This window comes from Chiloscyllium punctatum, chromosome 7 (genome assembly GCF_047496795.1).
Source record: "Chiloscyllium punctatum isolate Juve2018m chromosome 7, sChiPun1.3, whole genome shotgun sequence".
NCBI lineage: Eukaryota > Metazoa > Chordata > Chondrichthyes > Orectolobiformes > Hemiscylliidae > Chiloscyllium > Chiloscyllium punctatum.
The window spans coordinates 11,872,451-12,011,686 of NC_092745.1; positions in this window are offsets into that span (position 1 = coordinate 11,872,451).

Here is a 139,236-nt window from a genome sequence, read left to right on the forward strand (position 1 = left end):
CGGGGAAGAGAGAGGGGGAAGAGAGAGCAGGGGAAGAGAGAGCGGGGGAAGATACAGCCGGGGTAGAGAACAGGGTAAAGAGTGGGGGAGACAGCAGGGGGAAGAGAGCGCGGGGCGAACACAGAGCGGGAAGAGAGAGCGGGATGAGGCGAGCACGGGGAAGAGAGCGGGGGAAGAGAAAGCGGTGGAAGAGAGAGAGGGGCAAAGAGAGCGCGCGGAAGAGAGAGTCGCGGAAGAGAGAATGGGGAAAGAGAGCAGGGGAAGACAGAGCGGTGAAAGAGAGAGGGTGGTAGAGAGAGCTGGGGGAAGATAGAGCGGTAAAGAGAGTTCGGGGGAAGAGAGCGTGGGGGAAGAGAGAGCGGGGGAAGAGAGAGCGGGGGAAGAGACAGAGGGGGAAGAGAGAGCAGGGCGAAGAGAGCGCGCGGAAGAGAGAGTCGGGGAAGAGAGAACGGGGGAAAGAGAGCAGGGGAAGAGAGAGCGGGGGAAGAGAGAGGGTGGTAGAGAGAGCTGGGGAAGAGAGAGCTGTAATGAGAGAGGGGGGATGAGAGAGCGGGGGAAGACAGAGAGGGGGACGAGAGAGCGGGGGAAGACAGAGCGGGGGAAGAGAGAGCGGGGGAAGAGAGAGTGGGGGAAGAGAGTGCGGGGAAAGAGAGTGCGGGGAAGAGAGAGGGGGGAAATAGAGAGCAGGGGAAGAGAGAGCAGGGGAAGAGAAAGCGGGGAAGGCAGAGTCGGGGAAGAGAGAGTAGGGGAAGAGAGAACGGGGGAAAGAGAGAACGGGGGAGAGAGAGCAGGGGAAGAGAGAGCGGGGAAGAGTGAGCGGGGGAAGAGAGAGCAGGGGAAGAGAGAGAAGGGTAAGAGAGAACGGGTGAAAGAGAGAGCGGGGGAAGAGAGAGCAGGGGATGAGAGAGCGGAGAAGAGAGAGGGGGGAAGAGAGAGCAGGGGAAGAGAGAACGGGGAAGAGAGAACGGGGAAAGAGAGAGTGGGGAAGAGAGGGTGAAGAGAACGCGTGGAAAGAGAGAGCGGGGGAAGTGAGAATGGGGGAGGAGAGAGTTGGGAAGAGAGCGCGGAGAAGAGAGAGCGGGGGAGGAGAGAGCGGGGAAAGAGAGCGGGGAAGAGAGCAGGGGAAGAGAGAGCGGGGATGAGAGCAGGGAAGAGAGCGGGGGAAGAGAGAGCGGGGGAAGAGAGTGCGGTGTTAGAGAGAGCGGGGGGAGAGAGTGCAGGGAAGAGAGAGCGGGGAAGAGAGAGTGGGGGAAGAGAGAGCGGAGGAAGAGAGACCGGGGGAAGAGAGCGGGGAAGAGAGCAGGGGAAGAGAGAGTGGGGATGAGAGCGGGGAAGAGAGTGGGGGAAGAGAGAGCGGGGGAAGAGAGTGCGGGGTTAGACAGAGCGGCGGGAGACAGAGCGGGGGGAGAGAGAGCGGGGAAAGCGAGTGTGGGGAAAGAGAGTGTGGGGAAAGAGAGTACGGGAAAAGAGAGAGCGGGAAAAGAGAGAGTGGGGCAAGCGAAAGCGGGGAAGAGAGACCGGGGGAAGAGAGAGCGGGGGAAGAGCGACCGGGGGAAGAGAGAGCGGGGAAAGGGAGAATGGGGAAGAGAGAGGGGGTAAGAGAGCATGGCAAACAGAGAGCGGGTCAAGAGAGTGCGGGGAGAAGAGAGAACGGGGAGAAGAGAGAGAGCGGGGGAAGAGAGAGGGGGAAGAGAGAGCAGGGGAAGAGTGAGCGGGGAAAGAGAGAGCGGTGGAAGAGAACGGGGTAGAGAGTGGGGGAAGAGAGAGCGGGGGAAGAGAGAGCGGGGGAAGAGAGAGCGGGGAAGAGAGAGGGGGTAAGAGAGCATGGCAAACAGAGAGCGTGTCAAGAGAGTGCGGGGAGAAGAGAGAGCGGGGAGAAGAGAGAGAGAGCGGGGGAAGAGAGAGCGTGGTAGAGAGAGCGGTGAAGAGAGAGGGGGAAGAGAGAGCAGGGGAAGAGAGAGCGGGGGAAGATACAGCCGGGGTAGAGAACAGGGTAAAGAGTGGGGGAGAGAGCAGGGGGGAAGAGAGCGCGGGGCGAACACAGAGCGGGGAAGAGAGAGCGGTACAAGGCGAGCACGGGGAAGAGAGTGGGGGAAGATAAAGCGGTGGAAGATAGTGCAGTGAGAAGAGAGATCGGTCAAGAGAGTTCGGGGGAAGAGAGCGCGGGGGAAGAGAGAGCGGGGAAGGGAGAGCGGGGGAAGAGAGAGAGGGGGAAGAGAGAGCGGGGCGAAGAGAGCGCGCGGAAGAGAGAGTCGGGGAAGAGAGAACGGGGGAAAGAGAACAGGGGAAGACAGAGCGGGGGAAGCGAGAGGGTGGTAGAGAGAGCTGGGGGAAGAGAGAGCGGTAAAGAGAGACGGGGGACGAGAGAGCGGGTGAAGACAGAGCGGGTGACGAGAGAGCGGGGGAAGACAAAGCGGGGGAAGAGAGAGCGGGGGAAGAGAGCAGGGGAAGAGAGAGGGGGGAAGAGAGCGGGGGAAGAGAGCACGGGGGAAGAGAGTCGGGGAAAGAGAGTGCAGGGAAAGAGAGTGCGGGGAAAGAGAGTGCGGGAAAAGAGAGCGCGGGGGAAGAGAGAGCGGGGGAAGAGAGAGCAGGGAAGAGCGAGCGGGGAAAGAGAGTGCGGGGAAAGAGAGTGCGGGGAAAGAGAGTGCGGGGGAAGAGAGACCGGGGTAAGAGAGAGCCGCGGAAGAGAGAGCGGGGGAAGAGAGAGCGGTGGAAGAGAGAGCGGGGATGGGAGAGTGGGGGAAGAGAGAGCGGGGAAAGTGAGGGCGGGTTATGAGAGAGTGCGGGAAGAGCGAGCGGGGGAAGAGAGAGCGGGGGAAGAGAACGGGGTAGAGAGTGGGGGAAGAGAGAGCGGGGGAAGAGAATGCCGGGAAAGAGATTGCAGGGAAAGAGAGTGCGGGGGAAGAGAGTGCGGGAGAAGAGAGAATTGGGAAGAGAGAACGGGGAAGAGAGAGCGGTGGAAGAGAGAGCGGGGCAAGAGAGGGGGAAGAGAGAGTGCGGAAGAGAGATCGTGGGGAAGAGAGAATGGGGGAAGAGAGTTTGGGGAAATAGAGATCGGGGAGAAGAGAGAGCAGGGGAAGAGAGATCGGGGGAAGAGAGAGCGGGGGAAGAGAGAGCAGAGGAAGAGAATGCGGGGAAAGAGAAAGGGGGGGAAGAGAGAGCAGGGGAAGAGAGAACGGGGAAGAGAGAACGGGGAAAGAGAGAGTGGGGAAGAGAGGGCGAAGAGAACGCGTGGAAAGAGAGAGCGGGGGAAGTGAGAACGGGGGAGGAGAGATTGGTTGAAGAGAGAGCGGGGGAAGAGAGAGAAGGGGAAGAGAGAGCGAAGGAAAAGAGAGCGGGGGAAGAGAACGGTGTAGAGAGCGGGAGAAGAGAGACCAGGGAAGAGAGAGCCAGGGAAGGGAACGGGGTAGAGACTAGAGGAAGAGAGAGCGGGGGAAGAGAGCGCGGGGAAAGAGAGTGCGGGGAAAGAGAGTGCGGGGAAAGAGAGTGCGGGGGAAGAGAGTGCGGGGTAAGACAGAGCGGCGGGAGAGAGAGCGGGGAAAGCGAGAGCGGGGAAAGAGAGTGTGGGGAAAGAGAGAGCGGGAAAAGAGAGCGGGAAAAGAGAGAGTGGGGCAAGCGAGAGCGGGGAAGAGAGAGCAGGCGAAGAGAGGGGGGGGAAAGAGAGTGCGGGGAAAGAGAGTGCCGGGAAAGAGAGTGCGGGGGAAGGGAAATCGGGGGAAGAGAGAGCGGGGGAAGAGAGACCGGGGGAAGAGAGTGCGGGGGAAGAGAGCACGGGGGAAGAGAGAGCGGGGAAAGGGAGAATGGGGAAGAGAGAGCTGGGGAAGAGAGAGCGGGGAAGAGAGGGGAAGAGAGAAGGGGAAGGTAGATCGTGTAAAAGAGAGAACGGAGGAGAGAGAGTGGGGGATGAGTGATCAAAGGAAGAGAGAGCGCGAAAAGAGAGGGTGGGGGAATATGCAGCATGGAAAGAGTGAGCGGGGAAAGAGAGAGCGGTGGAAGAGAACGGGGTAGAGAGTGGGGGAAGAGAGAGCGGGGAAAGCGAGAGCAGGGGAAGAGAGAGCGGGGAAGAGAGAGGGGGTAAGAGAACGTGGCAAACAGAGAGCGGGTCAAGAGAGTGCGGGGAGAAGAGAGAGCGGGGAGAAGAGAGAGAGCGGGGGAAGAGAGAGCGTGGTAGAGAGAGCGGGGAAGAGAGAGGGGGAAGAGAGAGCAGGGGAAGAGAGAGCGGGGGAAGATACAGCCGGGGTAGAGAACAGGGTAAAGAGTGGGGGAGACAGCAGGGGGAAGAGAGCGCGGGGTGAACACAGAGCGGGAAGAGAGAGCGGGATGAGGCGAGCACGGGGAAGAGAGCGGGGGAAGAGAAAGCGGTGGAAGAGAGAGAGGGGCAAAGAGAGCGCGCGGAAGAGAGAGTCGCGGAAGAGAGAATGGGGAAAGAGAGCAGGGGAAGACAGAGCGGTGAAAGAGAGAGGGTGGTAGAGAGAGCTGGGGGAAGATAGAGCGGTAAAGAGAGTTCGGGGGAAGAGAGCGTGGGGGAAGAGAGAGCGGGGGAAGAGAGAGCGGGGGAAGAGACAGAGGGGGAAGAGAGAGCAGGGCGAAGAGAGCGCGCGGAAGAGAGAGTCGGGGAAGAGAGAACGGGGGAAAGAGAGCAGGGGAAGAGAGAGCGGGGGAAGAGAGAGGGTGGTAGAGAGAGCTGGGGAAGAGAGAGCTGTAATGAGAGAGGGGGGATGAGAGAGCGGGGGAAGACAGAGAGGGGGACGAGAGAGCGGGGGAAGACAGAGCGGGGGAAGAGAGAGCGGGGGAAGAGAGAGTGGGGGAAGAGAGTGCGGGGAAGAGAGAGGGGGGAAATAGAGAGCAGGGGAAGAGAGAGCAGGGGAAGAGAAAGCGGGGAAGGCAGAGTCGGGGAAGAGAGAGTAGGGGAAGAGAGAACGGGGGAAAGAGAGAACGGGGGAGAGAGAGCAGGGGAAGAGAGAGCGGGGAAGAGTGAGCGGGGGAAGAGAGAGCAGGGGAAGAGAGAGAAGGGTAAGAGAGAACGGGTGAAAGAGAGAGCGGGGGAAGAGAGAGCAGGGGATGAGAGAGCAGAGAAGAGAGAGGGGGGAAGAGAGAGCAGGGGAAGAGAGAACGGGGAAGAGAGAACGGGGAAAGAGAGAGTGGGGAAGAGAGGGTGAAGAGAACGCGTGGAAAGAGAGAGCGGGGGAAGTGAGAATGGGGGAGGAGAGAGTTGGGAAGAGAGCGCGGAGAAGAGAGAGCGGGGGAGGAGAGAGCGGGGAAAGAGAGCGGGGAAGAGAGCAGGGGAAGAGAGAGCGGGGATGAGAGCAGGGAAGAGAGCGGGGGAAGAGAGAGCGGGGGAAGAGAGTGCGGTGTTAGAGAGAGCGGGGGGAGAGAGTGCAGGGAAGAGAGAGCGGGGAAGAGAGAGTGGGGGAAGAGAGAGCGGAGGAAGAGAGACCGGGGGAAGAGAGCAGGGGAAGAGAGAGTGGGGATGAGAGCGGGGAAGAGAGTGGGGGAAGAGAGAGCGGGGGAAGAGAGTGCGGGGTTAGACAGAGCGGCGGGAGACAGAGCGGGGGGAGAGAGCGCGGGGAAAGCGAGTGTGGGGAAAGAGAGTGTGGGGAAAGAGAGTACGGGAAAAGAGAGAGCGGGAAAAGAGAGAGTGGGGCAAGCGAAAGCGGGGAAGAGAGACCGGGGGAAGAGAGAGCGGGGGAAGAGCGACCGGGGGAAGAGAGAGCGGGGAAAGGGAGAATGGGGAAGAGAGAGGGGGTAAGAGAGCATGGCAAACAGAGAGCGGGTCAAGAGAGTGCGGGGAGAAGAGAGAACGGGGAGAAGAGAGAGAGCGGGGGAAGAGAGAGGGGGAAGAGAGAGCAGGGGAAGAGTGAGCGGGGAAAGAGAGAGCGGTGGAAGAGAACGGGGTAGAGAGTGGGGGAAGAGAGAGCGGGGGAAGAGAGAGCGGGGGAAGAGAGAGCGGGGAAGAGAGAGGGGGTAAGAGAGCATGGCAAACAGAGAGCGGGTCAAGAGAGTGCGGGGAGAAGAGAGAGCGGGGAGAAGAGAGAGAGAGCGGGGGAAGAGAGAGCGTGGTAGAGAGAGCGGTGAAGAGAGAGGGGGAAGAGAGAGCAGGGGAAGAGAGAGCGGGGGAAGATACAGCCGGGGTAGAGAACAGGGTAAAGAGTGGGGGAGAGAGCAGGGGGGAAGAGAGCGCGGGGCGAACACAGAGCGGGAAAGAGAGAGCAGTACAAGGCGAGCACGGGGAAGAGAGTGGGGGAAGATAAAGCGGTGGAAGATAGTGCAGTGAGAAGAGAGATCGGTCAAGAGAGTTCGGGGGAAGAGAGCGCGGGGGAAGAGAGAGCGGGGAAGGGAGAGCGGGGGAAGAGAGAGAGGGGGAAGAGAGAGCGGGGCGAAGAGAGCGCGCGGAAGAGAGAGTCGGGGAAGAGAGAACGGGGGAAAGAGAACAGGGGAAGACAGAGCGGGGGAAGCGAGAGGGTGGTAGAGAGAGCTGGGGGAAGAGAGAGCGGTAAAGAGAGAGGGGGGACGAGAGAGCGGGTGAAGACAGAGCGGGTGACGAGAGAGCGGGGGAAGACAAAGCGGGGGAAGAGAGAGCGGGGGAAGAGAGCAGGGGAAGAGAGAGGGGGGAAGAGAGCGGGGGAAGAGAGCACGGGGGAAGAGAGTCGGGGAAAGAGAGTGCAGGGAAAGAGAGTGCGGGGAAAGAGAGTGCGGGAAAAGAGAGCGCGGGGGAAGAGAGAGCGGGGGAAGAGAGAGCAGGGAAGAGCGAGCGGGGAAAAAGAGTGCGGGGAAAGAGAGTGCGGGGAAAGAGAGTGCGGGGGAAGAGAGACCGGGGTAAGAGAGAGCCGCGGAAGAGAGAGCGGGGGAAGAGAGAGCGGTGGAGGAGAGAGCGGGGATGGGAGAGTGGGGGAAGAGAGAGCGGGGAAAGTGAGGGCGGGGTATGAGAGAGTGCGGGAAGAGCGAGCGGGGGAAGAGAGAGCGGGGGAAGAGAACGGGGTAGAGAGTGGGGGAAGAGAGAGCGGGGGAAGAGAGAGCGGTGGAAGAGAGAGCGGGGATGGGAGAGTGGAGGAAGAGAGAGCGGGGAAAGTGAGGGCGGGGTATGAGAGAGTGCGGGAAGAGCGAGCGGGGGAAGAGAGAGCGGGGGAAGAGAACGGGGTAGAGAGTGGGGGAAGAGAGAGCGGGGGAAGAGAATGCCGGGAAAGAGATTGCAGGGAAAGAGAGTGCGGGGGAAGAGAGTGCGGGAGAAGAGAGAATTGGGAAGAGAGAACGGGGAAGAGAGAGCGGTGGAAGAGAGAGCGGTGGAAGAGAGAGCGGGGATGGGAGAGTGGGGGAAGAGAGAGCGGGGAAAGTGAGGGCGGGGTATGAGAGAGTGCGGGAAGAGCGAGCGGGGGAAGAGAGAGCGGGGAAAGAGAACGGGGTAGAGAGTGGGGGAAGAGAGAGCGGGGGAAGAGAATGCCGGGAAAGAGAGAATTGGGAAGAGAGAACGGGGAAGAGAGAGCGGTGGAAGAGAGAGCGGGGCAGGAGAGGGGGAAGAGAGAGTGCGGAAGAGAGATCGTGGGGAAGAGAGAATGGGGGAAGAGAGTTTGGGGAAATAGAGATCGGGGAGAAGAGAGAGCAGGGGAAGAGAGATCGGGGGAAGAGAGAGCGGGGGAAAAAGAGAGCAGAGGAAGAGAATGCGGGGAAAGAGAAAGGGGGGGAAGAGAGAGCAGGGGAAGAGAGAACGGGGAAGAGAGAACGGGGAAAGAGAGAGTGGGGAAGAGAGGGCGAAGAGAACGCGTGGAAAGAGAGAGCGGGGGAAGTGAGAACGGGGGAGGAGAGATTGGTTGAAGAGAGAGCGGGGGAAGAGAGAGAAGGGGAAGAGAGAGCGAAGGAAAAGAGAGCGGGGGAAGAGAACGGGGTAGAGAGCGGGGGAAGAGAGACCAGGAAAGAGAGAGCCAGGGAAGGGAACGGGGTAGAGACTAGAGGAAGAGAGAGCGGGGGAAGAGAGCGCGGGGAAAGAGAGTGCGGGGAAGAGAGACCGGGGTAAGAGAAAGCCGCGGAAGAGACAGCGGGGGAAGAGAGAGCGGTGGAAGAGAGAGCGGGGATGGGAGAGCGGGGGAAGAGAGAGCGGGGGAAGTGAGAGCGGGGGATGAGAGAGTGCGGGAAGAGCGAGCGGGGGAAGAGAGAGCGGGGGAAGAGAACGGGGTAGAGATTGGGTGAAGAGAGAGCGGGTAAGAGAGTGCGGGGAAGAGACAGCGGGGGAAGAAAATGCCGGGAAAGAGATTGCGGGTAAAGAGAGTGCGGGGGAAGAGAGTGTGGGAGAAGAGAGAATTGGGAAGAGAGTACGGCGAAGAGAGAGCGGTGGAAGAGAGAGCGGGGCAAGAGAGGGGGAAGAGAGAGTGCGGAAGAGAGATCGTGGGGAAGAGAGAATGGGGGAAGAGAGTTTGGGGAAATAGAGATCGGGGAGAAGAGAGAGCAGGGGAAGAGAGATCGGGGGAAGAGAGAGCGGGGGAAGAGAGAGCAGAGGAAGAGAATGCGGGGAAAGAGAGAGGGGGGAAGAGAGAGCTGGGGAAGAGAGAACGGGGAAGAGAGAACGGGGAAAGAGAGAGTGGGGAAGAGAGGGCGAAGAGAACGCGTGGAAAGAGAGAGCGGGGGAAGTGAGAACGGGGGAGGAGAGATTGGTTGAAGAGAGAGCGGGGGAAGAGAGAGAAGGGGAAGAGAGAGCGAAGGAAAAGAGAGCGGGGGAATAGAACGGGGTAGAGAGCGGGGGAAGAGAGACCAGGGAAGAGAGAGCCAGGGAAGGGAACGGGGTAGAGACTAGAGGAAGAGAGAGCGGGTGAAGAGAGAGCCGGGAAAGAGAGAGCCGGGGGAAGAGAGTGTGGGGGAAGAGAGAGCGGGGAAAGAGAGTGCAGGGAAAGACAGTGCAGGGAAAGAGAGTGCGGGGAAAGAGAGTGAGTGGAAAGAGAGAGCGGGGGAAGAGAGCAGGGGAAGAGAGTGCGGGGAAGAGAGCAGGGGAAGAGAGCGCGGGGGAAGACAGAGCGGGGAAGTGAGAGCGGGGGATGAGAATGCGGGGGAAGAGATTGCGGGGAAAGAGAGTGCGGGGAAGAGAGTGTGGGGGAAGAGAGAGTGCGAGAAGATAGAGCGGGGAAAGAGAGAGCGGGGAAAGAGAGAGTGGGGGAAGATCGAGCGGGGAAAGACAGAGCGGGGAAAGACAGAGCGGGGGAAGAGAACGGGGTAGAGAGTGGGGGAAGAGAGAGCGGGGGAAGAGAGCGCGGGTGAAGAGAGAGCCGGGAAAGAGAGAGCCGGGGGAAGAGAGTGTGGGGGAAGAGAGAGCGGGGAAAGAGAGTGCAGGGAAAGACAGTGCAGGGAAAGAGAGTGCGGGGAAAGAGAGTGAGTGGAAAGAGAGAGCGGGGGAAGAGAGCAGGGGAAGAGAGTGCGGGGAAGAGAGCAGGGGAAGAGAGCGCGGGGGACGACAGAGCGGGGAAGTGAGAGCGGGGGATGAGAATGCGGGGGAAGAGATTGCGGGGAAAGAGAGTGCGGGGAAGAGAGTGTGGGGGAAGAGAGAGTGCGAGAAGATAGAGCGGGGAAAGAGAGAGCGGGGAAAGAGAGAGTGGGGGAAGATCGAGCGGGGAAAGACAGAGCGGGGAAAGACAGAGCGGGGGAAGAGAACGGGGTAGAGAGTGGGGGAAGAGAGAGCGGGGGAAGAGAGCGCGGGGGAAGAGAGAGCGGGGAAGAGAGGGGGGGAAGAGAGAGCAGGGGAAGAGAGTGCGGGGGAAGATACAGCGGGGGGAGAGAACAGGGTAAAGAGTGGGGGAGAGAGCAGGGGGGAAGAGAGCGCGGGGCGAACACAGAGCAGGGAAGAGAGAGCGGGACGAGGCGAGCACGGGGAAGAGAGCGGGGGAAGAGAAAGCGGTGGAAGATAGTGCAGGGAGTAGAGAGAGCGGTCAAGAGAGTTCGGGGGAAGAGAGCGCGGGGGAAGAGAGAGCGGGGGAAGATAGAGCGGGGAAAGAAAGAGGGGGGAAGAGAGAGTGGGGCGAAGAGAGCTCGCGGAAGAGAGAGTCGGGGAAGAGAGAATGGGGGAAAGAGAGCAGGGGAAGACAGAGTGGGGGAAGAGAAAGGGTGGAAGAGAGAGCGGTGGAACAGAGAGCGGGGGGAACAGAGTGCGGTAAAGAGAGCGCGGGAACGAGAGAGCGGGGGAAGACAGAGCGGGGGACGAGAGAGCGGGGGAAGAGAGAGTGGGGAAGAGAGTGTGGGGGAAGAGAGAGTGCGAGAAGATAGAGCGGGGAAAGAGAGAGCGGGGAAAGAGAGAGTGGGGGAAGATCGAGCGGGGAAAGACAGAGCGGGGAAAGACAGAGCGGGGGAAGAGAACGGGGTAGAGAGCGCGGGAACGAGAGAGCGGGGGAAGACAGAGCGGGGGACGAGAGAGCGGGGGAAGAGAGAGTGGGGGAAGAGAGAGTGTGGGAAGAGAGTAGGGGAAGATAGAGCGGGGGAAGAGAGAGCGGGGGAAGAGAGAGCGTGGAGAAGAGAGAGCGGGGCGAAGCGAGAGCGGGGAAAGAGAGTGTGGGAAAGAGAGTTCGGGGAAAGAGAGTGCGGGGGAAGAGATAGTGAGGGAAGCGAGAGTGGGGGAATACAGTTCGGGGGAAGAGAGAGCGGGGGAAGAGAGCAAGGGAAGAGAGAGCGGGGAAGAGAGCGAGGGAAGAGAGCGCAGGGGAAGAGAGAGCGGGGAAGAGAGAGCGGGGAAGAGAGAGCGGGAAAAGAGAGAGCGGGGAAAGAGAGTGCAGGGAAAGAGAGTGCGGGGAAAGAGTGCGGGGAAAGAGAGAAGGGGGAAGAGAGAGCGGGGAAGAGAGAGCGGGGAAGAGAAACCGGGGGAAGAGAGAGCGGGGAACGAGAGAGCGGGGGAAGACAGAGCGGGGGAAGAGAGAGCGGGGGAAGTGAGAGTGGGGGAAGAGAGAGCGTGGGAAGCGAGCAGGGGAAGATAGAGCGGGGAAAGAGAGAGCGGGGAAAGAGAGAACGGGGGAAGAGAGCGCGGGGAAAGAGAGAGCAGAGAAAGAGAGAGCGGGGAAAGAGAGAGGGGGGAAAGAGAGAGCGGGGAAGAGAGTGCGTGGAAAGAGAGTGCGGGGAAAGAGAGTGCAGGGGAAGGGAAAGGCAGAATGGGGAAGAGAGAGCTGGGGAAGAGAGAGCCGGGAAGAGAGGGGGAAGAGAGAAGGGGGAAGGGATATCGTGGGAAAGAGAGAACGGGGAAGAGAGAGTGGGGGTGAGAGATCGAAGGAAGAGAGAGCGGTAAAAGTGAGAGTGGGGGAAGAGAGAGCGGGAAAAGAGAGTGCGGGGGAAGAGAGTGCGGGAGAAGAGAGAACTGGGAAGAGAGAACGGGGAAGAGAGAGCGGGGGAATAGAGAGCGGGGCAAGAGAGGGGAAAAAGAGATGGGGGAAGGGAGATCGACGGAAAGAGAGAACAGGGGAGAGAGATCGGGGGAAGAGAGAGCGCGGAAGAGAGATTGTGGGGAAGAGAGAATGGGGGAAGAGAGATTGGGGGAAGAGAGATCGGGGAGAAGAGAGAGCAGGGGAAGAGAGATCGGGGGAAGAGAGAGTGGGGAAGAGAGTGCGGGGAAAGAGAGTGCGGGGAAAGAGAGTGCGGGGGAAGGGAAAGCGGGGGAAGAGAGAGCGGGGGAAGAGAGACCGGGGGAAGAGAGAGCGGGGAAAGGGAGAATGGGGAAGAGAGAGCTGGGGAAGAGAGAGCGGGGAAGAGAAGGGGAAGAGAGAAGGGGGAAGGTAGATCATGTAAAAGAGAGAACGGAGCAGAGAGAGTGGGGGATGAGTGATCAAAGGAAGAGAGAGCGCGAAAAGAGAGGGTGGGGGAATATAGAGCGGGGAAAGAGTGAGCGGGGAAAGAGAGAGCGGTGGAAGAGAACGGGGTAGAGAGTGGGGGGATAGAGAGCGGGGGAAGAGAGAGCGGGGAAGAGAGAGGGGGTAAGAGAGCGTGGCAAACAGAGAGCGGGTCAAGAGAGTGCGGGGAGAAGAGAGAGCGGGGAGAAGAGAGAGAGCGGGGGAAGAGAGAGCGTGGTAGAGAGAGCGGGGAAGAGAGAGGGGTGAAGAGAGAGCAGGGGAAGAGAGAGCGGGGGAAGATACAGTGGGGTAGAGAACAGGGTAAAGAGTGGGGGAGAGAGCAGGAGGGCAGAGAGTGCGGGGCGAACACAGAGCGGGGAAGAGAGAGCGGGACGAGGCGAGCACGGGAAAGAGAGCCGGGGAAGAGAAAGCAGTGCAAGATAGTGCAGTGAGAAGAGAGAGCGGTCAAGAGAGTTCGGGGGAAGAGAGCGCGGGGGAAGAGAGAGCGGGGGAAGAGAGAGCGGGGGAAGAGAGAGAGGGGGAAGAGAGAGCGGGGCGAAGAGAGGGCGCGGAAGAGAGAGTCGGGGAAGAGAGAACGGGGAAAAGAGAGCAGTGGAAGACAGAGCGGGGGAAGAGAGAGGGTGGTAGAAAGAGCTGGGGGAAGAGAGAGCGGTAAAGAGAGAGGGGGGACGAGAGAGCGGGTGAAGACAGAGCGGGGGACGAGAGAGCGGGGGAAGACAGAGCGGGGGAAGAGAGAGCGGGGGAAGAGAGAGGGGGGGAAGAGAGTGCGGGAAAAGAGAGTGCGGGAAGAGAGACCGGGGTAAGAGAGAGCCGCGGAAGAGAGAGCGGGGGAAGAGAGAACGGTGGAAGAGAGAGCGGGGATGGGAGAGTGGGGGAAGAGAGAGCGGGGAAAGTGAGGCGGGGTATGAGAGAGTGCGGGAAGAGCGAGCCGGGGAAGAGAGAGCGGGGGAAGAGAACGGGGTAGAGAGTGGGGGAAGAGAGAGCGGGTAAGAGAGTGCGGGGAAGAGACAGCGGGGGAAGAGAATGCCGGGAAAGAGATTGCAGGGAAAGAGAGTGCGGGGGAAGAGAGTGCGGGAGAAGAGAGAATTGGGAAGAGAGAACGGGGAAAAGAGAGCGGTGGAAGAGAGAGCGGGGCAAGAGAGGGGGAAGAGAGAGTGCGGAAGAGAGATCGTGGGGAAGAGAGAATGGGGGAAGAGAGATTGGGGAAATAGAGATCGGGGAGAAGAGAGAGCAGGGGAAGAGAGATCGGGGGAAGAGAGAGCGGGGGAAGAGAGAGCAGAGGAAGAGAGCAGGGGGGAAGAGAGCGCGGGGCGAACACAGAGCAGGGAAGAGAGAGCGGGACGAAGCGAGCACGGGAAAGAGAGCCGGGGAAGAGAAAGCAGTGCAAGATAGTGCAGTGAGAAGAGAGAGCGGTCAAGAGAGTTCGGGGGAAGAGAGCGCGGGGGAAGAGAGAGCGGGGGAAGAGAGAGCGGGGGAAGAGAGAGAGGGGGAAGAGAGAGCGGGGCGAAGAGAGTGCGCGGAAGAGAGAGTCGGGGAAGAGAGAACGGGAAAAGAGAACAGTGGAAGACAGAGCGGGGGAAGAGAGAGGGTGGTAGAAAGAGCTGGGGGAAGAGAGAGCGGTACAGAGAGAGGGGGGACGAGAGAGCGGGTGAAGACAGAGCGGGGGACGAGAGAGCGGGGGAAGACAGAGCGGGGGAAGAGAGAGCGGGGGAAGAGAGAGGGGGGGAAGAGAGTGCGGGAAAAGAGAGTGCGGGGAAGAGAGAGGGGGGAAAGAGAGAGCAGGGGAAGAGAGAGCAGGAGAAGAGAGAGCGGGGAAGGCAGAGTCGGGGAAGAGAGAGTCGGGGAAGAGAGAACGGAGGAAATTGAGAACGGGGGAAGAGAGAGCAGGGGATGAGAGAGCGGAGAAGAGAGAGGGGGGGAAGAGAGAGCAGGGGAAGAGAGAACGGGGAAGAGAGAACGGGGAAAGAGAGAGTGGGGAAGAGAGGGCGAAGAGAACGCGTGGAAAGAGAGAGCGGGGGAAGTGAGAACGGGGGAGGAGAGAGTGGGGAAGAGAGCGCGGAGAAGAGAGAGCGGGGGAGGAGAGAGCGGGGAAAGAGAGAGCGGGGAAGAGAGCGGTGAGGAAGAGAGACCGGGGGAAGAGAGCAGGGGAAGAGAGAGCGTGGATGAGAGCGGGGAAGAGAGCGGGGGAAGAGAGAGCGGGGGAAGAGAGTGCAGTGTTAGAGAGAGCGGGGGGAGAGAGAGCAGGGAAGAGAGAGCGGGGAAGAGAGAGCGGGGGAAGAGAGAGCGGGGGAAGAGATCAGGGGAAGAGAGTGCAGGGATAAAGAGTGCGGGGAAAGAGAGTGCGGGAAAAGAGAGCACGGGGGAAGAGAGAGCGGGTAAAGAGAGAGCCGCGGAAGACAGAGCGGGGGAAGAGAGAGCGGTGGAAGAGAGAGCGGGGATGGGAGAGCGGGGGAAGAGAGAGCGGGGGAAGTGAGAGCGGGAGAAGAGAGAGTGCGGGAAGAGCGAGCGTGGGAAGAGAGAGCGGGGAAAGAGAACGGGGTAGAGAGTGGGGGAAGAGAGCGCGGGTAAGAGAGTGCGGGGAAGAGACAGCGGGGAAGAGAATGCCGGGAAAGAGATTGCGGGGAAAGAGAGTGCGGGGGAAGAGAGTGCAGGAGAAGAGAGAATGGGGAATAGAGAACGGGGAAGAGAGAGCGGTGGAAGAGAGAGCGGGGCAAGAGAGGGGGGAAGAGGGAGTGCGGAAGAGAGATCGTGGGGAAGAGAGAATGGCGGAAGAGAGAGCCGGGGAATAGAGAACGGGGAAGAGAGAGCGGTGGAAGAGAGAGCGGGGCAAGAGAGGGGGAAGAGGGAGTGCGGAAGAGAGATCGTGGGGAAGAGAGAATGGCGAAGAGAGAGCCGGGGAAGAGAGAACGGGAGAAGAGAAAACGGGGGAAGAGAGAGCGATGGAAGAGAATGCGGGGAAAGAGAATGCGAGGATGAGAGAGCTGGGGAAGAGAGAGCGGGGTAGAGAGTGCGGGGGAAGAGAGAGCCAGGGAAGAGATAGCCGGGGAAGAGAGAACGGGAGAAGAGAAAACGGGGGAAGAGAGAGCGACGGAAAAGAGAGCGGGGGATGAGAGTGCGTGGAAAGAGAGCGCGGGTAGAGGAGAGAGCGGGAAAAGAGAGCGGGAGAAGAGAAAGCGGGGAAGAGAGTGCAGGGAGAAGAGAGAGCGGGGATGAGCGAGAGGCGGGAAGAGAGAGCGGGGGGACGAGACTGCGGGGAACGAGAGTGAGGGGAAAGAGAGAGCGGGGGAAGAGAGAGCAGGGAAAGAAAGAGCGGGGGAAGAGAACGGGGGTAGAGAGTGGGGGAAGAGAGAGCGGGTAAGAGAGTGCGGCGAAGAGACAGCGGGGAAAGAGAATGCGGGGAAAGAGAGTGCGGGGAAAGAGAGAGCGGGGGAAGAGAGAGCGGGGCGAGAGAGGGTTAAGAGAGATTGGGGAAGGGAGATCGACGGAAAGAGGTAACGGTGGAGAGAGATCGGGGAAGAGAGAGCGCGGAAGAGAGATCATGGGGAAGAGAGAATGGGGGAAGAGTGATTGGGGCAGAGAGAGATTGGGGAGAAGAGGAGAACAGGGGAAGAGAGCGCGCGGGAAGAGCGAGCGGGGATAGAGAGAGCGGGGTAGAGAGAGCGTGGTGAAGAGAGAGCGGGGAAAGAGAGAGCGGGGAGGGAGCTGGGGAGAGTGCAGGAGGAAGAGAGGCGGGGTAAAGAGAGCGGGATAAAGCCAGTGGGGCAAAGAGAGCGGGGCGAAGAGAGCGAGGCGAAGAGAGCGGGGCGAAGATAGCGCAGGGAAGAGAGCGCAGGGAAGAGAGAGCGGGGGAAGGGAAAGGGTGAGAGACTGGGGGAAGAGAGAGCGGGTCAAGAGAGCGGGGAAGAGAGAGCGGGGAATAGAGAGCGGGGAAGAGAGAGCGGGGAAGAGAGAGCAGGGGAAGAGAGAGCAGGGGAAGAGAGAGCCGGGGAAGAGAGAGCAGGGAAAGAGAGAGCGGGGGAAGAGAGAGCGGGGGAAGAGAGCGGGTGGTAGAGAACGGGGTAAAGAGTGGCGGAGAGACCGGGGCAAGAGAGAGCAGGGGAAGAGAGAGCAGGGGAAGAGAGAGCGGGAGAAGAGAGAGCCGGGGAAGAGAGAGCGGGGGAAGAGAGTGCGGGGGAAGAGAGAGCAGGGGAAGAGAGACCGGGGTAAGAGAGAGCCGCGAAAGAGAGAGCGGGGGAAGAGAGAGCGGGGGAAGAGATAGCGGGGATGGGAGAGCGGGGGAAGAGAGAGCGGGGGAAGTGAGAGCGGGGGTAAGAGAGAGTGCGGGAAGAGCGAGCGGGGGAAGAGAGAGCGGGGGAAGAGAACTGGGTAGAGAGTGGGTGAAGAGAGAGCGGGTAAGAGAGTGCGGGGAAGAGACAGCGGGGGAAGAGAATGCCGGGAAAGAGATTGCGGGAAAGAGAGTGCGGGGGAAGAGAGTGCGGGGAGAAGAGTGAATTGGGAAGAGAGTACGGGAAGAGAGAGCGGTGGAAGAGAGAGCGGGGCAAGAGAGGGGGAAGAGAAAGTGCAGAAGAGAGATCGTGGGGAAGAGAGAATGGGGGGAAGAGAGTTTGGGGAAATAGAGATCGGGGAGAGGAGAGAGCAGGGGAAGAGAGATCGGGGGAAGAGAGAGCGGGGGAAGAGAGAGCAGAGGAAGAGAATGCTGGGAAAGAGAGTGCGGGGAAACAGAGAGCGGGGGAAGATGAGAGCGGGGTGAGAGAGGGGCAAGAGAGATGGGGGAGGGAGATCGACGGAAAGAGGGAACGGTGGAGAGAGATCGGGGAAGAGAGAGCACGGAAGAGAGATCATGGGGAAGAGAGAATGGGGGAAGAGTGATTGGGGCAGAGAGATTGGGGAGAAGAGAGAGCAGGGGAAGAGAGCGCGCGGGAAGAGAGAGCGGGGATAGAGAGAGCGGGGGTAGATAGAGCGTGGTGAAGAGAGAGCGGGGAAAGAGAGAGCGGGGAGGGAGCTGGGGAGAGAGCAGGCGGAAGAGAGCGGGGTAAAGAGAGCGGGATAAAGCCAGTGGGCAAAGAGAGCGGGGCGAAGAGAGCGGGGCGAAGATAGCGCGGGGAAGAGAGCGCAGGGAAGAGAGAGCGGGGGAAGGGAACGGGGTAGAGACTGGGGGGAAGAGAGAGCGGGGCAAGACAGCGGGGAAGAGAGAGCGGGGAAGAGAGAGCGGGGAAGAGAGAGCGGGGGAAGAGAGAGCCGGGGAAGAGAGAGCAGGGAAAGAGAGAGCGGGGAAAGAGAGAGCGGGGAAGAGAGCGGGGGTAGAGAACGGGGTAGAGAGTGGCGGAGAGACCGGGGCAAGAGAGAGCAGGGGAAAAGAGAGCAGGGGAAGAGAGAGCGGGAGAAGAGAGAGCCGGGGAAGAGAGAGCGGGGGAAGAGAGTGCGGGGGAAGAGAGAGCAGGGGAAGAGAGAGCCGGGGAAGAGAGAGCGGGGGAAGAGAGAGTGGGGGAAGAGAGAGTGAGGAAAAAGAGAGCGGGGGATGAGAGTGCGGGGAAAGAGAGAGTGGGGGAAGAGAGAGCAGAGGAAGAGAGACCGGGGGAAGAGAGAGTGGGGGAAGAGAGAGTGAGGGAAAAGAGAGCGGGGGATGAGAGTGCGGGGAAAGAGAGAGTGGGGAAGAGAGATCGGGGGAAGAGAGACCGGGGGAAGAGAGAGCAGAGGAAGAGAATGCGGTGAAAGAGAGAGGGGGGGGGAAGAGAGAGCAGGGGAAGAGAGAACGGGGAAGAGAGAACGGGGAAAGAGAGAGTGGGGAAGAGAGGGCGAAGAGAACGCGTGGAAAGAGAGAGCGGGGGAAGTGAGAACGGGGGAGGAGAGATTGGTTGAAGAGAGAGCGGGGGAAGAGAGAGAAGGGGAAGAGAGAGCGAAGGAAAAGAGAGCGGGGGAAGAGAACGGGGTAGAGAGCGGGGGAAGAGAGACCAGGGAAGAGAGAGCCAGGGAAGGGAACGGGGTCTAGACTAGAGGAAGAGAGAGCGGGGGAAGAGAGCGCGGGGAAAGAGAGTGCGGGGAAAGAGAGTGCGGGGAAAGAGAGTGCGGGGAAGAGAGACCGGGGTAAGAGAAAGCCGTGGAAGAGAGAGCGGGGGAAGAGAGAGCGGTGGAAGAGAGAGCGGGGATGGGAGAGCGGGGGAAGAGAGAGCGGGGGAAGTGAGAGCGGGTGATGAGAGAGTGCGGGAAGAGCGAGCGGGGGAAGAGAGAGCGGGGGAAGAGAACGGGGTAGAGATTGGGTGAAGAGAGAGCGGGTAAGAGAGTGCGGGGAAGAGACAGCGGGGGAAGAAAATGCCGGGAAAGAGATTGCGGGTAAAGAGAGTGCGGGGGAAGAGAGTGCGGGAGAAGAGAGAATTGGGAAGAGAGTACGGCGAAGAGAGAGCGGTGGAAGAGAGAGCGGGGCAAGAGAGGGGGAAGAGAGAGTGCGGAAGAGAGATCGTGGGGAAGAGAGAATGGGGGAAGAGAGTTTGGGGAAATAGAGATCGGGGAGAAGAGAGAGCAGGGGAAGAGAGATCGGGGGAAGAGAGAGCGGGGGAAGAGAGAGCAGAGGAAGAGAATGCGGGGAAAGAGAGAGGGGGGGAAGAGAGAGCAGGGGAAGAGAGAACGGGGAAGAGAGAACGGGGAAAGAGAGAGTGGGGAAGAGAGGGCGAAGAGAACGCGTGGAAAGAGAGAGCGGGGGAAGTGAGAACGGGGGAGGAGAGATTGGTTGAAGAGAGAGCGGGGGAAGAGAGAGAAGGGGAAGAGAGAGCGAAGGAAAAGAGAGCGGAGGAATAGAACGGGGTAGAGAGCGGGGGAAGAGAGACCAGGAAAGAGAGAGCCAGGGAAGGGAACGGGGTAGAGACTAGAGGAAGAGAGAGCGGGGGAAGAGAGCGCTGGGAAAAAAGAGCGGGGAAGAGAGAGCGGGTGAAGAGAGAGCGGTGAAAGAGAGAGCCGGGGAAGAGAGTGTGGGGGAAGAGAGAGCGGGGAAAGAGAGTGCAGGGAAAGACAGTGCAGGGAAAGAGAGTGCGGGGAAAGAGAGTGAGTGGAAAGAGAGAGCGGGGGAAGAGAGCAGGGGATGAGAGAGGGGGGAAGAGAGCGGGGGAAGAGAGCACGGGGGAAGAGAGAGCGATGAAAGAGAGTGCAGGGATAGAGAGTGCGGGGAAAGAGAGTGCGGGAAAAGAGAGCGCGGGGGAAGAGAGAGCGGGTAAAGAGAGAGCAGGCAAGAGAGAGCGGGGAATGAGAGTGCGGGGAAAGAGAGTGCGGGGAAAGAGAGTGCGGGGTAAGAGATTGCGGGGGAAGAGAGACCGGGGTAAGAGAGAGCCGCGGAAGGCAGAGCGGGGGAAGAGAGAGCGGTGGAAGAGAGAGCGGGGATGGGAGAGCCGGGGAAGAGAGAGCGGGGAAAGTGAGAGCGGGAGAAGAGAGAGTGCGGGAAGAGCGAGCGTGGGAAGAGAGAGCAGGGGAAGAGAGAGCCGGGGAAGAGAGAGCAGGAAAGAGAGAGCGGGGGAAGAGAGAGCGGGGAAGAGAGCGGGGGTAGAGAACGGGGTAAAGAGTGGCGGAGAGACCGGGGCAAGAGAGAGCAGGGGAAGAGAGAGCAGGGGAAGAGAGAGCGGGAGAAGAGAGAGCCGGGGAAGAGAGAGCGGGGGAAGAGAGTGCGGGGGAAGAGAGAGCAGGGGAAGAGAGACCGGGGTAAGAGAGAGCCGCGAAAGAGAGAGCGGGGGAAGAGAGAGCGGGGAAGAGATAGCGGGGATGGGAGAGCGGGGGAAGAGAGAGCGGGGGAAGTGAGAGCGGGGTAAGAGAGAGTGCGGGAAGAGCGAGCGGGGAAGAGAGAGCGGGGGAAGAGAACGGGGTAGAGAGTGGGTGAAGAGAGAGCGGGTAAGAGAGTGCGGGGAAGAGACAGCGGGGGAAGAGAATGCCGGGAAAGAGATTGCGGGGAAAGAGAGTGCGGGGGAAGAGAGTGCGGGAGAAGAGTGAATTGGGAAGAGAGTACGGGGAAGAGAGAGCGGTGGAAGAGAGAGCGGGGCAAGAGAGGGGGAAGAGAAAGTGCGGAAGAGAGATCGTGGGGAAGAGAGAATGGGGGAAGAGAGTTTGGGGAAATAGAGATCGGGGAGAGGAGAGAGCAGGGGAAGAGAGATCGGGGGAAGAGAGAGCGGGGGAAGAGAGAGCAGAGGAAGAGAATGCTGGGAAAGAGAATGTGGGAAAGAGAGAGCTGGGGAAGAGAGAGCGGGGTAGAGTGTGCGGGGGAAGAGAGAGCCGGCGAAGAGAGAGCCGGGGAAGAGAGAACGGGAGAAGAGAAAGCGGGGGAAGAGAGAGCGAGGGAAAAGAGAGCGGGGGATGAGAGTGCGTGGAAAGAGAGCGCGGGGAGAGGAGAGAGCGGGGGAAGAGAGCGGGAGAAGAGAAAGCGGGGGAAGAGAGTGCAGGGAGAAAAGAGAGCGGTGATGAGCGAGCGGCGGGAAGAGAGAGCGGGGGGGCGAGACTGCGGGGAACGAGAGTGAGGGGAAAGAGAGAGCGGGGGAAGAGAGAGCAGGGAAAGAAAGAGCAGGGGAAGAGAACGGGGTAGAGAGTGGGTGAAGAGAGAGCGGGGTAAGCGAGTGCGGAGAAGAGACAGCGGGGAAAGAGAATGCAGGGAAAGAGAGTGCGGGGAAACAGAGAGCGGGGGAAGAGAGAGCGGGGTGAGAGAGGGGCAAGAGAGATGGGGGAAGGGAGATCGACGGAAAGAGGGAACGGTGGAGAGAGATCGGGGAAGAGAGAGCACGGAAGAGAGATCATGGGGAAGAGAGAATGGGGGAAGAGTGATTGGGGCAGAGAGATTGGGGAGAAGAGAGAGCAGGGGAAGAGAGCGCGCGGGAAGAGAGAGCGGGGATAGAGAGAGCGGGGGTAGAGAGAGCGTGGTGAAGAGAGAGCGGGGAACGAGAGAGCGGGGAGGGAGCTGGGGGAGAGAGCAGGCGGAAGAGAGCGGGGTAAAGAGAGCGGGATAAAGCCAGTGGGGCAAAGAGAGCGGGGCGAAGAGAGCGGGGCGAAGATAGCGCGGGGAAGAGAGCGCAGGGAAGAGAGAGCGGGGGAAGGGAACGGGGTAGAGACTGGGGGAAGAGAGAGCGGGGCAAGACAGCGGGGAAGAGAGAGCGGGGAAGAGAGAGCGGGGAAGAGAGAGCGGGGGAAGAGAGAGCCGGGGAAGAGAGAGCAGGGAAAGAGAGAGCGGGGAAAGAGAGAGCGGGGAAGAGAGCGGGGGTAGAGAACGGGGTAGAGAGTGGCGGAGAGACCGGGGCAAGAGAGAGCAGGGGAAGAGAGAGCAGGGGAAGAGAGAGCGGGAGAAGAGAGAGCCGGGGAAGAGAGAGCGGGGGAAGAGAGTGCGGGGGAAGAGAGAGCAGGGGAAGAGAGAGCCGGGGAAGAGAGAGCGGGGGAAGAGAGAGTGGGGAAGAGAGAGTGAGGAAAAAGAGAGCGGGGGATGAGAGTGCGGGGAAAGAGAGAGTGGGGGAAGAGAGAGCAGAGGAAGAGAGACCGGGGGAAGAGAGAGTGGGGGAAGAGAGAGTGAGGGAAAAGAGAGCGGGGGATGAGAGTGCGGGGAAAGAGAGAGTGGGGAAGAGAGATCGGGGGAAGAGAGACCGGGGAAGAGAGAGCAGAGGAAGAGAATGCGGGGAAAGAGAGAGGGGGGGGAAGAGAGAGCAGGGGAAGAGAGAACGGGGAAGAGAGAACGGGGAAAGAGAGAGTGGGGAAGAGAGGGCGAAGAGAACGCGTGGAAAGAGAGAGCGGGGGAAGTGAGAACGGGGGAGGAGAGATTGGTTGAAGAGAGAGCGGGGGAAGAGAGAGAAGGGGAAGAGAGAGCGAAGGAAAAGAGAGCGGGGGAAGAGAACGGGGTAGAGAGCGGGGGAAGAGAGACCAGGGAAGAGAGAGCCAGGGAAGGGAACGGGGTCTAGACTAGAGGAAGAGAGAGCGGGGGAAGAGAGCGCGGGGAAAGAGAGTGCGGGGAAAGAGAGTGCGGGGAAAGAGAGTGCGGGGGAAGAGAGACCGGGGGTAAGAGAAAGCCACGGAAGAGAGAGCGGGGGAAGAGAGAGCGGTGGAAGAGAGAGCGGGGATGGGAGAGCGGGGGAAGAGAGAGCGGGGGAAGTGAGAGCGGGTGATGAGAGAGTGCGGGAAGAGCGAGCGGGGGAAGAGAGAGCGGGGGAAGAGAACGGGGTAGAGATTGGGTGAAGAGAGAGCGGGTAAGAGAGTGCGGGGAAGAGACAGCGGGGGAAGAAAATGCCGGGAAAGAGATTGCGGGTAAAGAGAGTGCGGGGGAAGAGAGTGCGGGAGAAGAGAGAATTGGGAAGAGAGTACGGCGAAGAGAGAGCGGTGGAAGAGAGAGCGGGGCAAGAGAGGGGGAAGAGAGAGTGCGGAAGAGAGATCGTGGGGAAGAGAGAATGGGGGAAGAGAGATTGGGGAAATAGAGATCGGGGAGAAGAGAGAGCAGGGGAAGAGAGATCGGGGGAAGAGAGAGCGGGGGAAGAGAGAGCAGAGGAAGAGAATGCGGGGAAAGAGAGAGGGGGGGGAAGAGAGAGCAGGGGAAGAGAGAACGGGGAAGAGAGAACGGGGAAAGAGAGAGTGGGGAAGAGAGGGCGAAGAGAACGCGTGGAAAGAGAGAGCGGGGGAAGTGAGAACGGGGGAGGAGAGATTGGTTGAAGAGAGAGCGGGGGAAGAGAGAGAAGGGGAAGAGAGAGCGATGGAAAAGAGAGCGGAGGAATAGAACGGGGTAGAGAGCGGGGGAAGAGAGACCAGGAAAGAGAGAGCCAGGGAAGGGAACGGGGTAGAGACTAGAGGAAGAGAGAGCGGGGGAAGAGAGCGCTGGGAAAAAAGAGCGGGGAAGAGAGAGCGGGTGAAGAGAGAGCGGGGAAAGAGAGAGCCGGGGGAAGAGAGTGTGGGGGAAGAGAGAGCGGGGAAAGAGAGTGCAGGGAAAGACAGTGCAGGGAAAGAGAGTGCGGGGAAAGAGAGTGAGTGGAAAGAGAGAGCGGGGGAAGAGAGCAGGGGAAGAGAGAGGGGGGAAGAGAGCGGGGGAAGAGAGCACGGGGGAAGAGAGAGCGATGAAAGAGAGTGCAGGGATAGAGAGTGCGGGGAAAGAGAGTGCGGGAAAAGAGAGCGCGGGGAAGAGAGAGCGGGTAAAGAGAGAGCAGGCAAGAGAGAGCGGGGAATGAGAGTGCGGGGAAAGAGAGTGCGGGGAAAGAGAGTGCGGGGTAAGAGATTGCGGGGGAAGAGAGACCGGGGTAAGAGAGAGCCGCGGAAGACAGAGCGGGGGAAGAGAGAGCGGTGGAAGAGAGAGCGGGGATGGGAGAGCCGTTGAAGAGAGAGCGGGGAAAGTGAGAGCGGGAGAAGAGAGAGTGCGGGAAGAGCGAGCGTGGGAAGAGAGAGCGGGGAAAGAGAACGGGGTAGAGAGTGGGGGAAGAGAGCGCGGGTAAGAGAGTGCGGGGAAGAGACAGCGGGGGAAGAGAATGCCGGGAAAGAGATTGCGGGGAAAGAGAGTGCGGGGGAAGAGAGTGCGGGAGAAGAGAGAATGGGGAATAGAGAACGGGGAAGAGAGAGCGGTGGAAGAGAGAGCGGGGCAAGAGAGGGGGAAGAGGGAGTGCGGAAGAGAGATCGTGGGGAAGAGAGAATGGCGGAAGAGAGAGCCGGGGAAGAGAGAACGGGAGAAGAGAAAACGGGGGAAGAGAGAGCGATGGAAGAGAATGCGGGGAAAGAGAATGCGAGGATGAGAGAGCTGGGGAAGAGAGAGCGGGGTAGAGAGTGCGGGGGAAGAGAGAGCCAGGGAAGAGATAGCCGGGGAAGAGAGAACGGGAGAAGAGAAACCGGGGGAAGAGAGAGCGACGGAAAAGAGAGCGGGGGATGAGAGTGCGTGGAAAGAGAGAGCGGGGAGAGGAGAGAGCGGGGGAAGAGAGCGGGAGAAGAGAAAGCGGGGGAAGAGAGTGTGGGGAGAAGAGAGAGCGGGGGATGAGCGAGAGGCGGGAAGAGAGAGCGGGGGGACGAGACTGCGGGGAACGAGAGTGAGGGGAAAGAGAGAGCGGGGGAAGAGAGAGCAGGGAAAGAAAGAGCGGGGGAAGAGAACGGGGTAGAGAGTGGGGGAAGAGAGAGCGGGTAAGAGAGTGCGGGGAAGAGACAGCGGGGAAAGAGAATGCGGGGAAAGAGAGTGCGGGGAAAGAGAGAGCGGGGGAAGAGAGAGCGGGGCGAGAGAGGGGGAAGAGAGATTGGGGAAGGGAGATCGACGGAAAGAGGGAACGGTGGAGAGAGATCGGGGAAGAGAGAGCACGGAAGAGAGATCATGGGGAAGAGAGAATGGGGGAAGAGTGATTGGGGCAGCCAGATTGGGGAGAAGAGAGAGCAGGGGAAGAGAGCGCGCGGGAAGAGAGAGCGGGGATAGAGAGAGCGGGGGTAGAGAGAGCGTGGTGAAGAGACAGCGGCGAAAGAGAGAGCGGGGAGGGAGCTGGGGGAGAGAGCAGGCGGAAGAGAGCGGGGTAAAGAGAGCGGGGTAAAGCCAGTGGGGCAAAGAGAGCGGGGCGAAGAGAGCGGGGCGAAGATAGCGCGGGGAAGAGAGCGCAGGGAAGAGAGAGCGGGGGAAGGGAACGGGGTAGAGACTGGGGGAAGAGAGAGCGGGGCAAGACAGCGGGGAAGAGAGCGCGGGGAAGAGAGAGCGGGGAAGAGAGAGCGGGGGAAGAGAGAGCCGGGGAAGAGAGAGCAGGGAAAGAGAGAGCGGGGAAAGAGAGAGCGGGGAAGAGAGCGGGGGTAGAGAACGGGGTAGAGAGTGGCGGAGAGACCGGGGCAAGAGAGAGCAGGGGAAGAGAGAGCAGGGGAAGAGAGAGCGGGAGAAGAGAGAGCCGGGGAAGAGAGAGCGGGGGAAGAGAGTGCGGGGGAAGAGAGAGCAGGGGAAGAGAGAGCCGGGGAAGAGAGAGCGGGGGAAGAGAGAGTGGGGGAAGAGAGAGTGAGGGAAAAGAGAGCGGGGGATGAGAGTGCGGGGAAAGAGAGAGTGGGGAAGAGAGATCGGGGGAAGAGAGAGCGGGGGAAGAGAGAGCAGAGGAAGAGAATGCGGGGAAAGAGAGAGGGGGGGAAGAGAGAGCAGGGGAAGAGAGAACGGGGAAGAGAGAACGGGGAAAGAGAGAGTGGGGAAGAGAGGGCGAAGAGAACGCGTGGAAAGAGAGAGCGGGGGAAGTGAGAACGGGGGAGGAGAGATTGGTTGAAGAGAGAGCGGGGGAAGAGAGAGAAGGGGAAGAGAGAGCGAAGGAAAAGAGAGCGGGGGAAGAGAACGGGGTAGAGAGCGGGGGAAGAGAGACCAGGGAAGAGAGAGCCAGGGATGGGAACGGGGTCAAGACTAGAGGAAGAGAGAGCGGGGGAAGAGAGCGCGAGGAAAGAGAGTGCGGGGAAAGAGAGTGCGGGAAAGAGAGTGCGGGGGAAGAGAGACCGGGGTAAGAGAAAGCCGCGGAAGAGAGAGCGGGGGAAGAGAGAGCGGTGGAAGAGAGAGCGGGGATGGGAGAGCGGGGGAAGAGAGAGCGGGGGAAGTGAGAGCGGGTGATGAGAGAGTGCGGGAAGAGCGAGCGGGGGAAGAGAGAGCGGGGGAAGAGAACGGGGTAGAGATTGGGTGAAGAGAGAGCGGGTAAGAGAGTGCGGGGGAGAGACAGCGGGGGAAGAAAATGCCGGGAAAGAGATTGCGGGTAAAGAGAGTGCGGGGGAAGAGAGTGCGGGAGAAGAGAGAATTGGGAAGAGAGTACGGCGAAGAGAGAGCGGTGGAAGAGAGAGCGGGGCAAGAGAGGGGGAAGAGAGAGTGCGGAAGAGAGATCGTGGGGAAGAGAGAATGGGGGAAGAGAGTTTGGGGAAATAGAGATCGGGGAGAAGAGAGAGCAGGGAAAGAGAGATCGGGGGAAGAGAGAGCGGGGGAAGAGAGAGCAGAGGAAGAGAATGCGGGGAAAGAGAGAGGGGGGGAAGAGAGAGCAGGGGAAGAGAGAACGGGGAAGAGAGAACGGGGAAAGAGAGAGTGGGGAAGAGAGGGCGAAGAGAACGCGTGGAAAGAGAGAGCGGGGGAAGTGAGAACGGGGGAGGAGAGATTGGTTGAAGAGAGAGCGGGGGAAGAGAGAGAAGGGGAAGAGAGAGCGAAGGAAAAGAGAGCGGAGGAATAGAACGGGGTAGAGAGCGGGGGAAGAGAGACCAGGAAAGAGAGAGCCAGGGAAGGGAACGGGGTAGAGACTAGAGGAAGAGAGAGCGGGGGAAGAGAGCGCTGGGAAAAAAGAGCGGGGAAGAGAGAGCGGGTGAAGAGAGAGCGGTGAAAGAGAGAGCCGGGGGAAGAGAGTGTGGGGGAAGAGAGAGCGGGGAAAGAGAGTGCAGGGAAAGACAGTGCAGGGAAAGAGAGTGCGGGGAAAGAGAGTGAGTGGAAAGAGAGAGCGGGGGAAGAGAGCAGGGGAAGAGAGAGGGGGGAAGAGAGCGGGGGAAGAGAGCACGGGGGAAGAGAGAGCGATGAAAGAGAGTGCAGGGATAGAGAGTGCGGGGAAAGAGAGTGCGGGAAAAGAGAGCGCGGGGGAAGAGAGAGCGGGTAAAGAGAGAGCAGGCAAGAGAGAGCGGGGAATGAGAGTGCGGGGAAAGAGAGTGCGGGGAAAGAGAGTGCGGGGTAAGAGATTGCGGGGGAAGAGAGACCGGGGTAAGAGAGAGCCGCGGAAGACAGAGCGGGGGAAGAGAGAGCGGTGGAAGAGAGAGCGGGGATGGGAGAGCCGGGGAAGAGAGAGCAGGGAAAGTGAGAGCGGGAGAAGAGAGAGTGCGGGAAGAGCGAGCGTGGGAAGAGAGAGCGGGGAAAGAGAACGGGGTAGAGAGTGGGGGAAGAGAGCGCGGGTAAGAGAGTGCGGGGAAGAGACAGCGGGGGAAGAGAATGCCGGGAAAGAGATTGCGGGGAAAGAGAGTGCGGGGGAAGAGAGTGCGGGAGAAGAGAGAATGGGGAATAGAGAACGGGGAAGAGAGAGCGGTGGAAGAGAGAGCGGGGCAAGAGAGGGGGAAGAGGGAGTGCGGAAGAGAGATCGTGGGGAAGAGAGAATGGCGGAAGAGAGAGCCGGGGAAGAGAGAACGGGAGAAGAGAAAACGGGGGAAGAGAGAGCGATGGAAGAGAATGCGGGGAAAGAGAATGCGAGGATGAGAGAGCTGGGGAAGAGAGAGCGGGGTAGAGAGTGCGGGGGAAGAGAGAGCCAGGGAAGAGATAGCCGGGGAAGAGAGAACGGGAGAAGAGAAACCGGGGGAAGAGAGAGCGACGGAAAAGAGAGCGGGGGATGAGAGTGCGTGGAAAGAGAGAGCGGGGAGAGGAGAGAGCGGGGGAAGAGAGCGGGAGAAGAGAAAGCGGGGGAAGAGAGTGTGGGGAGAAGAGAGAGCGGGGGATGAGCGAGAGGCGGGAAGAGAGAGCGGGGGGACGAGACTGCGGGGAACGAGAGTGAGGGGAAAGAGAGAGCGGGGGAAGAGAGAGCAGGGAAAGAAAGAGCAGGGGAAGAGAACGGGGTAGAGAGTGGGGGAAGAGAGAGCGGGTAAGAGAGTGCGGGGAAGAGACAGCGGGGAAAGAGAATGCGGGGAAAGAGAGTGCGGGGAAAGAGAGAGCGGGGGAAGAGAGAGCGGGGCGAGAGAGGGGGAAGAGAGATTGGGGAAGGGAGATCGACGGAAAGAGGGAACGGTGGAGAGAGATCGGGGAAGAGAGAGCACGGAAGAGAGATCAAGGGGAAGAGAGAATGGGGGAAGAGTGATTGGGGCAGCCAGATTGGGGAGAAGAGAGAGCAGGGGAAGAGAGCGCGCGGGAAGAGAGAGCGGGGATAGAGAGAGCGGGGGTAGAGAGAGCGTGGTGAAGAGAGAGCGGCGAAAGAGAGAGCGGGGAGGGAGCTGGGGGAGAGAGCAGGCGGAAGAGAGCGGGGTAAAGAGAGCGGGGTAAAGCCAGTGGGGCAAAGAGAGCGGGGCGAAGAGAGCGGGGCGAAGATAGCGCGGGGAAGAGAGCGCAGGGAAGAGAGAGCGGGGGAAGGGAACGGGGTAGAGACTGGGGGAAGAGAGAGCGGGGCAAGACAGCGGGGAAGAGAGCGCGGGGAAGAGAGAGCGGGGAAGAGAGAGCGGGGGAAGAGAGAGCCGGGGAAGAGAGAGCGGGGGAAGAGAGAGTGGGGGAAGAGAGAGTGAGGGAAAAGAGAGCGGGGGATGAGAGTGCGGGGAAAGAGAGAGTGGGGAAGAGAGATCGGGGGAAGAGAGAGCGGGGGAAGAGAGAGCAGAGGAAGAGAATGCGGGGAAAGAGAGAGGGGGGGGGAAGAGAGAGCAGGGGAAGAGAGAACGGGGAAGAGAGAACGGGGAAAGAGAGAGTGGGGAAGAGAGGGCGAAGAGAACGCGTGGAAAGAGAGAGCGGGGGAAGTGAGAACGGGGGAGGAGAGATTGGTTGAAGAGAGAGCGGGGGAAGAGAGAGAAGTGGAAGAGAGAGCGAAGGAAAAGAGAGCGGGGGAAGAGAACGGGGTAGAGAGCGGGGGAAGAGAGACCAGGGAAGAGAGAGCCAGGGAAGGGAACGGGGTCAAGACTAGAGGAAGAGAGAGCGGGGGAAGAGAGCGCGGGGAAAGAGAGTGCGGGGAAAGAGAGTGCGGGAAAGAGAGTGCGGGGGAAGAGAGACCGGGGTAAGAGAAAGCCGCGGAAGAGAGAGCGGGGGAAGAGAGAGCGGTGGAAGAGAGAGCGGGGATGGGAGAGCGGGGGAAGAGAGAGCGGGGGAAGTGAGAGCGGGTGATGAGAGAGTGCGGGAAGAGCGAGCGGGGGAAGAGAGAGCGGGGGAAGAGAACGGGGTAGAGATTGGGTGAAGAGAGAGCGGGTAAGAGAGTGCGGGGGAGAGACAGCGGGGGAAGAAAATGCCGGGAAAGAGATTGCGGGTAAAGAGAGTGCGGGGGAAGAGAGTGCGGGAGAAGAGAGAATTGGGAAGAGAGTACGGCGAAGAGAGAGCGGTGGAAGAGAGAGCGGGGCAAGAGAGGGGGAAGAGAGAGTGCGGAAGAGAGATCGTGGGGAAGAGAGAATGGGGGAAGAGAGTTTGGGGAAATAGAGATCGGGGAGAAGAGAGAGCAGGGGAAGAGAGATCGGGGGAAGAGAGAGCGGGGGAAGAGAGAGCAGAGGAAGAGAATGCGGGGAAAGAGAGAGGGGGGGAAGAGAGAGCAGGGGAAGAGAGAACGGGGAAGAGAGAACGGGGAAAGAGAGAGTGGGGAAGAGAGGGCGAAGAGAACGCGTGGAAAGAGAGAGCGGGGGAAGTGAGAACGGGGGAGGAGAGATTGGTTGAAGAGAGAGCGGGGGAAGAGAGAGAAGGGGAAGAGAGAGCGAAGGAAAAGAGAGCGGGGGAATAGAACGGGTTAGAGAGCGGGGGAAGAGAGACGAGGGAAGAGAGAGCCAGGGAAGGGAACGGGGTAAAGACTAGAGGAAGAGAGAGCGGGGGAAGAGAGCGCTGGGAAAAAAGAGCGGGGAAGAGAGAGGGGGTGAAGAGAGAGCGGGGAAAGAGAGAGCCGGGGGAAGAGAGTGTGGGGGAAGAGAGAGCGGGGAAAGAGAGTGCAGGGAAAGAGAGAGCGGGGGAAGAGAGCAGGGGAAGAGAGTGCGGGGAAGAGAGCGGGGGAAGAGAGCGCGGGGGAAGAGAGAGCGGGGAAGTGAGAGCGGGTGATGAGAATGCGGGGGAAGAGATTGCGGGGAAAGAGAGTGCGGGGAAAGAGAGTGTGGGGGAAGAGAGAGTGCGAGAAGATAGAGCGGGGAAAGAGAGAGCGGGGAAAGAGAGAGTGGGGGAAGATCGAGCGGGGAAAGACAGAGCGGGGAAAGACAGAGTGGGGGAAGAGAACGGGGTAGAGAGTGGGGGAAGAGAGAGCGGGGAAAGAGAGCGCGGGGGAAGAGAGAGCGGGAAAGAGAGGGGGGGAAGAGAGAGCAGGGGAAGAGAGAGCGGGGGAAGATACAGCGAGGGTAAAGAGTGGGGGAGAGAGCAGGGGGGAAGAGAGCGAGGGGTGAACACAGAGCAGGGAAGAGAGAGCGGGACGAGGCGAGCACGGGGAAGAGAGCGGGGGAAGAGAAAGCGGTGGAAGATAGTGCAGGGAGTAGAGAGAGCGGTCAAGAGAGTTCGGGGGAAGAGAGCGCGGGGGAAGAGAGAGTAGGGGAAGAGAGAGCCGGGGAAGAGAGAGCGGGGGAAGAGAGAGTGGGGGAAGAGAGAGTGAGGAAAAAGAGAGCGGGGGATGAGAGTGCGGGGAAAGAGAGAGTGGGGGAAGAGAGAGCAGAGGAAGAGAGACCGGGGGAAGAGAGAGTGGGGGAAGAGAGAGTGAGGGAAAAGAGAGCGGGGGATGAGAGTGCGGGGAAAGAGAGAGTGGGGAAGAGAGATCGGGGGAAGAGAGACCGGGGGAAGAGAGAGCAGAGGAAGAGAATGCGGGGAAAGAGAGAGGGGGGGGGGAAGAGAGAGCAGGGGAAGAGAGAACGGGGAAGAGAGAACGGGGAAAGAGAGAGTGGGGAAGAGAGGGCGAAGAGAACGCGTGGAAAGAGAGAGCGGGGGAAGTGAGAACGGGGGAGGAGAGATTGGTTGAAGAGAGAGCGGGGGAAGAGAGAGAAAGGAAAAGAGAGCGGAGGAATAGAACGGGGTAGAGAGCGGGGGAAGAGAACGGGGTAGAGAGCGGGGGAAGAGAGACCAGGGAAGAGAGAGCCAGGGAAGGGAACGGGGTCTAGACTAGAGGAAGAGAGAGCGGGGGAAGAGAGCGCGGGGAAAGAGAGTGCGGGGAAAGAGAGTGCGGGGAAAGAGAGTGCGGGGGAAGAGAGACCGGGGTAAGAGAAAGCCGCGGAAGAGAGAGCGGGGGAAGAGAGAGCGGTGGAAGAGAGAGCGGGGATGGGAGAGCGGGGGAAGAGAGAGCGGGGGAAGTGAGAGCGGGTGATGAGAGAGTGCGGGAAGAGCGAGCGGGGGAAGAGAGAGCGGGGGAAGAGAACGGGGTAGAGATTGGGTGAAGAGAGAGCGGGTAAGAGAGTGCGGGGAAGAGACAGCGGGGGAATAAAATGCCGGGAAAGAGATTGCGGGTAAAGAGAGTGCGGGGGAAGAGAGTGCGGGAGAAGAGAGAATTGGGAAGAGAGTACGGCGAAGAGAGAGCGGTGGAAGAGAGAGCGGGGCAAGAGAGGGGGATGAGAGAGTGCGGAAGAGAGATCGTGGGGAAGAGAGAATGGGGGAAGAGAGTTTGGGGAAATAGAGATCGGGGAGAAGAGAGAGCAGGGGAAGAGAGATCGGGGGAAGAGAGAGCGGGGGAAGAGAGAGCAGAGGAAGAGAATGCGGGGAAAGAGAGAGGGGGGGAAGAGAGAGCAGGGGAAGAGAGAACGGGGAAGAGAGAACGGGGAAAGAGAGAGTGGGGAAGAGAGGGCGAAGAGAACGCGTGGAAAGAGAGAGCGGGGGAAGTGAGAACGGGGGAGGAGAGATTGGTTGAAGAGAGAGCGGGGGAAGAGAGAGAAGGGGAAGAGATAGCGAAGGAAAAGAGAGCGGAGGAATAGAACGGGGTAGAGAGCGGGGGAAGAGAGACCAGGGAAGAGAGAGCCAGGGAAGGGAAGGGGGTAGAGACTAGAGGAAGAGAGAGCGGGGGAAAAGAGCGCTGGGAAAAAAGAGCGGGGAAGAGAGAGCGGGTGAAGAGAGAGCGGGGAAAGAGAGAGCCGGGGGAAGAGAGTGTGGGGGAAGAGAGAGCGGGGAAAGAGAGTGCAGGGAAAGACAGTGCAGGGAAAGAGAGTGCGGGGAAAGAGAGTGAGTGGAAAGAGAGAGCGGGGGAAGAGAGCAGGGGAAGAGAGAGGGGGGAAGAGAGCGGGGGAAGAGAGCACGGGGGAAGAGAGAGCGATGAAAGAGAGTGCAGGGATAGAGAGTGCGGGGAAAGATGGTGCGGGAAAAGAGAGCGCGGGGGAAGAGAGAGCGGGTAAAGAGAGAGCAGGCAAGAGAGAGCGGGGAATGAGAGTGCGGGGAAAGAGAGTGCGGGGAAAGAGAGTGCGGGGTAAGAGAGTGCGGGGGAAGAGAGACCGGGGTAAGAGAGAGCCGCGGAAGACAGAGCGGGGGAAGAGAGAGCGGTGGAAGAGAGAGCGGGGATGGGAGAGCCGGGGAAGAAAGAGCGGGGAAAGTGAGAGCGGGAGAAGAGAGAGTGCGGGAAGAGCGAGCGTGGGAAGAGAGAGCGGGGAAAGAGAACGGGGTAGAGAGTGGGGGAAGAGAGAGCGGGTAAGAGAGTGCGGGGAAGAGACAGCGGGGGAAGAGAATGCCGGGAAAGAGATTGCGGGGAAAGAGAGTGCGGGGGAAGAGAGTGCGGGAGAAGAGAGAATGGGGAATAGAGAACGGGGAAGAGAGAGCGGTGGAAGAGAGAGCGGGGCAAGAGAGGGGGAAGAGGGAGTGCGGAAGAGAGATCGTGGGGAAGAGAGAATGGCGGAAGAGAGAGCCGGGGAAGAGAGAACGGGAGAAGAGAAAACGGGGGAAGAGAGAGCGATGGAAGAGAATGCGGGGAAAGAGAATGCGAGGATGAGAGAGCTGGGGAAGAGAGAGCGGGGTAGAGAGTGCGGGGGAAGAGAGAGCCAGGGAAGAGATAGCCGGGGAAGAGAGAACGGGAGAAGAGAAACCGGGGGAAGAGAGAGCGACGGAAAAGAGAGCGGGGGATGAGAGTGCGTGGAAAGAGAGAGCGGGGAGAGGAGAGAGCGGGGGAAGAGAGCGGGAGAAGAGAAAGCGGGGGAAGAGAGTGCGGGGAGAAGAGAGAGCGGGGGATGAGCGAGAGGCGGGAAGAGAGAGCGGGAGGACGAGACTGCGGGGAACGAGAGTGAGGGGAAAGAGAGAGCGGGGGAAGAGAGAGCAGGGAAAGAAAGAGCGGGGGAAGAGAACGGGGTAGAGAGTGGGGGAAGAGAGAGCGGGTAAGAGAGTGCGGGGAAGAGACAGCGGGGAAAGAGAATGCGGGGAAAGAGAGTGCGGGGAAAGAGAGAGCGGGGGAAGAGAGAGCGGGGCGAGAGAGGGGGAAGAGAGATTGGGGAAGGGAGATCGACGGAAAGAGGGAACGGTGGCGAGAGATCGGGGAAGAGAGAGCACGGAAGAGAGATCATGGGGAAGAGAGAATGGAGGAAGAGTGATTGGGGCAGCCAGATTGGGGAGAAGAGAGAGCAGGGGAAGAGAGCGCGCGGGAAGAGAGAGCGGGGATAGAGAGAGCGGGGGTAGAGAGAGCGTGGTGAAGAGAGAGCGGCGAAAGAGAGAGCGGGGAGGGAGCTGGGGGAGAGAGCAGGCGGAAGAGAGCGGGGTAAAGAGAGCGGGGTAAAGCCAGTGGGGCAAAGAGAGCGGGGCGAAGAGAGCGGGGCGAAGATAGCGCGGGGAAGAGAGCGCAGGGAAGAGAGAGCGGGGGCAGGGAACGGGGTAGAGACTGGGGGAAGAGAGAGCGGGGCAAGACAGCGGGGAAGAGAGCGCGGGGAAGAGAGAGCGGGGAAGAGAGAGCGGGGGAAGAGAGAGCCGGGGAAGAGAGAGCAGGGAAAGAGAGAGCGGGGAAAGAGAGAGCGGGGAAGAGAGCGGGGGTAGAGAACGGGGTAGAGAGTGGCGGAGAGACCGGGGCAAGAGAGAGCAGGGGAAGAGAGAGCAGGGGAAGAGAGAGCGGGAGAAGAGAGAGCCGGGGAAGAGAGAGCGGGGGAAGAGAGTGCGGGGAAAGAGAGAGCAGGGGAAGAGAGAGCCGGGGAAGAGAGAGCGGGGGAAGAGAGAGTGGGGGAAGAGAGAGTGAGGGAAAAGAGAGCGGGGGATGAGAGTGCGGGGAAAGAGAGAGTGGGGAAGAGAGATCGGGGGAAGAGAGAGCGGGGGAAGAGAGAGCAGAGGAAGAGAATGCGGGGAAAGAGAGAGGGGGGGGAAGAGAGAGCAGGGGAAGAGAGAACGGGGAAGAGAGAACGGGGAAAGAGAGAGTGGGGAAGAGAGGGCGAAGAGAACGCGTGGAAAGAGAGAGCAGGGGAAGTGAGAACGGGGGAGGAGAGATTGGTTGAAGAGAGAGCGGGGGAAGAGAGAGAAAGGGAAGAGAGAGCGACGGAAAAGAGAGCGGGGGAAGAGAACGGGGTAGAGAGCGGGGGAAGAGAGACCAGGGAAGAGAGAGCCAGGGAAGGGAACGGGGTAAAGACTAGAGGAAGAGATAGCGGGGGAAGAGAGCGCGGGGAAAGAGAGTGCGGGGAAAGAGAGTGCGGGAAAGTGAGTGCGGGGGAAGAGAGACCGGGGTAAGAGAAAGCCGCGGAAGAGAGAGCGGGGGAAGAGAGAGCGGTGGAAGAGAGAGCGGGGATGGGAGAGCGGGGGAAGAGAGAGCGGGGGAAGTGAGAGCGGGTGATGAGAGAGTGCGGGAAGAGCGAGCGGGGGAAGAGAGAGCGGGGGAAGAGAACGGGGTAGAGATTGGGTGAAGAGAGAGCGGGTAAGAGAGTGCGGGGGAGAGACAGCGGGGGAAGAAAATGCCGGGAAAGAGATTGCGGGTAAAGAGAGTGCGGGGGAAGAGAGTGCGGGAGAAGAGAGAATTGGGAAGAGAGTACGGCGAAGAGAGAGCGGTGGAAGAGAGAGCGGGGCAAGAGAGGGGGAAGAGAGAGTGCGGAAGAGAGATCGTGGGGAAGAGAGAATGGGGGAAGAGAGTTTGGGGAAATAGAGATCGGGGAGAAGAGAGAGCAGGGGAAGAGAGATCGGGGAAGAGAGAGCGGGGAAGAGAGAGCAGAGGAAGAGAATGCGGGGAAAGAGAGAGGGGGGGAAGAGAGAGCAGGGGAAGAGAGAACGGGGAAGAGAGAACGGGGAAAGAGAGAGTGGGGAAGAGAGGGCGAAGAGAACGCGTGGAAAGAGAGAGCGGGGGAAGTGAGAACGGGGGAGGAGAGATTGGTTGAAGAGAGAGCGGGGGAAGAGAGAGAAGGGGAAGAGAGAGCGAAGGAAAAGAGAGCGGGGGAATAGAACGGGTTAGAGAGCGGGGGAAGAGAGACGAGGGAAGAGAGAGCCAGGGAAGGGAACGGGGTAGAGACTAGAGGAAGAGAGAGCGGGGGAAGAGAGCGCTGGGAAAAAAGAGCGGGGAAGAGAGAGGGGGTGAAGAGAGAGCGGGGAAAGAGAGAGCCGGGGGAAGAGAGTGTGGGGGAAGAGAGAGCGGGGAAAGAGAGTGCAGGGAAAGACAGTGCAGGGAAAGAGAGTGCGGGGAAAGAGAGTGAGTGGAAAGAGAGAGCGGGGGAAGAGAGCAGGGGAAGAGAGAGGGGGGAAGAGAGCGGGGGAAGAGAGCGCGGGGGAAGAGAGAGCGGGGAAGTGAGAGCGGGTGATGAGAATGCGGGGGAAGAGATTGCGGGGAAAGAGAGTGCGGGGAAAGAGAGTGTGGGGGAAGAGAGAGTGCGAGAAGATAGAGCGGGGAAAGAGAGAGCGGGGAAAGAGAGAGTGGGGGAAGATCGAGCGGGGAAAGACAGAGCGGGGAAAGACAGAGTGGGGGAAGAGAACGGGGTAGAGAGTGGGGGAAGAGAGAGCGGGGAAAGAGAGCGCGGGGGAAGAGAGAGCGGGAAAGAGAGGGGGGAAGAGAGAGCAGGGGAAGAGAGAGCGGGGGAAGATACAGCGAGGGTAAAGAGTGGGGGAGAGAGCAGGGGGGAAGAGATCGCGGGGTGAACACAGAGCAGGGAAGAGAGAGCGGGACGAGGCGAGCACGGGGAAGAGAGCGGGGGAAGAGAAAGCGGTGGAAGATAGTGCAGGGAGTAGAGAGAGCGGTCAAGAGAGTTCGGGGGAAGAGAGCGCGGGGGAAGAGAGAGCGGGGGAAGAGAGAGCGGTGAAAGAGAGAGGGGGGAAGAGAGAGTGGGGCGAAGAGAGCTCGCGGAAGAGAGAGTCGGGGAAGAGAGAATGGGGGAAAGAGAGCAGGGGAAGACAGAGTGGGGGAAGAGAAAGGGTGGAAGAGAGAGCGGTGGAACAGAGAGCGGGGGGAACAGAGAGCGGTAAAGAGAGCGCGGGAACGAGAGAGCGGGGGAAGACAGAGCGGGGGACGAGAGAGCGGGGGAAGAGAGAGTGGGGGAAGAGAGAGTGTGGGAAGAGAGCAGGGGAAGATAGAGCGGGGGAAGAGAGAGCGGGGGAAGAGAGAGCGTGGAGAAGAGAGAGCGGGGCGAAGCGAGAGCGGGGAAAGAGTGTGTGGGAAAGAGAGTTCGGGGAAAGAGAGTGCGGGGGAAGAGAGAGTGGGGGAAGCGAGAGTGGGGGAAGACAGTTCGGGGGAAGAGAGAGCGGGGGAAGAGATCAAGGGAAGAGAGAGCGGGGAAGAGAGCGGGGGAAGAGAGCGCAGGGGAAGAGAGAGCGGGGAAGAGAGAGCGGGGAAGAGAGAGCGGGGAAAGAGAGAGCGGGGAAAGAGAGTGCAGGGAAAGAGAGTGCGGGGAAAGAGTGCGGGGAAAGAGAGAAGGGGGAAGAGAGAGCGGTGAAGAGAAACCGGGGGAAGAGAGAGCGGGGAACGAGAGAGCGGGGGAAGACAGAGCGGGGGAAGATAGAGCGGGGGAAGAGAGAGTGGGGGAAGAGAGAGCGTGGGAAGCGAGCAGGGGAAGATAGAGCGGGGAAAGAGAGAGCGGGGAAAGAGAGAGCGGGGGAAGAGAGCGCGGGGAAAGAGAGAGCAGAGAAAGAGAGAGCGGGGAAAGAGAGAGGGGGGAAAGAGAGAGCGGGGGAAGAGAGTGCGTGGAAAGAGAGTGCGGGGAAAGAGAGTGCAGGGGAAGGGAAAGGCAGAATGGGGAAGAGAGAGCTGGGGAAGAGAGAGCCGGGAAGAGAGGGGGAAGAGAGAAGGGGGAAGGGATATCGTGGGAAAGAGAGAACGGGGAAGAGAGAGTGGGGGTGAGAGATCGAAGGAAGAGAGAGCGGTAAAAGTGAGAGTGGGGGAAGAGAGAGCGGGAAAAGAGAGTGCGGGGGAAGAGAGTGCGGGAGAAGAGAGAACTGGGAAGAGAGAACGTGGAAGAGAGAGCGGGGGAATAGAGAGCGGGGCAAGAGAGGGGAAAAAGAGATGGGGGAAGGGAGATCGACGGAAAGAGAGAACAGGGGAGAGAGATCGGGGGAAGAGAGAGCGCGGAAGAGAGATTGTGGGGAAGAGAGAATGGGGGAAGAGAGATTGGGGGAAGAGAGATCGGGGAGAAGAGAGAGCAGGGGAAGAGAGATCGGGGGAAGAGAGAGTGGGGAAGAGAGTGCGGGGAAAGAGAGTGCGGGGAAAGAGAGTGCGGGGGAAGGGAAAGCGGGGGAAGAGAGAGCGGGGGAAGAGAGACCGGGGGAAGAGAGAGCGGGGAAAGGGAGAATGGGGAAGAGAGAGCTGGGGAAGAGAGAGCGGGGAAGAGAAGGGGAAGAGAGAAGGGGGAAGGTAGATCATGTAAATGAGAGAACGGAGGAGAGAGAGTGGGGGATGAGTGATCAAAGGAAGAGAGAGCGCGAAAAGAGAGGGTGGGGGAATATAGAGCGGGGAAAGAGTGAGCGGGGAAAGAGAGAGCGGTGCAAGAGAACGGGGTAGAAAGTGGGGGAAGAGAGAGCGGCGGAAGAGAGAGCAGGGGAAGAGAGAGCGGGGAAGAGAGAGGGGGTAAGAGAGCGTGGCAAACAGAGAGCGGGTCAAGAGAGTGCGGGGAGAAGAGAGAGCGGGGAGAAGAGAGAGAGCGGGGGAAGAGAGAGCGTGGTAGAGAGAGTGGGGAAGAGAGAGGGGTGAAGAGAGAGCAGGGGAAGAGAGAGCGGGGGAAGATACAGTGGGGTAGAGAACAGGGTAAAGAGTGGGGGAGAGAGCAGGGGGGAAGAGAGCGCGGGGCGAACACAGAGCAGGGAAGAGAGAGCGGGACGAAGCGAGCACGGGAAAGAGAGCCGGGGAAGAGAAAGCAGTGCAAGATAGTGCAGTGAGAAGAGAGAGCGGTCAAGAGAGTTCGGGGGAAGAGAGCGCGGGGGAAGAGAGAGCGGGGGAAGAGAGAGCGGGGAAAGAGAGAGAGGGGGAAGAGAGAGCGGGGCGAAGAGAGCGCGCGGAAGAGAGAGTCGGGGAAGAGAGAACGGGGAAAAGAGAGCAGTGGAAGACAGAGCGGGGGAAGAGAGAGGGTGGTAGAAAGAGCTGGGGGAAGAGAGAGCGGTAAAGAGAGAGGGGGGACGAGAGAGCGGGTGAAGACAGAGCGGGGGACGAGAGAGCGGGGGAAGACAGAGCGGGGGAAGAGAGAGCGGGGGAAGAGAGAGGGGGGGAAGAGAGTGCGGGAAAAGAGAGTGCGGGGAAGAGAGAGGGGGGAAAGAGAGAGCAGGGGAAGAGAGAGCAGGAGAAGAGAGAGCGGGGAAGGCAGAGTCGGGGAAGAGAGAGTCGGGGAAGAGAGAACGGAGGAAATTGAGAACGGGGGAAGAGAGAGCAGGGGATGAGAGAGCGGAGAAGAGAGAGCGGGGGTAGAGAGAGCAGGGGAAGAGAGAACGGGGAAGAGAGAACGGGGAAAGAGAGAGTGGGGAAGAGAGGGCGAAGAGAACGCGTGGAAAGAGAGAGCGGGGGAAGTGAGAACGGGGGAGGAGAGAGTGGGGAAGAGAGCGCGGAGAAGAGAGAGCGGGGGAGGAGAGAGCGGGGAAAGAGAGAGCGGGGAAGAGAGCGGGGAGGAAGAGAGACCGGGGGAAGAGAGCAGGGGAAGAGAGAGCGTGGATGAGAGCGGGGAAGAGAGCGGGGGAAGAGAGAGCGGGGGAAGAGAGTGTGGGGGAAGAGAGAGCGGGGAAAGAGAGTGCAGGGAAAGACAGTGCAGGGAAAGAGAGTGCGGGGAAAGAGAGTGAGTGGAAAGAGAGAGCGGGGGAAGAGAGCAGGGGAAGAGAGAGGGGGGAAGAGAGCGGGGGAAGAGAGCGCGGGGGAAGAGAGAGCGGGGAAGTGAGAGCGGGTGATGAGAATGCGGGGGAAGAGATTGCGGGGAAAGAGAGTGCGGGGAAAGAGAGTGTGGGGGAAGAGAGAGTGCGAGAAGATAGAGCGGGGAAAGAGAGAGCGGGGAAAGAGAGAGTGGGGGAAGATCGAGCGGGGAAAGACAGAGCGGGGAAAGACAGAGTGGGGGAAGAGAACGGGGTAGAGAGTGGGGGAAGAGAGAGCGGGGAAAGAGAGCGCGGGGGAAGAGAGAGCGGGAAAGAGAGGGGGGAAGAGAGAGCAGGGGAAGAGAGAGCGGGGGAAGATACAGCGAGGGTAAAGAGTGGGGGAGAGAGCAGGGGGGAAGAGATCGCGGGGTGAACACAGAGCAGGGAAGAGAGAGCGGGACGAGGCGAGCACGGGGAAGAGAGCGGGGGAAGAGAAAGCGGTGGAAGATAGTGCAGGGAGTAGAGAGAGCGGTCAAGAGAGTTCGGGGGAAGAGAGCGCGGGGGAAGAGAGAGCGGGGGAAGAGAGAGCGGTGAAAGAGAGAGGGGGGAAGAGAGAGTGGGGCGAAGAGAGCTCGCGGAAGAGAGAGTCGGGGAAGAGAGAATGGGGGAAAGAGAGCAGGGGAAGACAGAGTGGGGGAAGAGAAAGGGTGGAAGAGAGAGCGGTGGAACAGAGAGCGGGGGGAACAGAGAGCGGTAAAGAGAGCGCGGGAACGAGAGAGCGGGGGAAGACAGAGCGGGGGACGAGAGAGCGGGGGAAGAGAGAGTGGGGGAAGAGAGAGTGTGGGAAGAGAGCAGGGGAAGATAGAGCGGGGGAAGAGAGAGCGGGGGAAGAGAGAGCGTGGAGAAGAGAGAGCGGGGCGAAGCGAGAGCGGGGAAAGAGAGTGTGGGAAAGAGAGTTCGGGGAAAGAGAGTGCGGGGGAAGAGAGAGTGGGGGAAGCGAGAGTGGGGGAAGACAGTTCGGGGGAAGAGAGAGCGGGGGAAGAGATCAAGGGAAGAGAGAGCGGGGAAGAGAGCGGGGGAAGAGAGCGCAGGGGAAGAGAGAGCGGGGAAGAGAGAGCGGGGAAGAGAGAGCGGGGAAAGAGAGAGCGGGGAAAGAGAGTGCAGGGAAAGAGAGTGCGGGGAAAGAGTGCGGGGAAAGAGAGAAGGGGGAAGAGAGAGCGGTGAAGAGAAACCGGGGGAAGAGAGAGCGGGGAACGAGAGAGCGGGGGAAGACAGAGCGGGGGAAGATAGAGCGGGGGAAGAGAGAGTGGGGGAAGAGAGAGCGTGGGAAGCGAGCAGGGGAAGATAGAGCGGGGAAAGAGAGAGCGGGGAAAGAGAGAGCGGGGGAAGAGAGCGCGGGGAAAGAGAGAGCAGAGAAAGAGAGAGCGGGGAAAGAGAGAGGGGGGAAAGAGAGAGCGGGGGAAGAGAGTGCGTGGAAAGAGAGTGCGGGGAAAGAGAGTGCAGGGGAAGGGAAAGGCAGAATGGGGAAGAGAGAGCTGGGGAAGAGAGAGCCGGGAAGAGAGGGGGAAGAGAGAAGGGGGAAGGGATATCGTGGGAAAGAGAGAACGGGGAAGAGAGAGTGGGGGTGAGAGATCGAAGGAAGAGAGAGCGGTAAAAGTGAGAGTGGGGGAAGAGAGAGCGGGAAAAGAGAGTGCGGGGGAAGAGAGTGCGGGAGAAGAGAGAACTGGGAAGAGAGAACGTGGAAGAGAGAGCGGGGGAATAGAGAGCGGGGCAAGAGAGGGGAAAAAGAGATGGGGGAAGGGAGATCGACGGAAAGAGAGAACAGGGGAGAGAGATCGGGGGAAGAGAGAGCGCGGAAGAGAGATTGTGGGGAAGAGAGAATGGGGGAAGAGAGATTGGGGGAAGAGAGATCGGGGAGAAGAGAGAGCAGGGGAAGAGAGATCGGGGGAAGAGAGAGTGGGGAAGAGAGTGCGGGGAAAGAGAGTGCGGGGAAAGAGAGTGCGGGGGAAGGGAAAGCGGGGGAAGAGAGAGCGGGGGAAGAGAGACCGGGGGAAGAGAGAGCGGGGAAAGGGAGAATGGGGAAGAGAGAGCTGGGGAAGAGAGAGCGGGGAAGAGAAGGGGAAGAGAGAAGGGGGAAGGTAGATCATGTAAATGAGAGAACGGAGGAGAGAGAGTGGGGGATGAGTGATCAAAGGAAGAGAGAGCGCGAAAAGAGAGGGTGGGGGAATATAGAGCGGGGAAAGAGTGAGCGGGGAAAGAGAGAGCGGTGCAAGAGAACGGGGTAGAAAGTGGGGGAAGAGAGAGCGGCGGAAGAGAGAGCAGGGGAAGAGAGAGCGGGGAAGAGAGAGGGGGTAAGAGAGCGTGGCAAACAGAGAGCGGGTCAAGAGAGTGCGGGGAGAAGAGAGAGCGGGGAGAAGAGAGAGAGCGGGGGAAGAGAGAGCGTGGTAGAGAGAGTGGGGAAGAGAGAGGGGTGAAGAGAGAGCAGGGGAAGAGAGAGCGGGGGAAGATACAGTGGGGTAGAGAACAGGGTAAAGAGTGGGGGAGAGAGCAGGGGGGAAGAGAGCGCGGGGCGAACACAGAGCAGGGAAGAGAGAGCGGGACGAAGCGAGCACGGGAAAGAGAGCCGGGGAAGAGAAAGCAGTGCAAGATAGTGCAGTGAGAAGAGAGAGCGGTCAAGAGAGTTCGGGGGAAGAGAGCGCGGGGGAAGAGAGAGCGGGGGAAGAGAGAGCGGGGAAAGAGAGAGAGGGGGAAGAGAGAGCGGGGCGAAGAGAGCGCGCGGAAGAGAGAGTCGGGGAAGAGAGAACGGGGAAAAGAGAGCAGTGGAAGACAGAGCGGGGGAAGAGAGAGGGTGGTAGAAAGAGCTGGGGGAAGAGAGAGCGGTAAAGAGAGAGGGGGGACGAGAGAGCGGGTGAAGACAGAGCGGGGGACGAGAGAGCGGGGGAAGACAGAGCGGGGGAAGAGAGAGCGGGGGAAGAGAGAGGGGGGGAAGAGAGTGCGGGAAAAGAGAGTGCGGGGAAGAGAGAGGGGGGAAAGAGAGAGCAGGGGAAGAGAGAGCAGGAGAAGAGAGAGCGGGGAAGGCAGAGTCGGGGAAGAGAGAGTCGGGGAAGAGAGAACGGAGGAAATTGAGAACGGGGGAAGAGAGAGCAGGGGATGAGAGAGCGGAGAAGAGAGAGCGGGGGTAGAGAGAGCAGGGGAAGAGAGAACGGGGAAGAGAGAACGGGGAAAGAGAGAGTGGGGAAGAGAGGGCGAAGAGAACGCGTGGAAAGAGAGAGCGGGGGAAGTGAGAACGGGGGAGGAGAGAGTGGGGAAGAGAGCGCGGAGAAGAGAGAGCGGGGGAGGAGAGAGCGGGGAAAGAGAGAGCGGGGAAGAGAGCGGGGAGGAAGAGAGACCGGGGGAAGAGAGCAGGGGAAGAGAGAGCGTGGATGAGAGCGGGGAAGAGAGCGGGGGAAGAGAGAGCGGGGGAAGAGAGTGCAGTGTTAGAGAGAGCGGGGGGAGAGAGAGCAGGGAAGAGAGAGCGGGGAAGAGAGAGCGGGGGAAGAGAGAGCGGGGGAAGAGAGCAGGGGAAGAGAGAGGGGGGAAGAGAGCGGGGGAAGAGAGCACGGGGGAAGAGAGAGCGATGAAAGAGAGTGCAGGGATAGAGAGTGCGGGGAAAGAGAGTGCGGGAAAAGAGAGCGCGGGGGAAGAGAGAGCGGGTAAAGAGAGAGCAGGGAAGAGAGAGCGGGGAAAGAGTGTGCGGGGAAAGAGAGTGCGGGCAAAGAGAGTGCGGGGTAAGAGAGTGCGGGGGAAGAGAGACCGGGGTAAGAGAGAGCCGCGGAAGACAGAGCGGGGGAAGAGAGAGCGGTGGAAGAGAGAGCGGGGATGGGAGAGCGGGGGAAGAGAGAGCGGGGGAAGTGAGAGCGGGAGAAGAGAGAGTGCGGGAAGAGCGAGCGTGGGAAGAGAGAGCGGGGAAAGAGAACGGGGTAGAGAGTGGGGGAAGAGAGCGCGGGTAAGAGAGTGCGGGGAAGAGACAGCGGGGGAAGAGAATGCCGGGAAAGAGATTGCGGGGAAAGAGAGTTCGGGGGAAGAGAGTGCGGGAGAAGAGAGAATGGGGAATAGAGAACGGGGAAGAGAGAGCGGTGGAAGAGAGAGCGGGGCAAGAGAGGGGGAAGAGGGAGTGCGGAAGAGAGATAGTGGGGAAGAGAGAATGGCGGAAGAGAGAGCCGGGGAAGAGAGAACGGGAGAAGAGAAAACGGGGGAAGAGAGAGCGATGGAAGAGAATGCGGGGAAAGAGAATGCAAGGATGAGAGAGCTGGGGAAGAGAGAGCGGGGTAGAGAGTGCGGGGGAAGAGAGAGCCAGGGAAGAGATAGCCGGGGAAGAGAGAACGGGAGAAGAGAAAACGGGGGAAGAGAGAGCGACGGAAAAGAGAGCGGGGGATGAGAGTGCGTGGAAAGAGAGAGCGGGGAGAGGAGAGAGCGGGGGAAGAGAGCGGGAGAAGAGAAAGCGGGGGAAGAGAGTGCGGGGAGAAGAGAGAGCGGGGGATGAGCGAGAGGCGGGAAGAGAGAGCGGGGGGACGAGACTGCGGGGAACGAGAGTGAGGGGAAAGAGAGAGCGGGGGAAGAGAGATCAGGGAAAGAAAGAGCGGGGGAAGAGAACGGGGTAGAGAGTGGGGGAAGAGAGAGCGGGTAAGAGAGTGCGGGGAAGAGACAGCGGGGAAAGAGAATGCGGGGAAAGAGAGTGCGGGGAAAGAGAGAGCGGGGTAAGAGAGAGCGGGGCGAGAGAGGGGGAAGAGAGATTGGGGAAGGGAGATCGACGGAAAGAGGGAACGGTGGAGAGAGATCGGGGAAGAGAGAGCGCGGAAGAGAGATCATGGGGAAGAGAGAATGGGGGAAGTGTGATTGGGGCAGAGAGATTGGGGAGAAGAGAGAACAGGGGAAGAGAGCGCGCGGGAAGAGCGAGCGGGGATAGAGAGAGCGGGGGTAGAGAGAGCGTGGTGAAGAGAGAGCGGGGAAAGCGAGAGCGGGGAGGGAGCTGGGGGAGAGTGCAGGTGGAAGAGAGCGGGGTAAAGAGAGCGGGATAAAGCCAGTGGGGCAAAGAGAGCGGGGCGAAGAGAGCGAGGCGAAGAGAGCGGGGCGAAGATAGCGCAGTGAAGAGAGCGCAGGGAAGAGCGAGCGGGGGAAGGGAACGGGGTAGAGACTGGGGGAAGAGAGAGCGGGGCAAGAGAGCGGGGAAGAGAGAGCGGGGAAGAGAGAGCGGGGAAGAGAGAGCGGGGGAAGAGAGAGCAGGGGAAGAGAGAGCAGGGGAAGAGAGAGCCGGGGAAGAGAGAGCAGGGAAAGAGAGAGCGGGGGAAGAGAGAGCGGGGAAGAGAGCGGGGGTAGAGAACGGGGTAAAGAGTGGCGGAGAGACCGGGGCAAGAGAGAGCAGGGGAAGAGAGAGCAGGGGAAGAGAGAGCGGGAGAAGAGAGAGCCGGGGAAGAGAGAGCGGGGGAAGAGAGTGCGGGGGAAGAGAGAGCAGGGGAAGAGAGACCGGGGTAAGAGAGAGCCGCGGAAGAGAGAGCGGGGGAAGAGAGAGCGGGGGAAGAGATAGCGGGGATGGGAGAGCGGGGGAAGAGAAAGCGGGGGAAGTGAGAGCGGGGTAAGAGAGAGTGCGGGAAGAGCGAGCGGGGGAAGAGAGAGCGGGGGAAGAGAACGGGGTAGAGAGTGGGTGAAGAGAGAGCGGGTAAGAGAGTGCGGGGAAGAGACAGCGGGGGAAGAGAATGCCGGGAAAGAGATTGCGGGGAAAGAGAGTGCGGGGGAAGAGAGTGCGGGAGAAGAGAGAATTGGGAAGAGAGTACGGGGAAGAGAGAGCGGTGGAAGAGAGAGCGGGGCAAGAGAGGGGGAAGAGAAAGTGCGGAAGAGAGATCGTGGGGAAGAGAGAATGGGGGAAGAGAGTTTGGGGAAATAGAGATCGGGGAGAGGAGAGAGCAGGGGAAGAGAGATCGGGGGAAGAGAGAGCGGGGGAAGAGAGAGCAGAGGAAGAGAATGCTGGGAAAGAGAATGTGGGGAAGAGAGAGCTGGGGAAGAGAGAGCGGGGTAGAGTGTGCGGGGGAAGAGAGAGCCGGCGAAGAGAGAGCCGGGGAAGAGAGAATGGGAGAAGAGAAAGCGGGGGAAGAGAGAGCGAGGGAAAAGAGAGCGGGGGATGAGAGTGCGTGGAAAGAGAGCGCGGGGAGAGGAGAGAGCGGGGAAGAGAGCGGGAGAAGAGAAAGCGGGGGAAGAGAGTGCAGGGAGAAAAGAGAGCGGTGATGAGCGAGCGGCGGGAAGAGAGAGCGGGGGGGGCGAGACTGCGGGGAACGAGAGTGAGGGGAAAGAGAGAGCGGGGGAAGAGAGAGCAGGGAAAGAAAGAGCGGGGGAAGAGAACGGGGTAGAGAGTGGGTGAAGAGAGAGCGGGTAAGAGAGTGCGGAGAAGAGACAGCGGGGAAAGAGAATGCGGGGAAAGAGAGTGCGGGGAAAGAGAGAGCGGGGGAAGAGAGAGCGGGGTGAGAGAGGGGCAAGAGAGATGGGGAAGGGAGATCGACGGAAAGAGGGAACGGTGGAGAGAGATCGGGGAAGAGAGAGCACGGAAGAGAGATCATGGGGAAGAGAGAATGGGGGAAGAGTGATTGGGGCAGCCAGATTGGGGAGAAGAGAGAGCAGGGGAAGAGAGCGCGCGGGAAGAGAGAGCGGGGATAGAGAGAGCGGGGGTAGAGAGAGCGTGGTGAAGAGAGAGCGGCGAAAGAGAGAGCGGGGAGGGAGCTGGGGGAGAGAGCAGGCGGAAGAGAGCGGGGTAAAGAGAGCGGGAGAAAGCCAGTGGGGCAAAGAGAGCGGGGCGAAGAGAGCGGGGCGAAGATAGCGCGGGGAAGAGAGCGCAGGGAAGAGAGAGCGGGGGAAGGGAACGGGGTAGAGACTGGGGGAAGAGAGAGCGGGGCAAGACAGCGGGGAAAAGAGCGCGGGGAAGAGAGAGCGGGGAAGAGAGAGCGGGGGAAGAGAGAGCCGGGGAAGAGAGAGCAGGGAAAGAGAGAGCGGGGAAAGAGAGAGCGGGGAAGAGAGCGGGGGTAGAGAACGGGGTAGAGAGTGGCGGAGAGACCGGGGCAAGAGAGAGCAGGGGAAGAGAGAGCAGGGGAAGAGAGAGCGGGAGAAGAGAGAGCCGGGGAAGAGAGAGCGGGGGAAGAGAGTGCGGGGGAAGAGAGAGCAGGGGAAGAGAGAGCCGGGGAAGAGAGAGCGGGGGAAGAGAGAGTGGGGGAAGAGAGAGTGAGGGAAAAGAGAGCGGGGGATGAGAGTGCGGGGAAAGAGAGAGTGGGGAAGAGAGATCGGGGGAAGAGAGAGCGGGGGAAGAGAGAGCAGAGGAAGAGAATGCGGGGAAAGAGAGAGGGGGGAAGAGAGAGCAGGGGAAGAGAGAACGGGGAAGAGAGAACGGGGAAAGAGAGAGTGGGGAAGAGAGGGCGAAGAGAACGCGTGGAAAGAGAGAGCGGGGGAAGTGAGAACGGGGGAGGAGAGATTGGTTGAAGAGAGAGCGGGGGAAGAGAGAGAAGGGGAAGAGAGAGCGAAGGAAAAGAGAGCGGGGGAAGAGAACGGGGTAGAGAGCGGGGGAAGAGAGACCAGGGAAGAGAGAGCCAGGGATGGGAACGGGGTCAAGACTAGAGGAAGAGAGAGCGGGGGAAGAGAGCGCGATGAAAGAGAGTGCGGGGAAAGAGAGTGCGGGAAAGAGAGTGCGGGGGAAGAGAGACCGGGGTAAGAGAAAGCCGCGGAAGAGAGAGCGGGGGAAGAGAGAGCGGTGGAAGAGAGAGCGGGGATGGGAGAGCGGGGGAAGAGAGAGCGGGGGAAGTGAGAGCGGGTGATGAGAGAGTGCGGGAAGAGCGAGCGGGGGAAGAGAGAGCGGGGGAAGAGAACGGGGTAGAGATTGGGTGAAGAGAGAGCGGGTAAGAGAGTGCGGGGGAGAGACAGCGGGGGAAGAAAATGCCGGGAAAGAGATTGCGGGTAAAGAGAGTGCGGGGGAAGAGAGTGCGGGAGAAGAGAGAATTGGGAAGAGAGTACGGCGAAGAGAGAGCGGTGGAAGAGAGAGCGGGGCAAGAGAGGGGGAAGAGAGAGTGCGGAAGAGAGATCGTGGGGAAGAGAGAATGGGGGAAGAGAGTTTGGGGAAATAGAGATCGGGGAGAAGAGAGAGCAGGGGAAGAGAGATCGGGGGAAGAGAGAGCGGGGGAAGAGAGAGCAGAGGAAGAGAATGCGGGGAAAGAGAGAGGGGGGGAAGAGAGAGCAGGGGAAGAGAGAACGGGGAAGAGAGAACGGGGAAAGAGAGAGTGGGGAAGAGAGGGCAAAGAGAACGCGTGGAAAGAGAGAGCGGGGGAAGTGAGAACGGGGGAGGAGAGATTGGTTGAAGAGAGAGCGGGGGAAGAGAGAGAAGGGGAAGAGAGAGCGAAGGAAAAGAGAGCGGAGGAATAGAACGGGGTAGAGAGCGGGGGAAGAGAGACCAGGAAAGAGAGAGCCAGGGAAGGGAACGGGGTAGAGACGAGAGGAAGAGAGAGCGGGGGAAGAGAGCGCTGGGAAAAAAGAGCGGGGAAGAGAGAGCGGGTGAAGAGAGAGCGGTGAAAGAGAGAGCCGGGGGAAGAGAGTGTGGGGGAAGAGAGAGCGGGGAAAGAGAGTGCAGGGAAAGACAGTGCAGGGAAAGAGAGTGCGGGGAAAGAGAGTGAGTGGAAAGAGAGAGCGGGGGAAGAGAGCAGGGGAAGAGAGAGGGGGGAAGAGAGCGGGGGAAGAGAGCACGGGGGAAGAGAGAGCGATGAAAGAGAGTGCAGGGATAGAGAGTGCGGGGAAAGAGAGTGCGGGAAAAGAGAGCGCGGGGGAAGAGAGAGCGGGTAAAGAGAGAGCAGGCAAGAGAGAGCGGGGAATGAGAGTGCGGGGAAAGAGAGTGCGGGGAAAGAGAGTGCGGGGTAAGAGATTGCGGGGGAAGAGAGACCGGGGTAAGAGAGAGCCGCGGAAGACAGAGCGGGGGAAGAGAGAGCGGTGGAAGAGAGAGCGGGGATGGGAGAGCCGGGGAAGAGAGAGCAGGGAAAGTGAGAGCGGGAGAAGAGAGAGTGCGGGAAGAGCGAGCGTGGGAAGAGAGAGCGGGGAAAGAGAACGGGGTAGAGAGTGGGGGAAGAGAGCGCGGGTAAGAGAGTGCGGGGAAGAGACAGCGGGGGAAGAGAATGCCGGGAAAGAGATTGCGGGGAAAGAGAGTGCGGGGGAAGAGAGTGCGGGAGAAGAGAGAATGGGGAATAGAGAACGGGGAAGAGAGAGCGGTGGAAGAGAGAGCGGGGCAAGAGAGGGGGAAGAGGGAGTGCGGAAGAGAGATCGTGGGGAAGAGAGAATGGCGGAAGAGAGAGCCGGGGAAGAGAGAACGGGAGAAGAGAAAACGGGGGAAGAGAGAGCGATGGAAGAGAATGCGGGGAAAGAGAATGCGAGGATGAGAGAGCTGGGGAAGAGAGAGCGGGGTAGAGAGTGCGGGGGAAGAGAGAGCCAGGGAAGAGATAGCCGGGGAAGAGAGAACGGGAGAAGAGAAACCGGGGGAAGAGAGAGCGACGGAAAAGAGAGCGGGGGATGAGAGTGCGTGGAAAGAGAGAGCGGGGAGAGGAGAGAGCGGGGGAAGAGAGCGGGAGAAGAGAAAGCGGGGGAAGAGAGTGTGGGGAGAAGAGAGAGCGGGGGATGAGCGAGAGGCGGGAAGAGAGAGCGGGGGGACGAGACTGCGGGGAACGAGAGTGAGGGGAAAGAGAGAGCGGGGGAAGAGAGAGCAGGGAAAGAAAGAGCAGGGGAAGAGAACGGGGTAGAGAGTGGGGGAAGAGAGAGCGGGTAAGAGAGTGCGGGGAAGAGACAGCGGGGAAAGAGAATGCGGGGAAAGAGAGTGCGGGGAAAGAGAGAGCGGGGGAAGAGAGAGCGGGGCGAGAGAGGGGGAAGAGAGATTGGGGAAGGGAGATCGACGGAAAGAGGGAACGGTGGAGAGAGATCGGGGAAGAGAGAGCACGGAAGAGAGATCAAGGGGAAGAGAGAATGGGGGAAGAGTGATTGGGGCAGCCAGATTGGGGAGAAGAGAGAGCAGGGGAAGAGAGCGCGCGGGAAGAGAGAGCGGGGATAGAGAGAGCGGGGGTAGAGAGAGCGTGGTGAAGAGAGAGCGGCGAAAGAGAGAGCGGGGAGGGAGCTGGGGGAGAGAGCAGGCGGAAGAGAGCGGGGTAAAGAGAGCGGGGTAAAGCCAGTGGGGCAAAGAGAGCGGGGCGAAGAGAGCGGGGCGAAGATAGCGCGGGGAAGAGAGCGCAGGGAAGAGAGAGCGGGGGAAGGGAACGGGGTAGAGACTGGGGGAAGAGAGAGCGGGGCAAGACAGCGGGGAAGAGAGCGCGGGGAAGAGAGAGCGGGGAAGAGAGAGCGGGGGAAGAGAGAGCCGGGGAAGAGAGAGCGGGGGAAGAGAGAGTGGGGGAAGAGAGAGTGAGGGAAAAGAGAGCGGGGGATGAGAGTGCGGGGAAAGAGAGAGTGGGGAAGAGAGATCGGGGGAAGAGAGAGCGGGGGAAGAGAGAGCAGAGGAAGAGAATGCGGGGAAAGAGAGAGGGGGGGGGAAGAGAGAGCAGGGGAAGAGAGAACGGGGAAGAGAGAACGGGGAAAGAGAGAGTGGGGAAGAGAGGGCGAAGAGAACGCGTGGAAAGAGAGAGCGGGGGAAGTGAGAACGGGGGAGGAGAGATTGGTTGAAGAGAGAGCGGGGGAAGAGAGAGAAGTGGAAGAGAGAGCGAAGGAAAAGAGAGCGGGGGAAGAGAACGGGGTAGAGAGCGGGGGAAGAGAGACCAGGGAAGAGAGAGCCAGGGAAGGGAACGGGGTCAAGACTAGAGGAAGAGAGAGCGGGGGAAGAGAGCGCGGGGAAAGAGAGTGCGGGGAAAGAGAGTGCGGGAAAGAGAGTGCGGGGGAAGAGAGACCGGGGTAAGAGAAAGCCGCGGAAGAGAGAGCGGGGGAAGAGAGAGCGGTGGAAGAGAGAGCGGGGATGGGAGAGCGGGGGAAGAGAGAGCGGGGGAAGTGAGAGCGGGTGATGAGAGAGTGCGGGAAGAGCGAGCGGGGGAAGAGAGAGCGGGGGAAGAGAACGGGGTAGAGATTGGGTGAAGAGAGAGCGGGTAAGAGAGTGCGGGGGAGAGACAGCGGGGGAAGAAAATGCCGGGAAAGAGATTGCGGGTAAAGAGAGTGCGGGGGAAGAGAGTGCGGGAGAAGAGAGAATTGGGAAGAGAGTACGGCGAAGAGAGAGCGGTGGAAGAGAGAGCGGGGCAAGAGAGGGGGAAGAGAGAGTGCGGAAGAGAGATCGTGGGGAAGAGAGAATGGGGGAAGAGAGTTTGGGGAAATAGAGATCGGGGAGAAGAGAGAGCAGGGGAAGAGAGATCGGGGGAAGAGAGAGCGGGGGAAGAGAGAGCAGAGGAAGAGAATGCGGGGAAAGAGAGAGGGGGGGAAGAGAGAGCAGGGGAAGAGAGAACGGGGAAGAGAGAACGGGGAAAGAGAGAGTGGGGAAGAGAGGGCGAAGAGAACGCGTGGAAAGAGAGAGCGGGGGAAGTGAGAACGGGGGAGGAGAGATTGGTTGAAGAGAGAGCGGGGGAAGAGAGAGAAGGGGAAGAGAGAGCGAAGGAAAAGAGAGCGGGGGAATAGAACGGGTTAGAGAGCGGGGGAAGAGAGACGAGGGAAGAGAGAGCCAGGGAAGGGAACGGGGTAGAGACTAGAGGAAGAGAGAGCGGGGGAAGAGAGCGCTGGGAAAAAAGAGCGGGGAAGAGAGAGGGGGTGAAGAGAGAGCGGGGAAAGAGAGAGCCGGGGGAAGAGAGTGTGGGGGAAGAGAGAGCGGGGAAAGAGAGTGCAGGGAAAGAGAGAGCGGGGGAAGAGAGCAGGGGAAGAGAGTGCGGGGAAGAGAGCGGGGGAAGAGAGCGCGGGGGAAGAGAGAGCGGGGAAGTGAGAGCGGGTGATGAGAATGCGGGGGAAGAGATTGCGGGGAAAGAGAGTGCGGGGAAAGAGAGTGTGGGGGAAGAGAGAGTGCGAGAAGATAGAGCGGGGAAAGAGAGAGCGGGGAAAGAGAGAGTGGGGGAAGATCGAGCGGGGAAAGACAGAGCGGGGAAAGACAGAGTGGGGGAAGAGAACGGGGTAGAGAGTGGGGGAAGAGAGAGCGGGGAAAGAGAGCGCGGGGGAAGAGAGAGCGGGAAAGAGAGGGGGGGAAGAGAGAGCAGGGGAAGAGAGAGCGGGGGAAGATACAGCGAGGGTAAAGAGTGGGGGAGAGAGCAGGGGGGAAGAGAGCGCGGGGTGAACACAGAGCAGGGAAGAGAGAGCGGGACGAGGCGAGCACGGGGAAGAGAGCGGGGGAAGAGAAAGCGGTGGAAGATAGTGCAGGGAGTAGAGAGAGCGGTCAAGAGAGTTCGGGGGAAGAGAGCGCGGGGGAAGAGAGAGTAGGGGAAGAGAGAGCCGGGGAAGAGAGAGCGGGGGAAGAGAGAGTGGGGGAAGAGAGAGTGAGGAAAAAGAGAGCGGGGGATGAGAGTGCGGGGAAAGAGAGAGTGGGGGAAGAGAGAGCAGAGGAAGAGAGACCGGGGGAAGAGAGAGTGGGGGAAGAGAGAGTGAGGGAAAAGAGAGCGGGGGATGAGAGTGCGGGGAAAGAGAGAGTGGGGAAGAGAGATCGGGGGAAGAGAGACCGGGGGAAGAGAGAGCAGAGGAAGAGAATGCGGGGAAAGAGAGAGGGGGGGGGGAAGAGAGAGCAGGGGAAGAGAGAACGGGGAAGAGAGAACGGGGAAAGAGAGAGTGGGGAAGAGAGGGCGAAGAGAACGCGTGGAAAGAGAGAGCGGGGGAAGTGAGAACGGGGGAGGAGAGATTGGTTGAAGAGAGAGCGGGGGAAGAGAGAGAAAGGAAAAGAGAGCGGAGGAATAGAACGGGGTAGAGAGCGGGGGAAGAGAACGGGGTAGAGAGCGGGGGAAGAGAGACCAGGGAAGAGAGAGCCAGGGAAGGGAACGGGGTCTAGACTAGAGGAAGAGAGAGCGGGGGAAGAGAGCGCGGGGAAAGAGAGTGCGGGGAAAGAGAGTGCGGGGAAAGAGAGTGCGGGGGAAGAGAGACCGGGGTAAGAGAAAGCCGCGGAAGAGAGAGCGGGGGAAGAGAGAGCGGTGGAAGAGAGAGCGGGGATGGGAGAGCGGGGGAAGAGAGAGCGGGGGAAGTGAGAGCGGGTGATGAGAGAGTGCGGGAAGAGCGAGCGGGGGAAGAGAGAGCGGGGGAAGAGAACGGGGTAGAGATTGGGTGAAGAGAGAGCGGGTAAGAGAGTGCGGGGAAGAGACAGCGGGGGAATAAAATGCCGGGAAAGAGATTGCGGGTAAAGAGAGTGCGGGGGAAGAGAGTGCGGGAGAAGAGAGAATTGGGAAGAGAGTACGGCGAAGAGAGAGCGGTGGAAGAGAGAGCGGGGCAAGAGAGGGGGAAGAGAGAGTGCGGAAGAGAGATCGTGGGGAAGAGAGAATGGGGGAAGAGAGTTTGGGGAAATAGAGATCGGGGAGAAGAGAGAGCAGGGGAAGAGAGATCGGGGGAAGAGAGAGCGGGGGAAGAGAGAGCAGAGGAAGAGAATGCGGGGAAAGAGAGAGGGGGGGAAGAGAGAGCAGGGGAAGAGAGAACGGGGAAGAGAGAACGGGGAAAGAGAGAGTGGGGAAGAGAGGGCGAAGAGAACGCGTGGAAAGAGAGAGCGGGGGAAGTGAGAACGGGGGAGGAGAGATTGGTTGAAGAGAGAGCGGGGGAAGAGAGAGAAGGGGAAGAGATAGCGAAGGAAAAGAGAGCGGAGGAATAGAACGGGGTAGAGAGCGGGGGAAGAGAGACCAGGGAAGAGAGAGCCAGGGAAGGGAAGGGGGTAGAGACTAGAGGAAGAGAGAGCGGGGGAAGAGAGCGCTGGGAAAAAAGAGCGGGGAAGAGAGAGCGGGTGAAGAGAGAGCGGGGAAAGAGAGAGCCGGGGGAAGAGAGTGTGGGGGAAGAGAGAGCGGGGAAAGAGAGTGCAGGGAAAGACAGTGCAGGGAAAGAGAGTGCGGGGAAAGAGAGTGAGTGGAAAGAGAGAGCGGGGGAAGAGAGCAGGGGAAGAGAGAGGGGGGAAGAGAGCGGGGGAAGAGAGCACGGGGGAAGAGAGAGCGATGAAAGAGAGTGCAGGGATAGAGAGTGCGGGGAAAGAGAGTGCGGGAAAAGAGAGCGCGGGGGAAGAGAGAGCGGGTAAAGAGAGAGCAGGCAAGAGAGAGCGGGGAATGAGAGTGCGGGGAAAGAGAGTGCGGGGAAAGAGAGTGCGGGGTAAGAGAGTGCGGGGGAAGAGAGACCGGGGTAAGAGAGAGCCGCGGAAGACAGAGCGGGGGAAGAGAGAGCGGTGGAAGAGAGAGCGGGGATGGGAGAGCCGGGGAAGAAAGAGCGGGGAAAGTGAGAGCGGGAGAAGAGAGAGTGCGGGAAGAGCGAGCGTGGGAAGAGAGAGCGGGGAAAGAGAACGGGGTAGAGAGTGGGGGAAGAGAGAGCGGGTAAGAGAGTGCGGGGAAGAGACAGCGGGGGAAGAGAATGCCGGGAAAGAGATTGCGGGGAAAGAGAGTGCGGGGGAAGAGAGTGCGGGAGAAGAGAGAATGGGGAATAGAGAACGGGGAAGAGAGAGCGGTGGAAGAGAGAGCGGGGCAAGAGAGGGGGAAGAGGGAGTGCGGAAGAGAGATCGTGGGGAAGAGAGAATGGCGGAAGAGAGAGCCGGGGAAGAGAGAACGGGAGAAGAGAAAACGGGGGAAGAGAGAGCGATGGAAGAGAATGCGGGGAAAGAGAATGCGAGGATGAGAGAGCTGGGGAAGAGAGAGCGGGGTAGAGAGTGCGGGGGAAGAGAGAGCCAGGGAAGAGATAGCCGGTGAAGAGAGAACGGGAGAAGAGAAACCGGGGGAAGAGAGAGCGACGGAAAAGAGAGCGGGGGATGAGAGTGCGTGGAAAGAGAGAGCGGGGAGAGGAGAGAGCGGGGGAAGAGAGCGGGAGAAGAGAAAGCGGGGGAAGAGAGTGCGGGGAGAAGAGAGAGCGGGGGATGAGCGAGAGGCGGGAAGAGAGAGCGGGAGGACGAGACTGCGGGGAACGAGAGTGAGGGGAAAGAGAGAGCGGGGGAAGAGAGAGCAGGGAAAGAAAGAGCGGGGGAAGAGAACGGGGTAGAGAGTGGGGGAAGAGAGAGCGGGTAAGAGAGTGCGGGGAAGAGACAGCGGGGAAAGAGAATGCGGGGAAAGAGAGTGCGGGGAAAGAGAGAGCGGGGGAAGAGAGAGCGGGGCGAGAGAGGGGGAAGAGAGATTGGGGAAGGGAGATCGACGGAAAGAGGGAACGGTGGCGAGAGATCGGGGAAGAGAGAGCACGGAAGAGAGATCATGGGGAAGAGAGAATGGAGGAAGAGTGATTGGGGCAGCCAGATTGGGGAGAAGAGAGAGCAGGGGAAGAGAGCGCGCGGGAAGAGAGAGCGGGGATAGAGAGAGCGGGGGTAGAGAGAGCGTGGTGAAGAGAGAGCGGCGAAAGAGAGAGCGGGGAGGGAGCTGGGGGAGAGAGCAGGCGGAAGAGAGCGGGGTAAAGAGAGCGGGGTAAAGCCAGTGGGGCAAAGAGAGCGGGGCGAAGAGAGCGGGGCGAAGATAGCGCGGGGAAGAGAGCGCAGGGAAGAGAGAGCGGGGGCAGGGAACGGGGTAGAGACTGGGGGAAGAGAGAGCGGGGCAAGACAGCGGGGAAGAGAGCGCGGGGAAGAGAGAGCGGGGAAGAGAGAGCGGGGGAAGAGAGAGCCGGGGAAGAGAGAGCAGGGAAAGAGAGAGCGGGGAAAGAGAGAGCGGGGAAGAGAGCGGGGGTAGAGAACGGGGTAGAGAGTGGCGGAGAGACCGGGGCAAGAGAGAGCAGGGGAAGAGAGAGCAGGGGAAGAGAGAGCGGGAGAAGAGAGAGCCGGGGAAGAGAGAGCGGGGGAAGAGAGTGCGGGGAAAGAGAGAGCAGGGGAAGAGAGAGCCGGGGAAGAGAGAGCGGGGGAAGAGAGAGTGGGGGAAGAGAGAGTGAGGGAAAAGAGAGCGGGGGATGAGAGTGCGGGGAAAGAGAGAGTGGGGAAGAGAGATCGGGGGAAGAGAGAGCGGGGGAAGAGAGAGCAGAGGAAGAGAATGCGGGGAAAGAGAGAGGGGGGGGAAGAGAGAGCAGGGGAAGAGAGAACGGGGAAGAGAGAACGGGGAAAGAGAGAGTGGGGAAGAGAGGGCGAAGAGAACGCGTGGAAAGAGAGAGCAGGGGAAGTGAGAACGGGGGAGGAGAGATTGGTTGAAGAGAGAGCGGGGGAAGAGAGAGAAAGGGAAGAGAGAGCGACGGAAAAGAGAGCGGGGGAAGAGAACGGGGTAGAGAGCGGGGGAAGAGAGACCAGGGAAGAGAGAGCCAGGGAAGGGAACGGGGTAAAGACTAGAGGAAGAGAGAGCGGGGGAAGAGAGCGCGGGGAAAGAGAGTGCGGGGAAAGAGAGTGCGGGAAAGTGAGTGCGGGGGAAGAGAGACCGGGGTAAGAGAAAGCCGCGGAAGAGAGAGCGGGGGAAGAGAGAGCGGTGGAAGAGAGAGCGGGGATGGGAGAGCGGGGGAAGAGAGAGCGGGGGAAGTGAGAGCGGGTGATGAGAGAGTGCGGGAAGAGCGAGCGGGGGAAGAGAGAGCGGGGGAAGAGAACGGGGTAGAGATTGGGTGAAGAGAGAGCGGGTAAGAGAGTGCGGGGGAGAGACAGCGGGGGAAGAAAATGCCGGGAAAGAGATTGCGGGTAAAGAGAGTGCGGGAGAAGAGAGAATTGGGAAGAGAGTACGGCGAAGAGAGAGCGGTGGAAGAGAGAGCGGGGCAAGAGAGGGGGAAGAGAGAGTGCGGAAGAGAGATCGTGGGGAAGAGAGAATGGGGGAAGAGAGTTTGGGGAAATAGAGATCGGGGAGAAGAGAGAGCAGGGGAAGAGAGATCGGGGAAGAGAGAGCGGGGAAGAGAGAGCAGAGGAAGAGAATGCGGGGAAAGAGAGAGGGGGGGAAGAGAGAGCAGGGGAAGAGAGAACGGGGAAGAGAGAACGGGGAAAGAGAGAGTGGGGAAGAGAGGGCGAAGAGAACGCGTGGAAAGAGAGAGCGGGGGAAGTGAGAACGGGGGAGGAGAGATTGGTTGAAGAGAGAGCGGGGGAAGAGAGAGAAGGGGAAGAGAGAGCGAAGGAAAAGAGAGCGGGGGAATAGAACGGGTTAGAGAGCGGGGGAAGAGAGACGAGGGAAGAGAGAGCCAGGGAAGGGAACGGGGTAGAGACTAGAGGAAGAGAGAGCGGGGGAAGAGAGCGCTGGGAAAAAAGAGCGGGGAAGAGAGAGGGGGTGAAGAGAGAGCGGGGAAAGAGAGAGCCGGGGGAAGAGAGTGTGGGGGAAGAGAGAGCGGGGAAAGAGAGTGCAGGGAAAGACAGTGCAGGGAAAGAGAGTGCGGGGAAAGAGAGTGAGTGGAAAGAGAGAGCGGGGGAAGAGAGCAGGGGAAGAGAGAGGGGGGAAGAGAGCGGGGGAAGAGAGCGCGGGGGAAGAGAGAGCGGGGAAGTGAGAGCGGGTGATGAGAATGCGGGGGAAGAGATTGCGGGGAAAGAGAGTGCGGGGAAAGAGAGTGTGGGGGAAGAGAGAGTGCGAGAAGATAGAGCGGGGAAAGAGAGAGCGGGGAAAGAGAGAGTGGGGGAAGATCGAGCGGGGAAAGACAGAGCGGGGAAAGACAGAGTGGGGGAAGAGAACGGGGTAGAGAGTGGGGGAAGAGAGAGCGGGGAAAGAGAGCGCGGGGGAAGAGAGAGCGGGAAAGAGAGGGGGGAAGAGAGAGCAGGGGAAGAGAGAGCGGGGGAAGATACAGCGAGGGTAAAGAGTGGGGGAGAGAGCAGGGGGGAAGAGATCGCGGGGTGAACACAGAGCAGGGAAGAGAGAGCGGGACGAGGCGAGCACGGGGAAGAGAGCGGGGGAAGAGAAAGCGGTGGAAGATAGTGCAGGGAGTAGAGAGAGCGGTCAAGAGAGTTCGGGGGAAGAGAGCGCGGGGGAAGAGAGAGCGGGGGAAGAGAGAGCGGTGAAAGAGAGAGGGGGGAAGAGAGAGTGGGGCGAAGAGAGCTCGCGGAAGAGAGAGTCGGGGAAGAGAGAATGGGGGAAAGAGAGCAGGGGAAGACAGAGTGGGGGAAGAGAAAGGGTGGAAGAGAGAGCGGTGGAACAGAGAGCGGGGGGAACAGAGAGCGGTAAAGAGAGCGCGGGAACGAGAGAGCGGGGGAAGACAGAGCGGGGGACGAGAGAGCGGGGGAAGAGAGAGTGGGGGAAGAGAGAGTGTGGGAAGAGAGCAGGGGAAGATAGAGCGGGGGAAGAGAGAGCGGGGGAAGAGAGAGCGTGGAGAAGAGAGAGCGGGGCGAAGCGAGAGCGGGGAAAGAGAGTGTGGGAAAGAGAGTTCGGGGAAAGAGAGTGCGGGGGAAGAGAGAGTGGGGGAAGCGAGAGTGGGGGAAGACAGTTCGGGGGAAGAGAGAGCGGGGGAAGAGATCAAGGGAAGAGAGAGCGGGGAAGAGAGCGGGGGAAGAGAGCGCAGGGGAAGAGAGAGCGGGGAAGAGAGAGCGGGGAAGAGAGAGCGGGGAAAGAGAGAGCGGGGAAAGAGAGTGCAGGGAAAGAGAGTGCGGGGAAAGAGTGCGGGGAAAGAGAGAAGGGGGAAGAGAGAGCGGTGAAGAGAAACCGGGGGAAGAGAGAGCGGGGAACGAGAGAGCGGGGGAAGACAGAGCGGGGGAAGATAGAGCGGGGGAAGAGAGAGTGGGGGAAGAGAGAGCGTGGGAAGCGAGCAGGGGAAGATAGAGCGGGGAAAGAGAGAGCGGGGAAAGAGAGAGCGGGGGAAGAGAGCGCGGGGAAAGAGAGAGCAGAGAAAGAGAGAGCGGGGAAAGAGAGAGGGGGGAAAGAGAGAGCGGGGGAAGAGAGTGCGTGGAAAGAGAGTGCGGGGAAAGAGAGTGCAGGGGAAGGGAAAGGCAGAATGGGGAAGAGAGAGCTGGGGAAGAGAGAGCCGGGAAGAGAGGGGGAAGAGAGAAGGGGGAAGGGATATCGTGGGAAAGAGAGAACGGGGAAGAGAGAGTGGGGGTGAGAGATCGAAGGAAGAGAGAGCGGTAAAAGTGAGAGTGGGGGAAGAGAGAGCGGGAAAAGAGAGTGCGGGGGAAGAGAGTGCGGGAGAAGAGAGAACTGGGAAGAGAGAACGTGGAAGAGAGAGCGGGGGAATAGAGAGCGGGGCAAGAGAGGGGAAAAAGAGATGGGGGAAGGGAGATCGACGGAAAGAGAGAACAGGGGAGAGAGATCGGGGGAAGAGAGAGCGCGGAAGAGAGATTGTGGGGAAGAGAGAATGGGGGAAGAGAGATTGGGGGAAGAGAGATCGGGGAGAAGAGAGAGCAGGGGAAGAGAGATCGGGGGAAGAGAGAGTGGGGAAGAGAGTGCGGGGAAAGAGAGTGCGGGGAAAGAGAGTGCGGGGGAAGGGAAAGCGGGGGAAGAGAGAGCGGGGGAAGAGAGACCGGGGGAAGAGAGAGCGGGGAAAGGGAGAATGGGGAAGAGAGAGCTGGGGAAGAGAGAGCGGGGAAGAGAAGGGGAAGAGAGAAGGGGGAAGGTAGATCATGTAAATGAGAGAACGGAGGAGAGAGAGTGGGGGATGAGTGATCAAAGGAAGAGAGAGCGCGAAAAGAGAGGGTGGGGGAATATAGAGCGGGGAAAGAGTGAGCGGGGAAAGAGAGAGCGGTGCAAGAGAACGGGGTAGAAAGTGGGGGAAGAGAGAGCGGCGGAAGAGAGAGCAGGGGAAGAGAGAGCGGGGAAGAGAGAGGGGGTAAGAGAGCGTGGCAAACAGAGAGCGGGTCAAGAGAGTGCGGGGAGAAGAGAGAGCGGGGAGAAGAGAGAGAGCGGGGGAAGAGAGAGCGTGGTAGAGAGAGTGGGGAAGAGAGAGGGGTGAAGAGAGAGCAGGGGAAGAGAGAGCGGGGGAAGATACAGTGGGGTAGAGAACAGGGTAAAGAGTGGGGGAGAGAGCAGGGGGGAAGAGAGCGCGGGGCGAACACAGAGCAGGGAAGAGAGAGCGGGACGAAGCGAGCACGGGAAAGAGAGCCGGGGAAGAGAAAGCAGTGCAAGATAGTGCAGTGAGAAGAGAGAGCGGTCAAGAGAGTTCGGGGGAAGAGAGCGCGGGGGAAGAGAGAGCGGGGGAAGAGAGAGCGGGGAAAGAGAGAGAGGGGGAAGAGAGAGCGGGGCGAAGAGAGCGCGCGGAAGAGAGAGTCGGGGAAGAGAGAACGGGGAAAAGAGAGCAGTGGAAGACAGAGCGGGGGAAGAGAGAGGGTGGTAGAAAGAGCTGGGGGAAGAGAGAGCGGTAAAGAGAGAGGGGGGACGAGAGAGCGGGTGAAGACAGAGCGGGGGACGAGAGAGCGGGGGAAGACAGAGCGGGGGAAGAGAGAGCGGGGGAAGAGAGAGGGGGGGAAGAGAGTGCGGGAAAAGAGAGTGCGGGGAAGAGAGAGGGGGGAAAGAGAGAGCAGGGGAAGAGAGAGCAGGAGAAGAGAGAGCGGGGAAGGCAGAGTCGGGGAAGAGAGAGTCGGGGAAGAGAGAACGGAGGAAATTGAGAACGGGGGAAGAGAGAGCAGGGGATGAGAGAGCGGAGAAGAGAGAGCGGGGGTAGAGAGAGCAGGGGAAGAGAGAACGGGGAAGAGAGAACGGGGAAAGAGAGAGTGGGGAAGAGAGGGCGAAGAGAACGCGTGGAAAGAGAGAGCGGGGGAAGTGAGAACGGGGGAGGAGAGAGTGGGGAAGAGAGCGCGGAGAAGAGAGAGCGGGGGAGGAGAGAGCGGGGAAAGAGAGAGCGGGGAAGAGAGCGGGGAGGAAGAGAGACCGGGGGAAGAGAGCAGGGGAAGAGAGAGCGTGGATGAGAGCGGGGAAGAGAGCGGGGGAAGAGAGAGCGGGGGAAGAGAGTGCAGTGTTAGAGAGAGCGGGGGGAGAGAGAGCAGGGAAGAGAGAGCGGGGAAGAGAGAGCGGGGGAAGAGAGAGCGGGGGAAGAGAGCAGGGGAAGAGAGAGGGGGGAAGAGAGCGGGGGAAGAGAGCACGGGGGAAGAGAGAGCGATGAAAGAGAGTGCAGGGATAGAGAGTGCGGGGAAAGAGAGTGCGGGAAAAGAGAGCGCGGGGGAAGAGAGAGCGGGTAAAGAGAGAGCAGGGAAGAGAGAGCGGGGAAAGAGTGTGCGGGGAAAGAGAGTGCGGGCAAAGAGAGTGCGGGGTAAGAGAGTGCGGGGGAAGAGAGACCGGGGTAAGAGAGAGCCGCGGAAGACAGAGCGGGGGAAGAGAGAGCGGTGGAAGAGAGAGCGGGGATGGGAGAGCGGGGGAAGAGAGAGCGGGGGAAGTGAGAGCGGGAGAAGAGAGAGTGCGGGAAGAGCGAGCGTGGGAAGAGAGAGCGGGGAAAGAGAACGGGGTAGAGAGTGGGGGAAGAGAGCGCGGGTAAGAGAGTGCGGGGAAGAGACAGCGGGGGAAGAGAATGCCGGGAAAGAGATTGCGGGGAAAGAGAGTTCGGGGGAAGAGAGTGCGGGAGAAGAGAGAATGGGGAATAGAGAACGGGGAAGAGAGAGCGGTGGAAGAGAGAGCGGGGCAAGAGAGGGGGAAGAGGGAGTGCGGAAGAGAGATAGTGGGGAAGAGAGAATGGCGGAAGAGAGAGCCGGGGAAGAGAGAACGGGAGAAGAGAAAACGGGGGAAGAGAGAGCGATGGAAGAGAATGCGGGGAAAGAGAATGCAAGGATGAGAGAGCTGGGGAAGAGAGAGCGGGGTAGAGAGTGCGGGGGAAGAGAGAGCCAGGGAAGAGATAGCCGGGGAAGAGAGAACGGGAGAAGAGAAAACGGGGGAAGAGAGAGCGACGGAAAAGAGAGCGGGGGATGAGAGTGCGTGGAAAGAGAGAGCGGGGAGAGGAGAGAGCGGGGGAAGAGAGCGGGAGAAGAGAAAGCGGGGGAAGAGAGTGCGGGGAGAAGAGAGAGCGGGGGATGAGCGAGAGGCGGGAAGAGAGAGCGGGGGGACGAGACTGCGGGGAACGAGAGTGAGGGGAAAGAGAGAGCGGGGGAAGAGAGATCAGGGAAAGAAAGAGCGGGGGAAGAGAACGGGGTAGAGAGTGGGGGAAGAGAGAGCGGGTAAGAGAGTGCGGGGAAGAGACAGCGGGGAAAGAGAATGCGGGGAAAGAGAGTGCGGGGAAAGAGAGAGCGGGGTAAGAGAGAGCGGGGCGAGAGAGGGGGAAGAGAGATTGGGGAAGGGAGATCGACGGAAAGAGGGAACGGTGGAGAGAGATCGGGGAAGAGAGAGCGCGGAAGAGAGATCATGGGGAAGAGAGAATGGGGGAAGTGTGATTGGGGCAGAGAGATTGGGGAGAAGAGAGAACAGGGGAAGAGAGCGCGCGGGAAGAGCGAGCGGGGATAGAGAGAGCGGGGGTAGAGAGAGCGTGGTGAAGAGAGAGCGGGGAAAGAGAGAGCGGGGAGGGAGCTGGGGGAGAGTGCAGGTGGAAGAGAGCGGGGTAAAGAGAGCGGGATAAAGCCAGTGGGGCAAAGAGAGCGGGGCGAAGAGAGCGAGGCGAAGAGAGCGGGGCGAAGATAGCGCAGTGAAGAGAGCGCAGGGAAGAGCGAGCGGGGGAAGGGAACGGGGTAGAGACTGGGGGAAGAGAGAGCGGGGCAAGAGAGCGGGGAAGAGAGAGCGGGGAAGAGAGAGCGGGGAAGAGAGAGCGGGGGAAGAGAGAGCAGGGGAAGAGAGAGCAGGGGAAGAGAGAGCCGGGGAAGAGAGAGCAGGGAAAGAGAGAGCGGGGGAAGAGAGAGCGGGGAAGAGAGCGGGGGTAGAGAACGGGGTAAAGAGTGGCGGAGAGACCGGGGCAAGAGAGAGCAGGGGAAGAGAGAGCAGGGGAAGAGAGAGCGGGAGAAGAGAGAGCCGGGGAAGAGAGAGCGGGGGAAGAGAGTGCGGGGGAAGAGAGAGCAGGGGAAGAGAGACCGGGGTAAGAGAGAGCCGCGGAAGAGAGAGCGGGGGAAGAGAGAGCGGGGGAAGAGATAGCGGGGATGGGAGAGCGGGGGAAGAGAAAGCGGGGGAAGTGAGAGCGGGGTAAGAGAGAGTGCGGGAAGAGCGAGCGGGGGAAGAGAGAGCGGGGGAAGAGAACGGGGTAGAGAGTGGGTGAAGAGAGAGCGGGTAAGAGAGTGCGGGGAAGAGACAGCGGGGGAAGAGAATGCCGGGAAAGAGATTGCGGGGAAAGAGAGTGCGGGGGAAGAGAGTGCGGGAGAAGAGAGAATTGGGAAGAGAGTACGGGGAAGAGAGAGCGGTGGAAGAGAGAGCGGGGCAAGAGAGGGGGAAGAGAAAGTGCGGAAGAGAGATCGTGGGGAAGAGAGAATGGGGGAAGAGAGTTTGGGGAAATAGAGATCGGGGAGAGGAGAGAGCAGGGGAAGAGAGATCGGGGGAAGAGAGAGCGGGGGAAGAGAGAGCAGAGGAAGAGAATGCTGGGAAAGAGAATGTGGGGAAGAGAGAGCTGGGGAAGAGAGAGCGGGGTAGAGTGTGCGGGGGAAGAGAGAGCCGGCGAAGAGAGAGCCGGGGAAGAGAGAATGGGAGAAGAGAAAGCGGGGGAAGAGAGAGCGAGGGAAAAGAGAGCGGGGGATGAGAGTGCGTGGAAAGAGAGCGCGGGGAGAGGAGAGAGCGGGGAAGAGAGTGGGAGAAGAGAAAGCGGGGGAAGAGAGTGCAGGGAGAAAAGAGAGCGGTGATGAGCGAGCGGCGGGAAGAGAGAGCGGGGGGGGCGAGACTGCGGGGAACGAGAGTGAGGGGAAAGAGAGAGCGGGGGAAGAGAGAGCAGGGAAAGAAAGAGCGGGGGAAGAGAACGGGGTAGAGAGTGGGTGAAGAGAGAGCGGGTAAGAGAGTGCGGAGAAGAGACAGCGGGGAAAGAGAATGCGGGGAAAGAGAGTGCGGGGAAAGAGAGAGCGGGGGAAGAGAGAGCGGGGTGAGAGAGGGGCAAGAGAGATGGGGAAGGGAGATCGACGGAAAGAGGGAACGGTGGAGAGAGATCGGGGAAGAGAGAGCACGGAAGAGAGATCATGGGGAAGAGAGAATGGGGGAAGAGTGATTGGGGCAGCCAGATTGGGGAGAAGAGAGAGCAGGGGAAGAGAGCGCGCGGGAAGAGAGAGCGGGGATAGAGAGAGCGGGGGTAGAGAGAGCGTGGTGAAGAGAGAGCGGCGAAAGAGAGAGCGGGGAGGGAGCTGGGGGAGAGAGCAGGCGGAAGAGAGCGGGGTAAAGAGAGCGGGAGAAAGCCAGTGGGGCAAAGAGAGCGGGGCGAAGAGAGCGGGGCGAAGATAGCGCGGGGAAGAGAGCGCAGGGAAGAGAGAGCGGGGGAAGGGAACGGGGTAGAGACTGGGGGAAGAGAGAGCGGGGCAAGACAGCGGGGAAAAGAGCGCGGGGAAGAGAGAGCGGGGAAGAGAGAGCGGGGGAAGAGAGAGCCGGGGAAGAGAGAGCAGGGAAAGAGAGAGCGGGGAAAGAGAGAGCGGGGAAGAGAGCGGGGGTAGAGAACGGGGTAGAGAGTGGCGGAGAGACCGGGGCAAGAGAGAGCAGGGGAAGAGAGAGCAGGGGAAGAGAGAGCGGGAGAAGAGAGAGCCGGGGAAGAGAGAGCGGGGGAAGAGAGTGCGGGGGAAGAGAGAGCAGGGGAAGAGAGAGCCGGGGAAGAGAGAGCGGGGGAAGAGAGAGTGGGGGAAGAGAGAGTGAGGGAAAAGAGAGCGGGGGATGAGAGTGCGGGGAAAGAGAGAGTGGGGAAGAGAGAGCGGGGGAAGAGGGAGCGGTGGAAGAGAGAGCGGCAAAAGAGAGAGCGGGGGAAGAGAGAGCGGGGGAAGAGAGAACGGGGGAAGAGAGAGCCGGGAAGAGAGAGCGGGGAAGAGAGAGCGGGCAAGACAGAGCGGTGGAAGAGAGATTGGGGGAAGAGAGAGCGGGGAAGAGAGAGCGGGGGAAGAGAGAGCGGGGAAGGCAGAGCGGGGGAAGAGAGAGCGGGGGAAGAAAGAGCGGGGGAAGAGAGAGCGGGGGGAAAGAGAGGGGGGAAGAGAGCGGGGCAAAGTGACAGCGGGGAATGAGTGAGCGGGGAAGAGAGAGCGGGGTAGAGAGAACCGGGGAAGTGAGAGCAGGTGAAGAGAAAGCGGGGGAAGAGAGAGCGGGGGAAGAGAGAGCGGGGAAAAGAGTGTGGGGAGAAGAGAGAGAGCGGGGGAAGAGAGAGAGCAGGGGAAGAGAGAGTCGGGGAGAGATAGCCGGGGAAGAGAGTGCGGAGGAAGAAACCGGGGTGAGAGAACGGGGTAGAGAGTGGGGGAGAGAGCGGGGGAAGAGAGAGCGGGGGAAGATAGAGTGGTAAAAGAGAGAGCAGAGGAAGAGAGAGCAGGGGAAGAGATGAGCGGGGAAGAGAGAGTGGGGGAAGAGAGAGGGGGTCGAGAACGGGGTAGAGAGTGGGGGAGAGCACGGGGGAAGAGAGAGCGGGGGAAGAGAGAGAGCGGGGAAGAGAGAGCGGGGGAAGAGAGAGCGGGGGAAGAGAGAGCGGGGAAAAGAGAGCGGGATAGAGAGAGAGCGGGGCGAAGAGAGAGCGGGGCAATCGAGAGCGGGGAAGAGAAAGCTGGGAAGAGAGAGCGGGGGAAGAGAGCGGGGGTAGAGAACAGGGTAGAGAGTGGGGGAGAGAGCGGGGGTGAAGAGAACGGCGTAGAGAGTGGGGGAAGAGAGAGCGGGGGAAAGAGAGCGGGAGAAGCGAGAGCGGCGGAAGAGACAGCGCGTGTAGAGAATGGGGGTAACGAGCTGGGGGAGAGAGCGGGGGGGAAGAGAGCGCCAGGTGAACAGAGAGCGGGGAAGAGAGAGCGGGGAAGAGAGCGCGAGTAATAGAGAGCGGGGAAAGAGAGAGCGGGGGAAGAGAGCGCATGGTGAAGGGAGAGCGGCGGAAGAGAGAGCGCGTGAAGAGAGAGCGGGGCAAGAGAGATCAGGGGAAGAGATAGCAGGGGAAGTGAGATCAGGGAGAAGAGAGAGAGGGTGAGAGAGAGCGGTGGAGAGAGAGAGGGGAAGAGAGAGCGGGGTAGGAGAGACGGGGAATAGAGAGCGGGGGGAAGAGAGAACGGGGGAAGAGAGATCGGGGGAAGAGAGATCGGGGAAGAGAGAGCGGCGGAAGAGAGAGCGGGGCAAGGCAAAAGCGGGTTAGAGAGCAGTGGAAGAGAAAGCGGAGGAAGAGAGCGCTGGGAGAAGAGAGAGCGGTCACGAGAGAGCGGGGAAAGAGAGAGCGGGGAAGAGAGAGCGGGGGTAGAGAAAGCGGGGTGAAGAGAAAGCGGGGAAGGGAGAGCAGGGGAAGAGAGAGCAGGGGGAAGAGATGGCGGGGAAGAGAGAGCAGGGCAAGAGAGAGCAGGGGAAGACAGCGCGGGACGAAAAGAGAGCGGGGAAGAGAAAGCGGGGAAGAGAGAGAGCGGGGCAAGAGAGAGCGGGGGAAGAGAGAGCGGGGGAAGAGAGAGCGGGGAAAGAGAGAGCGGGGAAGAGAGAGCGGGGGTAGAGAAAGCGGGGTGAAGAGAAAGCGGGGAAGAGAGAGCAGGGGAAGAGAGAGCAGGGGGAAGAGATGGCGGGGAAGAGAGAGCAGGGGAAGAGAGAGCAGGGGAAGAGAGCGCGGGACGAAAAGAGAGCGGGGAAGAGAAAGCGGGGAAGAGAGAGAGCGGGGCAAGAGACAGCGGGGGTAGAGAACGGGGTAGAGAGTGGGGGAGAGAGTGGGGGTGAACAGAGCGCGGGGCGAAGAGAGAGCGGGGGAAGAGAACGGGGTAGAGAGTGGGGGAAGAGAGAGCGGGCGAAGAGAGAGTGGGGTGAAGAGAGAGCGGGGAATACAGAGTGTGGGAAGAGAGCGCGGGGGACGAGACAGTGTGGGAAGAGAGAGGGGGTAAGAGAGCGGGGCAAAGAGAGAGCGGGGAAGAGAGCAGGGCAAGAGAGTGCGGGGTGAAGAGAGAGTGAGGAGAGGAGAGAAAGCGGGGCGATGAGGGAGCGATGGAAGATAGAGTGGGGAAGAGTGAGCGGGGGAGGAGAGAGCGGGGAAGAGAGTGCGGGAAGAAGAGAGAGTGGTCAAGAGAGAGCGGGGGAAGGGAGAGAGTGGGGGGAATAAAGAGAGCGGGGGAAGAGAGAGCCGGGGAAGAGAGAGCCGGGGAAGAGAGAGCAGGGGAAGAGAGAGCAGGGAAAGAGAGAGAACGGGGGAAGAGAGGGGAGGAAGAGAGAGCGGGGGAAGAGAGAGTGGGACGAAGAGAGAGCGGGGAAGAGAGAGCGGGGGAGAAGAGAGAGCGGGGAAATAGAGCGGCGCAAGAGAGAGAGCGGGGGAAGAGAGGGGGAAGAGAGCGCGGGGGAAGAGAGAGTGGGGTGAAGAGAGAGCGGGGTGAAGCGAGAGCGGGGAAAGGGAGAGCGGGGAAGAGAGCGAGGGGAAAGAGAGAGGGGGGAAGAGAGCGGGGGAAGAATGGGCGTGAAGAGAGAGCGGGGCAAGAGAGAGTGGGTGAAGAGAGAGCGGGGCAAAGAGAGAGCGGGGCGAAGAGAGCGCGGGGCAAGAGAGACCGGGGAAGAGAGAGCGTGGAAGAGAGAGCGGGGGAAGACAGCGGGGCTAGAGAACGGGGTAGCGAGTGGGGGAGAGAGCGGGGGTGAAGAGAACGGCGTAGAGAGTGGGGGAAGAGAGAGCGGGGTAAAGAGAGCGGGAGAAGCGAGTGCGGGGGAAGAGACAGCGCGTGTAGAGAATGGGGTAAAGAGCTGGGGGAGAGAGCGGGGGGGAAGAGAGCGCCAGGTGAACAGAGAGCGGGGAAGAGAGAGCGGGGAAGAGAGCGCGAGTAATAGAGAGCGGGGAAAGAGAGAGCGGGGGAAGAGAGAGGGGGGAAAGAGAGAGCGGGGGAAGAGAGCGCGGGGTGAAGGGAGAGCGGCGGAAGAGAGAGCGCGTGAAGAGAGAGCGGGGCAAGAGAGATCAGGGGAAGAGATAGCAGGGGAAGTGAGACCAGGGAGAAGAGAGAGAGGGTGAGAGAGAGCGGTGGAGAGAGAGAGGGGAAGAGAGAGCAGGGTAGGAGAGACGGGGAATAGAGAGCGGGGGAAGAGAGAACGGGGAAAGAGAGATCGGGGGAAGAGAGATCGGGGAAGAGAGAGCGGCGGAAGAGAGAGCGGGGCAAGGCAAAAGCGCGTTAGAGAGCAGTGGAAGAGAAAGCGGAGGAAGAGAGCGCTGGGAGAAGAGAGAGCGGTCACGAGAGAGCGGGGAAGAGAGAGCGGGGGAAGCAAGAGCGGGGGAAGACAGCGCGGGGGAAGAGAGAGCGGGGGAAGAGAGAGCGGGGTGAAGAGAAAGCGGGGAAAGAGACAGCGCGTGTAGAGAATGGGGTAAAGAGCTGGGGGAGAGAGCGGGGGGGAAGAGAGCGCCAGGTGAACAGAGAGCGGGGAAGAGAGAGCGGGGAAGAGAGCGCGAGTAATAGAGAGCGGGGAAAGAGAGAGCGGGGGAAGAGAGAGGGGGGAAAGAGAGAGCGGGGGAAGAGAGCGCGGGGTGAAGGGAGAGCGGTGGAAGAGAGAGCGCGTGAAGAGAGCGCGGGGCAAGAGAGATCAGGGGAAGAGAGAGCAGGGGAAGTGAGATCAGGGAGAAGAGAGAGAGGGTGAGAGAGAGCGGTGGAGAGAGAGAGGGGAAGAGAGAGCGGGGTAGGAGAGACGGGGAATAGAGAGCGGGGGGAAGAGAGAACGGGGGAAGAGAGAGTGGGGTGAAGAGAGTGCGGGGAATACAGAGTGTGGGAAGAGAGCGCGGGGGACGAGACAGTGTGGGAAGAGAGAGGGGGTAAGAGAGCGGGGCAAAGAGAGAGCGGGGAAGAGAGCAGGGCAAGAGATTGCGGGGAGAAGAGAGTGCGAGGAGAGGAGAGAGAGCGGGGCGATGAGGGAGCGATGGAAGATAGAGTGGGGAAGAGTGAGCGGGGGAGGAGAGAGCGGGGAAGAGAGTGCGGGAAGAAGAGAGAGTGGTCAAGAGAGAGCGGGGGAAGGGAGAGAGTGGGCGGAATAAAGAGAGCGGGGGAAGAGAGAGCCGGGGAAGAGAGAGCCGGGGAAGAGAGAGCAGGGGAAGAGAGAGCAGGGAAAGAGAGAGAACGGGGAAAGAGAGGGGAGGAAGAGAGAGCGGGGGAAGAGAGAGTGGGACGAAGAGAGAGCGGGGAAGAGAGCGCGGGGGAGAAGAGAGAGCGGGGAAACAGAGCGGCGGAAGAGAGAGAGCGGGGGAAGAGAGGGGGAAGAGAGCGCGGGGGAAGAGAGAGTGGGGTGAAGAGAGAGCGGGGTGAAGCGAGAGCGGGGAAAGGGAGAGCGGGGAAGAGAGCGAGGGGAAAGAGAGAGGGGGAAGAGAGCGGGGGAAGAATGGGCGTGAAGAGAGAGCGGGGCAAGAGAGAGTGGGCGAAGAGAGAGCGGGACAAAGAGAGAGCGGGGCGAAGAGAGAGCGGGGCAAGAGAGACCGGGGAAGAGAGAGCGTGGAAGAGAGAGCGGGGGAAGACAGCGGGGCTAGAGAACGGGGTAGAGAGTGGGGGAGAGAGTGGGTGTGAAGAGAACGGCGTAGAGAGTGGGGGAAGAGAGAGCGGGGGAAAGAGAGCGGGAGAAGCGAGAGCGGGGGAAGAGACAGCGCGTGTAGAGAATGGGGTAAAGAGCTGGGGGAGAGAGCGGGGGGGAAGAGAGCGCCAGGTGAACAGAGAGCGGGGAAGAGAGAGCGGGGAAGAGAGCGCGAGTAATAGAGAGCGGGGAAAGAGAGAGCGGGGGAAGAGAGAGGGGGGAAAGAGAGAGCGGGGAAAGAGAGAGCGGGGGAAGAGAGAGCGGGGTGAAGAGAGAGCGGGGTGAAGAGAGAGCGGGGGAAGAGAATGCCGGGGAAGAGAGAGCGGGTGTAGAGAGAGCGGGGGAAGAGAGGGCGAAGAGAGCGCGTGGGAAGAGAGAGCGGGGAAAGAGAGTGCGGGAAAGAGAGTGCGGGGAAAGAGAGTGCGGGGAAAGAGAGTGCGGGGAAAGAGAGAGCGGGGAAAGAGAGAGCGGGGAAAGAGAGAGCTGTGGGAAGAGAGAGCGGGGGAAGAGAGAGCGGGGGAAGAGAGACTGGGGGAAGAGAGAGCGGGGGAAGAGAGAGCGTGGGAAGAGAGAGCGGGGGAAGAGAGAGCGGGGAAGAGAGCAGTGGAATAGAGAGCGGGAAAGAGAGCGGGGAAGAGAGCGGGAAAAGAGAGAGCAGGGGAAGAGAGAGCGAGGGAAAAGAGAGCGGGGGATGAGAGTGCAGGGAAAGAGAGAGCGGGGAGAAGACAGAGGGTGGGAGAGAGAGCGTGGGAGAGAAAGCGGGGGAAGAGAGAGCGGGGGAAGAGAAAGCGGGGGAAGAGAGAGCGGGGGAAGAGAGAGCGGCGGAAGAGAGATCCGGGGAAGAGGGAGCGGGGAAGACAGAGCGGGGGAAGAGAGAGAGGGGGAAGAGAGTGCTGGGAAGGAGAGTGCAGGGGAAGAGAGAGTGGGGTAAGAGAGAGCGGGGGGAAGAGAGAACGGGGCAGAGAGAGCGGGGTGAGACAGATCGGTTGGGAGAGACAGCGGGGTAAAGAGCGGGAGGGAAGAGAGCGCGGGGCGAAGAGAGAGCTGGGCAAGAGAGAGCGGGGGAAGAGCGAGCGGGTTAAGAGAGAGCGGGGCGAAGAGAGAGCGGGGAAGGGAGAGCAGGGGAAGAGAGAGCGGGGGAAGAGGGAGCGGGGCGAAGAGAGCGCGGGGAAGAGAGCGAGGGGAAGAGAGCGCAGGGGAAGAGAGAGACCGGGGGAAGAGAGAGCCGGGGAAGAGAGAATGGGGGAAGAGACAACGGGGGAAGAGAGAGCGGGGCGAGGCGAGAGCGGGTTAGAGAGCGGTGGAAGAGAAAGTGGGGGAAGAAAGCGCGGGGAGAAGAGAGAGCGGTCACGAGAGAGCGGGGAAGAGAGAGAGGGGGAAGAAAGAGCGGGTGTAGCGAAAGTGGGGGTAGAGAGAGCGGGGGTAGAGAGATCGAGGGTACAGAGCGGGGGTAGAGAGCGTAGGAGAGAGCTCGTGGAGAGAGCGGGGATGAGAGCGCGGGGTGAAGACAGACGAGGGCGAAGAGAGAGCGGGGAAGGGAGAGCAGCGGAAGAGAGAGCGGGGGAAGAAAGAGCGTGGGAAGTAAGAGCGGGGGAATAGAGAACTGGGAAGGTAGAGCGGGGGAATAGAGAATGGGGATGGGAGAACGGGGAAGGGACAGCAGGAGAAGAGAGCGAGAGGAAGAGAGCAAGGGGAAGAGAGTGAGGGAAACAGAGCGATGGAGAGAGCTTGTGGAATAGAGCGGGGAAAAGACAGCATGGGGAAGAGAGCTGTGGGAAGAGAGAGGGGGAAGAGAGCCAAGGAGAGAACAGGGGAGACAGCGGGTGGAGAGAGCGATGTTAGAGAGCCGGGGGAGAGAGCACGGGAAAGAGCGGGGGAGAGTGCGGGGGAGGGTGCGGGGGAGAGAGGGGATGGTGAGAGAGTGAGGAGGGTGAGAGAGAGGGGAAGGCGGGGCGAGGGTGAGAGAGAGGGGAGGGCGGGGGGAGGGCGAAAGAGGGCGAGAGAGGGGGAAAGGCGAGAGACGTGAGGGAGCGAGGGGAGGGCGACGGAGTGTAGGTTGAGATAGAGGGTAAGTGGAGAGAGTGGAGGGCGAGAGAGAGAGGAGGGAGAAAGCGGTTCGCGAGTGAGAGGTGTGAGATAGAGAGGGAGGAGAGAGTGGGTAGAGAGAGATGGTGCCGAGAGAGAGAGGTGGGAGAGAGAGACGGGAGGGAGAGAGAGAGGGGAGGGAGAGAGAGGGGAGGGAGAGAGAGGGAATGGGGAGAGAGAGGGTGGCGAGAGAGTGAGGTGGGAGAGAGAGGGAGAGAGAGAGCGGAGGGAGAGAGACAGGGGAGTGAGAGAAAGGAAAGAGAGACAGGGGAGAGAGAGTGGAGAGAGAGGGGAGGGAGAGAGAGTGGAGGGAGAGAGAGACGGGAGGGTGAGAGAGGGGAGGGAGAGAGAGGGGGCAAGAGAGAGTGGTGGCGAGAGAGAGGGTGCCCGAGAGAGAGAGAGGAGAGATAGAGGAGAGAGAGAGGGGAGAGAGGGAGATGGGAGAGCGGGGGGAGGGGAGAGGGGAGAGGGGGAGAGGGGAGGGAGGAGAGCGGGGGTGAGGGGAAAGCGGGAAGAGGAAGAGAGAGGGAGGAAGTGAGAGGGAGGAAGAGCGATGAATGTAGAGAGATGGGGTCGAGAGAGGGGGATAGAGAGAGGGGGCTAGAGAGAGGGGGAGAGACAGGGGAGAGACGGGGGACAGACAAGGGGAGAGCCGGGGGGAGAGACGGGGGAGAGATGGTGAGAGAGACGGGGATGACACGGAGGAGAGCGAGGGGAGAGAGACTGGGTGAGAGATGGGGTGAGAGATGGAGGAGACAGACGGGGAGAGATGGGGGTGAGACGGGTGAGAAAAACGGGTGAGAGAGACGGGTGAGAGAGATGGGCGAGAGAGATGGGTGAGAGAGAAGGGTGAGAGAGAAGGGTGAGAGAGAATGCTGAATGGGGCGCGAGAGAGAGGGGCGCGAGAGAGAGGGGTGTGAGAGAGTGCGGCGAGAGAGAGGGGGCGGAGAGAGGGGGGCAAGAGAGACAAAGGGGCGAGAGTGAGAGGGGCGAGAGAGGGTGGGGTGAGATAGTACGGGCGCGAGCAAGACAGGGGCGCAAGAGAGGGGGTCGCGAGAGATACGGGCGCGAGAGGCAGAAGCGAGAGAGATCAGGGTGAGAGAGATATGGGTGAGAGAGATATGAGCGAGAGAGACAGGGGCGAGAGAGATAGGGGAGAGAGAGATAGGGGAGAGAGAGAGGCGCGGGAGACAGGGGGCGAGGGTGAGGGGGCGAGAGTGAGAGGGCAAAAGTGAGGGGGCAAGAGAGAGTGTGCGAGAGCGAGGGGGCGAGAGCAAGGGGCGGGAACGCGGGGGCGAGAGCGAGGGGGGCAATAGCGAGGGGGCAAGTTAGAAGGGGCAAGATAGAAGGGACACGAGAGGGGGTAAGAGAGGGGAGCAAGAGAGAGGGGGCAAGAGAGAGGGGTAGAGAATGGGGGTGAGAGAGAGGTAGAGGCGGGAGAGAGGTAGATGTCGGAGAGAGAGCGCGGGTCGAGAGACAGGGGCGCGTGAGAGAGAAGTGTCTAGAGACAGAGAGACAGACAGACAGGGTGGGGCGAGCAAGTGGGGGTAGTGATAGGGGCGAGAGGGAGGGTAGAGAGAGGGTGGTTAGATTGGGGGTGGGAGAGGGCAGAGAAAGTGGAGAGAGAGAGAAAGGGGGAGAGAGATAAAGTACGAGAGAGAGAAAGGGGGTGAGAGAGAAAGGGGAGAGAGAGAGGGGGTGAGAGTGAGAGAGGGGGAGAGAGAGAATGGGAATGAGAGAGAATGGGGATGAGAGAGAGTGGAGAGACTTGCGAGCAAGAGAGAGGGATGAGAGAGCGAGAGGGGGGTGAGAGACAGAGAGGTGCAAGTGAGAGTGAGGGAAAGGGGATGAAATGAGAGAGAGAGAGAGACTGAGAGAGCAAGAGAGAGTGCCAGAAAGGGACGAAAGAGAGAGTGAGGGAGAGAGAAAGATAGATAGATAGAGAGGAGGGAGAGCAAGATAGGGAGAGATAGAGGGCGAGCTGTAGACCGAGTAATGAAATAGGTAAGCGAGGCAGAGTGAGAGTTCGGTGAGATAGAGGGATGAGGTGGAGAGTGAGTGGGGGTGTGAGAGAATGAGTGAGGGGAAGAGTGAGTGTGGGGTGTGAGTGAGAAAGAGAGCGAGTGGGAGAGAGGTCGACAATAAGAGTGAGGGGGTGAGAGGGAGAAAATGAAAGTGACGGGGTAAGAGAAGGGGTTTAGAGAGAGAGAGACAGAGAGAGAGAGACGGAGATAGAGACAAAGATAGAGAGACGGAGAGAGACAGAGACAGAGAGAGAGAGAGAGAGAGAGAGAGAGAGATGTCTCAGGGAGGACCAGTACAGCAGAGTGAGAGTCGGATGCTCACAAGATGGCGGTAATGAGATCTAGAATGTAGATTTACCTTGCCCAGCTCTGTATCCATGTCCTGTCTACCAGGTGTAAATAAATTAGGCCACTAACTCCTCCCTGTGCTGTTTACTGTCAGTGATCTTACCGGCTGCAGGAGGATTTACTGAAGGCTCCAGGTCTCCCTCTCCATCTCTCTCTGGCTGACCGACCGTGTTTGATGTGGTTATGGATGAGACAGGAGTTAGGAATTCGGCTCAGACAGGAACATCCTGATTGCCTATAGGAGACAGAGCAATAGATAGAATGGAAAATTAATTTGATGCGGTGAGGAATACACATGGAGAATGGCATGAAGTCCCACAGTTATCTGGAAAACCCCAGTCTCCATCCCTGGCCTGTGCTATCTCGTCTCTCTGTAGTGGAGAATCCTGTTGGCTCAGGATCTGGAGTAGCTGCAACAGCGATAGGCGCTGACAGAGGCAGCAATTAGACACACACAGTGAGGGATACCACATGGAGAGAGACAGTGATATCATCAGAGTGCTGGAAGGTTTCAGAATCAAACAATGGTCGTGATGAAAGGGTTTTGATTCATGGATCAGTCTCAGTGATGGTTGAGCTACGAGTGGGAGAGGTGATGGCCTTGTGTTATTCTCACCGGACTGTTCACCCAGAAGTTAATGTCAGTGTCCAATATACTCATCTGACTGCTCAATATCCTTTAAGGAAGGAAATCTGTTTTCGACAGATTTCCTGTGTAATGCAAAAGCACTGTAATAATTTTGGGAGACTTTAGTCTTTGTGTAATCTGGGACAGTCACATTGGCAAAAGTGATGTTCTCCAAAATCCTCTTTGAATGTTTGTGTCAGTGTTTCTTTGAAGAACGCATTGTGTAAATGACCATGGACTCGACTATCTCAGATCAACCATTGGGTGATGACGCTGAGTGAAGGAGAAATGTCACAGTGAGATATCCTCTGGGAAATTGTAGTGCAGTGGAATTCAGCGAGATGATGGATTTTTAAAGTGACCATAAAGCACACCCTACAATCACAACCAAAGGCATTGACATGTGTTTGAGAGGAGAACTGACCAAGGTACACAGAGGAAACAGTGAAGTGTATGGCTGGAAATGGACAGTGGAAAGCATTTACAGTCATACAGATGGACTGCACAGAAACAAAGCCTTCGGTCCGACTCATCCACGCCACTCACATATCCTAACACAATCTCATCTCATTTGTCAGCACTTGGCCCAAATCCCTCTCAATCCTTCCTGTTCGCAGATCCATCCACATGCCTTTTAAATACAGTAATTGTACCAGCATCCACCACTTCCTCTGGCAGTTCATTCCATACATGCACCACCCTCTGCCTGAAAAAGTTGTCCCTTAGGTTGCTTTTATATCTTTCCCCTCTCACCCTGAACCTAGGCCCTCCAGTTCTGGATTCTAGTACCTCAGGGAAAAGCCCTTGTCTGTTATACCTACTCATGCCTCTCTTGATTTTCTAAACCTCTACCTGGCCACCCCTCAGCGTCAGACATCCCAGGGAAAATAGCCCCATCCATTCAACCTCTCTCTGTAGCTCAAATCTTCCAATCCTGGCAACATCCTTGTAAATATTTTCTGAACCCTTTCAATTTACACAACTTCCTTCCGATAGGGAGGAGTCAAGAATTGCACGCAATATTCCAAAAGTGGCTTATCCAATGTCCTGTACAGCCACAACATGACCTCCCAGCTCCTCGACTCAATGCTCTGATCAGTAAATGAAAGCATACCAAACACCTTATCACTATCCTATCTACCTGCGGTTCTCCTTTCAAGCAAGTATGAACCTGCACTCTAAGGTCCCTTTGTTCCGAGGACCGTACCATTAAGTGCATAAGTTCTGTTAAGATTTATTTTTCCAAAATGCAGCACCTCACATTTATCTAAAGTAAACTCCATCTGCCACTCCTCAGCCAATTGGCCCATCTGATCACGAACCCAATGTCATCTGAGGTAACGTTTTTCACTGTGCACAACACCTTCCATTTTGGTATCATCTGTAAACTTACTAACTATACCTCCTATGTTCACATCCCAATAATTTGTATATATTATGAAAATAGTAGATCCAGCATTGATCGTTGTGGCACACCACTTCATAGATCTCCAGACTGAAAAGCAGCCCTCCACCACCACCTTCGAGACATTCTGTATCCAAATAGCCAGTTCTCCGTTTATTCCATGCGATCTAAGCTTGCTCAACAATCTCCCATGGGAAAGCTTTTCGAACACCTTCATGAAGTCCATATCGGTCACATCCACCGCTTTGCCCCCATCAATCCTTTTTGCTACTTCTTCAAAAAAATCAATCAATTTCTTGAGACATGATTTCCCACGCACAAAGTTATGCCGACCGTCCATAATTAGAACTGCCTTTCCAAACACATGAAAATCATATCACTCAGGATTACCTCCTTCAACTAGCCCAACACTGACATTAGGCGAACCGGCCTGCCGATTACTGACTTTTCCTTACCAACTTTCTTAAATAGTGGCTCCACGTTAGCCAACCTCCAGCCTTCTGGCATCTCATCTGTGATTATCAATGACACAAATATCTCAGCAGGGGGCCCAGCAATCACTTCCCTAGCTTCCCACAGAGTTCTATGGTACACCTGATAAGGTCCTGGGGATTTATCAACCGTTTCAAGACATCCATCACTCCCAATTATAAAGCTTCCATTCTCTCAAAATTGAAAATCCCCGATTCCTGCATCTCACAAAACTCCCACTTGAAAAGAATGGGGGAAAAAAGAACATTCTAAATGAAGGCTTTGATGAGGTGAACTCTGGTCAGTCACATAGATCTGGTGAATACCACATGCACAGAGAGCGCTTTGTACCAGAGCAGCACCAGGTCACTGTCAGTGACACAGACAGAACAGCAAATAGATTCACATCTGAGTTCACATTTCCCAGCCTGGGAACCTGAAGCTGTGCTCTGCCATTCTGGCCAATATTTGGATAAATAGGACAGCGAGATCAGCCCAATAGTCCGATCAAAAACAGTAAGACATTCAAATTTAAACATCCTGCAGGTTCAACAACCCATTCCCGGTCACTCCTGCATGCTCTAAGAATCCCGTTCCGTCTAACCTCCTGTAGGATTCACATCCGTTCCTACATTTGTACCATCCTCCAGGTTCTACAGCCCTTCCTACCTCCGTAACATGACCCGGACTCTACAACCCTTCCTTCCTCTGCAATGTTCCCCAGAAGGGCACTGAAGAACGGTGGCATTTACAGAGACAGTGTGGGATATCAGGACAGTAGAATTTTTCAGGTATGAGGAATATTGTAATAGCAAAAAGAGACTTCAGTAGTTCTGAGGTTTGCATGCTAATAAAAGAAAGTTCAGAGCTGAGGAGGATTGTCAGGACTTGAAGAGGTTTCACAGTTTATGAGTACTGTCGTGTTTGGAGGATGTTGCCAAGATAGGGAGGGTTTCTGATTGAACGATTCCACAGACAACCTTTACAGGAAAACATCAGGATTCTTGACAGTGTGGAGGAACAGAAGAATATTGATTTCAACGACCATAGATCTCTCAAAAGTTGTCATTCAATTTGATAGCCTTGTTCAAAAGGTATATGATGTATTGGCTTTCATTAGCTGGGTGATTGAGTTTAAGAGCCATGAGGTTATGCTGCAGCTCTATCGAGTCCTAATTAGACAACACTTCGCATATTGTGTTCAGATCTGGTTGCCTTATTATCAGAAAGTTGTGGAATCTTTAGTGAGGGTGCAGAGGAGATTTATCTGGATGCTGCCTGTACTGGAGGGCATGTCTTTTGAAGAAAGAGTGTGCGAGATCAGGATTTCCTCATTGGAATGGAAAAGGATGAGAGGTGCACGAGATGATGAGAGGCATAGATAGAGTTGATAGCCAGAGACATTTCCCATTGTGAAAATGGCGATAATGAGGGGAATAAATTGAAGGTGATTGGAGGAAGTTTCATGGATATGTCAGAGGTAGTGCTGTACACAGAGGGTGGTGGGTGCGTGGAATGCACTGCCAACAGTGGTAATAGAGTCAGATGCATTAGTGACATTTAAGTCAGTCTTGGATAGGCACCTGGATGATAGTTAAATGTAAGGTATTTTGGTTAGTTTGATCTTCGTGTAGGATAAAAGGTCAGCACAACTTTGAGGCCCGAAGGGCCTTTACTGTGTTGTACTGTTCTAAGTTCCAAATATTAAGGGTTACAGAAAATTGGAGAGAATAGGATCCGAATGAAAATATACAAATAGGAAGGGTTTGCGAGGTTTGTCGGAGGTAACAGAGACAGCAATGGTCTGATCTGGAGCAGAGGACCCAGATTGGGAGGGATGTGAGGACTGGAGGTGGTTTCACAGGGAGGGAGGACCAGAGAGCCACAAGGTGTTACAGAAATGCGGAGAGCTGTACGGCCTTCAGGAGTTCGTGGAGATGGGGAGGTTGGGAGGGATGGAACAGTTTGCATAGATAGGGATGTTGGTAGGATGGAGCGGTTTACACAGACAGCAGTGTTCTTGGTGAATGAAGCCGATTATGGAGATCAAGATGGTTAGATAGATTGGAAGAAAAATAGATATATGAAGAGCAGTTGTGACTGAAGATGTTTATCGATATAGAAAGGCTTAGGTTCTGGAGATGGTTACATATGGAGGGTGTGGAATTGGGCAGATGTCTCAGGATATATGCACAACAATTTACGTTGGAGACAGTTTCATAGGTAAGGGAGCATCAGTAACCTCCTGCAGTTTGGTCAAAGTGGGAAGGGTTGTAGGGAGTGTGACGTTGACACAGATGGGGTGGAAGAGCTGGAGAAGGTTATGTAAATGAGTAGATAGATGGAGAAACTGGAGGAGTTTAAATTGACAGGGCGGGAGATATCCACGGGAGGATTTTACACAGATAGCGAGTCTTTTCAGAACTGGATCAGGAGAGTAACAGACATTGGAGTGAGTTCTCCAGATCGGGAGTGCTACAGGGTCGTGAGAGGATTGTAAGATCTCCACAGATTGATCGTGTCTTTTGGGCTGGAGGAAGATACGGATAGCTTAGATCCACTGTATGCTATCTTCATTTTCCGGACAAAGCCTCAATATCCCTCATCAGCCAGACATCCCGAAACCTGTCAGTTTTTCCCTTCACTCTAACAGTGACATATTGGCCCTAGATCTTTGAGGTCACGCTTTTGCCAGTTGTTGCTTTTCCTCAGACAGACTCACCCAATCGACGACAGTCATGATGTGGACGAGCCTGTGGTGAACTGGGGTGTGCAAAGTTAAAAGACACAACAACAGCTTACAGTGCAGCACGTTCATTTGGAGGCACGAGGTTTCAGAGCGCTGCTCCTTCATCGGGTGGTCGTTCAGCACAATCATAAGACACAGAATTTATAATAACAGGAAAGCAATGTAATGGAATGTAATATCAACAAATGTAGTTTCAGCCTTTCACCTTTTAGAATGATCACCTGCGCTTCGAAAGCTCGTTCTTCGAAATAAACCTGTTGGACTATAACCTGGTGTTGTGTAATTTTCAATTCACCCAATCAACAACTGCTCGATCCTGCCTAATTATCCCAAAACTAGCCCTGCTCCAGTTTAGCACCTTAATCTATCGACCGGTCTGATATTTTTCCATAGCTATGTTAAAACGTAGACAGTTGTGGTCACTGGACCCAAAGTGCTTTCTGACTGACACTTCAGTCACTTGCGTGACGTCGACCCGGTTGAAGTCGAGTTCAACCCTCGGCATATTGATTTAGGAAACGTTCTTGGCCACAGTCGACAAACTGCAAACCATCCAGGCCTTTTTACACTATGGCTGGCCCAGTCAATCCAGGGGAAATTAAATTCTCAAACCAATACAACTCTATTAAATATTCCTATCGGTAACTGCAACCTCTCTCCATATCTGCTCTCCACATATCTCCTGGCTATTTGGGGTCAAGAACACCATCCCAGCAGACTTACCATCCCTGCAGACTTACCATCCCTCTTTTTGTTTCTAACGTCTAAACATATGGCCCCATTTGATGATCCTTTAAGTGGATCCTCACTAAACAGTGTTTTCTTGTCCTCCCATATCAAAAGGACAACTCCACCTCCCTCATTTATTTTCCTTCTCTCCCGCCTGTAGCTCCTGTATCCTGGAACACTGAGCTGCCGGTCCTGCCCTTATCCTGAAGAAGGATTCATGAAGAAGGGCTCATGACAGAAACGTCGATTCTCCTGCTCCTTGGTTGCTGCCTGACCTGCTGCGCTTTTCCTGTAACACATTATCAGATCTGCCCTTATTTCAGCCATGTTTTTGTTAGGGCTGGAATATCGCAGTTCCCAGAGCGAATCCACGGTCTGAGCTCATTTGCTTGACCAGTCAGCCCTCGTGTGTTGTCAGTCAGCCCACTCCTCAACCCCTCCCACCCAACCCCCCCCCCCCAAGGTGTACTGCGAATACTGGTGCCCCTCTGGTTCAATTCCAACCCGTTCCAGCTTGTACAGGTCCCCTCTACTCCAGAAGAGATCCCAATGACCCAAGAAATGAAAATCCTGCCCCCCCCCCACGCCTGTTCCTCAGCCACACATCAGTCCAGCCTATCTTTCTATTTTACTCCTCACTGGCACGTGGCACTGGGAGTAGACTGGAGATCATTACCCTGGAGGTCCTGCTTTTTAACTTATTACCGAACGCCCGATACTCATTTCAAAGGATACCATCCCATTGTCTACCTCTGCCTTGTGGATCGATGTGCACAATGACCTCTGGCTATTCAACCTCCACCTTAAGAATGTTCTGTAACCACTCAGAGACACCCTTGACCCTGGTAGCCGGCAGGCAGCACACCATCCTGGTGTCACTTCTGCAGCCACACAGTCTCATGTCTGTCCCCCTCACAACTGAGTCTCCGATAATTAGACAGGATGTGGCACACAGAGACTGGCATGAACTACCTGAAGTTAGGGCTATATTTGGAAAGTGGAGTATTTTCAAGATACAGTGAGAATTCATGGCCAGTGTGTTCATGAAGAGGAAATGACACAGACAGCATGACCAGCGAATACTGATCAAGTGATATCGTGAATTTGATAAAGAAAATACAGTGCAATAAATTCAGGTGAAGACCTTCACAATTATACAGAGTGCAAGGGGGTTCTTAAAATGAGGAGCAAGCAATGGCCATGAAACCTCCTTGGAAGACACTATTAAGGAAGTATCACAAGATATTTGATGGCTATATTCAGAGTAAAAATGATTCCCAGCAAAAGAATGGGGGCTGTTAGAAAGCAAAGGGATAATCTGTGCATGGAGCCAGTGAAAGCAGGTGAGGTCTTCATGAATACTTCCCATCTGTATTAAGGCAGGAGCAAGGCATTGTAGCCGGGGATTTCAGTCGGAACGGTGAGATTTTGGAACATGGTAAGATCAATAAGGAGGAGGTATTAAATGTTTTCTCAGGCATAAAGGTCGAGAAATCTCAAGTGCCCAATGAAATGTATCCCTGGCTGCAGTGGGAGGTAAGGGAGGAGATTGCTGGGGCCCTGGCGGATATATTTCATACTTTGCTGGACACAGGTGAAGTGCTGAATGACTGGAGGATCGCGAATGTGGTTCCTTTGTTCAAGAAGGTCAGCAGGGATAGGCCAGGTAATTACAGTGCAGATAGTCTAACAGCAAGGATAGGGAAATTATTGGAAACAATTCTGGGGTCATAATGAATCAATAATTGAAAAGGCAAGGATAAATTGGGGATAGTCAGCATCGATTTAGTAGACGAAGATCCTGCCTTACGAATTCAGTTGAGTTTTTTTAAATGGTGTCTGAAAATGTTGATGTGGTCAGTGCAGATGATGTGGTTTACATGGACTTGAATAAGGCCTTTGACAAGGTCCCACATGGAAGGCTGGTCGACAATGGAAGAGCCCATGGGATCTAAAGCAAGTTGGCAAATTAGATCCAAAATTGGTGGAGGGTTATTTTCATGATTGCAAGCCTTGGTCCAGCGGGTGTACCACAGCGATCTGTGCAGGAACCATCGCTGGTTATTATGTATATTAATGAGTTGAATGTGAAAGCAGAAGGTATCATTATTAAGTTTGCAGATGACATGAAAAGTGACAGTGTTGTCCACAGCGAGGGGAATGGTCTCAGTCTACAGTCTGAACGCTGAGGCTGGGACAGAATTGCAAGAGAGCAATTTAAATAGACAAGGCAGGCAAGAGCACAGCAGGCAGTGAGCGAAACCTCATCAATTAAACTACTTTATTTCAACACAACAGGCCTAGCAGGTAAGGCAGATGAGCTTGCTGCATGAACGGGAACATGGGACTGAGACACCACAGGTATGCCAGAACCACCTGAGGGAGGGACAGGACTGGCAGCTCAATGTTCCAGGGCACAGATTCTAGAGGACGAAGACAACAGGAGGTGAGAGAGGAGGGAGAGTGGAGATTTTGAGCAGTGAAATATCACTGCAGCACTTAGAGAGGCTATTGCTGTGGAAACATCAGTGAAGCTATAATAGTGAAATTGAGAAATGAGAATGGGTCATCAGTTTGATATGACTCCACTACAGGCCCGCAACAGTCAGCGGGAAATTGACCAGCAAATATTTCGGGAGATCTCAGATATCTGTAAGGATAGGGTTGTAATGGTCAGGGATTTTAACTTTCCAAATCTAGACTGGGACTACCAGAGTGTTCAGAGCTTGGATGGGAGGGATTTGTTAGGCGTGTTCAAGTAAACTCTCTCAGTCAGAAGGTCAATGTTCGGACTGCAGGAAGGTGTAAAACCTGACCTCCCCTTGGGAAACAAAGGAGGGAAGGGGACTGAGTTGTTAGTGTGGCAATACTTTGGCAAGGTGACCACAATTCTATTAGCTTAAAATAGTGATGGAAAAGGAGAGGCCTAATCCACAAGTTTAAAGATCAAAACTGACCTTGCCTCAAACCAGAAGCTTTGAGTCAAGAGCTTTTAACAATTGATTGTGGAGGCTATTTGCGGGAAAAGGAACGTCAGGCAGGTGGGAAAATATCAAAGGAGAGATAAAATGAGATTTAATGGTCAGCATATTACTGTTAGTGTGCAGGACAATGCTGACACAAGTGGGAAACACTGGGTGACAGTGAGTATTGAGATTCTAGTCAAAAGAAAAGGGAGCACATGTCACATATGGCCAACAGTATTAAAGCAATCCCTTGAAGAACATTGTGGGTGTAGTAATACATTGAAGACGGAAATCATGAGGGCACAAAGGTGACGACAGAAAGCGCTAGCAGATCAGGCTGAGGAAAATCCAAAGAGATTGGACTTGAATATTTACAACAAAAGATTAACTAGGGACAGAATATGGCCTCATAAAGATTAATGAGGCTATCCATGTATGGAACCACAGGCGATGAGCGAGATCCTGAACAAACATTTCACGTTTGAACTTACTGTGGAGAAAGACTGGGGAAGTCAAGGAAATAATCAGTGATGTATTCAAAAGGGTCCATATTAGAGGAAAAGAGGTGCTGGGGTTTATAAAAGGTGCATAAAAAAGACAAATCACTGGGAGCTAATCCAATATATCCCAGGAAGTTGTGGGAAGTCCGGGAATAAATTGTGGGGCCCCTGAAAGAGATATTTCTCTCACTGACAGCCACGGTTGATGAGCTGGGATCCTGGAGGGTGGCGGAGAAAGAAAAGCCATTGAGGAAAGACCAATTAGCCTGCTGGCAGTGGTGAAAATATTGTTGGAAGCGATTCTGTGGGACAGGGGTTACATGCTATTGGAAAGGCAAGGATTGATTAGGGATAGTCGGCACAGCTGGACAAAATAGCGTCTCTCAACCATGATTGGTTCTGTTGAAGAGATGACCGAGAAGATAAATGAAGGCAGCGCAGGAAATGTTTTCTATACTGACGTCAGCAAGGCCTTTGACCCGATTGACTGTGGTACACGTGTTAGTAAGGTTAGATCACATGGGATCAGGGAGAGCTAGCCGAAAGGACACAAAATTGACTTGACTGTAGGAGACAGAGTGTGGTGGGAGATGGTTGTTCTACACCCTGGAAGCCTAAGACCAGTGGTGGATTCACTTTTATGCATCAATTATATGCACGATATGTTTAAGAGTGTAGAAGTCATTGTTGATGAGTTCGTGGATACCAAAATTCGTGTTAAAGCGGGAAGGAAATACAGTTATTGAAGGTTATCTTGATCAACTGAGCCAGTGGGTCAAGGAATGAAAGATGGAGTTTAATTCAGGTGTTGGATTTTGTTAAGAAAAACAGGGAGGACTAACACAGTTAATAGTGGGGCCCTGGGAAGTGTTATCAAACAGAGAGAGACTAAGGGATGGAGTTATTGTGTTCCTTGGAAGTGAACATGGTGTTGAAAGCAGAATTTGGTACCACTAGCCCTCATGGGTCAGAGCAATGAGAACATGAGTTGGTACATCATGATACGGCTTTATAAAACATTGCTGGGTCTCCAGATGGAGTATTGCATAGAATTCTGATCCTCCTGCTTCAGGAAGCAATTTCTGAAACTGTAAATGGAGCAAAGATTGACGAAGATGTTGCTGATACTGAAGGGTTTGACTTAGAAGGATAGGCTGGTTAAGCTGGAAAAAGAAATCAGAAGGACGACATAGCTTTGGCAGAGAAATGTAAGGACAATCCAAAGAAATTCGATAGAATAAATTACAAATTCGCAACTGAAAAGACAATAGGGCACCTCAAATTTCTGTAAGGCCATCCATGTGTGGAACCACAGGAGTTGGACGAGATCCTAAATGAATATTTCATGTCAGAACGTACTGTGGACAAAGACTGGGAAACTAAGGAAAACAAGCAGTAATGACTTGAAAAGAGTTCCCATTACAGAAGAGGTGGTGCTGAAGGTTTTAAAATACAAAGGTATCCCAGAACATTGTCGCAATGTAGTGGCGGGAACGCTAGCAGAATTATTTGTATCGTTTTCCGTCATATTTCCATTGGGTGCAGGTGGCTGAGAGATGACTTCATAAAGGTTTGTGAACCATGACGAGTTTAGGTATGGCGAATAGCTTAGGTCTTTTCTGTAGACTAGGGGAGTCCATAGCTCGAGGGTATAAATGTGAGGTGGGAGAGGGAAGACATAAAAGAGATCAGAGGAAACATTTTGCACACACACGATGGTGCACGTCTTGAATGAGATGCCAGGGAAATGGTAAAGTACAATTGCAACATGTGATAGATATTTGGGCAGATACTTGGAGAGGAGAAGTTTTGCAGTGATATGGGTCAAATGCAGAGAAATGTTACTTGTTCACGAACCATGGTCAGTCTGCACTAGTTGGACTGAAGAAACCGTTTCTGTGCTGCATGCTTCTGTCTCCAGTTATCCGAGACAAGGCATGTTGTAGACATTGAAGCAACTTACAGCAACAGGGATGGTAGCCTGGTACGCAGGGCGTTTCAAATATGTGGAGGAACTATCAGGAAGGGATGAGGTTACAGGGATAGGAACTGTTATATGAGTTAAAAGTTATTGAAGACACTGGTCCATGAGACATGCCAAAGGTACAGTGTTGGAGAGGGAACACAGAACAGAAAGATCCCAGGCAGCATGCCCACCTTCTAGTGTGAGGCCTGCTTTCACCTCTATTGTTCTGATGCTCACTAAGACAGCATAGGCCTGGATTGATAACTGTGAACTCCCGATGCTGTCTCAGTACAACATAACTTACAGCAGGGGGTGTGCCTGTACTGTGCTAACTCTCCAGCACTGTAACTGTCATGTCTTGTTAGCCATTGTTTTGTTTCTCTCTCATTGCTCTCTGCCCTATGCACTGAGTGATCTTATCTCACTGCAGGATTTATTGAAGATTCCACATCTCCCTATCCTTTGTCTCTTTGGCTGACCAATCATCTTCAGTGATGTGAGAATATTGAGTCACTACTTTCCTAAGAACCTACAGGAGACACAGAAACATACAGAATGGTGAATTAGACTAATGCAGTGAGGGTTCCACACGGATATTGGCACTGAGTCCCACAGAGATCTGGAAAATCCTAGTCTCCATCCCTGGCCTGTGCTGCCTCGTCCAGCAGGAGTGGAGAATTCTGTTGGCTCATGATCTGGAGTAGCTGCAAGAGCGAGAGAAACTGACAGAGGCAGCAATTAGACCCACACAGTGAGGGATACCACATGGAGGGAGACAGAGTGATATCACCAGAGTGCAGGAAGATTTCAGGATATTACATCTGTAGAGGAAGAATGGGTTTAGCTTCATGATGCCCTGGTAATATCTGGCCAGGAATGAGTAAGCAAAGTGATGTCCCCGAGCTATTATTGATTGAACATGTATCCAAAACCTCAACTAATGTTCAGGGACACGGGTCTGAACCCCACCAGATTTGGGGAATTTAAAATCAATATTTTTAAAAATACTAATGCACAATCTACAAATAAATATGAAACCATTGCTGATGGACAAAAAACCCAAACACTTGTCTTTGAGAGAAAGACATCTGCCCATCCTCACATGGTCTGCAGGATATACCCACAGCAAAGTGTTTGCCTCTCAATTACCCTCTGAAATGGCTGAGCAAGTTACTCAGCTCAAGGGCTGGGCAAGAAAGGCTGGTCAGCCAGAGACACGCACATCCCGAAACTGATTTAATAGACAATCCATTAGGATGGTCCCACTGGAGCCATGCTGTGAACAGTGCCCTGGCCAATCATGTTGGTAGGTTTATGGACAGGGCTTCAAATTGACAGAGAGTATGCAGGGATAGGGTTCAGGTGAAAGGAGCTTTCGAAATCCAAAGAGAAAAGGTGATGCATCGGAACAGCATGGGGATGTGGCTGAAGACAAGCAGAACAGGAAGGGACAGAGTTTAACTTGAAATGTACATTAGTAAGTGGACTTGTGACAGGACATTGTGGGAAAGAGTAAATTATGAGTTTTTCGAATGGACAAAGTCTTTTCAATAAAGTAGATGGATTTCTGACACAGAGATACAAGAGATTTAGATACAAGAGATACGTGGTTACAGTGCGAACAAAAGGTGGAACATAAATATTCAATGCTTCACAACCTTGCGGAAACTCAGGCAAAATGGGTAACACTAACAATAATGGATAAGAAAGGCATTACAGAGAAAGCACTTGGCCGGAGATCATGATGTAGAATCAGTCAGAATGTAAATTCCAGTTTGTGCTTGCTAAGGGCACAACCAGCAGAACAGTTTTAGCCACCGAACAGCGTTTCATTGCTCATCACTGCATTAAACAGGAACTCATTGGAATTTTTAAATAAATGCATTGTGATAACTTTGGATAACTTTGAAATTGGTATAATCTAGGACAGTCACACTGACAACAGTGACAGTGGAAGAGGAGTTTGCAGGTTTTTATTCAAATCTTTTTGAGTAATACATTGTGCAACTGGAAAGGGACATAACTATGTCAGATTGTGAGAAGAAACGTAGTGAATGAGTAAGGTCACCTGAAGAGATCCTCTGGGAAATTTTGGTAAAGTGCAGGTTAAAAGAATATCAAGTTTTAAAGTGAATCACAGAAAGGACAAGCTGCAACGAGAAATAAAAATAGCCAATTACATGAATTTGACAGAACAGACCAAGGAAACAGGTGAAATGGAGAAACACGGGACTGTAAATGAGCAGTGGAAAACATTTGAAGGTACAGTGTAAAACACTCAACAAAAGGCCATTCCATTTAAACAGATAAAATCTCAGCAAGAAATTCCCACCCGCCCCTCACTCAGGGCAAAATGGATCATATTGGATTATCAGGCCGAGAAGGTCGCCAAAAAGTATTTAAAATCCTGAAGTGAGAATGTGTTTAAGGATTAAGTTTTTGAAGAGATTGCAAATGGTCTGCTAGCAGGAGGAGGGCAGTGGGAAGGGGAATCATTGATACGATGGGAACAGGGAGAGGTGGAGGTGCTGGAGGGTGTGAGAGTGTTACAGAGAGTGGTCCTGGCCTGAACGGTGTTACAAAGCCTATATGGATTGCTGCAGCTAGAGGGGTTTGCAGAGGTAGGGAGGGACACATGCATTTTTATTTATTCATTCAGGGGATGAAGATGTCACTGACTGGACCAGCATTCTTTGCCCAAATGCTAATTGTCCAGAGGGCAGCTCAGAGTCAGCCATACTGATGTGGATCTGGAGTCACATGTAGGCCAGACCAGGTTAGAATGTCCTTCCCTAAAGGAGGTAAGTGAACCTGTTGAGTTCTTCCGACTGATCAACAATGCTTTTATGGTGGCCTCACCAATGTTTTGTCCAGGTACACTATGACATCCCAACTCCTAATATCAATGCTCTGACCAATGAAGGTAACCATCCCAAACTCCTGCTTCACCAGCCTGTCTACCAGTGTCGCCACTTTTAAAGAACTGTGTACATGCATCACTGGGTCTCTGATTGACAACAGGACCCAGGGCCCGAACATTAACTGTACAATTCCCGCCCTGCTTTGTTCACCAAAATGGAAGACATCACCTTTATTTAATTAATCTCCATCTGCTGTTTTTCAGCCCACTATTCATCCTGTTGTATCACAGATAACCTTCTTCACTGTCCACTTTACCATCAATCTCAGTGTCACCCCCCCAAAAAAATTACTTACCATGAAACCAATACTCCCATCCAAACGACAAACAACCGTGGGCCCAATACACTGCTGGTCACATGCGTCCAGTCAGAAAAACAAAATGTCTCCCAAAACCTTCTGCCTCCTACCAACAAGCCCAATTTTGTATCCAGGTGACTTGCTCCTCCTGAATGCCATATCCTTTTACATTGATCTGAGCTTATTGCCCAGTTTACCATCTGGAATATAGATCACATAACAGTACAGCACAAGACCCTTTGGCCATGATGCCATGCCAACCTTTTATCCATCTGTAAGATCAAACTAACCAACATACCCTTCATTTTATGATCATTTATGTGCCTATCATAACTATAATAAATGTCCCTAATGCATATAATTTTACTTCCACCACTGGCAGTGCATTCTACCCACCCGCCACTCTATATGTAACGAACCGACCTATGAAATCTCCCCTTAACCACATGCTAATCATTTTAAGATTATACCCCCTTGTAATGACTATTTATGTCATGGAGGAAAAAGTCTCTCACTATTCAATCTCTCTCTACATCTCATCATCTTTTTCACCTCTTCCAAGTCACCCCTCACCCTTCTTCACTCCAATGAGAAAAGACTTAGCTCCATCAACCTTTCTTCATAAGACATGCTGTCCAGTACAGGTAGCATCTGGTAAATCTCTCTTTAGTCTCTTTAAAGCTTCCACGTCCTTTCTGTAATGAGGGGATCAGAATCAAACACAATATTCCAAATGGGGTCGAACTAGGGCTCCACAGAGCTGCAGCGTAACTGCACAGCTTTAAAACTCAATCCCCCAGCGAATGAAATCCAACACAATACATTCCTTCTTAACAAGCCTATCAGCTTGGGTGGGAACTTTGACGGATCTATGGATTTGGAATTCAAAATCCCTCTCTTCCTCCACACTGCCAAAGATTCTGCCTTTAACCCTGCATTCTGCATTCCAATTCAATCTTCCAAAATGAATGACTCCACACTTTTCCAGATTGACCTCCATCTGCCACTTCTGAGCCCAGCTCTATATGCTGTCAATGTCCCGTTGCAACCCAATCTCCACACTATCAACCAGTCGACTAACCTTCGTGTCATTGGGAAACTTACTAATCCACTCTTCCACTCACACGTCCACGTCATTCATCAACTCACAAAGAGCAGAGGTCCTGTGACGTCCCACTGCAGAACTCCAGGATGAATGCTTTCCACCTATCATCACACTCTGACTTCTGAAGGCCAGTAATTCCATACACAGACAGGTTTCCCTCTATCCCATGCCTCTGTACTTTCTGAATGAGCCATAAAGATGTTTTGTCATATTCTCAAAATATTTAATAAGATTTGTGAGGCATGACCTGCCCCTTACAAAGCCATGCTGACTATCTCTTATCAAACTATAGTTTTCCAAGGAATAATAAATCCTGTCTCGGAGTCCTCTCCAATAATCTGCACACCACAGACATAAGACTGACCGGTCTGTAATTCCCAGGATTATCCCTATTCCATTTCCTGAACAAGGGAATAACATTTGCCAACCACCAATCATCTGGTACGACTCCAGTGAACAGTGAGGGTGCAAAGGTCATCGCCAAGTGCGCAGAAATCTCTTCCCTTGCTTCCTGTAGTAACTTTGGGCATATCCAATCTGGTTCAGCAGACTTATCTATCCTTATATTTTACAAAATAGTGAACACATCCTCCTTCTTAACATCCACCTGTTCACGTACATCAGTCCTTTTTCCGCTGTCCTCGCAAATGACAAGGTCCCTCTCAGAAGTGAATACTGAAGCATAGTATCTATTAAGGACCTCCCTACCTCCTCCAACTTCAGGCACAAGTTCGCTCCCCTATCACTGATTGGCGCTACCCTCCCTCTGGCCATGCTCTTGTTCCTCACATAAGTGAAGAATGCCTTGTGGTTTTCCTTAATCGTTATCAACAAAGCTTTTTCATGCCCCCTTCTAGTTGTCCTAAGTCCATTCCTCAGTTAGTTCCTGTCTACCTTCAGAAAATCCCGACAGTGTGGCAACAGGCCAATTGGCCCAACACCTCTATATCAACCCTTCAAGCAGTACGCCACCAAGTCTCATTCCCCCACCCTATTACTCCACATTTGCCCTGACAAATGCGTCAAATCTACACATCCGTGATCGCTATGGGTTATTTAGCATGGCTGAGTCACTGAACATGCACATCCTTGGGATGTGGGAGGAAACCGGAGCATCTGGAGGAAAGCCACGCTGACACGGGCGGGAATGTGCAAACTCCACACAGACAGTTGCCTGAGGCTGGAATCGAAATGGGGTCCATGATGTTATGAGGTATCTATCCACTGAGACATCGTGCTGCTCCATGTTACCCTCTAGTAACCTATCTGACCCTTGTTTCCTCAATCTTAAGTAAGCTTCCTTTTTCCTCTTGACTCGATGTTGTACAGTCCATGTGGTCAACATTGACTATCTATCTCTTGGCCACCTCCTCGAAGAGTCAATCCTGTTTGTGAAACACTAATCTAAACACGATCTCTAATCAGCCCTTGCCTTTCCAAATGTACAGAGCTCCTTTCTCTTAGAATCTCTTCCAACAACATACCCATCACTGGGCTCACTGGGCTGTAATTTCCTGGCTTTTCCCTGCAGGCCTGAAGTGATGGAACAGCATTATCCCCCCTCCCATCTTTTGGTACCTCACAGTGTCTGTTGCTAATATAAATATCTCTGTTCGGGACACTGCAATCTCTTCCCGAGCTTCCCACAATATTTTAGCGTAGCCCTAATGAGCTACTGAGGATTGATTTACCTTTATTTGTTTTAAGATTCCAGCACTTTCTCTTCTCTGCTGTGGATTCTTTCCAAGACATCACTATTTATTTCCCCACTTGCCCGAGCTTCCATGCCTTTATCCACAGTAAATACTGACAAGATAGTTTTTGTCAATTATGTCACCCTTCTCCACTGGTTCCACACATAGGTGACGTTATTGATATTTACGAGGCCCTATTCTCCAATGACTTACTTTTTAGCTCTTATTGAAAATTGTGTAAAGGCTTCTGAAAACTCAAATGCACCATATCCGCCCATACCACGACACTCCTCATACATCCTTATCTATTCTGCTATTTAGATTCAAACCAACAAATTAAATCCAACAGGCTCAAAAACAAATTCTCTTGTATGAAATGTGTTTCTAAAAGTCCAGTTATTGTTTATTCACATATCCTTTCTAAAACATTTCAGCACGCTCCCGACTTGCTGTCAGGCTAACGCTACTTGGTTTCAGAGTGACAGCAGAAAGGGTTGATGAAGTTCTTGCTTTTCAATCTGGAAAAGGTGGTTTACAGGGTCAGCAGGTAATAGAGAAAGCAAATCAAATGCTGGCATTTTTACAAAGGGAATAGAGTTTTATAATAGGGAGGTCTTTCTACAACTATACAAGGCACCAGTCAGACCACACCTAGAATATTATGAACAGTGTGAGTGCCTGAAGGAAAGGTATTGTCACATTGGAGACAGTCCAGAGAAGGTTCACTCTGATGATCCTGGGAATGGAGGGATTTTCTAGTTTTAAGAGGTGGAGTAGGTTGAGGTTGCACCTATTGAAGTTTAGACAATGAGAAAGAAATGGAATGTAACATTCAAGATTCTGACGGGCTCTGATGGGCAGATGCTGGGAAGTTAGACAATAGAACCGTACAGCACAGCATCCGGCCCTTTGGCCCACCATGTCAGTGCTGTCCACGATGCTATTCTAACTCATCCCATCTGCCTGCATATTATCCATATCTCTCTATTCTCTGCCTGTTCAGTTTCTGTCTAAATGCCTCTTCAAACCCTTGCTCACATTTGTGCTTCCACGTCCTCCCTCGGTAACTTCCACTCCCTCTGTAATAAAGAAACTTGCCTCACACATCATGTTTAAACTTTCCCTTTCTCACCTTAAACGTATGGGCTCTCATATTTAATACTGAAACATTGGAAAAGAGATTCCGACTATCCACATTATCTGTCCCTCTCCTAATGTTATATTCCTGTAACTGGTCACCTGTCACCCTCTGATAATCTCGCAAAACAATCCAACATTGTTTAATTTCCTCTTACACTTAACAACACTTAAAAAAACTAACACACGTAACATGCTGATTAATGCCTTTTGCACCCTCTCCAAAACCACCACTTACTTCCTATTGTGTGGAAATGAGAACTGCACCCAGTCCTCCAAATGTGGCCAAATAAACGTTGAATACAATTACAACATCAGATGCAAACCACTAAACCCAACGTCGTGAGCGAGTAAGGCAAGTGTTCCATTTTCTTTCTTTCCAAACTGAAACACTTCTGTTGCCGTTACTGACTTGCATCAAGATCCTTCTGTATGTCAATGCCCCTCAGTATCCTAACTTTCTTCTTGACTTTGACATCATCTCATACTTGTCCAGGTTAACCTCTATTTCCATTTCTCTCATATCTTTCCAACTGATCTTTAACCTCCTGCAACCTTGGATCACCTTATTAATCCCAACTCCACCAATTTTCATGTAATCTACGATAATTATCTCTGTCACTTCCTTTCGTTTCAGTTGTGTGTGAATGAATAACCAGAGGGCAGAAAATCCCAGCAAGGCCCCACCCATTTAAGATGGAGATGAGGAGGAATGTCTTCACTTAAAGGGTAGTGACCCTGTGGGAATTACAGATTGCAGGGGGCTGTCGAGGCTGGCTCATTAAGAATATTTACAGAAGAGATGGTCAGATTTTAATGAATCAGGGAAACAAAGGTTTTGTGCAAAAGGCAGGAAAGTAGCGTTGCAGAGTATCAGATCAGCCATGATCTGATTGAAGGGCAGAGCATACTCAATCGGCCAAATTGCCTCATTCTCCTCCTACATCTCATGGTCTTAACTCAAACTCAATATGTTCTGCATAATATTATGGGTCTCAGCTCACAAAACTCCTTTTTACTCCTTTAGATATTTATTATTTCACAGCATTTGATCGACAATAGACAATTTTGTTGATGACTCCTTGATCTAATGTTATAGAAAACTATCTCGTATACAATCAAGGATTCCATCCATTACAGCCCTGATACACATTAGTTATTTAGTCGGGATGGAGGCCACTGTCACACACAATTACTATACTGCCCTTGCTGCAAGTATATTCAGTGCCCTGATTGTTACCATATTGACATTCCCATCACTGTCTGGTGCCTACAAAAGAATTCCTGCTAACGGTTGCTGATGCTGGCCTATTCTCAGTTCCATCCAACTGGACTCTTCAGATCCACATGACTGTCTCATTAATGCATTAACCTCATCCTTTCTTCACAACTTATTGGCTTTTTGTCTCGTCTGCCTATTAGGACTAGATTGGGTAGGGATATCTAGTCAGCATGGATGGGTTTGACTGAAAGGTCTATTTCCATGCTGTACATCTCATTGACTCTATGACTCTATCCCAACAATCCTTCAATATTCCCTTCCCAGCGATGGTCATTCTGCAGCTTCATCTCCGGAATGACGGTTCCATCATATCCGTTCACTGTCATTCCACTGCCTTATGGCGAATGCAGGGAGTCATTTCTCAGTAGTGGGGTGTTGGAATGGATGGGTAGAGGTTACAGAGCTAGAGAGGTTACAGGGACCCGAGGACTTTAGAGTGAAACAGAGTTACATCTGGTCAAGAATGTCAGTGGGAGGAATTTACAGAGATAGAGGGAGCTGGATTAGATGGTGGAGATAGGGATAGGGCTAGATACAGGGATAGGCAGGCAGATTGAGAGGAACAGATGGGAGTGTTTCAGGGTGAAGAGTATTTTGTGTACTAACAGAGATATGGATGGTTGTCGTGACTGAAGATGTTTACAGATATAAGAAGGCTTCTAAGTTCTGAAGGCTACAGAGATAGGAAGGCAATGGAGAATGCCAGGTTGCTGGGTTGGAGACAGTTACAGATGGGGAGGGTTCGGGAGGGTAGATGCGGAGAGGGTGAAATTTAAATAGATTAAGATGGAAGATTTGGAGATCGATAAGGAGGTTACAATGTTTTCACAGATAAGGAAGTCTTCTAGGAGCTGGAGAAGTTTACCCAGATATGGACGGATGGAAAGGTTTGAGACAAAACACATTATCATGGAGGGTAGCATTGGTAGGACGAACTTAGGCTGGATTGTCGGAGTGTACAGGGATGAAGGAATTTAGTATCTGCTGGAGAAATTTAGGGATTAGGGTGTTATGGATTGGAGAACCTGACAGAGACACAGACAGAGACAGAGAGCATTCTGTGGACTAGAGGAGGTTCCAAACAGAGGAAGGATTTTTGGGACTGGAGGATATTACAGAGATCTGTCATACAGCATGGGCCAGGACTGATGCTTGGGACCTCCTGTGCTGTCTAAGGGAGGACCGGCACAGCAGAGGTGAGAGCAGGACCCTCACAAGATGGTGGGAATGAAGCTAAGAGTGTTGTTGTTCCTTGCCCAGCTGCGTATCTATGTCCTCTTTTCCGGGTCTGAATACAGAAGGCCACTAACTCCTCCCTGTGCTGTTTACTGTGAATGATCTTACCGGCTGCAGGATTTACTGAAGGCTCCAGATCTCCCTCTCCATCTCTCTCTGGCTGAACAAGCGTTTTCAATGAGGTAATGGATGAGACAGGTGTTTAGAAACATCCTGATTATCTGCATAAGACAGAAACAGACCGATTGGGAAATTAGACTGATGCAGTGAGGATAGCTCATGCAGAGTGGCACAGAGTCCAGCAGACACCACGAAAATCCCAGTCTCTGTCCCTGGTCTGTGCTATTGCTTATCGGAGAATTCCTTTTGTTCAGGATCTCAGACCAGCTGTAAGAACAAGAGGCATTGACAGAGGCAGCAATTAGATCCACACAGTGGGGGATACCACATGGAGAGAGACTGAGTCATATTACCACCGTGCAGGAAGATTTCAGGATGAAACCATGGTGTCAGAAGAAGTGGGTCCGATGCAGTGGGCACTGCTACCAGTACTCAGGGAGGAGTCAGCTTTTGTAATGGGATGGTACAGTGCTGGGGCAGTGCCCTGTTCAATCAGATGACCAGGATTATGCAGAGAGCTTTACACTGACACAGATGAGGAGGACAGGCCTCAGCTGAAAGTAAGTTCCCAATTCCATGGAGAAAGGTTGCAATATTGAAACAAGGGGCTTGACTGAGGATAAACCGAAAGCAACAGGAAATGACGGAGTTTAACTAAAATTGTACATCAGTAGATACGTTTGTGAAAGGAAATTGTAATTTAAAAAGCAAATCACTGTTTCTTACTTTGAATGCACGAAGTATTTGCAATTAGGGATATGCTCGTTTGACTGTGAATTCGATCTAATCACTGTCAGGGAGACATGGTCACAGGGTGAACAAAAAGGTGGGACATTAATATTCATGGCTACCCAACATTGTGGAATGTCAGGCAGAATGGGAAGGAGGATGGGGAACTCTCATAATTAAGGATAACAATGGGATGATCCAGAAACTTTGTGGCTTCAGAATCATCGATCATTAGGAGACCAAATTCTGGATAATAAGTGTCAGAACACAGAAGGTGAAAGGCAGTGTTAAGGCCCCTTTACAGCATTACATTGTGAGACATGACATTGGACAGGGAATTATTGGAATTTGTAACAAAGACAGTAGGACAACTGAAAGGGGATTCAACTTCCCTATCTCACCATCTCATTGGCAGTGGGTCACAAACGAGGCTGACTCTCTCCCACTCTCAGGGGGAGTCTGTAGGTTGCTGTACAGATCAATGTGGCCTTCCACAGTCTCTGTTACACTTGGGGCAGAAGGTGGCCATGGGAAGGGGGTGGGTAAGGCGTTGGTGTAACAGCACGCTCCTTCTGCTGTTTTCTCCTGGATTCCACTTTTTCCCCCACATCAAGTTTCGAGGTGCTTGACGCCTTCTCAATGGTCCTCCCCCACTTTGGACGGCTTGGCCCAATAATTCCCAAGAGTTACCAGATTTGATTAAGAGATGCTAAGAAGACAAAAAAAACCTAACAATTCTGAAGAAGCCAATATGGAAGTATTTGTTAAAGGGATCGCTATGGGTCTACTAGCAGGAGGAGTGCAGTAGGAAAGGGAAACATTGTCATGGTTTAATCAGATGATAGGAACAGGGAGAGGTGAAGGTGCTGGACGTGGTGAGAGTGTTACAGAGAGTGGCAAGGGCCTTAACGGTGTTACAAAGCCAGTACGGATTGCTGCGCTGGAGGGGATTGCAGTGGTAGGGAGTGACACGTTTTTTTTACGTATTCATTCATTCGATAAGGGTGTCACTGATTGTGTCAGCATTCTTTGCCCCACAGCTAATTTCCCAGAGGGCAGCTCAGAGTTAGCCATATTGCTACGGGTCTGGAGTCACACATGAGCCATGATGTCGGATGTCCCTCCCTAAAGGACAGACGTGAACCAGTTAGGTTTTTCCAGGTAATCAACACTATTTTTATGGCGGCCTCACTAATGTCCTGTACAGATATAACATGACATGACATCCCAACTCCTAATCTCAATGCACTGACCAATGAAGGTAACCATCCAAACATCTGCTTCACCAACCTGTCTACCTGTGACACCACTTTCAAAGAACCTTTTACCTGCATCCCTGGACCTCTGACTGTACAAGTCCAGCTCTGGTCAGCTTTACCAAAGTGCAACACGGTATATTTCTCCACTTGCTATTCCTAAACTCACTGGCCCACTCTCAGATAATCCTCTTCACTGTCCACTTTACCACCACTTCCAGTCTCACTTACAAACTTGCTAACCATGACTCCTGTATTATCATCCAAACCGTTGATTTAAATGATGCACAACAGTTACCCAGCACTGAACCCCATGACACACCGTTGGTCACAGGCCTTCAGTTTGAACAGCAACTCTCTATTAGCATGCTCTGTCTCCTACAGTCAATCCTGTTTTGTTTCCAGTTGGTGAGTGATCCCTGGTTATGAGTGATCTAAACTTATTAACCAGTCTGCCATGCAGAACCTTGTCAAAGGACTTGCTAAAGTTAATGTGGACATCATCCACTGCTCTGCCTGGATCTATCACTTTTCTACCTCCACAAACACTCCATCCAGTTTGTGAGAGATGGTTTCCCATGCACAAAGCCATGCTGACTATCGCTGATCCATCCTTGCCTTTCCAAATGCATGATGATTTTTTCCCTCAGAATCTCCTCCAACAACTTACCCACCTCTTCCATCAATCTCACTGGTCTGTAGTGACTGTTGATGATACAAATATTTCTGTGAAGTGCCCTGTAAATTCCTCCCGAACTTCTCACAGAGCGCTGGGATACATCTGATCATGTCCCAAGGTTTTATCAAACATTTTTCAATTTAAACCATCCTGTTATCCAATGTTAACTCTGTTCGATACATCACTATGTATTTTCCCAAGTTCCCGAGCTTCCATGTCTTTCTCCAAAGTAAATCAAAATGCAAAATATTTGTTTTGGACCTCGCCCATCAGCAGTGATTCCATACAGTCAGCTTCATTGACCTTTCAGGGTCCCTATTCTCTCCCAAGCTAATATTTAGCCCTTGTTGAAACTTATCAAAATGCTTCCTAAATTTCAAATATACTTCGACCGCTACTAGCCTCCCCCACCCTTATATATTCTGCCTATTATGGTCACACCAAAATATAGAATCCAACAGATTTTTTTTAAAATTCCCCATTTATAAAGCCATGCATCGCCCATTGCACAGACTGGGAGTGTTGTCCACAGTGGAGGAGATCACACTGATAGGGATGGTTTTAAAGACGGAGCAATGTTGAGTAATAATGGGGGTTGCAATGGCGACAGCAGGTTTCAGCAAGTCGGAGGATATGGACCTGAAGGAGGTTACACAGATAGCATGGATTTAGGGTCTGATGGGGGCTACACAGTAAAGAGGCTGTAGTAACTGGAGGCAGTTGCACAGATAGGGACAGTAATAGTGATAGGCAGAATTCACAAAAACGGGGAGGATTTTAGGGTCTGCAGGGCACTACAGATATGAGACGAGTTGTATCAACTTGATGATGAATGCAGGCAGGGAGGGTTGAGAGGTTTGGAGCAGTTCATCATGATCGGCAGGAGCACGGAGACTGGAGGTGTTATCGAATTGTAGAAGTTTCAAATCACTGTAGGCAGTCAGAGATCATGAGGGAGTGACAATGTCTGCTGGAGTTTCCTCAGATCTGGAGGATTGCAAGGACTTGGTGATGTTGTATATGGAAGTAGGGTTATTGGGACTGAAGCTGGGAACAGAGATAGAGGGATCAGCAGGGGATTAGAAATATGGTGGGTAGTGGTCTCTGGTGGAAGTACCACATAGAGGGATGTTTTGTGGAACTGCAGGACCCTGCAGAGATGTGGAGAGCTGGAGGGATTTCAATGAGCAAAGAAAATTGGGAGGGGTGGAGCACTTTACAGGGATGAGGATGTTGTTAGGTTGGGGAGGTTTACACAGACAGGGATTGTTTAGGGACCGGAGCAGATGACAGAGATAAAGACGGTTGTACAGACGAGGAGAACATCCAGACATATGGAGGGTAGTCGTGACAGTAAATGTTTAAAGATACAGGAAGGTTTCGTTTGTGCAGGTTATTTAGACATGGAGGATGTGGAATCAGGCAGATTTTCCTGGAGATAACAAGGGTAATTTTGGTTGGAGACAGTTTCACAGATAAGGGAGCATTACTGATCTCTTACAGTTGGTCAAATTGGGAAGTCTTGTAGGGGACGGTGATGTTTACACAGATAGGGGTGAAAGAGCTGGAGAAGGTTATAGAGATGGGCGGATAGATAGAGAGTCTGGAGGAGCTTGTATTGACAGGGTGTATGCTGGCAACGGTTGGATGTCACACAGATAGGAAGTCTTATCGGAGCTGGATTGGGAGAGTCACAGGCATTGGAGCAGGTTCGACAGATCGGAATGCTGCAGGGACCTGTGATGAATGGAGGGTCTTCACAGATTGATTGTGTCAATCAGTCTGGTGAGCAAGGTGATGTAGATATGGAAAGCTTAAATCCAATGTATACCATCTTAATTTTCCAGACCAGAACTTCAATATCCCTCATAAGCCACGAATCCCTAAACCTGCCCGCTTTTGCCTTCACTCCAACAGGGTCAACTTTGCCCTGGATTCTTAATATCACACTTTTAAAAGGCTCCCATTTGCCAGTTATTCTTTTTCCTTCAAACAGACTCACCTAGTTGACGGTACCATGATGTGGAGGAGCCGGTGGTGACTGGGATGGGCAAAGTTAAAAATCATACAGCACCAGCTTATAGTCCAGCAGGTTTATTTGGGAGCGATTGGTTTTGGTTCACTTCTTCATCAGGTGGTTGTGGAGCACAATCATAAGGCACAGAATTTATAGCAACAGGATTGCAGTGTCATGGAATGTAATACTAAACACATTTAGTTTAAGTTTTCATCTTTTAGGATGATCACCTGCGCTTTGAAAGCTGGTGCTTTGAGATAAACCTGTTGGAGTATAACCTGGTTTTCTGTTATTTTAAATTCACCCAATCGACCTCTGCTAGATCCTGCCTCATGGCCCCAAACCTGGCCCTGCTCCAGTTTCGCACCTTAATCTGTGGACCTGTCTGATCTTTGTCCATAACTATGTTAAAACTAAGACAGTTGTGGTCACTGGACCCAAAGTGCTCTCCGACTGACACTTCAGTCACTTGCCCGACCATATTTTCTGAGGGGAGGTCCAGTGCTGCACCCGCCTGAGTAGAGTTGGACGTTGTTAGAGTTGCACCTTGATTTAAGAAACGTTCTTGGACACATTTGATAAATTGCACTCAGTACAGGCCTTTTACCTTGTGGGTGACCCAGTCAATGCTGGGAAAATTAAAGTCTCCAACCAATACTACTGTATTATTCCGACAGGTATCTCCAGTCTCTCTACACATCTGCTCCTCTAGTACCTGCTGGCTATTTGGGGGTCTATAATACAGTCCCAACACAGTGACCACCCCTGGTTTATTTATAAGTTCTAAACGTGTGGCCTCATTTGATGACTCTTTAAGCGTATCCTCTCTAAGCACTGTTGTTATGTTCTCCCGTATCAAAAGGACAATTCCCCCTCCTCACTTACTTGTCTTTCTGTGTCGCCTGTAGCTTCTGTATCCTGGAACACAGAGCTGCCAGTCCGGCCCTTCTCTCAGCCATGTATCGGTTATAGCTATAATATCCCAGTCCAAAGAGTTAGTCCATGCTCTTAGCTCATCTGCCTTACCAGTCAGGGCTCATGCATTGAAATCAATGAACTTTAAACCAGAAGCCTTTTCCCTCGCTCGTCTGTGCCCCTGGATATCCTGAATAGGAAACTTGCTCTCGATGGTTAATGTATTTTCCCCTGACTTTTCGATGGTCCCTCTCTTTCTCAGAGTCCCAATTTCCTGCCAAACTAGTTTAAACCTCCCAGGGTAACACAAGCAAATCTCCCCGCAGTGATACTGGTGCCCCACTGGTTCAAGTCTAACCTATTCCCCCCCTTATACAGGTCACCTCTATCCCAGAAGAGATCCCAATGATCCAAGAACTGAAAACCCTGCCCCTCCAACAGCTCCTCAGGCATACATCCACCCCCCGGCCTATCTTTCTATGTCTATCCTCACTGGGGCAGGTGGCACTAGGAGTAATCTAGAGATCACTGCCCTTGAGGCCCTGCTTTTTAACTTCTTACCTAACGCCTGATACTCATTCCACAGGACACCATCCCATTGTGTTCATGACGAGTGAGTAGTAAATGCAGCAAGTCCAGCAAATACAGATCAGGCGACATCGTGAGTTTGATGAAGAAAACACAGTGCAATAAAACCAGGTGAAGCCATTCTTTTGGATAGGGATTGCAACGGGGTCCTTAGAAATGGCTGTGAAATATCCTTGTCAGATACTTTGAAGGAAAAGCCACAAGGTACTTTGTCAGTATAGTTAGAATAAAAGGGTAACTGAGGAAAGGGTGAGGCCTATTAGAAACCAAAAAAAAACAATCTGTGCATGGAGCCAGAGGAAGTAGGTGAGGTCTTCAATGAATACTTCCCATCTGCACTCACACAGGAGAAAGGCATTGTAGCCAGCAATTTCAGACAGGATGGTGAGGATCTATAACATGTTAAGATCAATAAGGAGGAGGTACTAAATATTTTCACAGGCATAAAAAGGTGGAGAAATCCCCAGTGCCCAATGAAATGTATCCCAGGCTGCTATGGGAGGTAAGTGAGGAGGTTGCTGGGGCCCTGGTGAATATATTTACTACTTTGCTGGCAACAGGTGAAGTGGAGGATAGCTAATGTGGTTCATTTGTTCAAGAAGGGCAGCAGAGGTAGGCCAGGTAATTACACAGCTGATAGTCTGACAGCTGGGGGAGGGAAGATATTGGATACCACCCTGAGGATGAATCAACACTTGCAAATGCATAGATCAACTCAGATTAGTCATCACCGATTTGGTCGAGGTAGACACTGTCGGAGGAATTCAGTTTAGCTCTTTGAAATGGTGTCTAAAAATACTGAAGAAGGCAGTGCAGATGATGTGGGTTACATGGAATTCATTAAGGCCTTTGTCAAGTTCCCACATGGAAGGCAGATCCGAAAGAAACGAGACCATGGGATCCAAGGCAAGTTGGCAAATTGGATACAAAATTGGTGGATAATCTTTTTCGTGTTTAATATTGTTTCACTAGCGGGTGTATCACAGGGATCTGTGCAGGAACGATCGCTGGTTATTATGGGGAATAATAACTTCGATGTGAAAGCAGAAGATATCATTAGTCGGTTTGCAGATGACATGAAAGGTGAGGATGTTGTTCAGAGTGAAGGGGATGGTCTCTGTCTGCAGTCTGATGACGATCAGATGATAATCTGAGCGGAGTTTAGTTCTGATCAATGTGAGGTCATACCCTGTGGGAGGTACGAGAATCGAAGGACAGACAAAATGAATGCTTGGACCTTGTGGAGTGCTGAGGAACACAGGGACCTGAGTGGACAACCCAAAGATACCTGAAGGTGTCAGCACAGGTGGACCGGGTGGGGAAGGCACCTGAACTGGGAGCAGGAGGGGGACCCATATCCTGGTGGGGCGAATTGTTAGAGCTGCTTGAGAGGATATATTCCACTCTGGCAGGGTATTGTATCTTAAACAGTCGAGGGGTCAGAAAGAAGATTGAGGCTGGTACACAAGTTAAACAGAGCCATTTCAAGAGATAAGGCAGGCAAGAACATAGCAGGGAATGGGGGAAAACTAATGATTAAACTGCATTTATTTCAATGCAAGGGGCCTGACAGCTAAGGAAGATGAACTCAGGTCATGGATTTGAACATGGGACTGGGAGATTATAGTTATTACAGCAACACAGTTGAGGGAGGGGCAGGACTGGCAGCTCATTGTTTCAAGGTAGAGGGAGACAGAGAGGACGTGTGGTGGTGGGCTTCGATTGTATGACTCATCACAGCAGTACTTAGAGAGGATATTCCTGTGGGATCGCCCAGTGAAGCTATGTTAGTTGAACTGAGAGATAAGAATGGGTCATCACTTCGATTTGATTGAACTACTAATCCCTAATAACAAGTGGCAGACTGAGGAACAAATATGAAGGGAGATCTCAAATGTCAATCATAATAATAGGGCTGTTATGGTAGATGTTTTTTAACTTTCCATCTTAGACCAGGACTGCCAGTGTTCAGCGTTTGCAAGGAAGGAATTTGGTAATTGATTTCCAGTAAACTTGCAATCACTATATAAATGGCCTGAAAACAGAATTGGGCAAAATCTGACCTCCCTTTGGGAAACAAGGTAGGGAAAGGGACTGAGGTGTTAGTGGGAAAGCATTTTGTCAAAGTGACCATAGTTCTGTTAGTCTGGAAACATCTATGGAAAAGGATAGGCCTGGTCCACAAGTTCAAGTTATAAAATGAGGCCGGACCAATCTTGATTGTATTAGCCAGGACCTTTTAAAAGGTGATTGGGAAGTCTATGTGCAGGGAAAGGGAAGTCTGGCAAATGAGAATATTTTAAATGTGAGTTAAATTGAGCGATCCGCGCCAGCATGTTCCTGTTTGTGTGCAGGTTAATGCTGACAGCATTCGGAAGCACTGGTCATCCATTGAGGGTCTGGTCAAGGAAAAGGGGCCACTTGTCAGGTGCAGCCAGCTGAATCAAGGGAATCCCTGAGGATCACGGGCTGTAGGATGGAAATCCGGAATGCAAACAGGGGACATGAAATCACCTCGGCAAAGAAGGATGAGTACAATCCAAAACTGATTTTAGATAATATAGATACAATAAGAGTAAACGACTAACTCGGGGCAAAGTAGGGTCCCTTAAAGATCAATGTGCATGACTTCGGGATATGGCTAAGATCTGAAACAAATTGTTCATTCCAGGACTGACTGTTCACCAAGACTGGGGAACTCAGATTACGACGTTACAACACAATTGGAGTACTCTATGCAATCCTAGTCTCCCTGCTGTCAGAAGAATGTTGTGAAACTTGAAAGGATTTAGAAAAGATTAATAAGATGTTTCCAGGGTTATTGCTGAATAGGCTGGGGCTATTTTCCCTGGAGCGTCGGAGACTGAGGGGTGAACCTACAGATATTTTTATAAACATGTTTATATACATTTACCCTTTCACCTAACACTATGGGCAATTTAGCGTAGCCAATTCAGCTAACCTGCACATTTTGGACTGTGGGAGGAAACCAGAACACCCGGACGAAGCCCACACAGACACGGATAGAATGTGCAAACTCCACACAGACAGTTGGCTGAGGCAGGAATTGAAGCCAGGTCTCTGGTGCTCTGAGGCTGCAGTGCTAACCACTGTGTCACCGCGCCATCCCAAGCAGGGGAGTGGAGACGATCCTGGTAGTTATAGACCTGTGAGCCTTACTTTGATTCTGGGTAAAGTGTTGGAAAGGTTTGTAGGGGATAGGATTTATAATCATCTGGAGCTGAGTAAGTTGATTCGGGATAGTCAAAACGGTTTTGTGAAGGGTAGGTCGTGCCCTCAAACCTTATTGATTACTTTAAGAAGGGGAGCAAAGAGATGGATGAGGGTAAAGCAGTTGATATGGTGTATATATATTTCAGTAAGGCGTTTGTTAAGGTTCCCCATGGTAGGCTATTGTCGATAATACGGAGGCATGGGATTGTGGGTGATTTAACAGTTTGGATCAGAAATTGGCTCATTGAAAGAAGGCAGAGGGTAGTTGTTGATGGGAAATATCGATCCTGGAGTTCAGTTACTGGTGGGTACTTCCAGGATGTGTTTTGGGTCCACTGTTGCTGTCAATTATATAAATGACCTGAATGAGGGCATTGAAGGATGGGTTACTAAATTTGCAGAAGACACTAAGGTGGGTAGAGTTGTGGATATTGACGAAGGATGTTGTAGGATACAGAAAGGTTGAGATAAGCTACACAGCTGGACTGAAAGTTCGCAAATGGAGTTTAATGTGGAAAGGTGTGAGGCGATTCACTCTGGAGGGAGTAACAGGAACACAGGGTACTGGGATAATGGTAAGATTGTTGGTAGTGTAGATGAACAGAGAGATCTCTATGTCCATGTACAGAGATCCTTGAAAGTTTCCACCCAGGTTTATGGGTTTTTTAAGAAGCCATTCAGTGTGTGAGCTTGTCTTGGTCGAGGGATTGAGTTTCAGAACCATTCGATCATGCTGCAGATGATCAAGTCTGGGTGTGGCCACATTTTTTCAGGTCACTGCATTACAGGATGGATGTGTAAGCTTTAGAAATGATTCAGAGGAGATTTACTAGGAAGTTACCCGGTATGGAGGGAAGGAAGCTCTTTTGAGGAAAGGCTGAGGGACTTTAAGCTGTTTTTTTTCAAAAGAATGTGTTTGAGGTCAATTAATTGAGACATATAAGATAATCAGCAGCTGAGATGGGTTGGACAGTGAGAGTCCTTTCTCTTGGATGGCGATGCCTACCACGAGGGGAGATAGCTTTACATTGAGGTAGATAGTAATATTAATAAATAGATATGGGACAGGTGCCAGAGGTAGGTTTTTTACTCAGAATAGGCAGGGCATGGAATGCATTGCCTGCAACAGTGGTAGACTCGCCAACTTTAAGGGCATTTACATGGTCATTGGATGGGCATCTCGACAAGAATTGGAATAGTGTTGGCTACTTGGGCTTCAGATTGGTTCCACAGGTCGGCGCAAAATCGAAGGCCGAAGGGCCTGTATTGCACTGTCGCGTTCTGTGTTCTAGTGGGCAAAAATATGAGAAGGGAGAGAAAAGACTTAAAAGCGATTTTAGGAGATAAGTTTCTGCACAGAGGATGGTGGAGTTATGGACTGAGCTTCCAGGGGAAGTGGTAGAGATATCTTCAAGTTGAGCAGGTACGTGGGCGAGGAGAAGTTTGAAGGGATACGGGTCAAATGCAGGGAAACGTGTCTCGTTCAGGGACTCTGGTCAGCATGGACTAGTTGGGTTGAAGGAAAAGTTTCCGTGCTGTATGGCTTGGTCTCCAGTTATTGGAGGAGGAGACTACCGAGATAAGGAATGTTATGGACACTGAAGCAAGTTACAGCCGTAGTGATGGTAGTCCGGAACGCAGTACATTTCAAATATGTGGAGGGACAATCGGGCTAGGAGGAGGTTACAGAGATAGGAACTGTTATAGGAGTTACAAATTATTGAAGACGCTGATGCATAAGGCATGGAACAGATAGTGTTGCAGAGTAGTGAATCTTAGTACAACAGAAATAACAGTAGGGGTGGGGGATTGGGCATGGGGTGTGTGTGAACTGTGCTCCCCATCCAGCACTGTATCTGTGTCATGTCTTGTCAGCCGATATTTGGAGCGCTCTCATTGCTCTCTGCTCTGTGCACTCTGCAGGATTTATTGAAGGCTCCAGATCTCCCTGCCCTTTGTCTCTCTGGCTGGCCAACCAACCATCTTCAATGTTGTGATGAACGAGACACCCAGCAGCTGGGAAGTCTATTGAGTCTGACCCTTCCTGAGAACCTACAGAAGACAGAGAAATAGACAGAATGGGAAATTAGACTGATACATTGACGAATCAAAATGGCACTGTGTACCACCACAGAGACCTGGAAAATCCCAGTCTCCATCCCTGGGCTGTGCTGCCTCGTCTCTCTGGAGTGGAGAATTCTGTTGGCTCAGGATCTGGTGTAGCTTCAATAGAGAGAGAGAGAGAGAGAGAGAGAGAGAGAGAGAGAAAGTGAGAGCGAGAGCGAGATACTAAGTGAAAGCACCAGAGTGCTGGAAGATATCAGGATCACACAATTGTGTTGGAAGAACAGGTTTTGCTTCATCATGCACTGATATAACTGGTCAGGAATGAGCAACTTGTGAGCAGGTGAAGTGCTGGCCAAGTGGTATTATTGCTAGAGCATGTATCCCAAACATCAGAAAATGTTCAAGGCTGACAGGTTGGAATCCCACCATCAGAAATGGTGGAATTTGAAATCAATAATTTTAAAAATAGCAATTAACAATCCACAAATAAGTATGAGCCCATTGCTGATGTACAAAAACCACAAACACTTGTTCCTTTCGGGAAAGACGCCTGCCCATCCTGACGTGGTCTGCACGACATCCCCACAGCAAAGAGTTTGCCACTCAAAGACCCTCTGAAATTGCAGAGCAAGCAATTCCGTCCACGGGCAGCTAGGGCTGGGCAAGAAAGGTTGGTCAGCCAGAGACACCCACATCCCATACCTGATTTAATAAATAATCCATTAGGATGGTCCCACTGGAACTGTGCTGGGACCCGGGTCCTGGCCAATAATGTCGGTAGGTTTATGGACAGGGCTTTAAACTGACAGAGAGGATGCTGGGACAGGCTTCAGGTGAAAGGAGCTTTCCAAATCCACAGAGAAAACGTGGACCATCGGAACAGTATGGGATCGCGGCTGAAGACAAGCAGAACAAAACAGGAAGGGACAGAGTTTAACTAAAATTGTACATCAGCGAATAGATTTGTGACAGAAAATTGTGGGAAAGAGTAAGTTATGGTTTTTTTTTGAATGGACAACGTCGCTGTAATAAGGTAGGTGGATTTGAGACACAGAGATAAAAGAGATTTAGACAGCTGGGAGACATGAATACAGGGTGAACAAAAATATTCAGTTGTTGACAATCTTGTGCAAACTCAGGCAAAACGGACAACACAAACAATAATGGTTAACAAAGGCATTACAGAGAAAGCATTCGGCCTCGGATCATGAAGTAGATTCAGTCTGAATGTAAATTCTGGCTACTCCTTGCCAAGGACACAAGCAGCAGAACAGTTTTAGCCTCCGAACAGCATTCCATTGCTCATCACTGTATTACACAGGAACTCATTGAATTTTTTTAACAAGGGCATTGTGATAATTTTGGAAAACTTCAATATTTGTCTAATCTGGGACAATTACACGGACAACATTGATATTGGAAAAGGAGCTCGGAGATTTATTTTCAGTGTTTCTTTGAAAAACACATTGTGCAACTGGCTAGAGACATAACTATCGCAGAGCGACCGTGTGATGAAACTTAAGTAATGTCACCTGCAGAGATCCTTTGGGAAATTGTGATAAAGTGCAGTTTAAAGAAATATAAAGTTTTAAAGTGAATCACAGAAAGGACAAGCTACAACTAGAAACAAAAATAGCCAGTTACAGAGGAGAACTGACCAAGGTAAACAGGCTAAACAGACTGAAACATGTGTCTGTAAGTGAACAGTGGAAACCATTTGAAGGAACAGTGTAAAACATTCAACAAAAGGACATTCAATTGAAACAGTATATACCTCAGCAAGAATATCCCACTGATCCCTCACTCAGGACAAAGGGAATCATACTAGATTATGAGGCTGAGAATATCAACAAAAAGTACTTGAAATCCTGAAGTGAGAGAGTGCTTTAGGAGTAAATGTTAATGGATTGCAATGGGTCTGCTCGCAGGAGGAGGGCTGTGGGAAGGGGAGACACGGACAGGGTTCATTGACACAATAGGAACAGGGAGAGGTGAAGGTGCTGGAGGTGGTGAGAGTGTTACAGAGAGTGGTCAGGTTGTTACAAAGCCAGGACGGATTGTTGCAGCTGGAGGGGTTTGCAGAGGTAGGGAGAGACATAGGTATTTTTATATATTCATTCATGGGATGTGGGTGTCACTGCCTGGAACAACGTTCTTTGACCCCTCTGCGAATTCCTGCGAGGGTAGCTCAGAGTCAGCCATATTGCTGTGGGTCTGGAGTCACATGTCGGCCAGACCAGGTTAGAATATTTGATGTCCTTCGCTAAAGGAGGTGAGTGAACTAGATGAGATCTTCCTACTGATCAACAATGTTTTAATGGTGGCCCCATCAATGTCTTTTACAGCCACAACATGACATCCCAACTCTTACTCTTAATGCTCTCCTCAATGAAGGTAACCATCCCAAACGCCTTCTTCCCTAGCCTGTCTACCTGGGACACCACACAAAGGACTGTGTACCTGCATCCCTGGGTCTCTGACTGAGAACACTACCCAGGGCCTGAACATTAACTGTACAAGTCCCACCCTGGTTTGTTTCACCAAAATAGAACACTTCATATTTATCTAATTAAACTCCATCTGCTATTCTTCAGCCCCCTATCCCAGCAGTACTGTTCATCCTGCTGTATTATAGATAACCTTCTCCACTGTCCACTTTACCACCAATTTCAGTGTCACCCAAAACAATTACTTACCAGGAAACCAATATTCCCATCCAAACCATTTATCCAAATGACAAACAACAGGGGACCCATTCCACCGCTGGTCACATCTATCCTTGAGCGGATAGACCCGTCTGCCCGTGACCGGGTGTATCTACGCTGCGCTCCATCTGCAGGGGTGCTGAAGAGGTCGTGCAGCTTGGTATTTTTACCGTGTCCATCAGAGCTCTGGACGTGGTGTCCAGTTTACTCTCCCCCCTCCCCTCCCTGCCGCCGGATCGTCCATCTGCATTAATGATACAGTTGAAGTCTCCAGCCAGAATGACCAGCCTGGACGTAGCCAGCAATAGTGGAAGCTGCTGCAGGACGGCCAACCATTCATTCTTACCTGCTGGGGCGGACATGTTGATTAGTCTCGTGGGAGCGTTTCTGTATGTAACATCAGTGACGAGGAGGTGCCCGCCCACCACCTCCTTAACCTCGGAGATGTTAAAGTTGCCTCCTCGCAACAGGATACCGAGGCCTGAGGAGCAGACACTGTTGCCCCCGGCCAAACTGACAGCGCATGGGCCCACAGGCTCGACCGTTTCCTGCAGCTTCTGAGGTGCGGTATCCCACACTCCTGCAGAAACAGGATGTCGACTTTGACGTTAGCGAGGAAGGCCAACACAGAAACACATCGCAAAGCAGATTTTATGCTGCACACATTAATGCTTGCAATTCTTATCCCCATTTTTAACAGGTTGTGAGGTTACCCGTGTCCATTTGCCGCTGGTCCTGCCTGTCTGCGGTAGCTGTCTGCATCTCCATGGTGAACACGAACTGCTGGACCCTCGCAGGGCTGAGGTCGCTGTCCAGCTCCTCACTGGGGCCCATTTGCCCACTCCGGTGTCATCGGGCTGGGACCAGGGTCCACACAGTCCGTTTCTCTATTTGACAGCTGGGCTGTCAGAGGGTTGCTGTTCCCAGTAACCTGGAGCTGTGTGGCGGTGGGGCCCTCCTGGCTTTCACCTGGTGGGGGGAGGTCATTTCCCATTGCCTCAGGAGGTTCGTCCTTTCTTGTTTGGCAGGTGCTGCCCCTCCTTTCTCCCCGCAGTGCTCTGTCTCTTCTTTTGGTGATGACCCTCCTTGCACCGTCCTTACCCTCCGAAGAGCTGTCTGTGTCTTTCCCATGCAGCTGCCGTTTCCCCCGTTTCTGGTTGGTTTTCGCGGTCGATGCAGGTTTTCTTCCTCCTGTTTCGTACAGGAATCCATTCCTCTGCCTCCTTCATTCCCTCCTCCTCCTCCTCCTCCGTCTGTCCTGTAGGAGCTTCGATCGGCAGCTGTATCTCTCCAGTGAATGTCGTCTGCTCCGCTCCTGCCTGTCCTTCCTTTTGCGTGCCCCCAGACACCATTCCCCTGCTGGTTTGTGGTGCCTTGCTGTCCTTTTGCGGTCCACCCTCGGCCATCTGCGTGTCGGTAGCGGCCCCTCATCTTGGGCTGGCCTTGTACATGTGGCCCACATCCCCGCACAGATTATAGTTCTTGGCCTCCTTGTATTCTTTGGTCGGGTGAGCCTCCTTCTTGCAGTTTCGACAGATCGTGACCTTGCAGTCCGCTGCCATGTGGCCTGACCTCCCGCAGGTTTGGCACACTTTCGGCTGCCCTGCGTACGTCAGGTACCCTCTGCTCACTCCGATAGGAAAGCTGGAGGGTGGGTAGAGGATGTTCCCACTGGCATCAACCCTCAGGGTTACCCTGACCTGTCGTTTGCTGGTCCAGATCTCGAAAGGGTCAACCACGTCGGTGCTTTCTCCCTCAATCTGCATGTATCTTCTCAGGAACTTCAGGACATCGGTTGCTGGAACATTTGGGTTGTTCATATCGAGCGTAACAACCCGACTCCTCTGCGCAGGAAGCACACACAACAGGATCACTGATAAGATGGAGAACAATGGCTCCCCTTCCTTCTCCATGAAGACCTTCAGCAGCTGCCCTCATTGCTTCACGCTCCTGAAGGTGACGTCAAAGTAGCCTGCCCGAGGGAAATCCTACAGCAGTACACATCCGCTGCAGCAAACCCACAGCACTCGAGCAACATCTCCTTGATGAACACCGTCCGATCGACTGGTGTACACTCCTCCACCTTCTCGACAGTCATCCTGACTGTGTTGGGAATGCCCTGGCCCGGGGCGTGGGCAGCTGCTGAGGCCATAGCTCTGAGTTTGGCTGGGCCCTGAATTGGCGTTAGGCCAAAGCCAGCATGAAGATCTACCAAGGGCAGGACAGCACAACCAAACGATACTCCAACGTCCGATCACAATCTAGCGATGATATCCACTAGCTCTGATGACTCGCTACTCGATCCCTGTCCTGATAAGAACAGACACTTGATCTTAGCCAAAAGGCCTAGAAGCCAACACTCTATCTACAATGGCTCCAGGTAGCATGGTCACTCAGTTGTTAACACTGCTGCCTCACAGCGCCAGGGATCAGGATTCAATTCCACTCTTAGGTGATTGTGTGAATGAAGTTTGAACATTGATCTGTGTCTGCGTGGGTTCCCTTCAGGTACTGCAGTGTTCTCCCAAATCTAAAGGCATGCAAGTTATGTGGATTAGCCATGCTAAATTATACATAGTGCCCGGGGTGTGCAGGCTAGGTGGATTAGCATGAGAAATGTAGGCTTAGAGGGAGGGGATTGGTCTGGGCAGGATGCTCTTCAGAGGGTTGGTGTGAAATCGATGGGCCAAATGGCCTTCTTCCAAACTGTAGGGATTCTATGATCTATGACCTTCCTCAGCTTTTGCTATCGTTGTGTCTAACTTTGTGATTCATGTCCCGGTACCCCCAGATCCCTCTGCGCGTGCCTGCAGAAAGGGGATAAAAATAAAATGCTTGCTCAGGGTCTTTGTGTTGATCAGAGGTAAGGACTTGACAAGAGGACACTTGCTAAAGGGAGCTCTTGCTGGGAAAGAAAGTCAGGAGAAAGCAGTTTCCACTGAGTTACACATCAACAGGTGGTTGTGATAAGTGAAGGATTTGCGCTATAAAAATGCAGGAATAGGTACAGGCCTCAAGAGGAAGGGACAGGAAAATGTGTTTGCTCAGAAACTGCTTTGAGCAGAGAGCAGACAGCAGGGACTGTGCTCACAGCAGCTAAGGCAGACTGGGAATGTTCAACTCGAATGTCTCAAAGCTATAAAGGTATCACCTGAATATGAGACTGAAGATGAAACCTCAGAGTGTGTCATCAGTGAAAGGAAACCGGGAAGCCAGACTCCAGCCGGGTGCAGCTGCTCGAGGATGGTCACCCACTGACATTGAGAAAGGAATGAAACCCCACACCCAGCCACCCGATGCACCAATCTGCTCAGTGTCCATCTCTCATGAAGTAGGCAGCAGGTCATGGTGTCTCTACCTGTCTGTGTTCCGAAATGATGGCACTTGTTCTGTGGACTCCACATTCAGCTTTCTCTAACTCCCTGTGAGAAACCTCCCTAATCTGCAACAGCGGGAAAACAAAATCAGAAAGAGAGTCTCAATCAGCATCAAACAATAACCACACAGACCATACCACTCCCTCCCCCCCCCCAAGGGTAAGCGTGTCCTCCCCCACCTCTCCTTGCCCTCTCACTCCCTGAGTTGACTCCTCCTCCTCCTCCTGTCTCCTTTTCCAATCTTCAGTCTCCACCAGCCTCTGTTTGGTTTGGAGGAGATCCTTGTTGAGGACATCAGCCTTTTCCTCAACCTGAGTGGGCAAGAGTGTGAGGGACACAGTGTGAGGGACCGAGTGCAGGACTCCCTCCAAACTTGTGCCTGGATCTCCCCCTCACTCCCCAGTCACTGAGAATAGACTCTGGGTCTCCCCCTCATTCCCCAGACACTGAGCCTGGACTCTGGGTCTCCCCTCACTCCCCAGACACTGAGCCTGGACTCTGGGTCTCCCCCTCATTCCCCAGACACTGAGCCTGGACTCTGGGTCTCCCCCTCAATCCCCAGACACTGAGCCTGGACTCTGGGTCTCCCCCTCACTCCCCAGTCACTGAGCCTGGACTCTGGGTCTCCCCCTCACTCCTCAGTCACGGATCCAGGTCCCTCGGTCTCCACCTCGCTCCCCAGTCACGAAGCCTGTGCCTGGGTCTGCCCCTCACACCTCAGTCATGGACCCTGGGCCCTGGGTCTCCCCCTCACTCCCCAGTGACGGAACCCGGGCCTTGGATCTCCCCCTCACTCCCCAGTCACATAGCCTGGGCCTGGGTCTTCTCTCACCACCCCAGTCATGGAGCCTGGGCCTTGGATCTCCCCCTCACTCCCCAGTCACAGAGCCTGGGCCCTGGGTCTCCCCCTCATTCCCCAATCATGGAGCCTGGACCCTGGGTCTCCCCCTCACTCCCCAATCATGGAGCCTGGGCCCTGGGTCTCCCCCTCATTCCCCAGTCATGGAGCCTGGGCCCTGGGTCTCCCCCTCACTCCTCAAACACGGAGCCTGGGCCCTGTGTCTCTCCGTCACTGCGCATTCACTGTGCCTGGATCTTCCTCTGTTCCCACCCCCTCCCCCTGTCACAGATCCTGGGACCGAGTCATGAAGTAACTCTCAGAGCCTCGAATATGCTATCACAGGACAGCAAGGAAAATCCCGGTTGAAGGAGGGGATGACATGCTGGGCTACGTTGTCTCGAGGAAGCTGTTCAATATTGAATGGAACCAGCAGGAAAGTGGTGAACAACCAAGTCTCTGGGCCGGAAGCAAGTTGGAATGGGACAGGGTACAGGCAGATACACAGAGACAGACAATTACGAAAAGTAGACCAAACAGAAATGAGAAAGCACTAATACACAGCAGATGGAGTTTAAATTTGCAAAGTATAAGGTCATGCACTTTGGTCGTAATAATCAAATGGCAGATTATTATTTAAATGGCGACAAATTCCAACAAAGTGCATTGCAGAGGGATCTGGATGTTATTGTGTATGAAACATAGAAAGTTAGTGCAGGTGCAGCGAGTAATTGTGAAGGCAAATGGAATTGGAACCTTTATTGCTGGGAGTTGGAATGTTAACGAGGAGAAATCTTGTTATAACTGTACAGGGTGTTAGTGAGTCTGCACGTGGAGTACTGTGTGCAGTATTAATCCCTGTGTTTAACAAAGATTGGACTAGCATTGGAGTCCTCCTCCTGCTTCTATTTCCCATGTCCTTGTGTTCTCCAGTCTCGTTCTCTCACAGCCGAACTGGTTTGGAGCCTGCCTGCAGTAACAGCCTCCAGCCTCTGGGTGGTGCCTTGCCCAGTCTCCCGATTCCTCTCACCAGTCTCCTGCTGCAGCAGGTGGGGAGGTGATATAATGGACCACTCGGTTATCCTCAATTCCTCCCCCATCTCCCAAACTCTCCAACCTGGCCTTCCCCCTCATGACTGGCAGTCGCCCAGCCCCCAGCACAGGGATTTCCTCCACAAATCCCTCTCACTTCCTCGAACGAGCTCTTTGCCTCCTTCTGGTCATAATCACAAAATTTGTGTGATGGTTCCTACATTAAAGATTCTAGATCAATGCAAGTTGTTGTTGTTGCTGTTACTGACCAGGAATTAGTCATTGACACGTTTCACTGATATCAAAGGAAAGGGAATGACCACTGACTGTGGAGAGGTGATCATTTTTAGCCAGCTGGACCACCACTACCCGCTGTTCCACCACTACCCGCAGTACTACCACTACTCGCTGTACCATCACTACCAACTCACCAAGGTTCCTTAAGGTATTACCTTCCAAACCAATGACCACTACCATCTACATTTGGTAGCAGGACAAGGGCAACAGATACGTGGGACACCATCCTCTGCAAGTGTCCATCCAGGCCTCTCCCCATTCTGACTTGGAAATATATTGCAGCTCCTTCACTATCGCTGGGTCAAAATTCTGGAATTTCCTCCCTTAGTATATTGTGGGGAGGCCGACAGCACATGGATTACAGTGGTTCAAGAAGGCAGTTCACCACCAACTTCAGCACGGCAACAAGTGATGGGTAATAAATTCTGGCCCAGGCAGTGACCCCCACATACCATGAAAAAATTTTAAGAAGTCCCTTTACTTTGGCCTCTCCATCCCACCCAGTCCAATACTCAGGCCTCACTGGTTACTTGGGGTTTATTTGCCAGCCTGTCCCATTCTCCACTCCAGTGTCCTACCCCCCGATGTCCTGGTCAATAACTTGCTGTTATTGTGGGAACCTGCTGAGAGTAAATGAGCTGTCACAGCTCCCACATTACAACAATGTCTAGACTTTGAAAATATTCCATTGTTTGGAAAACATGTTCGAACATTCTCGGCTCATGAACGGTGTGACAGAAATTCAATTCTCTCTGCTTTTTGTTTCCCTTCCATACCTTCCCATCTATCTCATCACAACATTCCTCTCTTGTTTGAAATCTAGAATGAATTATGAATCTCTGGGAAAACTTATCTTGTGGCAACATTTGAGACGAACAACCACCTCCTCGATGGGCTTTGAGTGTGAAGGTCAATAACACTCTCATTGGGACTTGATCTGGGTTGTCTCCAGTCAGTCAGTGTTATTGTTCAGGGGCCAGACAGTACTGACCAACCTCAGACCCTGTGATCTGATTGAGTTGAAGAGTGAGCTGTGCCTGGTATTAACACATGGGTCAGTGTAGTGAAGCAGGGATTACCCACTTCACAAGAGAGTAAATTGATCTAACAAACGAGGTGGCTGTGACGCCCTCACGCCGATACCGAGAGAGTTGTGGAGACAGGAAGAGTAACATCCTCAGATAGAGAGAATGCTCAAAATGGTATGTCTCCCAATGAGGGAGGGGACAGGAACAGCTACACTCCCCTGAGAGAGAGGGGACAGTTAAAGTGACACTCGTGAGAGACAGGGAACAGTCACTGCCTGTTCTCTATTTTCTTCCTGAGTTGTGATGTATGACCTGGGAAATTGGTTTGGTTTCTATTTTCTCAGTTGTATTTGGGTTTGATGAGTTGATTCAGTAATAAGTATTCCAATTCTACATTTCCTCGAGCAGCAGATCCACTGAAGGTCATCCTTTCATTTGGAGTTTGCCCAGGTTTCTGTCCAGGCTGATACAGTATGATCTCCCAGTGCTGCTCCTATTGGGCTAAACCATCACACACCAGGGAATCTGACGGGCACTTTCTCTTGGTGCTGGTAAAGGGAGAGATTTGCTTTTACTGCAATGGTGGCCAAAGAGATGGGTTAGTGGAGGTAGTTTTCCTTGAAAGCTGGAGATAGTAGGATGAGAATTCGAACACCCACTCACTCCGTCACACGGTGTTGAAGACACACTTTCCTCATCAAAACGTGTTTGCAAAGCTCTTCATAACACGTAAGGGGAGAGAAACATTGCAAACTGTATTATCACGTGTGAGGGTCCATGAAAAACTGATGGATTTACATCATTAGCTTGTCAAACAATATTAGAAAGTCTGTGATCAGAAAGAGAAAAAGCACAGTGTGCAGATTGTTGAACAGGCCCCTACACCTGGGCCTGAGGCAGGAGCCCAAGCTCCAACACACTGCCCTCACTTCACACCAACCTTCACACAGTGCAGGGTCATGAACTCCAGCCATCAATCCCTCTGGGACCGGGACGGAGTGAGGGAACAGGGACAATTGTATTAGTGTCAATAAGGAGTAAAGCAAGATGGAGAAGGTGTGTTGGAAAGGGTTTAGAGGAGGAAATATACTTTACGCCTCTCAATACTGACATAGTCGACATGAATCACAGAATGAAAAAAACAGCACACTGTGCAGACAATCATATCGCAGGGGTTATTTTCATTGGGGTGTGATAAGTATCCCGGTTCGAAAGCTGTTCTCCCTCTCTCTCCCTCCACATTTCTACAGATTGAACCGGTTAGACCCGAGCAGGGCCCCAGTTCATTTGTTTTGTTCTGGGACAGTGAAACAGCTGCCCTCTAGTGGCTATAGAGTGCTGGTACCGCAGCTGAGAACCATGCGTCAAGTCCTGGGCAATGAGCATCTCAACGAATCAGCAGCCATTCCGGTGGATTCCAGTGGGAATGAGTTATCAGTTGTTTCGGCCTTGTTCCCCAGTCAGTCAGTCAGGCCGTGGCTGACCAAGAACACATTTCCCCCTTAATTCTGTAACCTTTACCTTGCTGAGCGAATGAACATTGAACCCCGACCTTGATAGCTTTTTCAGACTGAGAGTTCCAGATTTCCACCACTCTTTGTCAGAAAGAGTTCTTCCTGAAATCATTCCCAATTCTAATTTTATCCGTCCCCTTGCTTTGGACTCTGACAATGGAAAAAATATGGACGTTAACATTGTTCATTATTTTCTGTGGAAATGCCTCGCTTTTGCAACCTGTGCTCTCTCATTAACAATTTCTGATCTGAAGGTGACATGACAGGCTGCATACTGAGTGGCTGGTTCCTGTTTTAGGTCCGATGAGAACAGGATGGCCGTTTTAACACCAAACAGTCTCCCGTTTAAAAGGAAGGAGGGGTTTTCATGCTGAGGTGTGACAGTCTGTGGAATTCTCTTCTCTACATGGGAATGGAGGTTGGGTCATTAAGTATACTCAAGGTTGAGGTAGACAGGTTTTTGATGAATAAGGCAGTTAAGGATAACTGCAGAAAGTGCAGCTGAGACCGTAACCAGATAAGCAGTGATCTTCTCCATTGGTACAGCAGCTCCCAAAAGGCCTGCTCCTGCTCCTGGGCCCTATGTTCTGGCAGAGGCTACAGCAATCCTGGACCCCCATCTTTCCTTCGTCACTCACTGACAAAAATACAATTTCAAAACAAACATTACTTTCTTTAACAAGACCAAGTCAATTATGGTTGCTGTCGTTTTCTCACCTCTCTTTTCATCTCAACAGGATTTTAGAAACATGTTTTTTGTGTTACATTGGAGAGGAGACAGATACAAGACAGAGCAATGCCTCAGAGAACACAGAGAGCTTTCACTCTGCACAGCAAGGCTGTCACGGGAAACATCTGGTGAACGGTTTGGAGTGGGCTGAAGAGGAGAGAGGCATGGGAAAAGAGACCTAACAGTTCAAAATAAAAACACTTCACATGTTGCTATCATCTAGTTAATAAAGTTGAGAGGATTAGAAACCCATTATAGTGAGAATGTGGTGTCTCAGAAGCTCAAAGGCAGACAGCAAATAGCTGCATTCGTCCTCCTCAGGGTGTTCATGCCATTGGGAAGCTTCAGATTTATTGCCCATCTCCAACTGCTGGGACTGAGATATTTTCTGAGCCAGATCATGGGGACGTTAAGAATGAATCATGTCACTGTGGTCATGCTGCAGCTGTACAAAACTCTGAAGTGGCTGCAATTGGAGTATTGCATACAGTTGTGGTCACGGCATTTAAAAAAAGGATGTGGGAACTTAAGGGTTCAGAGGAAATACACTAGGGTGTTGCCTGGCATGGAGGGAAGGCCTTATGAGGAAAGGATGAGGGACTTGTGGCTGTTTTGTTCGAGAGAAGAAGGTTGAGAGTTGTCTTAATTGAGACATACTAAGATAATCACAAGGTTAGATAGGGTGGACAGTGAGAGCCTTTTTTCTCAGATGCTGAGGGGTTTAAATTGAGGGGTGATAGATATAGGAAAGATGTCAGAAGTAGTTATTGACTCAGAGACGAGCAGGGTCATGGAATGCACAGCCTACAACAGTAGCAGACTCGCCAACACTAAGGGCATTTAAATGGTCACAGGATAAACATATGGGTGAAAATGGAATAGTGTAGGATAGATGGGCTTCAGAATGGTTCCATAGGTCGGTGCAACATCGAGTGTTAAAGGGCCTGTACTGCGCTGTCATTGTTCTCCGTTCTGGGTCTGACATTGCTCACCACCGCCCTCTCCAGGACAATTAGGGAAGGACAATAAACAGCAGCCAAATCAAAGCTTGCCCCATTCCAGGAGAAATCAAAATAAATGACGTACAATTCAAATGATTAAACTGGTGAGGCTTGAACTCATCTCTTTGAAAGACTGGAGCCTCGGCCATGACAAGGGTAAACCTGCATTTTCAAATTGCAATATGGAGTGCCCTACGGATCAGGCCACAAAATGAATTACACTCAAAGACCGAACAAACAGCTACCAATAAACAGCAACTTGTCAGGAAGAACTCAAGAGAAAGCCATGAGTGGGTGTAAGAGGGTAAGACAGACAAGAGTCAGATGTCATTGAATGCACCATAAATGCAGTAAATTTGTTGGGATAGAGCAGAGCAATGGGATTAATTGAATGTTTCTATTGAGAGCTTTCCTGGTTGTAATGACTCAGAACGTTAAAGAATGAAGTGCAGCTCATATTGTAAACAATGTACTGCAGTGGGAAAGAAAGGATGTTGAGCAACATAAATGCTTAAAATTGGGAAAGAAAGTCGTATAAAAGAAATGGGAAAGGGCAATGGGAGCTTGGAATGAATATTGAGAGTGAGGAGATGGAGGGAGAGTGTGGCCAGGACAGCTGTACTGAAGAATGGTTAGGTCACATCTGGAAAATGGTGGATGTTATGGGCTTCTTTGAGGGCCATTGCAGAATGGGATTTGGATAGGGGATCTAGGTAACAAGGAAACACCAGAAGAGGATCTCGAGGGGGGGAGGGAGGGTATTCTGATAACAAAACTTCTTTATGAAATCAACACAGTAAATGTAGATTTACGGTCAATACCGACAAACAGAAAGGAAAATGACACATTCTCCGGTCATTCACCACGTACGGGAAGGAGATCAGGAAAACTATTTTGATGTAGAGATTGGAATTTAGTAAGTTCTGGTAAAGTGAGTCCTCCATTAAAAATGGGACAGAATTACTTCTTGGAATTTGAACAGGTCTGAAGCAAAAGAGCAAATTAAGATCAAATAGTCATTTGAGAATATTGAACTGGCCTGAAAAATGCCCGGTTTTTGGAAGCTTTTCATTTTGCCCTCATCAGGACGGTTGTAAAAGAACCAATCAAAGGGGAAAAACATGACATTTATATTGCAAGTGAGGAAAGTGCTGACAGGCTGATGTATTGTCACTATGAACATACCAGTTTAAATATTGTTTCCCTTCGCTGTGGCATTTCTTGTAATTTGTCCTGATGCATGCAAGGCAAAAGCTTCAACAAAATGTTCTGTTTTTCACAACATTCAAATTAGGATCAGTTTGGAGAGAAAGAATGAAGATGGAAATGAACATCAAAATTGGTCTAAATTCAGCAGAGACCGGGATAGCTTCAGCTTGAAATTAATACAGGAATTACCAGGTGAAATTTAATCACTGGAATGATTTAACTACCTTCCACCAGTTTGAGTGTTTGAATTGTCCATCAGTTATTTTGATTACTCCTGGGATGGGGAGGACATTGATATGTCTGCTGTTTATTGCCCTTCCTTAACACTCCTGAAGAGGGCGATGGTTAGCTCTCTCCTGAAGGCACTATCGCAAGCTGGGAAACATCTCTAGCCTCCCCAGATGGTCTCATTCCTCCAAATGTGGGCTGGGATGGGGAGGCAAGACAGGTTATTGGACCGGGAGTTGTCAGCCTAGGCTTAGTGGGGAGCACTCTCCCCTCAGACTCACAATGTTGCAGACTGGGTGGATGAGCCATTGGGAAATGCAGAGTTACAGGCATAGTGTCGTGGTTTAGATCGTGGGATGCTCCTTGGAGGATTGGTGTGAACTCATTGGGGTGAATGGCCTGCTTCGACATGGTACAGATTCCATCATTACATGATTCTATCACTGAAGCAAATTATCCAGGCTGAGAGTGCAGTGCAGCAATGAGGGAGTGCAGCACTGTCAGAGGGCCAGTACTGAGAGACTGCCACACTGTCAGAGGGTCAGTACTGAGGGAGTTCCACACTATTGTAGGTTCAGTACTGAACGAGTGTTGCACTAATGTTGGATCAGTACTGAGGGAGTGCTGCACTGTCAGAGGGTGAGTACTGAGGGAGTGTTGCACTTTCAGAGGGCCAGTACAGAGGGACTGCTACACTGTCAGAGGGTCAATAGTGTGGGAGTGTTGCACTAATAGTAGGTCAGTGCTGAGAGTGTGCTGCACTGTCACAGTGTGAGTACTGAGGGAGTGCTGTACTGTCAGAGGGTGAGTACTGAGGGAGTACTGCACTGCCAGAGAATTCGTACTGAGGGAATGCCACACTGTCAGAAAGCCAATACTGTGGGAGTGCCGTACTGTCAGATAGTTCATGCTGAGGGAGTTCTGCACTGCTGTTGCGTCAATACTGAGGGAGTGCAACACTGTCAGAGGTTCAGTGCACAGGGACCATCTTTCAGATTGGATGTTCTGATGTCTGCCCTATCAGGGGACAGTAGAAGATTCCATGACACTATGAGAAGAGCAGAGCAGATCCCCATGGTGTCCTGGTCATTATTTAAAAAATATATCTTTTAAAAAATACCTGGTTGAGCACCTGAAATATCCGAACATTCAATGCTTTGGGCCCAGTTTGAGAAAGTGGATGGGCAGTAGATTTAGTTTTGCCTTGGAGGGACAGACATGATCAGATGAGGGACCTCTCCTACACTGTATGATTCTCTGATTCTGTGAAACCTCTGGCTGATGACCACATACTGTTCTCCCTCGGCTGATGAATAAGTCTCTCCTCCGTGTTGAACAGCATTTGGAGGAAGCTCTGAGGGTGGTGAGGGCACAGCATGTCCTCTGGTTGGGGGACATTAATGTCCACAATCAAAAAGAAATTAAAAAAACATAGGGTTTGTTGGGTATTGAATACAAATGTTCAAAATGATACTTTTGCCAGTCTAACGCTCGCTTCTCCTGTGCCCTCACCCACGTGACCCTCCCCCTCCCCTCAGCAAGAGCATCAGGAGATCAGAATGTGTGTAGAGTGTTTGAGATAGTCCACAGAGGAGACACAACTTTAAATGGAACAGGGCTGAGCTGGCAGGACAAAGGTCATTGTCAGCACTGAATTTCAACTCTCTTCCTTCTTGCGACTGGCCTCTGGGAGACTCTGAGGTTTAGCGGTTAAGGCAGGTTAGTGTGACACTGTTGAGAACCCAGTACTGTCCCTGTCCTGGGAGTATTGACGAGGACAGTGTGGAGACAGCTTTATTCTGTTTCTTATCTTGTCCCTGTCCTGGGTGTCTTTGGTGGGAACAGTACAGAAAGAGCTTTACTCTGGATCTTACCTGATTCTGTCCCTGTCCAGGAGACTGTTTGTTGGGGACAGTGTTGACTTGCGATAACAAGCATAACCTTTCAAAGATATTGAAAGCTGTCAGCTGTATAAAAACAATGTGAACCTCAGAAGTCTCTGCCTCAGTAAACCAGATCTCCTTCCTGCTCAGCCACCAGTTCCACTTTAAGGTTTTGTCACTGTTTAAAGGGACAGGATTCTCAGGTTATTGAAAAAATCTTCACAAGTGTTTTCCTCAAGCTCCATTATAGATGTGAATTTGTGCAGCTTCCTCTGTTTGGGCTGTTAATTGCAGTCTGTTTTCTGTCAATGTCAATCTGGAAAAAGGAATAAAAATGAAGAAGATTCAATCTCTGTCTCGTGTGTGCTTTGGGAATGGCCCGAGCTGAAGCCTCACGGAAAGAGTGTATGAAGTGAAACCCTCCACCATCAAGGCACAGAACACGAGGGGGAGAATAGAGAGGGCAATGGGGTCCCGGGAGCAGGAGGGCAATACTACAGTTGGGGACAGAAGGGGCACTTTCAGCAGCAATGCAGGAACCTAAGAAAATCTTCCCCAATAAATGGGGAAGAGAAGAAAGGTATGTTGGTTTCGGAAAGATCAAAGAATGATGCTGAGAGTGAGCTGAACTCAGACTGTAGATGGGGAAGGTCCAAACCCAGAGTAGGGAGTGTACCTTTCACTCCATAACCCCCCATCCACCATGGTTGTGCTCTGAAGGGGCAGTACTCGTCCAGAATACCTGTGCCTGATAGTGTACGATGAATGGGAAGAGCCTGTGTCCATATGTGTATGGGTGGTGAACAGGGACCATATCGAACAGGGAACATATTATATATATGTATTTATCTCATTATATCTCACTCATCGATGCATCCACCAAAACCCCTGGGACCAGCCTTCTCCCGTGGAGAGCGAACTGAAGAGGTTCATGGGGGTCTCTGTGATGGGAGGGCTATCAAAACCTTGGAGTGTAAGGGTGGGCTCTCTGGCAGTGCATCTGAACATAATGGAGTGCGCTCAATCAGGGAGTGTTCAGAGCGGATTGGCTCATTGCTGATGGACTGGCAATGGATCTTTATACAGTTGGTCATTTCGAATGTGCCCTGGTCCATATCGGGTCAGGGAGGGCTGAGGACCAGGACAAGTTCACATTCACAGAAAAAGAACAACAATATTGGTGGAACTGTCTGCCCCGAGGGTTCCCCAGTACTCCCTCCATCTTTCAGCAGAGCACGGTCCAAGGGCTGTGAGAGTTCAGGTCAGTTCCCCCGAACAGTTTGGACACTGTGTGTGGCCGACTTGCTGCTGTTTGTGTGAACTGAGGAGGAGGATGTGTCCCTTTGGGATGACGGAACTCCCATGAGTTGCTCGGAAGGATCCAGATGATGATCCCTTCCATGGAACAGCAGGCTCCTTGATGCCACACACCATCAAAGGGGCCTTGATGTCAAGGGCTGTCACTCTGCCCTCACCTCACTCACATGGTCAGGGGGAGCTCAGTCCACTGACGCACATTTATCTGAAGGAATTCCACTTGTTACTGATCAGCCCATCTGACCCTCCCAGCCCGTCTATATCCTCGTGTCGTCTTGTACTGCTTCGGGACACCCCCATTCGAGAACGTCAATAAATGGAAAGCACGAAAACTTAAATTCAGATACTGAAGACAATTACTGGATTAATAGAGGAAGGCTTATCTTTCATTTGTAAGTGGGATCAATATTTCTTTATTAAATTAAAGTGACTCAGGATAAATACATCTGCAGTGAATGCATAAATCTACAACAACCACCACACAGGGTGTTTGGACTGGAGGCTGTGTTGAAATAATTGGTGACACATCAGGGAGGTGCAGAGATACCTGGAGACCTTGTTCCAGAAGGAAGTCATAAGCCTCAGGAACAGGCAGTCCAATTCCATGTGTAGTAAGGGGCATGAGGGTATGACAATGAGGAGGGCAGGGAAGGATTTGGAGAATAGTGTAGGATGCGAAGACCCCTCACTCTTGGTCTAGTTGTGGGTATGTTCGCTGAGCTGGGAAGTTGATTTGTAGACATTTTGTTCCCTGTCTAGTTGACACCTTCAGAGCTTTTGTGAAGCGCTGTTGTAATGTGACTTCTGGAATTTATTTGGTTCCATTCCTGCTGTTTCCGGTTGCTGGTTTGGGAATGTTTATTTCAGTGGTCGGTATATTGGGTCTCGGTCAATGTGTTTACTGATGGACCCCGTGGCTCCAGAAATTTTCTGGCTGCCCTCTGTTGAGCTTGTCCTATGATCATCGTGTTGGTCCAATCGAATTTGTGGTCCTTGTCATCTGTGTGTATAGCTACTTGGGACAGCCGCTCATGGGGTTTAGTGGTTCGTTGGTGCTCATGGATGTGGATGGCTAGTTGTCTGGCTGTGTGTCCTGTGTGTTTTGTGCAGGCTTTGCATGGAATCTTGTGAACTACATTTGTCTTTCACATGATTGGTTTTGGGTCTTTTGTTCTCATACGTTGTTGTCTGAGCGTGGCTGTCAGTTTCTGGGCAGTTTATGAATGATTCGATTCCCTACAGTATAGAAACAGGCCCTTCGGCCCAACAAGTCCACAGTGACCCTCCAAAGAGTAAACCTTCCAGACCCAGTCCCCTACCCATAACTGTCCCCGGCTCATGCACCTAGCACTGGGGGCAATTTAACATGGGCAATTCGCCTGACCTGCACATCTTTGGATTGTGGGAGGAAACCGGAGCACCCGGAGGAAATCAATGCAGACACGGGGAGAATGTGCAAACTCCACACAGGCAGTTGCCCGCTGTGGGAATTGAACTTGGATCCTTGCCACTGTGAGGCAACAGTGTTAACCACTTAGCCACCGTTCCATGGTTGGACAGGTCTGGCTGTCAGTTCTGTGGCGTTTTTTTAATATAAGGTAGCGTGGCGAGTGAGTTAGGTTGTAGCGTGTCCTCATCATGTTGTTTGTCTGTTCGGTATCTGCGGATGAAGTTGCAGGAAAATCCGTTCTTGGTACAGACTTTGTCCAAGTGTTCTTCTCTTTGCAGGTCGGGAGTGCTGCAGTGTGTTGAAGCCCTATTGAACAGGGGCCTAATGCCGCTTCTCCTGTGTGTGTTTGGGTGGTTGCTATTGTAGTTCAGGATCTGGCTTTTCTGTCAATTTTTGCTGTGCATTCACCATTGTGTGATGGATGAGAATGTGGCATTGGAAGCAAAATCACATCAGCCATGGTCCTATCGATTGGTCGAGAAGTCTTGAAGGATTAAATGACGTAATTCAGCCTCTAATTTGTAAGTTCAAAACAATTGAACGGTCTTTTCTCTGTACCCACTCATGCACACTCTCTGTGTGAAAGATTTCTTCAATGCTTCGCCCTTCCTCATTCGTGTCTTAACCCTGAGCTCTCATTGGTGCTTGAAAATTTGAGAAGCAGGTACATTCACTTGCTCATTCATTCCCTTCTCAGCCTCCCTTGATCTCTTGAAACTCCACTCAACACCAATCTGCTGGGTCAGGAGCAAGGCTCTCAGCTCACTGAATAAAGGAACCTTTTCTAGCACCAAGCTGGTGACAGTCAGCTGGAGAATAATGTTCCATTGCGCATGCCTTCTTCAAAAACCAAGGTGTCCAGCCATTCTGTACATCCACGTTCACTCCTGAAGGGATCAGGCAGAGAGGAAGAGGCAGTGCAGCCATTGTGCAGCATCCATTGTCGAGTTGACCCATTTCCAATCCCACTGCAATGTCATTGTCTGCCCTGACACCAAGCAGATGCTCCCATCACAAGAGGCTCCATGGCTCTGAGGACTGTGAGAGTGATCCCTGTCCATTCAGCTCGATCATCAAGCTCCAGCCTTCCTGATGTGGTGACAGCCAGGAGAACCCTTCCCATGGGAGATTCCACACACACTCCCTCCCTCCCTGCAGGGAAAGATGATTCCATGGCCCTGCTTTCTCTCCAACTGCTCCGAATTTGAGTGTTGCGGAAAAAAGAAGCATTTTGTCGAAGCTTTTGTCTTGCACACATCAGGGCAATTTGCAAGAAATAGCACAGCAAAGGCAAATACCATGTAGACTGGAGACCCCAGCGGGTCAGGCAGCATCCATGGAGAGAAAGCAAGGCAAAATGAAATGTTTTCATAAGAAGGACTTTCTCTCACTCAAGTTCCAGATGCTCAAATGATTATTTGATCCTGATTTCCTCTTTTGCTTGTTGAAATTCTTAAAATAATTCTGTCTCTTTTTGAATGGAGCACTCAGTTTATACATCATTCAACATTAAATTCCAATAACTGCATCAAAATATCTTTCCTGATTTCCTTTCTGTACTTGGTATCTGACTGGAGAATCTGTCATTTTGCCGCTCAGTTTGTATGCTCTGATGGTTAATATAGATATATTTTGTGTTTCTTTGTATAAGAAGTTTCAAACATCAGAATACCTTCTCTCCACTGTCGAGATTCTGTTCTGGCCTTCATAGAATCATAGAATTGAGGCATCCCTTCAGTGTGGAAGCAGGCCACACAGCCCAACAAGCTCATGCCGACCCTTTGAAGGTCATCGCACCCAGACCCACACCTCCCCTACCCTTTTCCTGTAACCCTGTGTTTTCCATGGCATTTTGCCATTTGCTAGCCTGCACATCTCTTGGACATAATGAGTAATTTAGCACGGCCAATCCCCCAACCTGCGCATCTTCTCTCAGTTTTGCAAATAAAACATCAGTTTTGATTTTTACTCTTTGGGCTAGATTTACTACAGTTGGAAACATGACTCTAGGCAAACTTAATCATTCATGTCGCCCATTTCAATGCCCCCAGTGGCAGCAAATCTCTCCCAATGAATATCAGGATAGAAGGAGTGAACTGGAATTCCCAGCCACCATCATACGATATCAACTAGAATGAGGAACCAATTGATCCCTAAATTCCTGAATCTATCCTGATTTAATGGCAGCTCAGGGATTAAATCGGCTTGGCTTTCCCACAATGTGTCCAATCAATGGACTGATCTTCCATGCAAAGCCTGCACAAAACACACAGGACACACAGGCAGACAACTAGCCATCCACATCCATGAGCACCAACGAACCACGAAACCCCATGTGCAGCTGTCCCAAGTAGCTATACACACAGATGACAATTTGGTATGATTTCCTTCTCTAACCCCTTTCCAAAACACCCTGTCCATCTTGCTTTAGTCTCTATTGACACTTCTACAATTACCCCTGCTCCCTTCGTCCAGGTCCTAGAATTGATGGCCGGACGTCATGACCCCACACTGTGTGAGGGTTAGTGTGAAGTGAGGCCAGTGTGTTGGAGCTTGAGCTCCTGCCTCAGGCCCAGGTGTAGGGGCCTGTTCAACAATCTGCACATTGTCCTTTTTCTCTTTCTGAATGTACTAGAGTTTTCAAGCTGCAGTAACTTGCTGGCAACAAACTGTCTTGTCTAAAATGTTCCCAGCACTGGACAGACCTCTGCTGTTGATTTTTTTTTTCTCTCTCTCTCAGGAACCTGCTCTGTATTCAGTGCCTGTTATCATTACTTTGTTGGAGTTCATATGTCAGCAGCTGCTTCCTTGCTATGGTACTGAAAAAAAAGTCATCCATGCCTCTTGAGATTTAAATACTCCTTCTTCATGAAAGTGGTTGGCAGACTTTTTAACATCATTTAACATTGTAATGATGTGAATGCATCAGTTTTATTTATGGCTGGGAGCATTTAACATCATGGTCCTAGTTTTTAATGGATCCTCGCTCGTGTTAATACAGTTTGCAATGTTTCTCTCCCCTTTCGTGTTATTAAGAAGCTTGCAAACATGTTATGATGAGGACAATGCAACTTCAACACCGTTTGACAGAATGGGTGGCTGTTTGAATTCTCATCTCATTATCATCCAGCTTTCAAAGAAAATGCTGTCGTCTCTGAAATTAGATTGTACTCAGGTTTTATGCATACTGTGTTATTATTTAATTTTGGAATGCCAATTTGTCATAAAAATATCCTGTTCGGTTTTTGTAGCTCAGTAGTTGTGTTTGTTCCCTGAGATACTGAGAGTTTACACAACACTCCATTTGTCTGTGATCTAGTTGTTGGCTGAAGCCTCTGGTTGTTCGGTGAGTCCAAGCCATTGTCTTGCTCTGTGCAGTTATACCATCAACTTGGTTTCTCAGTGTGATCCAGGAGACCACTGCGTGGTGACTTCCTGTTCCACTGTCGGGGTAAAGGCAAGTAGAAACTGTCGAGGTTAATCCCATCATGAACATCAGAACAGTATATTCAGCTGGAACAACATCCACTGACCCATCTCTTTGGCTACCATTGCAGTAAAAGCAAATCTCTCCCTTTGCCAGCACAAAGAGACAGTGCCCATCACACTCCCTGGTGTGTGATGGTTTAGCCCAATAGGAGCAGCACTGGTAGATCATGCTGTCTCAGTCTGGACAGAAACCTGGTCAAACTCCAAATGAAAGCATGACCTTCAGTAGATCTGCTGCTACACAAAATATGGAATTGGAAACCTTGTTCCCGAATCACCTCGTCAAACCTAAATACAATTGAGAAAATATAAACCAAACCTATTTCCCAAGGACATATGTCACAACAGGAAAGTGGGGAGCAGACAGTTACTGTTCGCCTGTCTCTGGGGAGCGTCACTTTTCCTGTCTCCTCTCTCTTTGCGCGATATTATTTTTACCATCCTTTCTGTCTGAGAATATTACTGTTACTGTCCCCAGTCTATTGGGGACAGGGTGTGGGTGTCATTTACCCTCATGAAATGTGTAATCCATGCTTCACTATGTGTGTGAGCCATTTGTGAAAACCCAGCACAGCTAGCCCTTCACTTCAATCAGATCACAGGGTCCGAGGTTGGTCTGTACTATCTGGACCCAGATAAAAACACTGACTGACTGGATCACGATCAAGATAACCCAGATCAAGTCCCAGTGAGACTGCTGTTGACCTTCACCCTCAAAGCCCACTGAGGAGGTGGTCATTAGTTCCAGTGTTGTCATAGATTAAGTTCTCCCAGAGATTCATGATTCATTCTCGATTTTACACAAGTGTGTGAAGTTGTCAGGCTACAGATGGGAAGACATGGAGATAAAATATAAAAGGAGAGAAAATTATATATGTGTTATACGTTCCTTGAACTTAGGATGTTTGTAAGTATTTTACAGCCAATGGGATACTTCTAAAGTCCAGACATTGTTTCAATGTGGGAATTGTGACATCCTGGGCAAGGCAGATCATTTGGCAGCACCACCCAGAGACTGGAGGCTGCTACTGCAGGCAGGCTCCAACCAGCTCCACTGTGAGGGAAGGACACAGGAGAACACAAGGACATGGGAAATAGGAGCAGGAGGAAGCTTCCAATAGCTGAAAATCCTTTCTTAAATACAGGGACCAAAATTGCATACAATACTCCAAATGCAGGCTCACTAACACCCTCTATAGTTTTAACAGGATTTCTCTACTTTTAAAATCCAACCCCCAGCAATAAAGGTGATAATTCAATTTGCCTTCTCAATTACTTGCTGTACCTGCACTAACTTTCTGTGTTTCATGCACAATACTATCCGGATCACTCTGTAATGCACTTTGTTGGAATCTTTCACATTTAAATGATAGTTGGCCATTAGATTATTCCGACCCAAGTGCATGGTCTCACACTTTCTGACATTAAATTCCGTTCACTGTGTATTAGTGTTTCATTTCCACTTTGGTCTTCTCTTGGTGATTGACTGTCTCAATGCATCTGTCTGTAGCATGCCCCATTCTCATTTGTTGATGACCCTGACACTTGATGATCTAACCCTTACCTGCTGGTTTTATTCAATGACAGGCAGGAGGTTGGAAGAACACAGCAAGTCAGGCAGCATCAGGAGGTGAAGAATTTGATGTTTCAGGTGTAACCCTTTTCAGGAATGGGGTTAGGAGTCGAGAAAGCTGCAGACAGAGGGGGGAGTGTGGCGAGGATGATGAAGTGGGGATTGGTGATGACAGGTAGATGGTACAACTTGGTTGGTCAATGGGAGGAATGAATTCGGTAGGTGGCATGCAGGAGTGGAAGGGAGGGATAGGGCTGGGAAGGGAATCGGGGGAAGGGAAGAGTAGTTATTTGAAATTGGAGAACTTTATGTTGAGTCATCTAGGCTGTAGGCTGCCCAGGCGGAAGATGAGGTATTGTTCCTCCAATTTGTGGTTTGGTTCATCGTGGCAATGGAGGAAGCTGATGATGGTCATGTCGGAAATGGAATGGGAAGGGGAATTAAAATGGGCGGTGACTGAGAGGTCTGGTCGGCCCCTGCAGGCCTGGCTGAGATGCTCGGTGAAACGTTCCCTAAGATTATATTTGGTCTTCCCAATGTAGAGAAGACCACATCGGGGACACCTGATGCAGTGAAATAGGTTGGAGGAGAAGCAGGTGAACCTCTGTCTCATCTGGAAGGACTGTTTGGGGCCCTGGATGGAAGGGAGGGGTTGGTGCACCAGCAGGCTTTTTGTCTTTTGGAGTTGCAGGGGAAGGTTCCTGGGGGTTCGGGAGGGTAGGTGGGCAATTGGCACAAACCAAGAATTGTCAAAGGGAACAGTCCTTGTGGAAGGCAGCCAGCGGTGGGGAGAGGAAGATGTTCCTGGTGGCGTGGTCTAGTTGGGGTTGGTTGAAGCGTTTAAGGATGATGCGTTGCATATGAAGATTGGTAATAGTTGAGGACTTTATTGCGTTTGGAGAGGGGTGTGGTTTTAGAGCAATGGAACGGGAAATGGAGGTGGTGCAGTGGATGACAGAAGGAGGAAAAGCACGTTGTTCGTAACAGGTGGACATTTGTGATCAGTGGAATATCTCCTCATCCGAGCAGATGGAGCGGAAGCAGAGGAATTGGGAGAATGGGATGGAGTTCTTGCAGGATACTGGTTGGGAGGAGGTGTAGCCCAGGTAGTAATGGGAGTCTGTGGGTTTGTAATAAATGTCTGTCTGAAGATTATCACCAGAATTGGAAATGGAGAGGTGAAGAAAGGACAGGGAGGTGTCTGAGATTGATGAAGAGAATTTGAGTACAGGGTGGAAGTTGTGGGGAAAGTCAATGAACTGCTCCAGTTCAGCCTGGCTGCAGGATGCCCAGCATTGATGTAATCACGGATGTAATGGCAGAAGAGTTGGGGCACAGTGCCTTTATAGTCACTGAAGATTCTGGTCGACATAGCTCAACCGGGTGCCCATGGCCACCCCCTGGACCACTTTTGCAAGGCCGAGGAATGTATTGGTGGAGTTGGACTGGATGGGGCTGTTGCAGAGGTAAAGATATTGGGCCTGGAGGCCATCCTTGAGGGGTATGGACATATTTAAGGACTGCACACCCATAGTGGAGATAAAGCACTTAGGGCTGGGGAACTGGAGGTTTCTAAAAAGATGGAGGGCATAGTTGGTGTTGCGGATGTAGGTGGGAAGTGCCTAAACCAAGGAAGAGAGTTGAGGTAGGACAAGAGGACTGCGGTGGGGAAGGGGCATGCTGAGACGATGGGTCAGCTGGATAGTTGTGCTTGTGGATCTTGGGGAGCAAGTAGAACTGGGCAATGCAGGGCTGGGGAACAATGAGGTTGGAGACAGTGGAGGGGAGATCACTGGAGGCAATGGGGGCACTGACAGTGCGAGTGATTTTGGCCTGATGGGACACTGCTGGGTTATGGGCAAGGGGGAGGTAGGACTTGGTGTCTGAGAAAGTTCGGCCTCTGTGACATTTAGGTCAGTTCTCCAGACTAACACCATCACAACTTTGTCAGTGGGGTTTGATGGTGAACCAGGGGCTGGCGCAGAGAGAGTGGAGTGCGCAATCGGAGGGGGTGTGGTTGGAGTGGGTGAGGGGAGAAATTGAGGTGACTGATGGCACATGAATAGTCAACAATGATGAGGTCTCAGGTGTGTACAGAGGGACTTTGGGAGTTTTTAGGAAAGAGGACGACACGGAAGTCGACGCTGCGGAAGAAGAGCTCCGTGTCGTGGTGGGTGTGGGACTTCTTGAGGTGGGATCAGGCGGGAATGTCTGTGAGCCTTTTCCTGAGGATAGATCATTTGGCTTCAGAAAGTTCGAGGTCAGGGGGGATAGTAAATATGGGGCAAGGCTCAGGGGGGAACCCAATTTGGCTGAAGGAGGGGAGGAGAGAATGGTGATGGTATGTGGTGGGTGAGGGTTGGTTGTGATGTTGCATGGGGGAATGGGTGTGGGAGAGAAAGGAGATTGGGACGGAGGTGGGTTGTGGAGTGAGGTGGGGGAGTGGAAAGGTGGGGATGAGGTGAAGAGGGCAAAGTGGAGGGATAGGGTGCACTATGGGGGTGGATGGGTGAGAAGGGAGGGCGGGTGTGCTGGCTGGCTGCAGGTAGGCATTTGGACTCACGGTGACTCTGGGAAATGTAGTCAGAGTCTTGGTTGCAGAGTGGGTGGTGCCAGAAGTGGAGGCAGATGCTGGAGCGAAGTTAAGGCTAGTCTGAGTGTTTTGATCCAGGTTCAATTCCAGCCTCAGGCAACTGTCTGTGGAGAGTTTGCATATTCTCCGAGTGTCTGCGTAGGTTTCCTCTGGGTGCTCTGGTTTCCTCCCACAGTCTAAAGTCATGCAGGTTGGGTGAATTGCCTGTGCTAAGTTGCTCATAGTGATCAGCGATGTGTAGATTAGATTCATTAGTCAGGGATAAGGTAGAGTAATGGGATAGGGGATTGGGTCTTGGGTGGGTTACTCTTCCAAGGATCAGTGTGGACTTGTTGGGCCAAATGGCCTGTCTCCTCACAGTCGGGATTCGATGACAGTCCATTCCAGATTCCCACCACCAGCTGAGTGAAAACAGTCTTCCCCAAATCTGATTTGCGGTGTCCATGAGGAAACCTTTCAAACTATTCATTTTGTCTAGTGTCATTTAGCTTTTGAGCTCCTTGTTCAGTAAATGTTTTATTATTTTTGAGTTCCTTGACAGGGACAGTTCACTTTGTCCAATCAGGGAATCCTGGCTGCCAGACAAAAAGGGGAGTGTGGTGGCATAGTGGTTTGCACTGTTGTCTCACAGCGCCAGAGACCCGGGTTAAATTCCAGCCTCAGTCGACTGACTGTGTGGAGTTTGCACATTCTCCCCGCTTCTGCATGGGTTTCCTCCCGGTGCTCCATTTTATCAACAGGTCCAGGCAGCGGGCCGTGGAGGGGGTCGTTAGGGCCGACTGCCTGCCCCTCTTCCGGGGTTACGTTAGAGCCCGGGTGTCCTTGGAGAAGGAGCACGCGGTGTCCACCAACACCCTGGAGTTGTGACTGGTCACTCGAGTGTTTCCTTCCCTTCTGGGGATATTGGACCATTTTGTGATTGTCACTCTGTGTATGTGCAAGGACTCTCCCTGTTGCTGCTGAGGGCCTGCCTCACTGCTGCTGCCTGGGACTTGCCTTGGGGCCCCTCCCCAGGACCTCCACCACTGCTGCTGCTGCTGTTGCCTGAGGAGAGGCCTGCCTCCACTGCTGCTGCTGCCCGAGGCCTGCCTCCACCATCGCTGCCTGGGACTCGCCTTGGGGCCCCTCCCCAGGACCTCCACCACCACTGCTGCTGCCTTGGACTCGATTTTGGGGCTGCCTGGGACTTTCCTTGGGGACCCTCCCCAACAGGCCTGCCCCCCCCCCCACCACTGCTGTGACCGGAGGAACTGCCCGGGACTTGCCGGAGGCCTGCCTTCCACCGCCGCTGCCTGGGACTTGCCTCGGGGACCCTCCCCAACAGGCCTGCCCCCCACTGCTACTACCGAGGGACTGACCAGGAATTGCTAGAGGCCTGCCTCCACTGCTGCTGCTGCCTGAGGCCCGCCTCCACATCTGCGGCCTGGGACACAATTTTGGGGTCTGCCTGGGACTTGCCTTGGGGGCCTTCCCCAACAGGTCTGCCCCCCACCACTACGACCGAGGGCCCACCTGGGACTCGCCTGAGGCCTGTTTCCATTGCTGCTGTTGCCTGAGGCCAGTCTCTACCGTCACTGCCTGGGACTCGCCTTGGGTGACTGGCCTTGGGCACATCCCCAGGATTTCCACCACTGCTGCTGCCAGAGGCCCACCTCCACCACTGCTGCCTGGGGCCTAACATCCAGCAGCAGAATATGGCGGGCCCGAAGGTCGCGGGGCCCAGCCGCACCTACGCCGGGGTAGCCGCTGCCTTAGGCTCAGCTGTCCCAGCCCCGGCTGTAAACCACACCCCCTTCAGGCACCTCACTATACGCCTGGGGGACAAGGCCTATCCCCACCCCAATATGAGCATCGAGGCCTGCAGCAAGGCCATGGCTAGTGTGGTTGGCCCACTGGCCATCGTCGCTGTGGCCCGGATGTACGGGAAGGCCGTATTTTTCTTTAGGACCGAGCAGGCGGTCCACCTGGCCATGGAGAGGGGGCTCGCTGTGGGCGGGACACATTTGCCCGTCGACCCTCTGGAGGTTACGGCCCAGAGGGTCGTGATCTCCAACGTCCCGCCCTTCATTGCCAGCGAGCTCCTTCTCCCCCACCTCACCACCTTGGGGGAGATCCGGTCGGGGATCCAACCGCTCCTGCTCGGTCTAAAGGACCCCGCCCTCCGGCACATCTACTCCTTCCGTCGCCAGGTGTTTATTTGCCTTGCCCGGGAGGAGGTCACGGAGTGCTCGTTTACCCTCCTCCACGAGGGTGTGGCCTACCGCGCCTTCTGGATGGCGGACGGCGTGTGGTGCCACCTGTGCCGCGAGGTGGGGCACATCAGAAAAAACTGCCCCACCCAGAAGGCCGCTCAGCCCTCGCCAACGGCTGACGGTGGTGCCGCCGTGCCCACTCCCCCTCCCCCAAAGTCAACACCACAGGCCCCGGCACCGGAGCCTGAGCCGGAGGCTTCCGATCCTCCAGCCTCCGGCAGGGAGGGGGGTGAGCGTCCAGCCGGCCGGAAGGCGCTCAGGAAGGCGCGACGCGTCAGGCCCGCCCACGGGGAGACCACCCTATCCCCATCCCCGACACCCAGACCACGACCTGCCCCGCCCCGGCACGACGATGCCTCTGCGGCCGTGCCAGCCTCGCCCCGGCGCGGGAACCCTGACCCCCAAACCCCCGAACCCGTACCCGACCCTGACCCCACATCTACCCCCCACCCCGATGGAGAAACCCCTGGGGCTGCGACGCCCGCCCCGGGCACTGCAACACCTGGCCCGGGGGACCCCGAGCCCGAGACACGCCCCACCCAGCCACACCCTGGCACTAACCTCGGGGGGACCACCGCTGCCCGACCTCCCGCAGCCACCGTGTCTCCGGGCCCCGGAGAGGGAACTGGGCCCCTGCCCCGCCTGCCATCACCTGATAAACCAGGGGCGGGGCAGGAAGTGACACGGCTGACCCTCCCCACCCTGGCCACGCCCCCTGACTTCCCCCAGCCAATCGTATTCCGGGAAAGGCTGGGGGGAGGGGCTTCCCGCCCCATGACCAACAAGGCGGGCGGGGAGGGAAAGGCCCTTAAATCCCCCCCTGTCTCTCTGGGGAAGAGGGGCTGGCCCTTGGAGGGGAGAGACAGTCCTGCAGCGCGCCGGCGGCGCTGCCCCTCTCCAGGGGACGGGCCCACGGGACCCTCCAACGATCCCGCACCGCGGCCTGACCTGCCCAATAACAACGACGAGGGCCGCGGTGCGGGCGTCGACAAAGGACCCTTTACTGGGTCGCCGAGCGGCGGAGGGGAGGTAGGTGTTATCCCCGCTCCATCCTCCCAGACTGTTTTTCCGGGAGCCTTGGCCCTGGGGGATGACCTTTTCCCCGAGGAGCCAGGCGTCCCGGTGTCGGCAGAGGAGCGGGGCCCCGAGCCTCCGCCGCCCGACGACCCGAACTCGGGTCGTTCCGGGACGGGGTGCGCCGGGGAAGGTACCGCCGGTGACCCTGGGGGTGGGGTCGCCGGGGGTTCGAGGCCTGTTGGCGGCGCCGGTCCAGCCCCCATCCTCTCGGTGGGGGAGGGGTCGGTGACCGAGGGCGACCTCCCGGAGGAGGCTTCGGGATCGGTGGCGGACACCGGGGACGATGTGGACGACGCGGACTCCGTCTGTAGCGACGTTTTTGAGTCCCAGGTGCCCCCCGCCGATCTCCCCCCATCCCCCTCGAGGAACTCCGGGAATTTGTCGAGGAAACTCGAGGTCGCCGGGATAGAGCCCAACTGGCGCTCGACCGCTGGAGCTCTTTTGAAAAAGTTTATTGGTCGGCCCACGCTGCTCGCCAGGCACCTGGGCTCGATTCCAATGAGCGAAAGCGAGTCAGGAACTTCCTGGGGGCACTCCTGGTGAGGGCGAGGGACTCCTGTGCCCCTCCCTCGCCCTCCCAGTAATTGTATTTGGTTTTAACTGTACTGGTGGTGGTTGCACAACGCTTCCGACATGGAGACAACTATAGCCAGCCTCAACATCAACGGCAGCAGGGAGTCACAGCGCAGATTCCAGACCCTCTCGGTCCTTCGGGACGGGAGGTATGCGGTGTGCTGCCTGCAAGAAACCCACACTACCCCGGGAGACGAAGCCACCTGGCTCCTGGAGTGGCGAGGGGGGGTCTACATGAGTCACCTCACCCGCAGATCTGGCGGGGTGGCTATCCTGTTGGCCCCGCATTTTCAGCCGGAGATCTTGGGGGTCAGGGAGCCGGTGCCAGGCCGTTTGCTTCACCTGACGGTTCGGCTGGGGGGCGCGGTGCTTCACTTGTTGAACGTATACGCTCCCCTGGCCGGGCCGAGGCAAGCGAGCTTCTTCGAAGAACTGTCCGCTCACCTCGCTTCCATCGACGAGAACCAGTGCGTCATACTCGGGGGAGATTTTAACTGCGTCCTCGAGGGCAGGGACCACGGTGGTGCCCGCACTGGCTGTGCGTCGGGGAAGAGGTTGGGGGACTTGGTCAAGTCCTTCGACCTGGTGGACGTCTGGCGGAATCTCCATCCTGACTCCATTGCCTTCACCTTCGTGAGGCCCGGGGTCGGAGCGTCCAGAATCGACCGCCTGTACGTTTCGCGGGCGTACGCTTCCTGTTTTCCGAAGGCCTCCACGCGGCAGGTGTCGTGCACGGACCATCACCTGGTGTGGGCGGAACTCCTTCCGTTCGGCGCCAGGCTCGGCTCCGCGTTCTGGCACTTTAACAACGTGCTGCTGGAGGACGAGCGGTTCCGGGACTCGTTTCGTCGTTTCTGGGCCGGCTGGAGAAGGAAGCGGGGAAGCTTCCCCTCCCTGAGGCTATGGTGGGACGTGGGCAAGGCTCACGTCCACGTCTTCTGTCAGGAGTACGCGAGGGGGTCGACAAAGAGGCGGAAATCCAGGATCGTGGAGTTGGAGAGGGAGATGCTCGACCTGGAGTCACGCCTCGGTCAGCCCGATGCGGACCCGGCCCTGCGCGGGGTGTACGAAGAGAAGAAGGCCGCGCTCTGGGACCTGCAGCTCGTCGGGGCTCGGGGCGCGTACGTGAGGTCGCGGATCCAGCTCCTGCAGGACCTGGACCGCGGCTCCCCCCTCTTCTACTCGCTGGAAAAAAGTCGTGGCACCCGTCAGCAGCTCCTTGTGCTGCTGGCCGACGACGGGTCCCTCGTCTCGGATCCGGAGGGCGTCAGGGCCCACGTCCGAAACTATTACACGGCTCTGTTCTCTCCGGATCCGTCCAGCAAGGATGCTCGCAGAGTTCTGTGGGAGGACCTGCCGCAGCTCAGCCCGGAGGACGCCGGAAGGCTCAACGCTCCCGTCACTTTAGAGGAGCTGAGCGGCGCCCTCGACCGGCTCTCGAGGGGCAAAACCCCGGGGCTGGACGGGCTGACTGTGGAGTTCTTCAGGGCGTTCTGGGACGTCCTGGGGAACAACTACGCACAGGTCCTGGGGGAGTGTCTAAATGCCGGACAGCTGCCCCTTTCTTGGCGCAGGGCGGTCATCATCCTGCTGCCAAAGAAGGGGGACCTTCGTTCTTTGAAGAACTGGCGTCCGGTCTCCCTCCTCAGCACGGATTACAAAATCTTCGCCAGGGTGTTGTCTTCTCGCCTGGCTTCCGTGCTGGCCCACATGACTCACCCGGACCATTCCTACACGGTCCCGGGCCGGAGGATACACGACAACGTCCACCTGGTCCGGGACCTGATCCATTTCTGTCGACGGGCTGGTCTGCCGAGCGCCTTCCTGTCTCTCGACCAGGAGAAGGCGTTCGACAGGGTCGATCACGAGTACCTGCTCGGGACTCTGCGGGCGTTCGGGTTCGGGACGCGGTTCGTCGCCCGGATCCGACTTTTGTACGCCGCCGCAGAGTGTCTGGTTAAAGTTAACGGGTCCCTGACGGCGCCCCTTCGCTTCGGGAGAGGAGTGCGTCAAGGCTGCCCCCTGTCCAGCCAGCTGTATTCCCTGTGCATGGAGCCTTTCCTGCGCCTCTTGTGGAGGAGGTTGTCGGGGCTGGTTCTGCGCGGCGCGGGCACAGGGGTGGTCCTCTCGGCCTACGCCGACGACGTGCTCCTCACTTTCACCGACCCGGCTGACCTGGGGAGGATGCGAGAGTGCCAGGCCGTGTACTCGGCGGCGTCTTCCGCCAGGATCAACTGGGCCAAGTGTTCCGGACTACTGGTCGGTCCGTGGCGGGTGGACTCTCTGCCGGAGGAGTTACGGGGGTTCAGCTGGAGTACCACCCATCTCCTCTACCTGGGGGTCTACCTCAGCCCGGCTGAGGAATCCTGGCCGGCCAACTGGCAGGAGCTGGAGGCCAAAGTCTCGGCTCGCCTAGGCCGCTGGACAGGACTGCTCCGAGTGCTATCTTACAGGAGTCGAGTGCTGGTCATAAACCAGCTGGTGGCCGCCATGCTGTGGTAGCGGCCGGTCACTTTGGTCCCTCCTCCTGGCTTTGTCGCTGACATCCAGAGAAAGTTGGTCGACTTCTTCTGGGACAAAAAGATGCACTGGGTCGCCGCGCAGGTTCTGAGTCTCCCTATTGAGGAGGGCGGTCAGTCGCTGGTGTGCGTCCGCACCCAGGTCGCGACGTTCCACCTTCAGACCTTGCGGCGATACCTTTACGTCGAGCCTCCGCCTCGGTTGTGTGCCCTGGCGACGTATTTTTTCCGCCAGGTGCGTAACCTCAACTACATGACGCAGCTCTTGTTCATCGACCGTGACGGTTTGGAGGTCGCCCTCAAGGTGCTGCCTGTGTTTTACTGGAACCTGATCACTGTTTGGAACATGGTCGAATCGCGTCGCGCCTACCCTCCGGCTGGAGTAGCGGCTGTCGTCAGGGAGCCGTTGCTCAGGAATCCGCACCTCCGTACTCGCGGGTTCGAGTGGCTTTCGGAGGGGAGGGCCGTGGCGGCGAGGACGACCAGGGTCGGGGACGTGTTCGTGCCGGGGGCCTGGGCTGGACGCTGCCGCAGGACATAGCGAGCAGGGCAGCGGTAGACATCCGGTCCGTGGCCACCGCCATCCGACGCCTTAAAACGGCGGTGCTCGGACCCAACGTAGTGCACCAGTTGGAGGACGCTCAGGTGTGCGGTGGGATCCCGTCCGCGCTCACCCCGGCCCAGACGGAATTTCACATTGGCCCCAAGGTCCCGTATTTCCCACGGGAGCCTGTGCCCCACAACCTGAGCCGCTTCCGGAATTTTAATTTTGTCCCCTTAAGGGATATGAAAAGGAAGGCCCTGTATCGACTGCTGCTGCACACCGTCCACCTCTCCTCCCTCATCCACCGTCCGGACACACCTTGGCGTGCCCATTTGCCAGCGGGCGGTGGAGATCCCCAGTGGAGGTCTCTCTACGTGGGAGTCCTCCCCCTTTCTCTCGGGGATCTGGGGTGGAGGGTGCTGCACGCAGCAGTCTCCTGCAACCGCAGGTTGCGGTAGTTCACGGACTCCCAGCACAACTGCTTGTTCTGTGGCGCTGTGGAGTCCGTGGGCCATGTATACATTGGGTGTGGGCGTTTTCATTCCCTTTTTGATTTTCTGAAAAACGTCCTCCTCTGCTTTTGATTGCACTTCAGTCCCACACTCCTGATCTTCGGGAACCCGGTACGGAGGAGGGAGGGCAGGGCCGAAGACCACCTCGTGGGTCTGCTCCTGGGCCTGGCCAAACTGGCCATCAACAGGTCCAGGCAGCGGGCCGTGGAGGGGGTCGTTAGGGCCGACTGCCTGCCCCTCCTCCGGGGTTACGTTAGAGCCCGGGTGTCCTTGGAGAAGGAGCACGCGGTGTCCACCAACACCCTGGAGTCGTTCAGGGAGAGGTGGGCGCCGCAGGGAGTGGAGTGTATTATTTCCCCCTCCAACTCTA